General features: G+C 44.3%; 1 protein-coding gene across 3 annotated transcripts; it reads right to left on the reverse strand.

Moving 5' to 3' along the window:
* Positions 1 to 22,974: 22,974 nt before the first annotated feature.
* Positions 22,975 to 105,269, reverse strand: EXD1 (exonuclease 3'-5' domain containing 1). Of its 3 annotated transcripts, none has more exons than XM_044272392.1 (12): positions 105,233 to 105,269; positions 104,995 to 105,149; positions 92,606 to 92,674; positions 91,777 to 91,840; positions 72,015 to 72,103; positions 70,210 to 70,271; positions 61,819 to 61,905; positions 48,985 to 49,089; positions 38,256 to 38,336; positions 37,622 to 37,765; positions 35,666 to 35,857; positions 22,975 to 23,405 (listed from the first exon to the last, which is right to left on the reverse strand). In XM_044272392.1, exons 2-12 carry the CDS (start codon positions 105,125 to 105,127, stop codon positions 23,280 to 23,282), a joined length of 1,152 nt encoding a protein of 383 aa, XP_044128327.1. In that variant the 5' UTR covers positions 105,128 to 105,149; positions 105,233 to 105,269; the 3' UTR covers positions 22,975 to 23,279. The 3 variants fall into 3 exon arrangements, with proteins under 3 accessions (XP_044128327.1, XP_044128326.1, XP_044128328.1); XM_044272391.1 differs by having other exon boundaries at positions 72,015 to 72,106; XM_044272393.1 differs by lacking the exon at positions 61,819 to 61,905 and having other exon boundaries at positions 72,015 to 72,106.
* Positions 105,270 to 144,179: the final 38,910 nt, after the last annotated feature.

Raw genomic sequence — 144,179 nt, forward strand, 5'->3', positions numbered from 1 at the left:
TAAGGGGCAGATTTATAATATTTATTTGTAACTGCTTCATTCAGCAATTGTGTAACCGTCCAGGGTGCACGAGTATCAGCCCAGCGCTAATCTACCGCAATCTGCCCTCCCGGCGCTGCACGGCCTCCACCGCGCAGTGTGAACGGGACGGAAAGGCCATCCATTAAGTCATCCCGCCAATAGACTCCGCTCCTCACCTGTGCTCTCCGTCTCCGGAGCTGGTTCGGGCAACTGGGTAGCAGAATCTGCTGAGAACGGCCCTGAACGCTTTAGCTCCTGCTGGTAGCCACAACTCTCCCAGTCTAAGAGAGAAGGGAGACAAGGAGCCATGGTGGGGGGAGCGGCGCCATTACTCAGGCCAAAACAATCGAGCAAAACCTCTCCTTCTCCGCCAAGAGTACCATTCGAGGGCTTTAAAAGCACCAGGGAATGCCGGCCGGGTGTAACAGCAGCCAGCCCGCGCTCAGCTGTGCGGGTGTCACTGCTAAAGCTATTCATTTAGCTTCGGTTTACTGAAGGTCGACATCGATGTGATAGGCGTCTCGACTGATCAAGTCTGTCCTGTTCAACTGGCGACATGGCTGAGATGACGTCACTTCAGTGAACAAGCAAATTTACAGAAAGCTCGCGAGGCTGCCAACGGAAGTGACGTCTGACTTTCACCTTGGTAACCGATATGGCAGAGAAAAGGGCCTGTAGTAGTAGTAGGCCGTGGTTAGGCCCGGATCAGGGAAATAACGCTGCTTGTCCACAGCTTGTATGTGGGGTTGCGATGTTTGCCTTCATTTTCGTTGCTGTGGAGACTTCCTGGCATTAAATTTGGCGATAAAATATGAAATAGAACATCATTATGTATAATCTGTAATATTCCCATTCTGGGCGGCGGTTAGGGTGTTCCTAAAAAAAAAAAAACTGGCCAAATTAAGCCACACCCTAAAGAGGGTGGGGCTATGGGCGTGGCTAACACGGGGTACTAAGTCATAATGTGGCTCCCAGTATTGAAAATGCCCCCTGTAATATTAGTGCCCCCCATAATTGAAAATGCCCCATTAGTGCCCCCCAGAATTGATAATGCCCCATTAGTGCCCTCCAGAATTTATAATGCCCCCCAGAATTTATAATGCCCCATTAGTGCCCTCCAGAATTGAAAATGCCCTCATTAGTGCCCCCCAGAATTAATAATGCACCCATTAGTGCCCTCCAGAATTGAAAATGCACCCATTAGTGCCCTACCTAATTGATAATGCCCCCATTAGTGCCCTCCAGAATTGATAATGCCCCTATTAGTGCCCTCCAGAATTGATAATGCCCCCATTAGTGCCCTCCAGAATTGAAAATGCCCTCATTAGTGCCCCCCAGAATTAATAATGCACCTATTAGTGCCCTCCAGAATTGAAAATGCACCCATTAGTGCCCTACCTAATTGATAATGCCCCCATTAGTGCCCTCCAGAATTGATAATGCCCCTATTAGTGCCCTCCAGAATTGATAATGCCCCATTAGTGCCCTCCAGAATTGATAATGCCCCCATTAGTGCCCTCCAGAATTGATAATGCCCCCATTAGTGCCCTCCAGAATTGATAATGCCCCCAGTTAGTGCCCGTCCAGAACTTAATAATGCCCCCATTAGTGCCCTCCAGAATGATAATGCCCCGTTAGTGCAGTCCAAACTTATAGCCCCATAGGCCCCACTAGAATGATAGCCCCCATTAGTCCCCAATAATATATTAATGACCCCCAATAATAGTAATTCCCCTAAGTTAGTCCACTTGAAGTCCAGCAATTCTAAATAAGATGATATGTAATGGGTTAAGGGGTAGAGAATACTAAAGTCCAGCTAGGCAATAACCCTTAATAGAAAGATTGCGCTTTTATTAATAATTCCACAACAGAAAAGATCCACTGATGTCCTGATGCGCATGGATCCACCAAGAAAGGACACGCTAATTACCTTGATAGGGGAACTTCCCTGAATGCATGCCCTGAGGCTAGACCCTCTGCCCAGGGGCGACCCCTAATGGTGGGGACCCCCTGCCCTCGATCCTAGGCTAGCAACTCCCATATTGCCCTATTGTAAATGGGCTAATAGTTATAGGACTAATGGTGGACCATTGCACATCCAGACAAAATGGACCAAACACACAACACAATATGCACACTGTATACAGCCCTAGTGGTATAATTCACCAAGAGGTACAGAGTGCATGAGACTGACTAATTAAAAACGACACCCTATTCTGATATTCTCTGGTATCACAGACAAAATTGAATGGCACAACCCCTAATTAGTCCACCCCAGAATTTCCAAGGCCCCTATTAGCACCCCTAATATTAATAGTGCCCCCAGTAATATTAATGCTCCCATTAGTGCCCCCCAGAATTACTAATGCCCCCACTAAAGCTGGGACGCGATAGAGGGCCCTGGGGGGCCGCGCCCGTTGGACAGGACCAGCGCTCCAGCGTGATGATGTGTTGTAGGTCCTGCTGCGATACGTCTTCACACTGGAGCGCAGGTCCTGACCCGGCGACATCAAATGTGGGGGAGGGGATGGGTGTTAAAGGCTGTACTAATGCGTGTATGCTCATTAGTAACAGTCCTTATAAGAATATCGGCAAATATTATAGCCCGTAGAATTATTTTTTTCCAGCAGGTGCAGTAAATTACCGACTCATCATGTTCTCGTTTTTATTGGTATATCATGTATAACTATTCGTCCTTCATGTTTTACCATGGTTACCACTTCTATCATTGATTCCAGGTATTCAGTAGTTTGATTGGCTCTTTAGTACCATTTTCTGGGTCATACTATGTACTGTGCTGTGGGGGGAGGCACTCCTAAATATTGATTGGAGGCCTCTAGTTCTTTCTTAGGTTTTTAATTGTTTTTAAACCCTTCCCGACTGCCCACTGTGTATATACGTCCTATCTGCACATGCTCCGGGCAGCTAGCACGTATATACACATGCACTTAATCCCAGCACTGATCAGCACCGGGATTAAAGCTCCTGCTCCTGCAATCTCGGCTCGGCTGACAGACAAAGCAGGGACCCCGAGGAGAAGACAGGAGCTGTTTATTACCGCTTCTGCCTTCTCCTGTCCCGGGAGGACAGCGCTGCACAAGTGCAGGGGGGAGAGGAGGAAGCAGCCGAGCCGCTGCAGGGTCTAAGGCTACTTTCACACTTGCGGCAGAGTGATCCGGCAAGCAGTTCCATCGCCAGAACTGCCTGTCGGATCCGGCAAAATGTATGCCAACTGATGGCATTAGTAAGACTGATCAGGATCCTGATCCGTCTTACAAATGCATTGAAATGCCGGATCCGTCTTTCTAGTGTCATCCGGCAAAACGGATCCGGCATTTACTTTTTTTCACCTTTTTTTCGGTGTGCGCTTGCGCAGACTGGAAGGACGGATCCGGCATTCCGGTATTTTGAATGTCGGATCCGGCACTAATACATTCCTATGGGAAAAAATGACGGATCCGGCATTCAAGCAAGTGTTCCGTTTTCTTGGCCGGAGATAAAACCGCAGCATGCTACGGTATTATCTCCATTCTGAAAAGTCCAAATGACTGAACTGAAGACATCCTGATGCATCCTGAACGGGTTACTCTCCATTCAGAATGCATGAGGATATGCCTGATCAGTTCTTTTCCGGTATAGAGCCCCTGTGACGGAACTCAGCGCCGGAAAAGAAAACCGCTAGTGTGAAAGTAGCCTGAGGAGACCATGATCTGTTCTGCCTGTGTGTAATGTCCCCACAGGGGGCTGTTTTCCCCTATAACTGGGGCTCCTGTGGATGCCCTGGTTAAAAAAGTCAGTGTCCTCCAGAGGTCTTTTAATGACCTCCTAGGGGACATATTATGTGCAAAAAATAAATTAAAATCTAAGTTATAAAAAGTTTTAAAAAATGCAGTCGCTAACAGAAATCGTCACCATAACCTATACTGTACGTGTTATATATGAAAACAATCTTCACAAAATAGGGAACCCATTGCAATAATTTGTGTCAGTTTTAATATTTAAGAAATAAAAAGCTATAATTAAAAATAATTATGGTACTTTTTTAATAGGAATTAGCTGTTTTCCTCCAAATTAAACCTAAAAAAAAGAAAAAAAAATCTCTAATAACCCTGTTGAGGAACGGTTGAGCCGTATGCATATATATCCATGCATGCCTGCAAACATGTGCGGGCATGTATGGTATATGTGCATGCATTACCCACCGCATCATGGGATGATGTGCGCAGATGTGCCCAACATCTGCGCACGTCTGCTCATGGGGATCCCCAGGGGCTCATGGTGGCCCCTGTGGGATATATGTGCTTGTGTCCCCTTATAATGTAGGGGCTTGTGTCCCCTTATAATGTAAGGGCTTGTGCCCCCTTATATAATTATGTGCCCCCGTTAGATATATGTGATATTTGTGTATACATGTGTATGGATGTGCCCCAAGCATCCATATGCATGTATAGTATATAATACTCCTACACCTGAAACCAGCTGCATCGGTGTGAATGGGCCCCAAGCATTCGCACCGATGCAATCTGGCTAATTGCATCAGAATGACTGGACAAGGGTCCGGTCATCCTGATGGATACAAAGAGCTCAGATTCAACTGAATCTGAGCCCTTTGTTGTAATTACCTCCAGCGCCGCGGGAGATAATTACGCATGATAGAAGAAGGGGAGAAGCCTCCCCTCCTCCTATTATGCGCATTCCGACAGTGCGATTACTATCTCACTGTCCGGAATGCTAAGTGCAACAGGCGGGAGATCAAAGGCGTCTCCCGCCTGTCTGCAGCGCGTCCCCGATGTGCTGGCCGGCGCAGTGACGTCATATCACTGCGCCGGCCCACGTGGTTGATGGGCGCGCAGCGCGGGAGTGCAGGCCGCCAGGGATAAATATCCGGCGGCCCCGGCACTCGAGGCGAGGATCGGGACCCCCCCCCCCACCCTGAGAGGAGCGCATCCTGCGCTCAGGAGAGGCCCCCGACCGGACTCCACCTGGAAGGCGAGCGCATCCTGCGCTGAGAAGGAGCGCGATTCGATGCTCAAGACGGAGCGCCCCCCCCTCTGGAAGAATACCCCTGGAGGGCTGAGTACCGCTACCCCACCAACGATCCCCCTGAACTTAACCCCTGACCCCCTGGTTACTAACCCCCGCAGTGCCTGTGCTCCTGATACCAGGCCATCCTGATATCTGCATCCCCTGGTTACCCCTGACCCCCCTGGTTACTAACCCTTGCTATACCCCTGGTAACCCAAACGCTATCTCCCCTGATCCCTATTGACCCTTGCATGCTCTCCCCTGATTAACCCTTTCCCTGCCAGGCATTCTGCCCTGGTCCCCCCCCCCCCGGACACTTTGTACCCCCTGATGTCCGTGCCCTGTTCCCCTGTCCTGCCTGCCTCTGTAGAGCATGCTTCTGCTCTGCAAACAAATCCTCTGTAGAGCATGCCTCTGCTCTGCAAACAAATCCTTTTAACCCTCTTGTAACCCTGTAGGGACAGTATAGAACTAGGCGGGTGGGTTGTGATACTTGTATGTGTGTATTGTATAGTTAGTTTGTGGGTGGAATTTGGGAACGTGTAGTGTAGTGGAGTACTGTATATTTAGTGTTGTGTAATTACTGTATTGCGTGCTTGGTGTATTAAATACCGTTATATTTGTACCCTTTGTGTAGTGTATACTTGTTAGCGGTAGTAAGTAAGGCGCATGCAGCTAGTATAGTGATTAGTGCAAAGTATAGTGAAGATATTGTGTTATTATATAAAGGCATAAATAGGCAGAGTCATCACTAGACGACTCCTCCTATTTAGGAATATTAATGATCAACATTCGCATAATGTTGGTGATTAATATTCCCCCTTTACAAACCCATTCTAATAAAAAGTCCTAAGTGTCAAGTAAAAAAAAAGTTGAAAAAAAAGTTAGGGTCACTAAACCACCACGTGCACAAAATCACAAAAAGTTGCCTGGATATTCAGGCCTTTTTTAGGCCCGGTCATGAAAGGGTTACGCTTGATCTAATAAACTATATATATATATATATATATATATATATATCTTCCTTTTTTGGGGTGTGTCCATTTTTTACTTGTACTTGCCTTTGTTGTGACCTCCTCCATCAGATCTTCCTCCTTATTGCGGCATGTAACGGGAGCGATATCTGTGTGTTTGGTACGACTAATCTGACGCTGGTAAATATCTCATACGGTATTTTTCACAGAATCTGCAACGGAGGCTCCTGAGGGATCCTCCAATACAGATGTGGGCAAAACCTAAACTGGACTTCTGTGCATGTAATCAACCCCCTCATCAGTCAGAGAGCTGTTTAGTGGCTCCAGATGACAGCCGCACCAAACACACAGACATCAGTAAAGCTTCTACGTTACGCTGTCCATATTGGATCTTTAGCGCATTAGATGCAGACCCATTACAGGGTGGAGTAAAACGCGATAACGATCACTCATAGATCTAATGGATTTTCAGTTCAGGGGAACCACTGAAACAGGAGTAGAATATGTGCATTTAATTACTCCTTTATATACAGTACGTGAGGCATGTGCGTCATTTTATATAAAAAATGACAGGAAAAAAATTGCTTGATTTAAAAAAAAAGCTGCAAAAATACGATCAAATGATTGATGTCAAGTAAAACCTTTTGCTAAAGGGGTTGTCTCACTCCAGCAAATGGCATTTATCATGTAGAGAAAGTTAATACAAGGCACTCACTGATCGCGGCATCTAACTTTAACCACTTCAACCCCGCTAGCTGAAACCCCCTTCATGACCAGGCCACTTTTTACACTTCGGCGCTACACTACTTTCACCGTTTATCGCTCGGTCATACAACTTACCACCCAAATGAATTTTACCTCCTTTTCTTCTCACTAATAGAGCTTTCATTTGGTGGTATTTCATTGCTGCTGACATTTTTACTTTTTTTGTTATTTTTCGCTAAATTTATTGTTCTACATGTCTTTGTTAAACAAAATGTTTGGGCAAAAAAAAAATGGTTTGGGTAAAAGTTATAGCGTTTACAAACTATAGTACAAAAATGTGAATTTCCGCTTTTTGAAGCAGCTCTGACTTTCTGAGCACCTGTCATGTTTCCTGAGGTTCTACAATGCCCAGACAGTAGAAAACCCCCACAAATGACCCCATTTCGGAAAGTAGACACCCTAAGGTATTCGCTGATGGGCATAGTGAGTTCATAGAACTTTTTATTTTTAGTCACAAGTTAGCGGAAAATGATGATTTATTTTTATTTTTATTTTTTTTCTTACAAAGTCTCATATTCCACTAACTTGTGACAAAAAATAAAAACTTCCATGAACTCACAATGCCCATCACAAAATACCTTGGGGTGTCTTCTTTCCAAAATGGGGTCACTTGTGGGGTAGTTATACTGCGTTGCCATTTTAGGGGCCCATATGCGTGCAAAGTAGTTTGCAATCAAAATCTGTAAAAAAATGACCGGTGAAATCCGAAAGGTGCACTTTGGAATGCGGGCCCCTTTGCCCACCTAGGCTGCAAAAAAGTGTCACACATCTGGTATCGCCGTACTCGGGAGAAGTTGGGGAATGTGTTTTGGGGTGTCATTCTACATATACCCATGCTGGGTGAGAGAAATATCTTGGCAAAAGACAACTTTTCCAATTTTTTTTATACAAAATTGGCATTTGACCAAGATATTTATCTCACCCAGCATGGGTATATGTAAAATGACACCCCAAAACACATTCCCCAACTTCTCCTGAGTACGGCGATACCACGTGTGACACTTTTTTGCAGCCTAGATGCGCAAAGGTGCCCAAATTCCTTTTAGGAGGGCATTTTTAGACATTTGGATCCCAGACTTCTTCTCACGCTTTAGGGCCCCTAAAAAGCCAGGGCAGTATAAATACCCCACATGTGACCCCACTTTGGAAAGAAGACACCCCAAGGTATTCAATGAGGGGCCTGGCGAGTTCATAGAATTTTTTTTTTTGGCATAAGTTAGCGGAAATTTTTTATTTTATTTGTTTCTCACAAAGTTTCACTTTCCGCTAACTTGGGACAAAAATTTCAATCTTTCATGGACTCAATATGCCCCTCAGCGAATACCTTGGGGTGTCTTCTTTCCAAAATGAGGGTCAGTTGTGGGGTGTTTGTACTGCCCTGGCATTTGAGGGTCTCCGCAATCATTACATGTATGGCCAGCATTAGGAGTTTCTGCTATTCTCCTTATATTGAGCATACAGGTAATGAGATTTTTTTTTTCCGTTCAGCCTCTGGGCTGAAAGAAAAAAATGAACGGCACAGATTTCTTCATTCGCATCGATCAATGTGGATGAAAAAATCTCTGCAAAAAAAAAAAAGGAGGGGAAAGGCGTCTGCCAGGACATAGGAGCTCCGCCCAACATCCATACCCACTTAGCTCATATGCCCTGGCAAACCAGATTTCTCCATTCACATCAATCAATGTGGATGAATAAATCATTGCCGGGATTTTTTATTTATTTTTTATATACAAAGTGTTTGCCAAAGCATAGGAACACCGCCTCCTCCTCAGCTCATATGCCTCGGCAAACGTATCTTTTACTGCAGAGGAGAAATCTCGTCTTGCAGCGCCGCATACACCGACTTGCGTGTAATCTGACAGCAGCGCAATCAGTGCTGCAGCTAGTCGATCGGTTGGTCCACCTGGAAGGTAAAAAAAAAAAAACAGGCCGCAACGCAATAATTTTATTAACTTTGGAACAGAACATATAAACGTTAACTTTTTGAACTGAACATTAACCTTTTTGCTTACTGGTGTTTTTTTTTTTTTTTTTTACCTTTAAAGAACAAACCTCTCCTTCTCCATGGGACAATATGCAAAGCGCAAATCGCCCAAAGATGTGGCAAAGTGCGTTATGCACTTTGTCCCAGGTGAAAGGAGACGTTTGCAGCAGCTCTGTGTAAATGGGCCCTAATAGCCCTGTGTGCCTGTCCTGGTGAGATGTGATCCCTATGCTAGGTGTACCTGTGTGTGGTACTTCCGGAAACACTCCCCTAAGCATAGGGCAGGGTGGTCAGGGTAGTCAGGACAGAAATAGCGGGTGTCACGCCTTATTCCACTCCTGCTACAGACACGACATCTTTTTCGGGGTGACGGTTGGGTTGAGGTACCGGCAACGACATTGGGGAAATGTCGCTCGTGTAGACGGCTAACTACACTGGTGGATGGGGCCACGGAACCTCCTGGGTACAGGAGGTTCTCGATGATCTCTTCCTGAAATTTGAGGAAGGATTGTGTTCTCCCAGCCTTACTGTAGAGAACAAAACTATTATACAGAGCCAATTGAATCAAATATACAGACACCTTCTTATACCAGCATCTGGTTCTGCGGGAAACTAAATACGGAGACAACATCTGGTCATTGAAGTCCACCCCTCCCATGTGAAGGTTATAGTCGTGTACTGAGAGGGGCTTTTCAATGACACGGGTTGCTCGCTTGTCTCTCCATTTCACCGCGAGCAGTTCTTCGTTACACAAGGCAGCCCTCTCCCCCCTTGCAAGATGGGTGGTAACGAGCCGTTGGGGGAAGCCCGCGCGACTAGTTCGCTGTCACAACCAGACAGCTGAGAAGCTCTGACAGAAGCCTTTCAGAACCTCCTCCTTGAGTTTTCTTTGTTGTGGTGTTCAGTTCCTCATCTCGTTAGCCTCTCTCAGCTGTCATGTAGTTGGACTGATTACTTCCCTTTAAATTCCTCCCCATAATGCATTACTGGGCGGCTTATACTTCTTCCTGGAGTGTGTGTGCATGCTGATCCTATTTCCCAGTCTGCTACTAAGTTAAGTGCTGTACATTTATCTGTTATTTTCTGTTTGCTGGATCCCAGGTGACCCTGACTCCCTCCGTGTCTGGTGTAGGGAGCCGGTGGTCGTGTCCCCTCACTATTGTAGGGTGTTCAGGTGTTATATAGTCGAGGTATGTGGATATGCAACCATCCACCTTTGGGATTTTTGCATAGGCTGAGCAGCCAGGGAAAGTGCCAGGTCTTGTGCAGGGGTCTCCCTTTTGGTTCCTTAGCTTTGGATCCAGTGAGTCATATATGCATGTTGCATTGTCTTGTTTCCTGTACACCGTCCGTGACAGCCGCATACACCGACTTTTGTGTAATCTGACAGCAGCGCAATGCTTCTGTCAGAATGTACATCAGTGCTGCAGCTAGTCGATCAGTTGGTCCACCTGGAAGGTAAAAAAAAACAAAAGAAAAAAACAGGCCGCAACGCAATAAATTTTATTAACTTTATAATAACATTTGAACAGAACATATAAACTTTATTTAACTTTTTGAACTGAACGTTAACTTTTTTGCTTACTGGTGATTTTTTTTTTACCTTTATAGGACAAACCTCTCCTTCCCCATGGGACAATTTGCAAAGCGCAAATCGCCCAAAGATGTGGCAAAGTACATTATGCACTTTGTCCCAGGTGAAAGGAGAGGTTTGCAGCAGCTGTGTGTGAATGGCCCCTCATAGCCCTGTGTACCTGTCCTGTGAGATGTGATCCCTATGCTAAGTGTACCTGTGAGTGGTACTTCCGGAAACACTCCCTTAAGCATAGGGCAGGGTGGTCAGGGCAGTCAGGACAGAAATAGCGGGTGTCACGCCTTATTCCACTCCTGCTATAGACACAACATCTTTTTCGGGGTGACGGTTGGGTTGAGGTACCAGCAACGACATTGGGGAAATGTCGCTCGTGTAGACGGCTCACTACACTGGTGGATGGGGCCACGGAACCTCCTGGATACAGGAGGTTCTCGATGATCTCTTCCTGAAATTTGAGGAAGGATCCTGTTCTCCCAGCCTTACTGTAGAGAACAAAACTATTATATGCAGCCAATTAAATCAAATATACAGACACCTTCTTATACCAGCGTCTGGTGCGTCGGGAAACTAAATACGGAGACAACATCTGGTCATTGAAGTCCACCCCTCCCATGAGCGCATTATAGTCGTAGACACAGAGGGGCTTTTCAATGACACTGGTTGCTCGTTCAATTTGGATTGTCGTGTCTGCGTGAATGGAGGAGAGCATGTAAACGTCACGCTTGTCACCGCGAGCAGTTCTTCATTACACAAGGCAGCCCTCTCCCCCCTTGCAAGACGGGTGGTAACGAGCCGTTGGGGGAAGCCCGCGCAAACTAGTTCGCGCGGTGCCACAGCAGCCAATCTGTTCTAGGAACAAATGCCTGAAGAGGGCCACACTTGTGTAGAAATTGTCCACATAAAGATGGTACCCCTTGCCAAATAAGGGTGACACCAAGTCCCAGACTGTCTTCCCACTGCTCCCCAGGTAGTCAGGGCAACCACCCGGCTCCAGGGTCTGATCTTTACCCTCATAGATCCGAAATTTGTGGGTATAGCCGGTGGCCCTTTCACAGAGCTTATACAATTTGACCCCATACCGGGCGCGCTTGCTTGGGATGTATTGTTTGAAGCCAAGGCGCCCGGTAAAATGTATTAGGGACTCGTCTACGCAGATGTTTTGCTCAGGGGTATACAAATCTGCAAATTTGTTGTTGAAGTGGTCTATGAGGGGCCGAATTTTGTGGAGCCCGTCAAAAGCTGGGTGGCCTCTGGGACGGGAGGTGGTGTTATCACTAAAGTGCAGGAAACGCAGGATGGTCTCAAATCGTGTCCTGGACATAGCAGCAGAGAACATGGGCATGTGATGAATTGGGTTTGTGGACCAATATGACCGCAATTAATGCTTTTTGGTTAGACCCATGTTGAGGAGAAGGCCCAGAATTTTTTTTATTTCGGAAACTTGGACTGGTTTCCACCGGAAAGGCTGCGCATAAAAGCTTCCCGGGTTGGCGGCTATAAATCAAGTGGCATACCGATTTGTTTCTGCCACGACTATGTCCAAGAGCTCCGCAGTCAAGAACAGCTCAAAAAATCCCAGTGCCGAACCGATCTGAGCTGTCTCAACCCGAACTCCAGACTGGGCGGTGAAAGGGGGAACTACAGGTGCGGCTGAAGTTGGGGACTGCCAATCAGGGTTTGCCAGCACCTCAGGGACTCTAGGGGCTCTACGGGCCTGTCTGTGTCGTGGCTGCGACGGGGTAACTATTGCACGTGCCAAAGTACCAGCTTCAACTGCCCTTCTGGTGCTCGCCACTTCACCATGTTGTACGGCAGTGCTGGTACTAGGTCCAGGATGGGCTGGGCTGCTGGTGTATGCCTTACCACATAATCCGACAGCGCCAGCCCCACTCTGCTGCCCTTGAAGCAGATCCTGCGCAACCTGTGGTCTAGCGACATGGGCCGGGTACGCCTGGTGCTATCAGGGACCTCAACCTCCTCGTCCGAACTTTGGGTCAGAGAGCCACTGCTTTCTACAGGTTCATATTCTGACCCGCTAGATTCATCAGATGAGGGTTCCCATTCCTCATCCGACTGGGTCAGAAGCCTGTAGGCCTCTTCAGAAGAATACCCCCTGTTTGACATTTGGACTACTAAATTTAGGGGTATTCCCTGAGACTACCCAAGAAAAAAAGCAAGCCTGTCTTACAAATGGGAGGCTAGCGAAGTACCAGAGGCCGCTGCGATTGATAAAAAAATATCAAAACTGATTTTTTTTTATCGCTGCAGCGCTTGTAAAGTGATTGTGCAATGATAAAAAAATATATATTTTTTGTCACTGCGGCGGGGTGGGCGTAGGTGAACGCACGTGTGGGCGACCGATCAGGCCTGATCGGGCAAACACTGCGTTTTGGGTGGAGGGCGAGCTAAGGTGACACTAATACTATTATAGATCTGACTGTGATCAGTTTTGATCACTTACAGATACTATAAAAGTACAAATGCTGATTAGCGATACGCTAATCATCGAATCAGTGACTGCGGTGCGGTGGGCTGGGCGCTAACCGACGCTAACTACCTAACCAAGGGGCCTAAACTATCCTAAAACTATCAGTCAATACCAGTGAAAAAAAAAAAGTGACAGTTTACACTGATCACTTTTTTACCTTTCACTAGGTGATTGACAGGGGTGATCAAGGGGTTAATTGGGGTGATGGGGGATGATCTAGGGCTAAGAGTGGTACACCTTATATTTATAAATATAAGGTGTTAGATGGCTTCTGATTTGAGTTTTTGAAAATCGCCAGCCTGGTGACGAAATTGTTCTTTAACTTTTGCCGGCCCGCAATGCGCATGCGCGGGCCGGCTCAGACCGAAATCTCGCGTCTCGCAAGATGACGCACGGATGCGTCCAGGAGGAATGAATCGACCGCCGCCAGGACGCATCCGTGCGTTAGGCGGTCTTAAGGTAGTTAATGGGATTCTCTAAGATTGTGATATTGATGGCCGTCTCACTACAGCAAATGGCATTTACAGTCAGGTCCATAAATATTGGGACATCGACACAATTCTAATATTTTTGGCTCTATACACCACCACAATAAATCTGAAATGAAACAAACAATATGTGCTGTAACTGCAGACTGTCAGCTTTAATTTGAGGGTATTTACATCCAAATCAGGTGAACGGTGTAGGAATTAAAACAGTTTGCATATGTGCCTCCCACTTGTTGAGGGACCAGAAGTAATGGGACATAGTAATAATCATAATTCAAACTTTCACTTTTTAATACCCGGTTGCAAATCCTTTGCAGTCAATTACAGCCTGAAGTCTGGAACACATAGACATCACTAGACGCTGGGTTTCATCCCTGGTGATGCTCTGCCAGGCCTCTACTGCAACTGTCTTCAGTTCCTTGTTCTTGGGGCATTTTCCCTTCAGTTTTGTCTTCAGCAAGTGAAAGACACTTGGCCATTGCATAACATTCCACTTCTTTCCCTTAAAAAACTCTTTGGTTGCTTTTGCAGTATGCTTTGGGTCATTGTCCATCTGCTCTGTGAAGCACCGTCCAATGAGTTCTGAAGCATTTGGCTGAATATGAGCCGATAATATTGCCTGAAACACTTCAGAATTCATCCTGCTGCTTTTGTCAGCAGTCACATCATCAATAAATACAAGAGAACCAGTTCCATTGGCAGCCATACATGCCCACGCCATGACACTACCACCATCATGCTTCACTGATGAGGTGGTTGAAGGGTTAAATAGAATTAGCTGTATGATCTGTATGAAGGACAGGAGGTTGGGTGACATCATAATAAAGGGTGATTATATTTACATTGACCTTCTGTCTGTATAAGGAACTGTTCCTAGTCAGCATTATTATAATGAGATCTGCAGCTGTTCTTGTATGTATGGATGGATGTATATATAGACCTGTATTGTAAGGAATAAACAGAACTGTTACTGACATCATACTGCATGTGTCATTGAGAAATAAGTTCTCCAGGCGCCTGTCTTCGGGGACAAAGGAAGGAATCAAGGTGCATTGAGAAGGAAAGAACACTTTCAGTTGGGGGCTCTGTCCGCGGAAAAGAGTACACAGGAATTCGGTAAGTAACGGAACATTCCTGTCTAACGACTGGGGACATTCCGATACTTTCCGTAAAATTTTCGGTTGCTTCTATTTTGAATCCGCTTTAGACACTCTGAAAGAACTGGTAGCTATCTTGAGGCAAGATAGAATGAAAGAAATGATGTCTATCTTTAGGAAAGATAGACTGTAAATAGACTACTGGCCAAGTCTAACAGATATATCCTTTAGGGAAGGATTTGCCAGATATATCCTTTAGGGAAGGATTTACCAGATATATCCTTTAGGGAAGGATTTACCAGAGGAATTCTTTTGGGAAGAATTCAAATAGAGTCTACACCTTGATTTCTCTTGTCACCCCCTGTCTATTGCTTCTTTTCTGTCGCTTTCTTATGCTTTCTGTTATGTTATGATGTTATGCAGCATTAAGTAATTTTTATGCTGAAGGTAAGCAGCAAATGATACTGTGACAAATGTACTAACTTTATTGTGTGTGTCCTGGATGACCCACTAACCCAGACACTGGTGAACGCAAGTAACTGTTTTAAGGGATCATACTAACAGACAGTTGAGGAGGAAGTTGTGCATAGACATAAGTCCTTCACGGTTCAGTTCAGCCAGTCCTGGGGAAAGTTTTGCTCTGCCTCCATCTCAATTACGTTATAAGAAATGGGTGCAAAGCAAGGAAAGGTCTCTCCGCCCCCTCCGAATGTAGGAGAAACATGTAAGGATTATGTAGCCCGGGTCTGTGGGACTTATTATTATTTAGTTCCTCCCTGGGTAGAAAATATGGCAGGATGGACAGAGGGGATGAAGAGTATAAATTCGTTCCCTCGGGAAGGGGCACCTTCCATATGGATATGGTAAAAGAATTATGTTTGGGTGACACTGAAGCTTACCCATATTATGGTCCAGACCCCCAGTGGGACATGCAGTATATGCAGTCGGGAGGGGAAAATTGCCTTACTTATGCACCATTACTGGTATGATACACCAAAAAAAAACGGTTCACAAGCAGAAGGCAGGGAACCAGGAGGGATATAAAAAGAAACATGAGTTAGAAAAAGAGTTGACAAGGAGTTCGCTCCAGAAGCCCCCTCCTCCCTATTTAGGAAATATCCCACAGATATATCCATCCCTTCCAAAAAGATGACTTAGATTAAAAGGCAGTACTTTGAGGCTCAGGTATTATTAAATTGGCTCAAAAGGAGGTAGATATAGGAGAAGAAGAGTTAACACTTTAGCGTCCTTTCACAGTGCACACTTCTTCTTCAAAGCATCTGTTGGGAGATAGAGTTCAGACGCTGCCCACAACGTAGCTCCCTGCCCCCCTTCTTCTCCTCATAACATTGCATAGACATAGCTAGAGTAACAGCAGAAAAGGAAGGGGGGTGGCCCATGAGATAAGAAGAAGTTTGTGGCAGCTTGGGATTGACCAGTTGCTGTCCTGGAGATACATTTCTAACAGTAGAGATGTCATATCTCCCATGCGCCTTAGATCACAAAACATATTTTCCCAAACCTGAACATATACCTCATCATGTGGACTGTGACCTTGAGGAACGGTTACCTTTTATGACTGTAGGGGACACCTTGTTAAAGGAACCTATTGAAGATGATATTAAGATGGTTATACCTATAGCCCCTGTGGTTCCAGACGTACCATCTCTGCTATCAGCTATTCATGCCCATGCAGAGTTTTTCTCTGCTATTGATTTGAAGAATGCATTTTTTTCTGTCCCAGTTGACAAGGAGACACGGCCACTTTTTGCCTTCACATTTAAATTTCGCCAGTATACTTAGTGTAGAATGCCTCAGGGTTATGTAGACTCCCCAGTAATCTACTCCATTGTCCTCCAAGTTACACTGCGCCCTTGGACTGCCCTTCATGGTTCTGTCCTTCTACAATATGTGGACGATCTCCTCATATGTAGTTCTACTCGGGAGGCCTGCCAGGCAGACTGTGTTAGTTTACTACTGTGGTTATGTGACAGTGGTCACAAAGTTTCTAGGAAGAAATTACAATGGTGGTATGGAAAGAGTTGAGTATTTGGACTTTGTTCTCAGTAAAGGTGAGAGGAAAATCAGCCATGACAGAATTACCTCCGTATTGGGTCTGCCCCGCCCACAAACCAAGAAAGACATGTTGACCTTCTCTTGGCATGATTGGTTACTGCCGCCAATGGATTGCTGATTGTTCCTACTATGATAATATTCTGAGACAAGCCACTAATACTGAGATGCCTGACTTCATTAAATGGTCTGATGACATGTTACAAGCTTTTAGTAATTTGAAATGTGCAATGGTTTCAAGTCCTGGTTTGGGCCTACCCGACTATGGCGTGATGTTTCACTTATTTGCCAGGGACAATTGTAAAACTATGGCAGGAGTCCTGGCGCAAGATCATGGAGGTAAAATTCCGCCCTGTTGCTTTTTTCTCAAAAGTGGTTCCCGTACAGGTTCAGGGCATGCCTGCGTGTCTCCGGAGTTTGGCAGCCTGTGCTATGGTTGCTGAGATGGCCACGCCTATCACCCTAGGTCATCCCACCACTCTGCATGCCACACAATGTTCAGGCCCTATTGAAGAACATACATACGCAACATATGTCAGCACAAAGACTGAGTGGATATGAAGTTTTGTTGCTATCTACTCCTCAACTTCATATCAAATACTCAGCAGCCACATTCGGTCCAATGGCTATACTGAATGTCCTACTTAGCTACAAGGGAGAGCAGGATGATTTGCCTCCCTCCCATGTACTGTACTGGAATCGAATCCTATACCTTTTCAGTCAGCCCAAGCAGCTGAACTGATTGCCCTCACTAGAGCTTGTTGTCTTTTTGAGGGGAAAGATGTAAATGTATACACCGATTCCAAGTATGCCTTTGGGGTTGTACATGATCATGGGGTAATCTGGCAGAGGAGAGGCTTCATAGCTGCAGATGGGAGACAATCTCACATTCCACCCTAGTACATGATCTCCTGGCTGCCATCCAATTACCAAGCAAAGTTGCTATTATCCATTGTAAGACACATACTGGTCTACAAACGCACATAGCTAAAGGGAATGCCCTAGCTGATCAGGCAGCAGAAGAGGCTGCTATTAGAACGGCAGCGACAGTTCAAATGCCTTCCCTAGTTCCAGACATTACCCTTACTGACAATCTATTGCTCAGCCTCCAGGATTTGGCTACCAGTAGTGACAAAATAGAATGGCAGTCGGTAAGTGCAGTACAAGACCCTGATACGGGTCTTATCTGCAAAGAGGGGGAGCCATGTATCCCAGTTGCAAGCGCCCTGATTTTAATTGCACAGTATCATGGTCTTGGCCATAGGGGAGCACAGGCAACCACTGACCTCATTTGGAGTGATTTTTTTATACCAGGTCTTAGATCAAAGGTACAATCTTATGTTTCACGGTGTATTATATGTCTCAGAAATTAGGATGCAGCCTAATAAGAATACTGGTTACTCATCATTTAAGGTCCTAATGGGAAGACCCTTCCCCACCCCTTGGGGTCCAAAGGCCCCTGTGATAGAAAAAGGGGATCTAGAAGTAGTACAGGCAGAATATGTGAGGAAACTTATAGAAACTTTAGATCAAATTGAACAAGATATTGCTCGTGCCTCTCCTTTCTCTCCACAGGAACCTACGCATCCTTTCCAACCAGGAGACGTGGTGATAGTCCAGCGCCTAGCAAAAGGACGAAAACAGACTGAGTTCCCGTTTGGACCACCCACCCGAGTGGTAGCAGTCACCAGAACAGCGATTCTCACAGAAGAGGCTCCAATCTGGATTCACGCTAGCAGAGTGAAAAGGGTCCTTGAGGCTTCTTCTCCGGTGACGGACAAAGATAAAGAGGGCGAAGCAGGTGTGAATTCCCTGAACAAAGAGGGGAACTCAGAAGAAGTTTCCCTGAAAAGTGCCTTGCCACAGGCTGAAGATGATGACCCCACAATATTCTGGGAGATTTGTTTGTCTGCTGATAATTATTAATCTTTGTGTTTTCTTGCCAGTCTGGCTTATTACTACATGTATTTATCACCCAGAGGAGATGAGTTTCTTCTGCGGTGCACCAAATAATCAGCCAGTATATGAAGAGCTCAGGAGCATTATCCTTTGCTCCCGTCCCCTTTTATTCTGAACAGAATAGTATAGTCAGGATGGCAAATACCCTAAATGTTAGTTCATTGTGCCTTAAAGACTTACAGAGCCCACGGGATCTTATACAAACATGTGTTATTGCTGTGCCTACACCAGATGAATCCCTCCTTGAAGTCTGGTCGAAGGCTAACAATACACAATCTTTTATTCCTTGTATGACTTCTGTGGGGAGTGTCAGAAATTAGGAAATAGCAGGGATAATATTAGAATAACTACTATTAACGTGACTGCAGCAGAGACTTGTTTTACCTTTTCCCAGGATATGACTTTATATTGTGATAATAGAGACATAAAAAGTGGATTACCTAAGAATAGTGTATATGATTATATTGATGACACTTGTAAAAAGAATAGTAGGCTTGCTAGCTCCCTGAATAATTCCATGAGTTGTAATAAGACCATTGTGACTCCCAGTTTTATCTATAATATAATGCTCCCTAAGGGATGTTTTTTGTCTTGTGGTAACAGCACTTACACTTACGTTCCTGCTAATGTTATTGGAGGTCCCTGTGCGTTATCTAGGCTGACTTTGGCCCTTCCCAGTCAACCCCCTATCAGGAGAGCTTACAGATCGGTTACCAAGACTTTATCAGAAGACTGTGACTCTACTTTACCCCTTCTCAGCCGTACAGAATATACAAGTTTGGGCGCCTCTATATTAGGAGTGCCTGGACTGGCTATATACAATACTCGTACTATAAATTCTATTGCATGTGACTTAGCTAAATCTCTGAATCATACCTCTATCGCCTTATCAGACATGCTTTTAAATATACAAGGCGTATGAGGAGCAGTGCTAAAAACTAGATTTGCTGTAGATTATCTGTTACTTAAACACAATATAGGATGTCAAGATTTTAAAGGAATGTGTTGCTTTAATTTATCTGATCATTCCAGATCAATCCAGTCCCATATACAAGCGTTACATGAAATTGCTAATAATATCAGGAAAGATGTTGATTCATCCTCTTGATGGGACTGGTTATTGAGCTGGCTGCCGGATTTGAGTTGGTTAAGAACATTATTGATCAGTATTACAATTGCTTCCTGATTGTCATATGATGTTGTATCCAATGTATCCCTTCCCTCATACAGATATTTTGTGTAATGTGTCCAAAACCCACAGACCCTGGACAATCATATGCTACTTACCTCTCTATGAGAGAAAGAAGATAAGTCATATTCATGACTTAAGAGGGGATTGAAGGGTTAAATAGAATTAGCTGTATGAAGGACAGGAGGTTGGGTGACATCATATTAAAGGGTGACTATATTTACATTGACCTTCTGTCTGTATAAGGAACTGTTCCTAGGCATTATTATAATGAGAGCTGCAGCTGTTCTTGTATGTATGGATGGATGTATATATAGACCTGTATTGTAAGGAATAAACAGAACTGTTTCTGACATCATACTGCATGTGTCATTGAGAAATAAGTTCTCCAGGCGCCTGTCTTCGAGGACAAAGGAAGGAATCAAGGTGCATTGAGAAGGAATGAACACTTTAAGTGGTATGCTTAGGATCATGAGCAGTTCCTTTCTTTCTCCATACTCTTCTCTTCCCATTACTCTGGTACAAGTCGATCTTGGTCTCATCTGTCCATAGGATCTTGTTCCAGTATTGTGAAGGCTTTTTTAGATGTCCTTTGGCAAACTCTAATCTGGCCTTCCTGTTTTTGAGGCTCACCAATGGTTTACATCTTGTGGTGAACCCTCTGTATTCACTCTGGTGAAGTCTTCTCTTGATTGTTGACTTTGACACACACATACATCTACCTCCTGGACAGTGTTCTGGATCTGGCCAACTGTTGTGAAGGGTGTTTTCTTCACCAGGAAAATAATTCTTCGGTCATCCACCACAGTTGTTTTCCGTGGTCTTCCAGGTCTTTTGGTGTTGCTGAGCTCACCGGTGCGTTCCTTCTTTTTAAGAATGTTCCAAACAGTTGTTTTGGCCACGCCTAATGTTTTTGCTATCTCTCTGATGGGTTTGTTGTGTTTTTCAGCCTAATGATGGCTTCACTGATAGTGACAGCTCTTTGGATCTCATCTTGAGAGTTGACAGCAACAGATTCCAAATGCAAATAGCACAATTGAAATGAACTCTGGACCTTTTATCTGCTCATTGTAATTGGGATAATGAGGGAATAACACACACCTGGCCATGGAACAGCCGAGAAGCCAATTGTCCCATTACTTTTGGTCCCTTAACAAGTGGGAGGCACATATGCAAACTGTTGTAATTTCTACACTGTTCACCTGATTTGGATGTAAATACCCTCAAATTAAAGCTGACAGTCTGCAGGTAAAGCACATCTTGTTTGTTTAATTTCAAATCCATTGTGGTGGTGTACAGAGCCAAAAATGTTAGCATTGAGTCGATGTCCCAATATTTATGGACCTGACTGTATAATGTAGAAAAAGTTAATACAAGCCACTTACTAATTTATTGTGATTGTCCATATTGCCGCCTTGATTCATTATTTCATCACATTATACACTGCTCGTTTCCATGGTTATGACCATCCTGCAATACAGGAGCGGTGGTCGTGCTTGCACACTATAGAAAGAAGCTCCAGCCTATGTGAGCTCTCATGCTCCTGGCCACCAGAGAGGCCGGCCCTCTTTCCTATAGTGTGCAAGTACAGACACCGCTGATGGATTGCAGGATGGTCATAACCATGGAAACGAGCAGTATATAAGGTGATGGAAAAATTAATCCAGCCAGAAAAGGAAGCAAAATGGACAATCACAATACATTAGTAAGTGCCTTGTATTAATGTTCTCTACATGATAAATGCCATTTGCTAAAGTGACACAACCCCTTTAATATGAGATCTTCAGGATCTGAACCCCAGCACCTCACCGATCAGTTGTTTGCCGTGATCTCCTTGCAGATTACAAAGCATAGTGCTGTCCACTGTACAGCGACTGTGACTGTGCTTGGCATAACAGCTCAGCCCCATTGACTTGAACATGACTATGCTGTGCCTGTAACAGAGACTTAAAACAGTACTCTTTGGATTGTAAAACATGCATTGCACACTTGTATTACAATTAATTCCCCACCAACACCACTTGAATTGTGCAGGGAAGGCAGCTTGAGTTCTGTGCACGGTGTAATTTAAGTTTTAATTTCAGTGGTAGGCTACTTTCACACTAATGTTTTTACTGGATCCAGCAGGGTTCAGCAAAAACTGATAATACAACCATCTGCATCCGTTATGAACGGATGCGGTTGTATTACCTTTAAAATAGCCAAGACGGATCCGTCATGAACTGCATTCAAAGTTAATGGTGGACGGATGAGTTTTCTATTGTGTCAGATAGTATCAGAGTTAAAGAGGACCTTTCACTAGTATACAAACTAAAAACTAACTCTATCTGTGGGCAGAGCGGCGCCCAGGGGTCCCCCTGCACTTACTAGTATGCCTGGGCGCCGCTCCGTTCGCCCGGTATAGGCTCTGATGTCTCAGCTCCGTCTGTTGTACTGGACTGATTTTTTGTAGGAGGCGTGTCCCTTGCTGCAGCACTGGCCAATCGCAGCGCACAGCTCATAGCCAGGCTATTAGCTGTGCGCTGCGATTGGCCAGTGCTGCAGCAAGGGACACGCCTCCTACAAAAAATCAGTCCAGTACAACAGACGGAGCTGAGACACCGAAGCCTATACCGGGCGAATGGAGCGGCGCCCAGGCATACTAGTAAGTGCAGGGGGACCCCTGGGCGCCGCTCTGCCCACAGATAGAGTTAGTTTTTAGTTTGTATAATAGTGAAAGGTCCTCTTTAAACAGATCCGTCCCCATTGACTTGCATTGTGGGTCATGACGGATCCGTTCCATGACGGTATGGGAACGCAACCAAACGTAACGGAATGCATTTTGGAGCATTGTGTTCAGTTTCGTTTTGTCCCCATTGACAATGAATGGGGACAAAACGGAAGCGTTTTTGTCTGGTATTGAGACCCTATAACGGATCTCAATACCGGAAAATAGAAATGCTGGTGTGAAAGTAGCCGTAGAAAAATGGCATTATTGCGTGTGCTACAATGCAATATGTTTGAAAACAACACAGATATGATGCCCTAAAGAAAAAAATGAAAAATAATTGTTCAGCTGCAGCAGATAGCGTTATTGCTGTAAAATGCTTCTGCTATAATACAAAAGTATGTACGGGTATGATGCACTAATTCCTCAGCAGTCAGCAATGTAGCATAATGCTAATTGTACTGGGAATAAGCTGCCAATAAGCTAACAGAAACGTTCGGTTTGGAACAAAAAAAAATAAAATAAACTGCTGTGGATGAATTTTTACAAATCGATTCACACATCCTTGATTGAAAACTTTTTATTTACTACAATGGGTTTTCATTATGACTGTTAGGTCATAACTCAAACTAGTTTTACAAAGTACAGTATGCTATTGTTCATTCTGTTCCTGTAACAATACCCGCTTCTTCTCCATTTTAACTACTAGGACATGACGAATGGTTATCTCACCTGTTCCTTTTTTTGTAAATGTAATTAAAGTTTACTGGTAGAATAGTAATGTATAATAACCGCAAATTAACAAGAATAAATAACGAAAAACGACTGAATATTTGTATCTATTTCAGTGAATAAACCGCAAACAACCATTACAAGCAACAAACAGAGTTATATGAATGGAATACAATTTAATCATTAGATTTCAGCCCTTATTAGGAATCCTAGGCCATTAACTTCATGTTCCTTCAATGCCCTTTCTCTTCTCCTTTGCTGCAACACAGAAAGCTGTTGAAGTTCTTTTGGAAGCTCTCTGGAGGTAGGCTGTTCAAGAACATGAAAAGAAAAATCTATGTAACATAATATATATACATACACACATGCGCTCTTTATAAAAAAATGTGCATTACAGATACGCACAATAATACGGTATATATATATATGCTTTCTCGTTAGTACCTGAAAGGGGTTCTCTGGGAATTAACCAAATAAAAATACTTTAATATTACTTTATTATAAATATATTCCCAAATACCATTCATGAGTTATAATGGCTCATTTTGTCTGGGGAGCAATAATTAGGAGAAATAAAATGGTAACACACAAAACTTGCCCTTATCACACAGGACGACAAGTTACTTCACAACACTGAGCTGAAGAGCGGCATCAGCCTCCTCTCTGCTCTGCTTGTTAGGGATTATTATCCCAAGTACAGTTTAAAATGATCTTCAGTTGAATCTCTGTAGGAATGGAGTTCGCGAGGAGACATGAAGTACAGAGAGGAGGGTGGGGTGTGGCTAATGAGCAGCAGCACTTGCATGCAGTCTCCATTAACACAGTCCCACATTACCAATCTGTCCTGTCCATCTTCTCTTAACGTCATGGCTCCTCATGAACCCCATTCCTGTAGAGATTTAGCTGAGAATCTTATCAGCTGTATACAGGATCATAACCCCTGACAAGCAGAGCAGTGAAGAGGATGAAACAACTCTATAGCCTCGTCTAATAGACTGAGAGGTGGCCGCTCCATCCTCAATGCGCCTGCGCCGGGTGTAGATGTGACGTCATCGGCGCAGGCGCATTGAGGATAGAGCGGCCGCCTCTCAGTGCGCCTGCGCCAATTGAAGACAGGTACGGCCGCGGCGCAGGCGCAAGATTTTAAATGCAAGCAGGCAGGGCCAGCAGAGAACGATCCCGTTCCCTGGCCCTGTCAATCACAATGTGGAGGGGGCGTCTTTACGATCGGAGGATGCGGCTGCTACCAGCAAGTAGCCGCCCTACTTGCTGGTAGCAAGGTAATTAGCAGATTTTAAAAGCTTGTTTTAAACTAAATCTACAGGACCAAAATGATTAATTTGATCATGTAGCCATAAATCGCAGTGTAGGGATTATAAGTAAGCAAAAAAAAAATTGGTTTAGTGGGGTGACAGAAGCCCTTTAATTCTGGGGGGCACTAACAGGAGCACTTTTAATTTTGGGGGGCACTAACAAGGGCACTTTTAATTCTGGGGGGTACTAACAAGGGCACTTTTAATTCTGGGGGGCACTAATGGGGACACTTAATTCTGGGGGGCACTAATGAAGTCATTACTATTACCGGGGGCACTATCCATTCTGGGGGGCAGTAATGGAGGCATTAATATTATTGGGGGCACTAAGTGGGACACTTAATACTGGGAGCCACATTATGAAATAGCGACTTAACACCCGTGTTAAGCCACTTCCCCACAACCACATCCCCTTTGGGGTGTGGCTTAACTTGGCTGGTATTTTATGTTGGGAAAGGTGACAACCATAGTTGTCTAAGCTCTTTTTTTTTTTTGCTTTTTGCATGCTTTTAACTGAATGTAATGGGTTTTCAATTCCTAGTTAGCTGAGCGTCACATGACCTGTGATTCTTTCCCTGCTCTGATGACGTTCCGTGCACACTCCTGAGCTGCTGTCACACCCTGACAGACTTGCTACACGTGAGTCTATCTGACAGATTGTTCTGTTTCTCTTTGTTGTGGTTTTGGGCAGGATCCCACCTCCCCACAGGTTCTGCTCATTAGCTATTTAGTGGTGCTATTTATACCCGCCTCTCACTATAGCACTTGCGGTTTATATTTGCTTCTGGAGTTCTCAGCTGGTGTTTGGTGGATCTCCTGATCCCGGTCCGTCTTAAGTTAAGTCCTACTCCTTCCCTTTTGTTGTGTGTTCTGGCTAGGCCTCAGGAAAACGCTGGTTCCTGCACCTTGCACTAGGAACCGGTTGTCTCATCTCCAGCTCCCTAGCTGAGGGTTTGCTTCAGTTTCAGCTAGGCTTATGTTCCAGCGCATGAGCACTTCCACCCTTAGGATTTTCCCATGTTGTAAGCAGTCAGGGAAAGGCTCAGGGATCGTCAGGTGGTGACCTTTCCCTGTTCCCTAGCTTTGGGGCCTAGCCTGGTGTTTTGTTGCTTTTGTTGTATTTGGTTTTCTTCCCTTACCTCACCTACCGTGACAGCTGCAGAAGGAACAGCTCTGTGTCTGTGCACGAAAGGTTGCAACAAGCTACGCCCCCTACACTGCCGATGTGCTGCTGTCTATCCTGTGTCTCCCTCCCACTGGATTCTTCAGCAAAGTGTAACCCCTTCTACTATCAGCAGCACAGATTCAGGACTAGAGGCTCTGCCTCAGATACTGAGCAGCTACAGGGCTTACTCTTCTCCCAAGTGAGCAAGCACTGAGGAGACTAATGCTGTACACAGAATTCTCTCTCCTCACCTTGCCAATACAGAGCTGCAGACTGGAGGAGTTATCTCCTCTGTAGTCTTCTGCTGTCTGCAGAACATTGCACAAAAACAGGTAGAGGGAGGATCATGTGTGTATCAGCAATGTCATTATATTGTACAGCTGGGACTTATAGTCCCACACATACAACATGAGTATTCCAGCAATTAGATTGCAGACAGGGCAAACCTTTTATTCACTCCCTTTGCAGAGCGGAGTGGAAAGACCGTCTTTGTTGACACCCACATATATTTATGAGGAAAACCTTTAGAGATTGTTGATATATGCCCCACAGCTCTGCAACTGCATGTCAACAAAGGGCCAGAACAGAACTAGGGAAATAAGGAATTAGAATTTTTTTTTGCCTAAAACTTTCTTAGGTGATTTATATATTGCTGACCATCAAATTTACAGTGCTTTTTTTTTTTTTTTTTTTTTACATAACTTGGACAGCTCTGTGTCTGTGCACAGGACATGGTGATTTTCCTTTTTTTACTCCCAGCCTTCCAGGAGCCATAATGTTATAGTTATTGCTTTTTGAGGGCTCATTTTTGTGTAGTTCTTATTGATACCATTTTGAGTGTGTATTACTTTTTAATCACTTTTTATTTATTTTGAGGGAGGAGGTGAAACATTGAAAAATCAGCAAATTGGCCATTTAGTTTTTTTTCCATTATAGCATTCACTGTACGGGATGAATAAGCTTATATTTTAGTGGTGGCAGTGTTTTAGGGTGAGGAGGTGCAAATGATCTTTAGATTTTGTATTGATGATTTCTATTTTCATTATAGAGAAAAGGGGGTTATTTGAATATTATTATTTTTTTATATTTTTTTAAAAACCTTTTTCAGATATTTTAAGTCCCCTCAGGGGACTTGAAGATGCAATCGTTTGATCACTTGTCCCACAGACCGCAATGAATTATCACTGCAGCTATGGAAGTTGAGCTATGTTTCTATGGATAGGAACTTCTGCTGTGGTAGCCTTGGATCCTTCAGAAGGCCTGAGGCAACCACAAGGAATGAACAGATCCTCCTAATCATCACGCAGGGGAGTAGTTTGGGCATGTCAGAACAGCTCTACCAGGGAACAAAGGGGTCACCTCCTAGCAATCCCTAAAACACTTTCCCTAAGCTGCCATGCCCATGTGCATATCTAAATGGTAGATATGCACATGCCCACGTACCTAAGACTAAAACACACTGAACCAAACCCTCAGCTGTAGGTAAGAGGGAAAGAGACACCCAGTTCCTTCAACAACTGAAGGAGCTAGTGTCACCCTAGAGGCCTAGTAAAAACAGACACAGAAGGAAAAAGGGAAAAGGACTTATCTAGAGATGTGTTAGAGCAGACGATCCACCAAACTTCCAGAGCTCACACAAGGCAAAACTATAACCTGCAAGGGCTATAGGGAGAGGGAGGAATAAATAGCCTCACCAATTACCTAAAAAACAACACCTGGGAGGAGGTAGGATTCAGTTCAAACCCACAACAAAACAAACTGTCAGATCGCGTCACGTGCAGCAACTCTGACAGATCTCCTCAGAACACCCACAGGGTAGGGCGTGACATTACCTTGTCCTGTCTTTGTCTTCTTATGTTTTTGTTTATGCCTCTGTAGAACATGGGAGTTAATCTTTCGTTGAGAACTGTATCATATACTCAAATCTTTGAGTCCTAGAGAAATGTACATTAACACCTCCTCGGAGGCTTCACCACTATGTTGTTTTACTGTCTTGTATTCACTTGTTTCATTTTCTGCTTTTATAAGATTAAGCTAATTGTTTTATCTCCTACTTGTTATAGGTCTCCTATATAAAACTAATAAAATACTTTTGAACAATAAATTAAAAATGTTCTTAATTTTCTCAAAAGCCTAGCAATTCAGCACAAAACCAAATAGATCCCTACCTATTATACTTCCTATATTATTATTTTATCTATTAGTTAAAATAGCTGTTAGTATCTTCAGATCAATATTCATTAGGGAAATAGGCCTACAAGTTTTAACATTTATATGATCCCTCCCAGGTTTAGGTATTATTGCCTCTAAAAATTCATCATGCTGTCCCAGTTGAATGCAGTGGTGGGTAAGAATCCGCACTGCCACTCCAAAAAGCTTATGGGAGTTCCAGTAAGCTAACCATTCACTTGGATATTAGCCAAAGTATCAACACAGGGAGGGAAAGTTCCAAAACTACAAATGTTCCTGGCCAGCTTTTTTTTGAAACAGAGAAGAAGATTACTACCAATGGATAAGTAGATCTTTGCATTTGAGTTCAAAGAACCAATAAATCTACCTCGAAGAGATGATATGTGATGACTGATGATAACCCCGATATCTGCTGACAATAATTTTAAGAGACCTCTTAACTAGTGGATGTTGTTGCACTGATTTCTTTGGCATCCTCCAAAATGTTTTCAGTTGTGGAATGTTGTGTTTCCCGTGCATTAATCTTAAAGGGAATAGTTAGCTATACAGTTTTGGCTGTTTATTTCTCTTTTATAAGAATATTCTAGGTAAGTCACATTTCCTCCCATTCAGGACAGAAATGAAGGGAACACTTAACTAGTGGTGCAAGTAAGGTTGAAGAGCAGAAACAGTGTCACGTTCAGTGTGGGGGAAAAACACTAAACACAGGAGAGAAGGGGAACAGTAACTGGGCCTGGAAACTAGGGAAGGAACAGGTCACCTAAACAACCCTAATCCAGGCCCTAACTACCTATCAATATGAATAGTCCTTGAAGGTAGGAATATTCATATGCTGTATACCTAGGCCCTTATATCCCTATAAGGCCCTGGAATGAGGTTAGGACCAGAGGCAACCCATTTCTCCTAAGATGGACGAATGGAAGTCTGTGTTTCAGGCCCAGATACAAATAAGAGGGAATATAACACAAAACAATAAGAAAAGACAAGACTTATCTGACAGTAGAAAACTGGCAACTCCAGAAGCACCGGTATCTGCTGAAATATTTTAAAAGTGTCTCACAATGTGTTTGTAATTTATTATTTGCACAAGCACTTTATTTAAAGGGAATCTAATAAAAGCTAAGTTTCAAAGCTACGGTATATGTAAAAAGACGGCTTGTGGTAAAATGACCAAATGTTATAATTTACTGAAAATGTAACGTCATACACATACTAAGAGGTCTTTTCCGATATAGTACCAATGGAAACAGGCACCATAGAGCAGGGGCATTTAGTGGAAGGGCCCTGATGAAGTAGAGTATGAGTTTTTTCTGTACATGATGCCATAAGCACAGAAAACCACATTTTTATAGAGCCTGGAAAATATTTTTAATATGTCATATACAACATTTTATAAATGTTGCAGAATTGTCGTTCCAAATTACCATATGGATATGCTCATATGGGACATATTCAATATGAAAAATTCAACCCAGATTCTGCTGTGGATCTGCAACAAAACCCACAACAAAGGTGTAGCAAGAGCCATAAAAGTTACATGCAGATTTTAAGACTGATTTGACCTTCTACAGGAGCTGAAGGAAAAGTGGGAAGTAGACGTTGGCCCCCTTTCTGACACCCAGTGGGGAAATGTTCTGGCCTACACTCCGTCGCTCTCTTTATAGGACACCTATTTTGCTATGTAAAATGGGCATTCGGACAGATTCTAGTTGGCCTAGATGTACCTATTTGGAGGCGGACACGGCCCATATGTTGCGGTCATATCCAGCAATCACGGGCCTGTGGTCTGCGGTTTACATCCTCTTGGAAGAAGTGTATGATGTTAGGGTACCGAAGGTTCCCAGGGTTGGGCTCCTGGGCTGTGTAATGGACATTCCTACTACAGATATGATACAGTTGGCGCTTGCCAAGATTTTATATCTAACTAGAAAACTCATAGATAAGTATTGTCTACAATCATCTGCTCCTGGGATAACGGAATTAATAAATGTGGTGAATAACATGATTTATATGGAATGGAAAGTATATGTGAAAAGAGGCAATCTTCAGAAGGAAATTCAAGAAACAATGGAATGCTTGGATTGCTCATCCAGGGCTAGCTACTGCGGCTTTGCTGCGCATACAGGTGCTGCCACATAGTGGCTTCTAATCTACCTTAAAATAGCTGGGTTGTTGGGGACTGCTTGGAGGGGGGTGTGGGGAGCAGGGTGGTTATAGGGGGACGTCACTGTTGGGGAGGTGGTTTCTCCACCCTTTTGTACTTTTTGTATTTAGTGTATTTTTGTATGTTAAAAACCCCCCTCAAATAAACAGATCCGATTTAAAAAAGGATTTTAAGACAGATTTGTTGCAGATTTCGCCCTCTGCACTGTAATTGCAGAAATACACAGTATAAATTATGATCCATCAGGGGAGTCCTGAACCAAACGCGTTTCGGGGCTTATAGTCACCCCTTTCTCAGTGGTCACTGAGGAAGGGGTGACTAAGCCCCGAAACGCGTTTGGTTCAGGACTCCCCTGATGGATCATAACAATTTCTGCTGAAAGACCCCAAGTGCCGAACCAACCGCAAAAAGGTAAAGACTCGGCGCGCTATTAACAAAACCATCGCACGGCTACACAAGCTACCTTACACGTGCCAAACAAAGAGCAGCGCGGAAGACTGTGGGAATAAGCTCGCAAGACACCGGCTCCTATTCATAACGGAGCGGTATCTAGAGTCACCAAAGGGATACGGCAGAAGCACCTACGAGGGTCCGGTACAGCAGTCTATGGAACGGGAATACCAGTAGAAGGAAATCGAGTACTGAAGGAACTCAGCGGGACGCCGCTGAACAGCGAGTATAGCGGGACGCCGCTAAAACAAATCACTGAAACTTACTATACAAGTCTTGTTTTACCAGTTTAATTGGAAGGAACGAGATCTTGGAGAGTTTTTTGTCCGCATAGGACACTAACAGTCCCTTAAGATATAGAGCAAAGAGAGTGACTTATTGCTTAATATGGAAGTTTTTCATCTATACCACCCAGATTGTATCATGTGTGTCATTGCATTTTGATACGCATATAGTTATACATGCAGCTAGACTTATTATATATATATATATTTTTTATTGTTTTAGGTGGCATCGGTATGTGCTTTTAGATACGTTTTATGATTATGTTTATATGCATTGTTAGAATATATTGTTCATTTATTAATAACTATATGGTCCCATATAGAACGAGAGTGCCCAGTATTTTCTATTCCAATAGTCCAGAATTGTAGCGTCATGTTCCCTTTAGGGTCCTATTCACATGGCAGTGTCCGTTTTGCAGACTGCGGATCCACAAAACACGAAAATTACTTTAATGGGTCCGCGATTTTGCTAGATGAGGCTAAGACTAGGATATGTCTTATCTTTTGCAGCGTGGCCGAACAGGCCTGGAAGTGTGAGCTTCCGTGTACTTCTGGGTCCATGTGGCCGCACCGCAAAAGACAAGACATGTCCTATTTGTGAACATGCATTTTAAGTGACTCTTGCATTTTCGACATTCAGTACGAGTTCTGGAAAGTTTGTGGGCACATTGGTCTTTCCCACCCACCAAACCTATCTACCAGTTTATTTTCTGCTTTGTCATCTTTTCTCAATCCTAGTTTAAATCCACTGAGGGGCAAATTATCTGTAATATAGTTTGTTCCCCAATGAAAATTTGTCCCAGTGCTCTAGCAACCCAAACCCTTCTGCCCTACAAGAAGACTAAAGCCATACATTCAGGTCCCTAAGCTCCTATTGCATTTTCTGTGTTGTGCATGGCACAGGCAGTATTTCAGAGAATACTACCTTGAAGGTCTTTCCCATAAAGGGGATTTCCGAGATTCTTTTACTGATGACCTATCCTCAGGATCGTGGGGGTCCTGGGTGTCGGACCCCCTTCAATCAGATACTGATTGTCTATCTTTAGGATAGGCCATCGGTATTAGAATGTCGGAAAACCCTTTTAAGCTTGAAACTTAGTTCTTTAAAATTGTTCTTAAATGGGCATTCCCATCTGAGACAATGGAGGCATATCGCTAGGATAGGTGCGGGTCCTATATTGAGTATGGAGCGGGTAAGGCGATGGCTGAAGGACCCTAGGTTTCACTGGGTATGGGCACCACCAAGCGCTCTCCTCATAGAAGTGAAGGCGAGTGCACCGCATTTGTGCATTCATTTCTATGGGGCCTATGGAAATGGCTCAGCTACCTTCGGCGGCCCCATAGAAATGACTGAAGGGCAGCCGCACATGCGCGGTGCACCCTCCTTCACTTTTCCAGCTCTGTTCTCGGTGTAGGTGCGGGTCCCAGTGGTGGGAACTGCACCTATCGGACAGTGGGGGCATATCCTAGTGATATGCCCCCATTGACTAAGATGGGAATACCCTTTTAAGGATCTTCTGCCTATCGTTTATTCTGTCATTGGTTCCAACATGGATCATAACAGTTGGGTCATCACCAGCTCCTACAGTAATTAATTCACCTGTTCCAACACATGCCAAGCACTTGTGCCAGGGTGATGGCAAACTTAGCTGGGGTGGTCTTGGGGACAGATTATTCAATGATTTCCTGAATACAGAACACCCTATAACTAATGCTCTAGTCCTACATGAATTACCATGCCCCCGACTATGAGCTGGGCTGTTCTTCCAGATATTAGAGAGGGCAGTATCCACTAGGAGTTTCAGAAACGGACAACTTAACTTGGCAATGTTACTTGAGACCATAAAAACTGAAGTGGCGTTCTTTTTTGGATCCCTTTCTACTTACCCTGTCTACAATAACCCAGTTACTTGCCTGCTCCTCCTGGCCCATACCTCCATTTCTACCCAACTGCTTGGGTAGAATAAAATAAAAGTAAAGTAATGTATGTACAGGGAATTTATCTCCTGCTTGTAACAAACCCAGTGAGGACAAGCTGACAGGGAGTCTGAAGGGTGTATTAGACTGGCAGATTGTCTGCTCGAGCACTGCTAATGACTGTTCGTAGTAGCGCTTTACTGGCAGTGTAATGCTGCTGTCGATTACCCGATGAACGAGCAAACGTTTGTTAATCGGGTAATTGGAATCTTTCAACAGGTTTAAAAATTATTGTTTGCCGGCGGTGTGTTATCCCCATCTGCTGCAGGCAAACAATGATTCAGCATGGGGACACGCGATGGCATTAGCGATCGCTGCTCCCCATACAGTGGAGGAGATCAATGCCTTCCCAACAATCGCCTGCATAATCTGTCTGTCTTTACAGTTTAAATTAAAGCACCAGGGACAATAAACTCCCCTTTAATTAGGCGCAGAGCAAAGAAAAAAAACTTTTCCATTGTGTCACTTGTTTTGCAAATTTTTTTAATAACCTTATTATATTCTATATATCCTCAAAATATATAAAAATAAAATCTAGCACCAATCACTGAAATTTCACTGTGCCCCCTGTAGCACAGTGATTGGATTTTATCTCAAATTGCAGACATTGGCCAGTCACAATTGCCCCTGGGCAATGAGTAAAGATGTTTTTATTTAGCTCATTCCCCGCCCCCCCCCCCCCCCCCCCCAGAAAAAAAGCACAAATATACATGTCCCCCAATGCTATATGTAGAAACTACAACTTGTCCTGCAAAAAAAAAAAAAACACACCACATTATGCCATGTATATGCAAAAATAAAAAAAAAGTTATTCCAAAATGGTGAGATGAAAAATCCAAAAATGTAAATTGGTCCTGAAAGTCAAGAATGGACTGGTCCTGTAGGGTAAGTTTATGTGCATTTATTCCACCACGTTTCATGCAGATTTCCAATGGACTGCACTACATATTTAATGCCGATTGTACACTATATGTTTGATGGTTAAGATCAGCTAGTCCTCAAGTTAGAGGTTTTCCAATTTTATTATACTGATGACCTATCCAAAGGATAGGTTATCAGTATCTGAGCGGCAGAGGTCCGACACCCAAGGGCCCTGACGAAGAGCTGTTTGAGGAGACCATGGTTCTCTGGCGAGCGCCGCTGCCTTCTTACAGCTTACCAAGCATAGTGCCATACATAGTAGCTGTTCCTAGTATTGCAGCTCAGCCTTCTTCACTTGAATGGGACTGACCTGCACTTACGTAACGTAACCAATGTACATAACGTCACTGGCCTGGGGTAAGCTACGAGAAGGCCATGGTGCTCACAGAAGCGGTGTGTGAACTTCTCAAACAGCTGATCAGCTAAGGTCTGGGTGTTGGACGGGTCACCAATATAAAAAAGTTGGAAAACCCTTTTAATGAGCATGTTGCATTTTTTTTTTTTACATTTTTATTTATATACTTTATCATTTTACAACCATAAACATTACATCCAGATAAGAAAAGGATAGAAAAAATAAAATAAAAAAATGTAACGCCCTCCTAAAGGGGTTATCCAAGACTTATAATGCCTCCACATATGCCAAGGCCCCTCACACAGATTATACTTACCGCTCTCCCCGGCACCCGCGTTGCTTCTGATGCCGGCATGGCCGCTGCAGCATCTCCCCGTTGTGAGGATGAAAACATCTGGCGACCGGAAGAGGGGCTGTGTAGCCAATAGTAGGCCGTGACGGGAACGAGCCATCCTAGCATTGCAGGTGATGCTAGGGAGGCCGATTTCCCTCGCGGCCTGCTATTGGCAATAATGTTAAGAGACCTCTTAACTAGTGGATGTTGTTGCACTGAATTCTTTGGCATCCTTCCAGATGTTTTCAGTTGTGGAATGTTGTGTTTGCCGTGCATTAATCATAGAGGAAATAGCTAGCTACACAGTTTTGGCTATTTATTTCTCTATTATAAGAATATTTTAGGTAAGTCACATTTCCAGTGGAAGGGCCCTGATGAAGTAGAGTATGAGTTTTTTTCTGTACATGATGCACAGAAAGCCACATTTTTATAGAGCCAGAAAAATGTTTTTAATATGCCATATACAACATTTTATAAATGTTGCAGAATTGTATTGTCGTTCCAAATTACCATATGGATATGCCCATATAGGACATATTTAATGTGAAAAATTCTGCCCAGATTCTGCAGCAAAATTCACAGCAAAGGCGCAGCAAGATCCATAAAAGTTACATGCAGGTTTTAAGACTGATTTGTTGCAGATTTCGCGCTCTGCACTGTAAATGCAAAAATACACAGTATACATTAACATGGTGTGTAGTTAAAGAGAATCTGTCACCATAAGTAGTACTGCAGATTGCCATTTATTTTCTTACTGCCCCCTGTCCCCCCACTTTAGCGCTCCCAACTCTGCAGAAATACATTTTCGGGAGTCCAGACCATGTATTTCAGTTCAGCTCTGAGCCCTGATGGGTAATCCAGGGCATTAGCAAAATAAACATTAGGGATCTGGACTTACTGTATATGCAGTGCTACTCATGTATTTCTGCAGATAATGATCCGGAATAGTGGTGTCAGGTTCCCTTTAGGGTCCCATTCACACGACAGTGTCCATTTTGCTGACTGCGGATTCACAAAACACACGCAAGATGAGGCAAAGGCTACGATATGTCTTATCTTTTGCAGTGTGGCCACACAGACCTGGAAGTGTGAGGTTCTGTGGACTTCTAGGTCCATGCAGCCACACCACAGAATACAAGACATGTCCTATTCTTTGACATATCTTGTAGATGGCGGGCACACTGCAGTCAATGGATACGCACCACAATGCGGGGCGCACACAGTCAATATCTGTGTTTTGCGGAACTTCAGTTTGCAGTCCAAAAAAGGGAAATAGTCGTGTGAATAGACCCTTCAATTCACCACCAAAGGATGGACTGTGGATTCCACTGCACTGCAGTGTGGATGGGATTTTTTGAACGTGTGCTGAACACTATAAGAAAGAACAATAGCCTTCATAAATCAATTGTTAGATACCTCACTGCTGGGCAACATATCAGGTGATCCTTGGCTACAGGTATTTAGATAACCATCAACCAACAAAGTGTAGTCAGCCAACATGGCATCGAGCATGGCCGAGCGCAGAGGCAAAAGGTGCACTACTTCCAGAGACAGTAGCTTCAGTGCAGCAGTTGGCAGTGGACGGTCACACCAGATACTCGGGTTGTTCTGCATAGAGATATGATACATATTTAAAAAAAAATGTAAATGCATTACATATTCAGCACAATCATTTGATGGGCTTCAAACTATGTTTCTTTAATTAGACAATTTCAGAAGTCAAGGTCTAGCAGTTTCGAGAATGATACATGTGATGTGCATACAGAAACCTTCAAAGGAGTGTACACATCCTAATCAGTTCATCTGAGTGGGAAGCTGGACCCTGCTGTTCTCAAAACCAGTGGCCTACAAGACTGAAAGCAATTGGAGACATTTTGGAGAATTTGTGAAACCTGCAAATAGACATATCCATAGGTCACCGACTCACTGGTACAAGAAGTACTTATTTCATGATAATGCCAAGTGGTGTGCGTTTAAAATCATATTTAGTGGACAAAAGATATGTGCCAAAATGCATTGGTGAAAGCTATGGGATTTAAACACAAAATTACATAATGAAAGGGTTACCCAAACCTCTTGGATAATAATTAATCCAGCACCTCATCTGCAGACAGGTGTTTTAGGGTGATTGCCCCTCATTGGTGCAGAGGAGAGATGCGCATGGGGCGCTCTGACGTCACTCTGGAGCGCCCCGGGAGCTGCGCGGACTGTAAGTATACCGATCCCCCGCTCCCCGCTCCTACTATGGCAACCAGGACGTTAATAGCGTCTTGGCTGCCATAGTAACACTGAACGCATTTTGAAGACAGATCCGTCTTCAAATGCTTTCAGTTCACTTGCGTTTTTCCGGATCCGGCGTGTAATTCCGGCAAGTGGAGTACACGCCGGATCCGGACAACGCAAGTGTGAAAGAGCCCTAAACCCTGTAAGTTGACCTCCCAGTCATAGCCATCATCCAGCCATGGCTCAGTTATTCCCACTATGTCATAGTCCTACTCAGACATTACTAATTCTAGTTCACCATCAGAACTCTGACATGGATAACACAGAATCCACCATTCACAATTGGTGAGATTACTGTTTATGATCTCCTTCCAGACCTCTGCACAGGTCAGAGCATGCCTAAAAACTCTCCCGTATTAGTCAGTAGCTGCTCTCTGAAGACTAGTGACCAGGGTGAAAATTGCAGGATTATATGCATTTTTTAATATAGTAAAATAAAAATAAATAAAAAGTTCAACATGAAAATGCAATTTAACCCCTTCCAGCAAAAGCCAGTTTGGACTAAACTCTGAAGCCCCATTTTTCAAATCTGACGTGTCAAAAGTAATAACTCTGGAACGCTTTAACTGATCCAAGTGATTTTAAGACTGTTTTCTCATGACAAAATCGTGCTTCATATTAGTGGTGAGTTTGAGTGGATATGTGGTACCTTTACATCTAAAAAAAATAAAAAATCCAACATTTGCAGAAAATTTGGAAAGGTTAGCAATTTTCTAAATTTGAATGTCTATGATTTTAAGACAAATAGTAATTTCTCGCATAATTGTTATTAATGAACATTCCCAATACTGTATGTCTACTCTATGTTGGCATCAGTTTGTAAATGTAATTTTTTTTTTTTAAGGATGTTAGAATTCTGGAAGCAATTTTTAAGAACATTTTTTCAGGTGTAATGTCACATTTGAAGAAATTCCCAACAGCGTATCTTGGTATAATATTTGTTCGTTTCCTGTTATCTTCACATTTTTTACTCCACATAATGTTGTTATTAGTTGATCTAAGGAAACGGGAGAAAGACAACAATATTCTGGCCAACAGGTAAAAAACACATTGTTTTTTAAAAAAAATAAAAAAACCACACACACTAACCTTCACTAGTGTTTCCTTGTATATTAAGAAAGAAACTTGTGAGGGTGACAGCTTAAGATATCGAGTCAAACATTCCTTAACAGTACTTGTGCAACTGGGAAGAAAGCCAGCTGTTTCCATTGAGAATAGGTAGACGTCAGCTACCTACAAAGCATAACACACAAATCAATAAAATTAATAATAGTGAACATTATGTTATTTAGTGCCTTCATTAAGTAAGGGACAAGGCTGTTAAAATAGAATTTTTCCAATGTATGGATAAGTCAATGAAGTACGGTATATATTACATAAAGGTCACTAAATATAATAGACCTTATGCATCACAAACGCCTGCCTTCTTGCTCCTTGACTTGAACATATTTCCATACAGAAGGAAGAAGATTAAAAGTACATTTTCAGAGCATTTACTAGTTAGAATACTGCAATAAGAACTGTTTCCAAGTTCCAATGCCCCATAAACTTATCAATGGCACTGTGGACAGATAAAATTGCATATCCGAAATGTCAGGTTTCCTTTAAACTCTATTGCAATTCAAACATCAATGATAATTCTTTTTAAATTAATGTGCAGTTATAGTCAACTTATTAATTATATTTAGGATACTCAATTGTGTATTTGTATTTCAAAACATACCTGTGTATCAAAGACATTTTTAAGTTCCACACTGTATTGGTGGGCCAAAAAACTCCCAAGCCAGCGGCCGTCATGAACAACCTAAAACAGGGAATATTTATTTTACATTTTTCATATTTGCCCTTACTGAATATTTTACAAGCAATCAATACCATTAAAAGACATATTTTAACTGGCATTCACAAAAGATCTTACTAATATTAACGCTCTATACATTTTATCTCTTGTAAGACCACACCATGAATATGGGATTCTGTTTTGGGCTCCATGCGGTAAACAGGATATAGGACAGCTGAGGAGGGCTCATATGCGGGAGAGTAGAATGTTAAAGGGACACTGACAGGCCCAATAACCATAATTAGCTGTACATATGTATGTACAGGTCTTCTAATGTGCATTAAAAACATATAAGTATACCCCCTGTCCACATTATGAATACAGTTAACTCACGTTTTATAACCTGAAGTAATCGCTGTTCTTTCTGCCCAAGGGGCGGGTTTCAGCTTCTCTTGCGCACAGCCAGCATCAGCCCAACCGCGCGCCGCCCAGCTCATCAATATTCACTTAGCTGGGCGGATTCTGCAGTCCCCGACCGTCCGAGATCCGGCGCATGCCCAATAGAAAGCTATGGGCATCGGACTCGCTTTCGGCTTCTGCGCATGCGCCCGGCACCCATAGCTTTCTATTGGGCATGCGCCGGATCTCGGGCAGTCGGGGACTGCAGAAGCTGCCCAGCTAAGTGAATATTGATGAGCTGGGCGGCGCGCGGTTGGGCTGATGCTGGCTGGGCGCAAGAGAAGCTGAAACCCCACCCCTTGGGCAGAAAGAACAGCGATTACTTCAGGTTATAGAACGTGAGTTAACAGTATACATAATGTGGACAGGGGGGATACTTATATGTTTTTAATGCACATTAGAAGACCTGTACATGCATATGTACAGCTAATTATGGTTATTGGGCCTGCCAGTGTCCCTTTAAATTGGATGGTCGGTCTCTTACATTGGCCTCTTTCACATGAGTCTATTTGCAATGTGTATATGGTGTGTACTTTGTGTACTGGACTATGCAGATATTGCTAATGAATAGGGCTATTCAGATGGGCGTATGATTTCTTTCAGTATTTAAAATACGCGGCGTGTCCGAGTTTTGTGCATATTTGCTTCTAAATACGCCCATTATAGTCTAGGGTAGTCCACCAAAATGCTGGAAGGAAAAATATGCATGTAAATCAGATGAATTACTAAAGCAATACTGAAAACAATCTGGATGGTATAGAATTCGGAATCCATGTTGTAACGTAACGAGAATTCAAAAGATTTCAGAATGAATAGGCTTATGTAGGCTAAGTGAATAAATATATTTACTAAGTGTGATTAAACATAAGATAAAGACAAATCACATACTGAATAATAAAAAGTAAATACATCACTAGCCTAAATGGGTCTATCATGCTATAACACATGGCTGTCTACCACGTTATAACACATGACTGACACCCTAGGGTGGACATGATAAACTTACATCCTACCTAGGATGAAGTTTCAGGTGGAGACCCCCGAATGTATGTGTGCCACAGAGTTTAAACCTTTTAGCCCCTTCTCCAGTGTGCAGCACACGTGTCTGAGATAACTAAGAAATGTGGTCTTATCGACACAATATGGGAACAGTACTAGATTACAAGGCACATCATTACATAGATTTGGTAATAATAAAATGGAACAGAATTAAAGGGACAAAACCAATCAGTACTTAAAAATACCCTTACAATACACATGTGTATTTTAGAGCTGGATTATGGACAGATTTCTATATACTAGTGGGAAAAGAGGCCATTAAAAGACTAGAAATTTGTCTTGTTCAGTTTGGAAAAGATGTGTCACGGAAGGTGTACAGAAAACTAGAAGACACAAAATGAAGATCCGACTGACTGGATCCAAAACTAAGGAACCAAAGGGAGAGCCCTGCAACAGACCTGGCTCTCTCCCTAACTGCTCAGCCTATGCAAAAATCTCAATGGTAGATGATCGCATATCCTCGTTCCTCGACTGTATAACACCTGAACACCCTATAATAGTGAGGGGACACGACCACCGGCTCCCTACACTTGATACGGAGGGAGTCAGGGTCACCTGGGATCCAGCAAACAGGAAAACACAAATGAATGAACAAAACTTATCTGTAGAAGACTCAGTAGTAGCATCCAGCATGCACACACTCCAGGAAGTTGTATAAACCGCAAAGTGATGCAGTATGGGGAGGGATTTAAAGGGATGCAATCAGTGCAACTACCTGACAGCTGAGAGAGGCTAACGAGATGAGAAAACGAAAGCAAAACAAAAGGAACCTCAAGGAGGAGGTTCTGAAGAACGTCTGTCAGAGTTTCTCAAATGTCTGGTGGTGACAGTATGTCTCAGAGCTGATCTAATTTAAATGAATATGTGTGTTGTCACAACAAAGAAATGACACAAGAATAATTTTATAAAGGACAAGAGACATGCATTAAAAAAAGTGAAAAGGTTAAATATACATCAATATGGGAAAAGGTTCTTATTGTTAATGTAGTCAGGCTATGGAATACCGTACCCCAAAAGGCAGTAAAGCAAATAAAAAAAGCTAGATGCTTATCTGACTAACAAGCGGACTTAAGTTTTAGATTTGATAGTGTCCCACCATAAAACTGGTAAGTATCTGATAAATTTTCTAAAGGTCTACCGGAGATAGCCGAGTAAAGCGATTGGCTGTCCCATAGAGAATGAATAGAGCAGCAGCACACATGTTCATTCACTCCAGCAACTCAGGGATCACATTCTTATGATTGGCTGGGATTAGGGATAAGCGAATCGACTTTGGATGCTTCATCCGAAGTCGATTCGCATAAATATTTGTTGTAATATATGTACAGAGCAGGAGCTCATTGGAGCCAATACTTTGTAATACTGTACGGCGCTCCTACTCAGTACGGCATTACGACAAGGTTTTATGAGAATCGACTTCCGATGAAGGATCCGAAGTCGATACCCACATCCCTAGTGGGGATCCTAGCGGTTCTACCCCCCTTCCTTCCCAATCAGATACTTACCATCTATACCGTGGATAGGTTATAAAGTTCGTATGGTGGGGTAATCCCTTTCAAGCTATCAGTGAAAAATTTGTAATTGACCAAGAAAAGTTGAATCTGATGGACCTTGTCTATTTTCGACCTATGCACACTAACTAAAAGTTCACTGATATGCAAGAAGGAACCAGGGCACCACCACTTTTCAATGATTTTTTTGAGCACAAAAGCCCATAACGGCAAAGCTTTGGCACCCAGGCCTTTCCCCAGATATGTGTTATTTGGCTGATGACTGTGAAGAGGAGGAGAACCCAGTGAAAATGGGCTGCATGTGAGAGCAACTTTCTTTATCATACTCTATTACAGAAGGAGAATACAATAAGAAGCCATGTACGAGTGTAGTCCGCTTTTGCTGAGGGCAGATCATGTAAAACGAATGATACTTTCACACTTACATTTCACTTTTGAAATTGAGATCCGGAAAAACCCATTAATTGGGGACAAAACTAAACTGAACAGAACGGAATGCTCCAAAATGCATACCGGAGAGCAAACCACAGCAAGCTTCAGTTTTCTTTCCGTCATGGGATGCGGAGCAAAACGGATCCAGCATGACCTCCAATTCAAGTCAATGGTTTTACTCAGACACAATAGAAAACGGATCAGTCCCCCATTGAATTTCAATGGTGTTCATGCCGGATCAGTCATTGCTATTTTAAAGATAATACAACCGGATCCGGACGCAGACAGTTGTATTATCAGTAACAGAAGAGTTATCGCGCAGGGCAAGGTAATTTGCTTGAGATCCAGTGACGTTACGGGTTCTCCTTAACGGGCTCTCCATGTGCAGACCAGAAGGTCGGATCTGGTATTCTAGCTGGATCCACGGGCTCTCCATGTGCAGACCAGAAGGTCGGATCTGGTATTCTAGCTGGATCCGGCACTAATACATTGCGATGGAACAAAAAATGCCGGATCCGACATTCAGGCAAGTCTTCAGTTTTTTGGGCCGGAGATAAAACCGTAGCATGCTGCGGTTTTATCTCTGTCCTGATCAGTCAAAAAGACTGAACTAAAGACATCCTGATGCATCCTGAACGGATTGCTCTCCATTCAGAATGCATGGGGATAAAACTGATCAGTTCTTTTCCGCTATAGAGCCCCTAGGACGGAACTCTTTGCCGGAAAAGAAAAACGCTAGTGTGAAAGTACCCTAACAAAGTTTGTCAAATAGGTTTTGAATAATTTGAGGGGTGTAGATTTTAAAATGGGGTAATTTATGGGTAGTTTCTATTATATAAGCTCAGCAAAGTGACTTTATAACTGTACTGGTCCTTAAATGCTATGTACACCTTCGGAGGCAATTTTTTTATGATTGCATGTTACTCATTTTTGGCAAAAAAAATTTTTTTTCAATATTGAGCCATTCTGTCACACAGGGTTAACGGTTTTTCTAGCTCTGTGACTGGTACTATCACTTGAAGGTCATCTAATAAACCTTATCTCTAAACTACTAATTGGTCACAAACACTTATTTAAGCTATATTCCTATCAGTAAGATAAGAACCGAGCTATAATGAGTGTTTAGGAGGTCATAGAGCAAAGATAAGGAGTCCATCTGCTCCTGGTCTGACGGAAAAGACAGAAAATCCAAAAGGGTGCTTCTAGAGCATGTCAGCTCTGTACAGAAAAAATGAAGCCATATTTTTTTATGAAGACCAATTTAAAAAATGATTTTTAGCTCATAATGAGTACAATGCAATAATAATAATAGAAAAACAAAAAAGCCTTTAAAAGATGGGGTGATTTATGATGAATTTTTCTTCAAATTGCCCCATGAATATATTAGCGAAGGCCGGCGCTACCCAAGTCCCCATAGCGGTCCATACCAGCTTTCACCATAGAAAGTGTCTAAAAAACTATACCTTACAGTCAATGTAGGAGAATAAGAAGCAATTGCACCAAGGATGAAGACTACAAACTAAAAACGAATATCCTGGAAAATAGGTTCAAGGAGAAAGGCTACTCATTAAAAATGCCATTAAAAGAAGCAGCCTACTGCCACAAGAGGAATGCTTGGTCACTATTACAAACATCCAGAAAACAACAGAAGAGGTACGGTTCATCACTCAGTATAACACATCCAACCCATATATTCAGAAAAGCCTTGAAAAACATTGGCATATTCTCCGACAGGACCCATACCAGACCAAATACCTTCCAAGCATCCCCAAAATTAGTTATAGGAGAGCACCAACCATTAAAAACATACTGGCTCCAAGTAGACCAAAACAACACATGGAACCTAAAATAAAAACACACCTAACAACGACACCAAGAAGGGGAGCTACAGATGTGGGCAAAGAACTGTCTGTGTTGCAGTATCATCACACACAACAAAACAACTTTTACTTCCAACCACAACAGTCCTACATTCCCAATAAAATACCATCTTACATGTCATTCATCCTACGTCATATCTGATCGAATGTGAATGTGGCCTAAAATATGTAGGCTGCACCACACAAGCTCTCCATTGCCGGGTACATCAAGGCACGGTGTCTTCCAGGCAAACACCCCCGAAAAAGAGAAACACAAGCTCATAATCACTCCGATCAACTTCATACCTGAAAAAATCCATGTAATAGGTTTGAGAACCTACAGAAAAGAGAAGTCTATTGGATATAACAGCTAGACACGCTCACTCCACATGGTCTTAAATAAATAACAGAGACCATCGGTCACAACAAAATCGGTTATCTACCATTACACTGTTCCCAGATACTCTCTCATAACAAATAATTCATTACGATGCTTCGACCCAAACCCAATGCCCTTCTCTAGCAACACCGCATAGGGTGTAACAACCAATAAGCCTTCAAGCCAGCGATTGGTAGCAGCACCCCCATACTGTGCACTATACAGTTGCAAGAAAAAGTATGTGAACCCTTTGGAATGATATGAATTTCTGCACTAATTGGTCATAAAATGTGATCTGATCTTCATCTAAGTCACAACAATAGACAATCACAGTCTGCTTAACTAATAACACACAAAGAATTAAATGTTACCATGTTTTTATTGAACACACCATGTAAACATTCACAGTGCAGGTAGAAAAAGTATGTGAACCCTTGGATTTAATAACTGGTTGAACCTCCTTTGGCAGCAATAACTTCAACCAAACGTTTCCTGTAGTTGCAGATCAGACGTGCACAACGGTCAGGAGTAATTCTTGACCATTCCTCTTTACAGAACTGTTTCAGTTCAGCAATATTCTTGGGATGTCTGGTGTGAATCGCTTTCTTGAGGTCATACCACAGCGTCTCAATCGGGTTGGGGTCAGGACTCTGACTGGGCCACTCCAGAAGGCGTATTTTCTTCTGTTTAAGCCATTCTGTTGTTGATTTACTTCTATGCTTATATAGCTTAGCCTGCTCTCCCTCATTCACTGGAAGCCATTTGGCACCAGGAAAGGTATAGTGTGGACTCTCATTGCATTCTCTGGTGGCCATTTGGCACCAGGAGTGGTGTGGAGTGGGCTAGGCATGCATGTTGGTACCTGCATTCCTTGGATATAATGGAGGCTATTTTGGCACCAAAGATGACAGAAATTAAAGCAGGCCCAGCATGCATGTGGAACCTGCACTTCCCGAATTGTATAGTAGCCGTCATGGCACATAACAAGTAGAATTTAGTGTTAGGAACCCATCTTACAGAGATCACCTTGATGTGCGGCAGACAGGCTCAAATAATTTTGTACAAAATGATTTGCCAAGCATCTCTAATTTATAAGTATAGCACTAGCAATCATTATGCATTTTTGTACTTTATTTGGTTTGCAGAGAGCTGTAGCATTCAATGTTTTGTTTTACTTCTATGCTTTGGGTCGTTGTCCTGTTGCAACACCCATCTTCTGTTTAGCTTCAGCTGGTGGACAGATGGCCTTAAGTTCTCCAGCAAAATGTCTTGATAAACTTGGGAATTAATTTTTCCTTCGATGATAGCAATCAGTCCAGGCCCTGACGCAGCAAAGCAGCCCCAAACCACCATACTTCACAGTTGGGATGAGGTTTTGATGTTAGTGTGCTGTGCCTCTTTCTCCACACACAGTGTTGAGTGTTTCTTTTAAACAACTCAACTTTGGTTTCATCTGTCCACAGAATATTTTGCCAGTACTGCTGTAGAACTTCCAGGTGCTCTTGTGCAAACTGTAAATGTGCAGCAATATTTTTTTGGACAGCAGTGGCTTCCTCTGTGGGATCCTCCCACAAAATCCATTCTTATTTAGTGTTTTACGTATCGTAGATTCGCTATCAGGGTTGTTAGCATATGCCAGAGACTTTTGTAAGTCTTTAGCTGACACTCTAGGATTCTTCTTCACCTCATTCAGCAGTCTGCGCTGTGCTCTTGCAGTCATCTTTACAGGACGGACACTCCCAGGGAAAGTAGCAGCAGTGCTGAACTTTCTCCATTTATAGACAATTTGTCTTACCGAAGACTGATGAACAGAAAGGCTTTTGGAGATACTTTTATAACTCTTTCCAGCTTTATGCAAGTCAACAGTTCTTAAATCGTAGGTCTTCTGGGAGCGCTTTTGTGTGAGGCATCATTCATATCATGCTTCTTGTGAAAAGCAAACCCAGAACTGGTGTGTGTTTTTTATAGGGCAGGGCAGCTGTAACCAACACCTTCAATCTCATCTCATTGATTTGACTCCAGTTGGCTGACACCTCACTCCAATTAGCCTTGGAGATGTCATTAGTCTAGGGGTTCACATACTTTTTCCACCTGCACTTTAAATGTTTACATTGTGTGTTCAATAAAAACATGGTAACATTTAATTCTTTGTGTGTTATTAGTTTAAGCAGACTGTGATTGTCTATTGTTGTGACTTAGATGAAGAGGAGATCACATTTTATGACCAATTTGTGCAGAAATCCATATCATTCCAAAGGGTTCAACTTCACATACTTTTTCTTGCAACTGTAAGTGCTGCTAGTTTAGTGTACACGGTATACATACTTGTTCTATTTTTAACACATAGGCATCCACTAATGTAATTCTACTATTTTATCTGTCTGATTAACATACAAAAAATACGCTTTCCAAAACCCCCCGCACTTCCACCCCCTATGTCTGTAAGGTTTCTGCCTGCCTAACTAAGCAGGTGTGAACCTCTATATGGATTTTATTCTTGTTTTCATTTTATCTTTTTTATACATTTTTTACTCCTATTTGTCCTCAATTTTACTGCTATTTCTAAACCTATGGTATGTATGCATATATTTATTTACTTGTGTATCTATATATTTTATGTACAAGTCTAAAACTTAGGATTGTCTTTCTACTTACTGGAGCGAGTGCCCATTGTAGATAAAGCTCTTTAAAAAATGTTTTTTAACCACGCCCCCTTTTTCTCCTGTAGGGCGCCAAAACTGTTTTAAATACAATGCATGTTCTTATCAACACTCTGTAAAGCATACTGTCCTGAGGAAGAGGGCTGTACGCCCTTAAAAAGGCGTAGACAGCTTTATCATCATTCCAAGCCATCGTGCGGATCGATTTATACACCTACAGCACCGGAAAGTGGTCCTATTTTTCTTCAACCTTCATATTAGGGCATGCTGAGAGTTGTAGTTTTGCAACATCTGGAGGGCCGCAGGTTGAGCATCCCTGACTAACAGGATCACAGCCTGTTTAGAAAGTATAGTAAAAACCGGAGAGGAGGATTGCCTTTATGTAAAGTCCTGTCTAAAGCCCACACTTCGGGAAGATATAAGTGAGGGACATGAACATGTGGAGTCACTGTGGGTAGAAATACAGTACAGAGCAAAAGTTTGGACACACCTTCTCATTCAAAGAGTTTTCTTTATTCATGACTATGAAAATTGTAGATTCACACTGAAGGCATCAAAACTATGAATTAACACATGTGGAATTATATACATAACAAAAAAGTGTGAAACAACTGAAAATATGTCATATGCACCCCATCACTCTCCTTCATGGTCAAATAGCCCTTACACAGCCTGGAGGTGTGTTTGGGGTCATTGTCTTGTTGAAAAATAAATGATGGTCCAACTAAACGCAAACCGGATGGAATAGCATGCCGCTGCAAGATGCTGTGGTAGCCGATGCTGGTTCAGTATGCCTTCAATTTTGAATAAATCCCCAACAGTGTCACCAGCAAAAAACAAAACAAAAAAAAAAAAAACACACCATCACACCTCCTCCTCCATGCTTCACGGTGGGAACCAGGCATGTAGAGTCCATCCGTTCACCTTTTCTGCGTCGCACAAAGACACGGTGGTTGGAACCAAAGATCTCAAATTTGGACTCATCAGACCAAAGCACAGATTTCCACTGGTCTAATGTCCATTCCTTGTGTTCTTTAGCCCAAACAAGTCTCTTCTGCTTGTTGCCTGTCCTTAGCAGTGGTTTCCTAGCAGATATTCTACCATGAAGACCTGATTCACACAGTCTCCTCTTAACAGTTGTTCTAGAGATGTGTCTGCTGCTAGAACTCTGTGTGGCATTGACCTGGTCTCTAATCTGAGCTGCTGTTAACCTGCGATTTCTGAGGCTGGTGACTCGGATGAACTTATCCTCCGCAGCAGAGGCGACTCTTGGTCTTCCTTTCCTGGGGCGGTCCGCATGTGAGCCAGTTTCTTTGTAGCTTGATGGTTTTTGTGACTGCACTTGGGGACACTTTCAAAGTTTTCCCAATTTTTTCGGATTGACTGACCTTCATTTCCTAAAGTAATGATGGCCACTCGTTTTTCTTTACTTAGCTGCTTTTTTCTTGCCATAATACAAATTCGAACAGTCTATTCAGTAGGACTATCAGCTGTGTATCCACCTGACTTCTCCACAACGCAACTGATGGTCCCAACCCCATTTATAAGGGTACTTTCACACTTGCGGCAGGACGGATCCGACAGGCTGTTCACCATGTCGGATCCGTCCTGCGGCTATTTCGCCGTGCCCGCGGACCGCCGCTCCGTCCCCATTGACTATAATGGGGACGGGGGCGGAGCTCCGGCGCAGCACGGCGGTGCACGGAGAAAGGCCGCCGGACTAAAATTACTGCATGTCAGGCTTTTTAGTCCTGCGGCTTTCTCCGTGCACCGCCGTGCTGCGCCGGAGCTCCGCCCCCGTCCCCATTATAGTCAATGGGGACGGAGCGGCGGTCCGCGGGCACGGCGAAATAGCCGCAGGACGGATCCGACATGGTGAACAGCATGTCGGATCCGTCCTGCCGCAAGTGTGAAACTAGCCTTAGGCAAGAAATCCCACTTATTAAACCTGACAGGGCACACCTGTGAAGTGAAAACCATTTCAGGTGACTACCTCTTGAAGCTCATCAAGAGAATGCCAAGAGTGTGCAAAGCAGTAATCAAAGCAAAAGGTGGCTACTTTTAAGAACCTAGAATGTGACATATTTTCAGTTGTTTCACACTTTTTTGTTATGTATATAATTCCACATGTGTTAATTCATAGTTTTGATGCCTTCAGTGTGAATCTACAATTTTCATAGTCATGAAAATAAAGAAAACTCTTTGAATGAGAAGGTGTGTCCAAACTTTTGGTCTGTACTAATAGATAGATAGAGATAGATATATATATATATATATCTATCTCTATCTATCTATCCATATCCCAGTTATCACCTTAAGGATTCCTTTATCTTCAAGCACCATCTGGAGTCCATTCTTGAAAACTCTAGGTCCCAGGAGAAGAATGTCGAAAAGGTAAATATAGCTTTTGCTTGCTATCTGTCACAAAAAAAAAGCAAAGTTTAAAAAGGCATTAACGATGTCTTAATAAGTATAGTGTTCGCCTGAAAAAAAATAACACAGCAATCCCATAAAAGTCAAATTAAACAAACTTAAAAAGGACCTTTCACCACTCCTAACAGGCCTGTTTTAATAACTTCATGCATTCCCTATGTGATAATGATTTTGGAACATCTATTCCTATGGCTCTATGTTGTGCCATTCCTGTGTTTTATATCTTCTAGAAGTTATGAATGAACTACTAGCAGTCTGCAATAAGGGTACAGAGGGGTGGTAAACAGTTGGGGGTGTCCCTGCACATACTCACTCTATCCAATCAGTGCTGCCATTGTCAGACTGTGCAGGTACACCTCCCAACTTATCACCTCCCCTCTGTACCCTTACTGCAGACTGCTAGTAACTCATTCATAACTTCTACCAGAAATAACTCATGAATGGTACAACATAGAGCCATAAGAATAGATGCTCCAGAATTGCTATTACATGGGGAATGCATGAAGCTATTAAAACAGGCAGGACTGGTGAAAGGTCCTCTTTAAAGTCAATCCTGACAATAGCTTTATAAATGGACCCTGTAACCATTCTTGACATCTCTGTCTTAGCAACTACTCGCATTCTCCTTCTAATTACAATTTTGTAGTCCCCATTCCTATGATTGCTGTGCTATTCCTTTACTATTCTTTCCACAAGTTATGAATGATTTTCCAGCAGTTTGCAATAAAGGTTCACAAGGGTCACCAGTTGGCAGTCAGTCCGTGCTGCCAGTGTCAGACTGTGCAGGGACTTACTCCCAACTGGTAACACCCATATGGACTTTCCCTGCAAAGAGCTAGCAATTCATTCATAACTTTTAGCAGGAATAATAAAGCAATGGCCCAAGACCGTTATAAGGACTGATGCTCCAGAATTGTTATTACATGGGGAATGCAAATAGTTACTAAAACAGACATGTCAGGGGAGGGGGCATGTCCTCTTTAAAGGGAACCTATCATCACATTGCCCATATGCAACTAATGATGATGCCATTTGTCCCGCTGCAGCAAAGTTTATTGCATTGCTTTTTAAAACACTCAACCTCAGCATTTTGATGCAAGTCCACTCAAAAACATACGTTTCTATATTTAAATGTGGCTCATGCGGGGTGTCTGCTATATATATTTTTTTTTTTTTAATTTATTTATTGTTTTCAATAATAAAATAAAATATTACATGCAAGAATATGCATTGTGTTGCTTTCTTTGTTTCCAATCTAATCTTGCATGATCCTTAAAGTCACATTAAAAGGGGGACACAAGGAAAAGGGAAAGAACGTTACAATATAATGAACTTGACCAAATTAAATAATAACAAAGGGGAAAAAAAAAGCGATAAATAAAAAGGTGACAAGTAGTATGCTCGACATTACATCACAAAGGTAATGAGACTTTGTTGAATTGAGAGAGAAGCTAGTTATGCCACTTAGCCTTAAACTTGACTAACTTATTGGAGACTGAGGCGTTAATCATCTCATAGAGACAATTGTCGTTAACAGAGTTCACAATTTCCATTAAAGGATGTGGGGGGGTTCCAGTAGTGGACAATTTTCGTTCTGGTTGCTATGATGATATGAATTATGACTGTTCGGAAAGAATCTGGAAAGGAATCCAAAATAATAGAAAGTAGGCGTTGCGCCATTGATAGGGAAATGGGAGATTTGCATATTTGGGTTAGAATTATGTTAACTGAGTTCCAAACGGGTTTGATTTCCCTGCAGTCCCACCATATGTGCTCCATATCCGCTTCTGCTGATGAACATCTCCAACAGAGATGGGACGATGAAGGGTACATTTTAGATAATCTATGAGGAGTATAATGCCATCTGTAGAGAATTTTCCAGATGGTTAACGCATTTGAAGGAGGCACACATGATGGAGAACGCAGATTCCCATTGCTAAGAGGATACACTAAAGTTTGATGCTGTTTCCCATTTTTCAAGTAATAGAGACACTAGAGAGTCCAATCTCTGTCATGAAATAATTGAGAGACAAGGCTTTAAGATTAACTAACGGGTTTCGTAACAACTTCATAGTTCGGGAGATAACAACAGTCGCAGGAAAACTCAACCCAGACAATATCTATTTTGTAAATATTAAAAAAATTCCCTTTCAGGAATGTTGAATCTCAGGCATAAACCCGTAAATGAGTTCAAAGTATCGATTCCCTGGTCAATCCAATTACGAATATGCAAGTCTGAGATGCATTTTCCCATGACCGCTAAAGGCATCTCAGAAAGGGAGACGTTGATAAAGCTCAATTTAGTTGACAGTAAGGTCTATATTTCAAGTGCAGCTTGGATTGTAGGGGGAACCTCAAGGGCATAGGCGTTCTTCTGTAAGGACCTAAGTAGAAAAATACCTGGGGGTCTGTCACACCCATTAGGTAGTACTCAATAGAGAGCCAGTGATTGTTGGGATTGTTTAACCAAAGAAATCTCCATTGTTCAAAAATACAAGGTCTATAGTATCTAATAATGGATGGGCAACCCAAGCCCCCCTTTGAAATACGCAAATAGAGTATTTCTGCTTGGACTCTTGGTCTTTTATCCTGCCATTTGTAATTAAGGAGTAATCTTTGGATTGACTTTAAATCTGTTATAGGGATAGGGATTGGCAAGTTGCGGAATAAATAAAGGATTTGTGGGATAATAACCATTTTTCAGGGCAGAGATCCTCCACATCCACGAGATTTCATGCCTTTTCATTTTGATCAGGTCATGTTTAATGGACGATTGTTGGGGTTAGTTGGATTCCTAAATATGTAATATATTTGAAATTCCATTTAAAAGGGGAAATTGGCTTTCAACGAAGTAAGGTCTGAATCTTTCAGGCCAAGATTAAGGACTTGGCATTTGGCTCTGTTAGACTGTAATAGGAAACTGAGATGAATGACTTTGAATTGCATCACAATGGGTAGGGACACTGTCGGATTGGCAAGTGCCAATAAAATATTATCGGCAAATAGTCCAATCTTGTGATTTGTATCGCAAAATTCTTATACCTGTAACCTGTGAATGAGCCCTTATACATTCCGCTAAAGGTTCAATTATTAGCACAAAAATAATAGGGGCACCCCTGACTTGTTCCGTTATTAATTGGGAACTGGTTAGATAGCATTCCATTAATAAAGGCTTTAGCTGAGGGTTTTGAGTAGAGTGCACATGTAGCTTTGGCAAATTATTCCAGTATTCCAAACTTCGATAATACTGCCTCCAAGTACCCCCAATGCACTAGATCGAATGCCTTCTCCGCATCCAGAGATAGGAGGAGAGTAGGGATCCCACTTGCCCCTGCCACATAAATAAGATCTATCATGCATCAAGTACCATCTAGCGTTTGTCTGGATTTAACAAAGTCCAGTTGATCATGGTGGACTAGGCAAGGAATCAGGGGAGACAGTCTGTTGGCCAATAGTTTAGAGTACATTTTTAGATCAGTGTTCAGAAGAGAGATGGGTCGGAAATTCCCTGGTTGGTTAAGAGATTTGTGATGGTTTAGGAAGAGCTACTATAGTGGCTTGGAGCATTTGAAGTGGCATATTCCCGGTGGACATTATGTGGGGGAAGGTGGATAAAAGATAGGGAGAGAATATTTTTTCAAAGGTTTTGAAGTATTCATTGGTTATTCCATCTGGACCTGGAGATGTGTTGTTTTTGGTTGACTGATAATTTGTGCTATTTCTGCAATTTCAATTGGTTTATTAATTTGCACAAGTTGATCAGTAGACAGTTTAGGCAGTGAGATATCAGATAGGAATTTATTAATGAGGTCTGGGGTCAGTTGGGGCACTGAGTTGTTATCTTTGAGATTATATGAATCAGAGTAAAAATCGACTAACGTGTTGGATATACCTTGGGGATTAATAATCTTTTCTTTGCGAGAATTGTAAATAAACTGTAGTTTTTTTCTGTTGTGGGGGGGCTTTAATTTTATTGGCCTATATTGTACTCGCTCTATTTCCTTGTGAGTAATATTTAGCTTTAGATTTCCTCAAGTTGTGTTCGAAGTTACTTTGAAAAAGCTGGTATAGCTCGAAGCATAAATCTTTAAGTTGGTTTAGTATAATTTGGGAAGGGTTTATTTTGTGCGTAGCTTCTAGGTTAGCTATGGATGTACAGTACAGTACAGTTTCATTCGAAGAGTTTTCTTTATTTTCATGACTATGAAAATTGTAGATTCACACTGAAGGCATCAAAACTATGAATTAACACATGTGGAATTATATACATAACAAAAAAGTGTGAAACAACTGAAAATATGTCATATTCTAGGTTTTCAAAGTAGCCACCTTTTGCTTTGATTACTGCTTTGCACACTCTTGGCATTCTCTTGATGAGCTTCAAGAGGTAGTCACCTGAAATGGTCTTCCAACAGTCTTGAAGGAGTTCCCAGAGATGCTTAGCACTTGTTGGCCCTTTTGCCTTCACTCTGCGGTCGAACTCACCCCAAACCATCTCGATTGGGTTCAGGTCCGGTGACTGTGGAGACCAGATAATCTGGCGCAGCACCCCATCACTCTCCTTCATGGTCAAATAGTCCTTACACAGCCTGGAGGTGTGTTTGGGGTCATTGCCCTGTTGAAAAATAAATGATGGTCCAACTAAACGCAAACCGGATGGAATAGCATGCCGCTGCAAGATGCTGTGGTAGCCATGCTGGTTCAGTATGCCTTCAATTTTGAATAAATCCCCAACAGTGTCACCAGCAAAGCACCCCCAGACCATCACACCTCCTCCTCCATGCTTCACGGTGGGAACCAGGCATGTAGAGTCCATCCGTTCACCTTTTCTGCATCGCACAAAGACACACTGGTTGGAACCAAAGATCTCAAATTTGGACTCATCAGACCAAAGCACAGATTTCCACTGGTCTAATGTCCATTCCTTGTGTTCTTTAGCCCAAACAAGTCTCTTCTGCTTGTTGCCTGTCCTTAGCAGTGGTTTCCTAGCAGATATTCTACCATGAAGGCCTGATTCACACAGTTGTTCTAGAGATGTGTCTGCTGCTAGAACTCTGTGTGGCATTGACCTGGTGTCTAATCTGAGCTGCTGTTAACCTGAGATTTCTGAGGCTGGTGACTCGGATTAACTTATCCTCCGCAGCAGAGGTGACTCTTGGTCTTCCTTTCCTGGGGCGGTCCACATGTGAGCCAGCTTCTTTGTAGCTCTAGATGGTTTTTGTGACTGCACTTGGGGACACTTTCAAAGTTTTCCCAATTTTTCGGACTGACTGACGTTCATTTCTTAAAGTAATGATGGTCACTCGTTTTTTTTTTTACTTAGCTGCTTTTTTCTTGCCATAATACAAATTCTAACAAACAGTCTATTCAGTAGGACTATCAGCTGTGTATCCACCTGACTTCTCCACAACGCAACTGATGTTCCCAACCCCATTTATAAGGCAAGAAATCCCACTTATTAAACCTGACAGGGCACACCTGTGAAGTGAAAACCATTTCAGGTGACTACCTCTTGAAGGTCATCAAGAGAATGCCAAGAGTGTGCAAAGCAGTAATCAAAGCAAAAGGTGGCTACTTTGAAGAACCTAGAATATGACATATTTTCTGTTGTTTCACACTTTTTTGTTATATGTATATAATTCAACATATGTTAATTCATAGTTTTGATGCCTTCAGTGTGAATCTACAATTTTCATAGTCATGAAAATAAAGAAAACTCTTTGAATGAGAAGGTGTGTCCAAACTTTTGGTCTGTATTGTACATAGTTGTTCCGTACGAATGCGTCTCTTTTTAAGAAGACTGAAATGCAAATAAGATGGCCTCTTACATAAGCCTTATGTGCGCACCAAGTCGTAGTGGGTTGTACATCAGGGGTGCAGTTGTACGTTAAGTATTCTTTAAAGGCTATAAAAATCAATAACCCCATATCTTACCGTAATGCAGCACATAGTGACGTTCAGCATTTATGTCCAGAACTGCGATGGAGGACCCAACACAGATGTGATCAAAGCCTTGTGTGTCCCGTAGCATCAGATTATCATGTTTTGCAGCTGCTGAGGTGTGTATTAGGAGGTACTGAAGCTGCTGAGGTGTGTATTAGGAGGTACTGAAGCTGCTGAGGTGTGTATTAGGAGGTACTGAAGCTGCTGAGGTGTGTATTAGGAGGTACTGAAGCTGCTGAGGTGTGTATTAGGAAATACTGAAGCTGCTGAGGTGTGTATTAGGAAATACTGAAGCTGCTGAGGTGTGTATTAGGAAATACTGAAGCTGCTGAGGTGTGTATTAGGAAATACTGAAGCTGCTGAGGTGTGTATTAGGAAATACTGAAGCTGCTGAGGTGTGTAGTAGGAGATACTGAAGCTGCTGAGGTGTGTAGTAGGAGATACTGAAGCTGCTGAGGTGTGTAGTAGGAGATACAGAAGCTGCTGAGGTGTGTAGTAGGAGATACTGAAGCTGCTGAGGTGTGTATTAGGAGGTACTGAAGCGGCTAAGGTGTGTATTAGGAAGTACTGAAGCTGCTGAGGTGTGTATTAGGAGGTACTGAAGCAGCTGAGGTGTGTATTAGGAGGTACTAAAGCTGCTGAGGTGTGTATTAGGAAGTACTGAAGCAGCTGAGGTGTGTATTAGGAGGTACTGAAGCTGCTGAGGTGTGTATTAGGAGGTACTGAAGCTGCTGAGGTGTGTATTAGGAGGTACTGAAGCTGCTGAGGTGTGCATTAGGAGGTACTGAAGCTGCTGAGGTGTGCATTAGGAGGTACTGAAGCTGCTGAGGTGTGTATTAGGAAGTACTGAAGCTGCTGAGGTGTGTATTAGGAGGTACTGAAGCTGCTGAGGTGTGTATTAGGAGGTACTGAAGCTGCTGAGGTGTGTATTAGGAAGTACTGAAGCAGCTGAGGTGTGTATTAGGAGGTACTGAAGCTGCTGAGGTGTGCATTAGGAGGTACTGAAGCTGCTGAGGTGTGCATTAGGAGGTACTGAAGCTGCTGAGGTGTGCATTAGGAGGTACTGAAGCTGCTGAGGTGTGTATTAGGAGATACTGAAGCTGCTGAGGTGTGTATGAGGAGGTACTGAAGCTGCTAAGGTGTGTATTAGGAGGTACTGAAGCTGCTGAGGTGTGTATTAGGAGGTACTGAAGCTGCTGAGGTGTGTATTAGGAAGTACTGAAGCAGCTGAGGTGTGCATTAGGAGGTACTGAAGCTGCTGAGGTGTGTATTAGGAGGTACTGAAGCTGCTGAGGTGTGCATTAGGAGGTACTGAAGCTGCTGAGGTGTGTATTAGGAGGTACTGAAGCTGCTGAGGTGTGTATTAGGAGGTACTGAAGCTGCTGAGGTGTGTATTAGGAAGTACTGAAGCAGCTGAGGTGTGTATTAGGAGGTACTGAAGCTGCTGAGGTGTGTATTAGGAGGTACTGAAGCTGCTGAGGTGTGTATTAGGAGGTACTGAAGCTGCTGAGGTGTGTATTAGGAGGTACTGAAGCTGCTGAGGTGTGTATTAGGAGGTACTGAAGCTGCTGAGGTGTGTATTAGGAGGTACTGAAGCTGCTGAGGTGTGCATTAGGAGGTACTGAAGCTGCTGAGGTGTGTATTAGGAGGTACTGAAGCTGCTGAGGTGTGTATTAGGAGGTACTGAAGCTGCTGAGGTGTGTATTAGGAAGTACTGAAGCAGCTGAGGTGTGTATTAGGAGGTACTGAAGCTGCTGAGGTGTGTATTAGGAGGTACTGAAGCTGCTGAGGTGTGCATTAGGAGGTACTGAAGCTGCTGAGGTGTGTATTAGGAAGTACTGAAGCTGCTGAGGTGTGTATTAGGAGGTACTGAAGCTGCTGAGGTGTGTATTAGGAAGTACTGAAGCAGCTGAGGTGTGTATTAGGAGGTACTGAAGCTGCTGAGGTGTGTATTAGGAGGTACTGAAGCTGCTGAGGTGTGTATTAGGAGGTACTGAAGCTGCTGAGGTGTGTATTAGGAGGTACTGAAGCTGCTGAGGTGTGTATTCGGAGGCTCTGCAGCAGTCGGATAAACATCAGCTGTGACCATATTAAATAAATTACTCTGTGTCTGCACTTTGTAAAATGTTTTTCATTTATTAGCAAGTAAGGTAGTTTTTAATTATTTTTATAAAGGGGGCACCATTTGCCTAGTCTGCCTGGGTACCAAAATACCTGCTTTGTTCTGTGACCTGACTGACCAGCAACGTCACAAGTCCAGACTCCAGTCCAGCACTGTAAATATCTATTTCAGGCCCTGACTAACCCATAGTCCATCATGAAACCCCTTTTTTCCCCAATATGCCTACGGAAAGAAAACTGAGGCCAAACCACCTGTAACTCCAGTATGGACAATTGCCTGTTTTGCGCAGCCATATTACGAGAGACTCGCAGACCCGCCATGACCAGACAGTGTTCAGGTGTTATACAAAATAATTGGTAAAATGAACATAATTGGTATCACCATGTCTGAACTATTAAAATGAAAAAAAAAAAACTATTTTTTCTGCACAGTGAATGCCGTAAAAGAAAAACACTTTGCAATATGCCAAGCTTTGGTCACCTTGACCCCCATAAAAAAAACAAAATAAGTGATTAAAAATGGATCAATGAGTATTAAGGTGGCTCTACCTCCAAGTGGATGGTACAGATGCTCGTATCGTGACTTACAGCCCTCACAGTCACCAAAATTAAATAGCAGAAAAGTTAAGATTGGATAGGCACTCGGACATCTGGAGTGATGCAGCAAAAGATAGGGGTTTATTCACAAGAATAATTAAAATAAATCAAAGCAATAAAAACTAAAAAACTATTAAAATACAAAAAAAATATAAAAAATAAAAATAGATAAATATTGCAATAATTACACTCAATGGCATATGTTGAGATGGAATTCAATACAGTTGTGCAGATAATCCATGCAATAGGTAAACTCTGATTGAAGGTATCTTAATCCATCATTGCACTTTGATCCAATGGATGTTCAATATAATTGGGTAAAGCAAACAGTTCATATAGCACTTTAGTCCACCAAGTACTCCATAAACTACCGGGATTAATAATTCATATGAACAATTCTCCTTGTTGTGTTTTTTTCCCCAAATCGATAAAACACTAGCTTTCTTTCTCGAATTCTCAATATGTAGACTTTAGATAGTCCAGTCAGTGTAGCAGTATGCGTATATTCGATTTGTGTATATTCCTTATCACACGATTTAATTTCAGAGGTACTCGCTGTTCAGTTGGTTCTCTGCGAGGTATTTAGGTATAAAGCGTGACCACACTAAACATCAGTGTGGGTCTTTTCGCTTATCCCTGTTTCCGGCCTTTCTTATTGAGTATCGCCTCTAGTTCAGTGTGAACAATTTTTCGATCCACGTTCGGCATCCCTCGTGTTGTCGACTCCTCCTTCGATTAATCACGTGGTGAGAGTCGACCAACTGAGAGTCCTTTTTTTTCCCCTGCTTGCCGGCTAAGCGGGGATTTCAAATTTTAGATGTCGAATCAGCTGATTAAATGTTGTTTTCGTAGATTTTTCTCTAGCGCATACCAAGTATAGATATCCCGAAGCCAAAGTTCCTCCCAGATGCGTTTCGAAGTCCTTCTTCCTCAGTAAGATACCTTCAATCAGAGTTTACCTATTGCATGGATTATCTGCACAATTGCATTGAATTCCATCTCAACATATACCATTGAGTGTAATTATTGCAATATGTATCAATTTTTATTTTTTATATTTTAATTGTTTTTATTTCTGCGATTTATTTTAATTATTCTTGTGAATAAAACCCTATATTTTGCTTCATCACTCCAGATGTCCGAGTGCCTATCCAATCTTAACTTTTCTGCTAAGTGATTAAAAAGTTGTACCCAAAAAAACTGCAGCTTGGCCTGTAAAAAAAAAACAAGCCCTAACATAGCTCTGGAGATGGATTTATAAAAATGTTATGGCAGGCAGAAAATGGCAAGATTATTTTTTATTCTATTAATATTTATTAAAATCGCAAAACCTAAAAAGCACATGAATGTTGTATCACCGCAATTGTAATTACCAGCAGAATAACATTTTTAGCGTATAGTGTTAGTTGTAAAAAAAAAAATAATAATAATTTGCATAATGTGGTTTTTATTTTATTTATTTATTTTTTTCAATATCACTGCTCATTTTTTCTCCCATAGTCTAGTACAATATAAGGTAAATTAAATGATTAGAACAAAAATACAACTTGTCCTCAAAAAAAATAAAAAATAAAAATAAGCCCTCGTATGGGTACGTGAATGGAAAACAAAAACTGGCCTATTCCTTAAGGGTCAAGCCCACCGATTTTTCGCTTATGGAGAGATATAAGGAAAAGGGTCATTTGAATGCACTGCATTTTTGGGTAAATTAAATTTGGAGGAAGTGGGGAAAGTTCCAGACACAGACCACTGGATGAGAATGGGGTTAATAAGGGTTGAGCACTTTTTCAGAGATGGTAATTTTAGTATGGTAAGTTTTGAGAATTTTACAATGGAAGGTGGGGGTTAATATATGTCCACTGTGGTATCTGGGGATAATGAGTCCCATCAGCGTGACCACTAGGGCTGCAGCAAATGATTATTTTAGCAATCGAGTATTCTACCGATTATTTTTACGATTTAGTACTCTAATGAGAAAAAATGAATTAATAGACAGTTTTCCTTTAAAAAACTCAACAGACCCCCTACCATCAGTCCCCAACACCCTTCATTCCCCCCTGTAGAATCAGCCTAAGTGCATCAGTTCCCCCCAGTGTCATCAGCTGCGTTCCCCCGGTACCATCAGCTCCACTACCCACCAGTGCCATCAGCTTTCCCCCCGTGCCACCAGCTCTGTTCCCCCAGTGCCTTCAGCTGTCCCCCACCTCAGTGCCTTCAGCTCCGTTCCCCCAGTGCCTTCAGCTGTCCCCCACCTCAGTGCCTTCAGCTCCACGCCATCCATTGCCATGTTCCCCACTCCCCCAGTGACTCCATGCCATGTGATGTCCCCAACTGCCATCAGCTCAGCCTCTCCATGCCACGTCCCCCACTGCCATCAGATCAGCCCCTCCATGCCATGTCCCCCACTATCTGCCCCTCCATGCCATCCATTGCCATGTCCCCCACTCCCCCAATATCTCCATGCCATGTGATGTCCCTCACTGCCATCAGATCAGCCCCTACATGCCATGTCTCCCACTAACCTAGTGCCATCAGATCAGCCCCTCGATGCCATGTCCCCCACTCCCCCAGTGCTATCTGCCCCTCCATGCCATCCATTTCCATGTCCCCCTCCCCCAGTGCCTCCATGCCATCCATTGCCATGTTCCCCTCCTCCAGTGCCGCCATGCCATCCATTGCCATGTCCCCCTCCACCAGTGCCTCCATGCTATCCATTGCCATCTGTCCCCCTCCCCCAGTGCCTCCATGCCATCCACCATGTCCCCCACTCCCCCAGATTAGCCCCTCCATGCCATCCATTGCCATGTCCTCTTCCCCCAGTAGCTCCATTACCATCTGTCCCCCTCCCCCAGTGTCTCCATGACACCCACCATGTCCCCCATTCCCCCAGTGCCATCAGATCAGCCCCTCCATGCCATGTCCCCCAGCGCCATCAGCCCTTCTATGCCATCCATGTCCCGTCTCCCACTCCCCCAGCGCCTCCATGCCATTTTCATCCATGTCCACCAGCGTCATCAGGCCCCTGCTAACTTACACTTACCTTTCCTGGCAGTGCGCTGACATGGAGTACGCAGGAGACGGACCACATCTTCTTCCGGCTGACGATGTGTGCACGTAAGGCCCTGACCCTGCCAGCACGGTGCGGACAGGAGGCCACAGAGCGGTGAGTGAGAGGCTTCTCTTCACTCGCGCTCCGTGGTCACATGATTTAAACGAATCCTCGATGCAGGGAAACTGTATCGAGGAGTTTTTTTTGCATCTTTTACATCAATGAATCGTTTAGGCCGTAGTGACCACAGAAAGGGTTTGGGTACATTCACACAATGGATTTTCAAAAACTGCCTCAAAGAATTAGCATGGAATCTACACATATTTTTAAGCTTTTTTTGGTGTTTTGCGCTATTTGTGGTGTATAGTTTATTTCACAACTGCACTTTCTGTTCGCAGTTTCGGGTGCAAATTGTGTTTTGTGTTTTTTTTACCACTAATACTAATAATTAATACAATAATAATGAATACAGTTTATTTTAATGGGAGATTTAGCATAAATTCTGCACCAAGGTAGTACATGCTGCTTTTTTTATGGGGCAGAAAACAAGAGCAAGTGCTGCTTCTCATTGAAATACGTAGGAAGCTGCCGATTCGGACACGGAAGGTGCAACAAAATCAGCATAACAAACCTCAGTGTGAACAGGCCCCTAGAGTTCAAGATTCACAATTTATTTTGCATGGGGTAAATCTGACATTAAAATTTAGACTTCACAAAGATGATGGGAGATCAGTCGACTGCGCTCAGTGAGATTAGTACAGACAGATTACTAATAGTCAGAAAATGGACACCTAAGGGAATGACGTTAAACATTGGCTTCTTACTTGTAGGGCAGTTTTGTCTGCCTTTAACAGTGCAGGAACATTGGTCGCACTAGATGGGATTGTCCTCATTTCTATAGGCTCCTGTCCACATTCCCAGTTCCTCACTCCCTCTGATCCGTGCATACCAGTACGCTAAATAATCTGGAACCACAATATAGAAGGAAAACGATCTCTTCTTACCTGTAGCCAGCAAAGCTTTCCATGTCGAGACACATTCAGAGCAACAGTCGCTAAACCCAGTACTTTTTGATTCTGGAGATGCCTAATCTGACAAAAAAGTAAACTTTAAATCAATACAATTCATTTGATTTTCATCAACAGCCACAGTTCTGTATAGTTTAAGAAAGTAGAAACCACTTTGCTTTTCTACTGGTACCAGTTGTACGTTATTGTATGTGGAATGGGAGGCGTTGCTTTTATGTAGATGTCAAACCAGGGGAAGGTATATGTAAGGGGAATGACCATGTGGCTTTCTCTATTGTATGTGCTTTGCTTTGGTATAACTTTGTCCCTCAGGCTGTTCTATGCAGTCATCTCCTCTTGAGCTTTAGCATAAAAACACGTTTTTTCACCTGCCGCTTTGCGCATATTTACAAGCCTGACAATCAACCTCATGGATTCTTTAAATATGCCCTCTCAGCTTAGGGTACTTTCACACTAGCGTTTTTCCTTTCCGGCACTGAGTTCCGTCAAAAGGGCTCAATGCCGGAAAATAATTGATCACTTTTATCCCCATGCAGTGATGGTCAGTTTGCAGTGTTCGCCAGCGAACACATGCGGGCTGCCATCTTTAGTAAGGTAGACTCACCCGTCCGGCGATGCACAGGTAAGCCCTTACCTGTGCCGGGAGCCGGTCTGAGATCAAATGCAGTCACTGGGAGCAGGCAGTTCCTAGAACAGCCCGATGAAGGCCCCCGGCGGCTGTTCTCAGAACTGCCTGCTCCCGGTGACTGCATTTGATTTCAGACCGGCTCCCAGCACAGGCACAGGTAAGGGCTTACCTGTGCATCGCCGGACGGGTGAGTCTACCTTACTAAAGATGGCAGCCCGCATGTGTTCGCTGGTGAACATTGCGAACTGACCATCACTGTCCCCATGCATTCTGAATGGAGAGCAATCCGTTCAGGAGGCATCAGTCGTTTTGACTGATCAGGCAAAAGATAAAACTACAGCATGCTACGGTTTTATCTCTGGCACAAAAAACTGAAGACTTGCCGGAATGCCGGATCCGGCATTTTCTTTTTCCATAGGAATGTATTAGTGAAATAAATAAATGCCGGGTCCGTTTTGCCGGATGACACCGGAAAGACAGATTCGGCATTTCAATGCATTTTTCTGACTGATCAGGCATTTTTAAGACTGATCCTGATCAGTCTTACAAATGCCATCAGTTGGCATACGTTTTGCCGGATCTGCTTGCCGGATCACTCTGCTGCAAGTGTGAAAGTAGCCTAAGTCCTCTTTCACACTTGCGTTGTCCGGATCCGGCGTGTACTCCACTTGCCGGAATTACACGCCGGATCCGGAAAAACGCAAGTGTACTGAAAGCATTTGAAGACGGATCCGTCTTCAAAATGCATTCAGTGTTACTATGGCAGCCAGGACGCTATTAAAGTCCTGGTTGCCATAGTAGTAGTGGGGAGCGGTATACTTACAGTCCGCGCGGCTCCCGGGGCGCTCCAGAATGACGTCATCCATGCGCCTGGGGCGCCCTGACGTCACTCTGAAGCGCCCCGGGAGCCGCAGGAACGGTAAGTATGTTGCTCCCTCGCTCCCCACTACACTTTACCATGGCTGCCAGAAACTTTAGCGTCCCGGCAGCCATGGTAACCATTCAGAAAAAGCTAAACGTCGGATCCGGCAATGCGCCGAAACGACGTTTAGCTTAAGGCCGGATCCGGATCAATGCCTTTCAATGGGCATTAATTCCGGATCCGGCCTTGCGGCAAGTCTTCAGGATTTTTGGCCGGAGCAAAAAGCGCAGCATGCTGCGGTATGTTCTCCGGCCAAAAAACGTTCCGGTCCGGAACTGAAGACATCCTGATGCATCCTGAACGGATTTCTCGCCATTCAGAATGCATTAGGATAAAACTGATCAGGATTCTTCCGGCATAGAGCCCCGACGACAGAACTCTATGCCGGAAGAAAAGAACGCAAGTGTGAAAGTAGCCTTAGCTGAACATTAGGCTGACAGACTGCAAAAAGTACTGGTGAATACAGACAACCACAGCCATACTGTATCAGGAGCTTTACACTTGCTGTCTAGCTATTGAGTCAAGAAATAAAAATATAATTAAAAAGAGAGAGTGCCCGATATATCTGTAACGTCAGCAGAGATAGAGCTATGGAGATCAGCAGTATGGATCCACAGTGCGTGTTCATTAGCAGCGGCAGCTCAGCCAATCAGACCATAGGATCCCCTAGTAAATCTCAGCCTCACTTCGGTATTCTGGTCCATCCCGTCTGTGTGATGTCACTAGTCCTGAGCCAATCTAAGCCAAACTGACTTTGATCCGAATTTCAGGAAAAATTTGATTTGCTGCGAGGCCGAATTCCCTTGCGCTTCATTGTAACAAATCTATTTTTCCTGAAGAAAAAAAAACCAAAAAAACACTCACCTCATCCATTTGCGCGTAAAGAGTCTGTTGCGGCCATCTTGATTGCAGAAACTGCGCAAACTCTTGTGCGGGCTGACCTATGACGTAATCGTGCTGGCCAGGTGCGGTGACGTCATCAGTGAGGAGAGCATTTTAATTTTTTTTTTTTTTGCCTGATTAACTCCGAAAGGCGTAAATTGTAGCCTCAGATGCCGCAATCAGCAATGAACGCGGCATCTGAGGGATTCAATGACGTGTTGCCGGAACCTCTGTATTTTGGATATGTTTACCTGTGGCCGGAGTTTTACACCTCATCTATGGACTGAGACATTTATAGTTAGAGATAGGAGAGGGTATGGATCTCAATCTGCAGTCTGGTCAGAAAGCTCAACGCAATTAATCTTACTTTAAAGGTAAGAATGAATTTGGAAGCAAGAAAGATGAACTCATATGTTGACTTAGCTACTCATGATATGCTACCACTAGAGGGAACACTTTGAGAAAACTTACAGCGCATGAACTTTATTTAACGCTAAGACAGGAATATGTTACTATTTCAAGAAACTTCATACTCAACATTCTCTAGAAGAATCACAAAGCTTCCAACATCTTCATTCTAAATGATACAGCTTTGTATGGAAAACTTGTCCAAAACAGCATCAAGAATCACACAATTATAGAAAATAATAGTAATATATATATATATATATATATATATATATATATATATATATATATATATACATACACACACACACACACACATACACTGTAGGACTACCCCTAGTAATAGATATATACTGCAGGGCTGCCTCCAGTAATAGCTATGCACTACAGGATACCCTAGTAATATATATACTGCAGGACTAGCCCTAGTAATAGATGTACAGTATACTGCCCGACTACCCGTCCTCATGCACAATACGGTGTCCGTTCTGCGGTCCGCAAACTGCGGCTCCTCAAAATATAGATGCCGTCAAAACAAGAATAGGATATGTTCTATAATTTGTGAACGGACATACGGATGCATACAGCACATGTTTGTCTGTTCCGCAAATTATATAACGTCCTATTCTGGTCTTCAAAATGCAGATCACTGACCCACTGAAGCACACAGACGGTATCTGTATTCTGCAGATTTGCTGTTTGTGGACCACAAAATGGATGCAGTCATTTGTATAATGCCTAATGCATATATCCTGCAGGACTACTTCTAGTAATAGATAAACATACTGCAGGACTACCCCTAGTAACAGATAAACATACTGCAGGACTACTCCTAGTAATGGATAAACATACTGCAGGACTACTCCTAGTAATGGATAAACATACTGCAGGACTACACCTGGTAATAGATATATACTACAGGACTACCCCTGGTAATAGATAAATATACTGCAGGACTACCCCTGGTAATAGATAAATATACTGCAGGACTACCCTTAGTAATAGATACATATACTGCGGGACTACCCCTGGTAATGGATAAATATACGGCAGGACTACCCCTAGTAATAGATAAACATACTGCAGGACTACTCCTAGTAATGGATAAACATACTGCAGGACTACACCTGGTAATAGATACATACTGCAGGACTACACCTAGTAATAGATAAACATACTGCAGGACTACCCCTAGTAATGGATAAACATACTGCAGGACTACCCCTAGTAACAGATATATACTGCAGGACTACCCCTAGTAACAAATATATACTGCAGGACTACCCCTAGTAACAGATATATACTGCAGGACTAGCCCTATTAATAGATAAATATAATGCAGGACTACCCCTGGTAATAGATAAATACACTGCAGGACTAGCCCTAGTAACAGATATATACTGCAGGACTACCTCTAGTTACAGCCGCCCGGCCTGCCTGCTAGCTGCTAGTGCTTACTACAGGAGCGTGACATGTACCCCCTCACTAGGAATCTGTGGATGGGATAATGATGTGGGGGGGGGGGGGGGTGTCTGTGGATGGCATTATGATCGGGGGGATCTGTGGATGACACATATAGCAGTGTCATCCACAGATCCCCCCCCCATCATAATGCCATCCAAAGATCCCCCCCACCATCATAATGCCATCCACAGATCCCCCCACCATCATAATGCCATCCACAGACCCCCCCCATCATAATGCCATCCACAGCCCCCCCCATAACAGTGCCATCCACAAATCCCCCACCCCATTACAGTGCATCATCCACAGATCCCTCATAATAGTGTCCTGCACAGACCGCCATTAGTTCAAACCCACCAAAAGCACCCCTTTTGGTTAAAAATATATTTTTTCTTATTTTACCCCTGAAATACCTAGATGCATCTTATGGGCCAGTGCGTCTTATAGGGCGAAAAATACAGTAAACGTTTGGTCAAATTAAATCCAAGAAAAACAACAGTAGAACTCAGGGCTATGTTTAATAGTGAAAGTAAGAGCATTTCCACACGCACAATGCGAAGAGAACTCAAGGGATTGGGACTGAACAGCTGTGTAGCCGTAAGAAAACCACTAATCAGTCAAAGCAGAAAAAAAGGCTTCAATTTGCTAGGGAGCATAAAGATTGGACTCTGGAGCAATGGAAGAAGGTCATGTGGTCTGATGAGCCCAGATTTACCCTGTTCCAGAGTTATGGGTGCATCAGGGTAAGAAGAGAGGCAGATGAAGTGATGCCCCCATCATGCCTAGTGCCTACTGTACAAGCCTGTGGGGGCAGTGCTATGATCTGAGGTTGCTGTAGTTGGTCAGGTCTAGGTTCAGCAACAGTAAATGCTCCAAGAATGAGGCCAGCATATTCCAAGATGAATGACCAGGTTATTCCATCAATGGATTTGTTCTTCCCTGATGGCACGGGCATATTCAAAGATGACAATGCCAGGATTAATCGGGCTCAAATTGTGAAAGAGTGGTTCAGGGAGCATGAGACATCATTTTCACACATTGATTGGCCACCACAGAGTCCAGACCTTAACCCCATTGAGAATCTTTGGGATGTGCTGGAGAAGACTTTGCGCAGCAGTCAGACTCTACCATCCTCAATGCAATCTCTTGGTGAAAAATGAATGCAACACTGGATGGAAATAAATCTTGTGACGTTGCAGAAGCTTATCGAAATAATGCCACAGCGAACGCGTGCCGTAATCAAAGCTAAAGGCAGTCCAATGAAATATTAGAGTGTGTGACCTTTTTTTTGGGTGGTGATTTTTTTTTTTTTTTTGGACAGGCAGTGTATATATACACATCTATCCTCTGCCCTCCTGTCTCCCTGATATTTTTTTTAACATTTTTTCTGTATGTCAAATGAATGTCGTGTAATACAGAAAAATAAGCATGAAGAATATGACGAATGGTATACAAGAACATAAGAACGGAAGTTCTTCTTATTGTCAAGATTCTTCGTCCACCACCAAATGCGGAATCAGTAGTGCTGTCAGTTGGATAAGTAAAAAAATAAATAAAATTGAGATGATATGAGAAGAAAAGATAAGGGAGGAGAGTAGGTAAAAGGCAGGAGGGATAGGGATATAGCATATCATAAGATCTTGTATGGTGATGTACAAACATAACACTGCATAAGAGTCCAATCAGGAATCATGTCTGATCTTGTGGTGGGGCAAACGAAAGAACCCGGTCAGCTGCCTAATGGTACGTTCAGCTATCAGGCTGTCTCTCCTAATGTGTCAGCAATTAACTGTCACATCGGCCATCTTTTTAGGAATTTCTCATGTGTCCTCTCTGGTTCGCCACCCATTCCTGAAATGAAAGAGGTTGAGTATATAGCCAGTGCAGGGGAATCAATGGCTTTGCAGTCGCAATAAAATGCGCAATAAGATTATTTTTGGAGGGGGAGTAACATTTGCTAGGTCTAGCTAGAGAGTCACCAGAACCGATCCTTCTAATGACATCTTACATTTTTTCCCAAAATGTGGAGATCAAAGGATAAGTCCACCACACGTGCAAGAGGGAGCCCACATCATCCACACACTACCAGCATCTCTTCACGTTTGATAGCCCCCTGACATACAAAAGTGCGGGGGTCATGTACCACCTGGTGAGGAGTTTGTAGTGCTTTTCTTGGAGGCGCACATACAGTGAAAAGCCATGTGCTGTCTGAAGGCTCTGCCGAGGTTACGATGAGATTGAGCCCCCTCTCCCTGCTATGACCAAGGCTGACCGTGAATAATCCTTTTATCCCCGATGCCCTTAATCACTAACTGGCTGCCGGGAAATACATGAGAGTGGGCAGTAAGCACTCACTATTGAGAAGAAGGAGAGACAGGGAAAAGCGGATTTATAACATATAATGTACCCATAATACCTGTCTCTCCTCCTCAATAGCAAGAACTTACTGCTGACTCATGTATTTCCCCGGCGGCTGGTTTCCTGCGTGCCAGGGATACTAAAAGATTATTCACTCTCAGCGCTGGCCACGCTGATCAGTGTCGAAATAGTAAAGACAGGAAGACCGAGTATATAAATAGAGTATATAGCACAGATGTTTATGTGTGTGTAGGAGGGAGCAGGGAGGGAAAAAGAATTGACCCCAGCCGTCGTCACAGTAAAGATGGATATGCCTTTGCAATGCTCATTTAGAGGGGAAAAACTTTTGAGCAATTTTTCACATACAAAAATAAAAAAACAATAAAGAACATTAGGAAAACATTTCCTATCCCTGACTATACACATTTAGAACAAAAAAATAAATGGTAGTTACACTTCAACACACAGTGATGCTTAAAAAAGGGGGTTATTTAACATGAAGGTAACATTTGAAGTCAGTTTTCCTTGAGTCTGTGTTTGCACTAAGTTTATCAAATCATGCAATGCTCTTTTGTGTAGAAATGGTACTCCAGTTTTCTACGCCACCGCCCGACAGCGATAAATCTGGAGTAAAACTAATTAAAACAGTCAACCACGCCCACTTTTCCACCCATTTTTCAAATATGAAGTGATGTAAAAATTAAAACATTGCAAAATATTTGCACAAGTGACCTAAAAAAAAAATCTAAATGCCCTATTTTGTGACATTTTGAAGACAGATTCTCAAGTGAAGGGCTTGCTAAATTCGCCCAAAGTTTCTATAGCACTACATACGGATTACTGCCTGTACGAATATCTGTGCACAAAAAAATAATATATATATATATATATATATATATATATATATATATATATATATATAAATAAAATCACCAGGATCAGCCATAAATATCCAATAGGTGCGGGTTGGGTTCCAACTCTATGATCAGCATCTATCTTGAGAATGGGCATCCTGTCTCCTGCTGTGGGCACGCATTCTTATTCAGTTATTTTGTGCCGCCATCTACCTCTATTGACAGCAGAAGGACGGGAAGGCACAGGAAGTCTGTTCCTGAGACACATACATGTCATAAAGACATGCCATAATTGGAATATCACCATATCTACTAACAGATATGAATTTAGGTAAATAGGCTATGAACAATTGTATCTAAAAATAAAATAAAACCAGACAAAAAAAAAAAAAGGGAAATTTTGCAAAAAATTCTATCAATGTCGGCATGTAATTTAAACGGTTTGGTTCACTCTCAGGGGTCTTTTGGGCAGAGCTTCCAATCCCCCCCCCCCCCCCCCACCCGCCCCAGAGTGGCTCGACCTGAGAGAGAATCATACTTACTTGATCCCCGCAGCTGGATTCTGGTTTCTTCTCCCTCCCCCACCACTGTTTTTCTCTGGTCTTCTCAAGTCAACATCAGCCAATGACTGGCTGCAGTGGTGACATGTCCCTTATGCGTCACGTCTCCCATGCATCATGTCACTGGGTCACATGTCACCACTGCTGCCAGTTATTGGCTTCAGAGGCCATAAGGCATGTAAAACCGGATCTTGACATGGAGAGACCGGATGTCTGTAGTGGCAGCAGAGGAGCTGGAACCCAGCAGCAAGGAACAGGTCATTTAAAAAATAACAGTATGCATTTACTTACTGCTGGTCCAAACGATGGTTGGAACTGGTCTATCACAATATAATTTATGTCTTGATCGGCACCTGCAATAATAAAATACTCAATTTTTATAAAATATCAAAAACATGGTGCAATTTTTACATGCCTCAGCACTCGAGGTCTACCACTTTGGGGCACATTCATTAAGACCAGCGTTTTAGACACCTGTCTTAATTAGGCTCTGAGCCGGCGGTGGATCCGCCAAAGTTATGTAGAGGCGCTGGCCCATCCACAGCAACCCCACAGCAGCACCATCGATCAGATCAGAAATCTAAAGAAATCAATAAGACCAGGCACTCAAATATGGGGGGTAAAATGAGAGAACTATTTAACAGGAGATTAACTCCCTCAATGGCAGTAAATATAAAATCAATACGATAAAATCATATATACACAACAACGCATTGGTAACAGCAGCAATCGGTACAGTGTATCAGACCGAGTTAATGTTCATCAGCAATGCGAGTGTGTAAAACGCAGATATAAAGTGCGAATGTGAAGAAACCGCAATTCCTACTTGCAATAGATGTTGCGCTTTCAAATAATCGTAGGATCGCATATGACTCCAATGGGATAATAAGTCTTATGTATCGCTCTTATCAACGGAGCATGGGCAAGTATTGCCAGTCCTTTATGGAAAGTCACAAAGACACAGTGCAATAGGCGTCCCACCTATTCATACCACTGCGTTGATTTTACCTGGCTGGTGTCCTCTCGTCCTTATCCGAACTTAAAATATTCGCCGTGAACCAGACGCCACCTGGATATCTGTTCACCTGGCTCCTTTATACTTCGTATTATTGGAGCGGCTTACGTGGGGATTCCCCCAGTGTTCGTCGGTCTTAGGGTCCATTCACACGTCCGTTGTTTCTTTCCTGATCTGTTCCGTTTTTTGCGGAACAGATCTGTACCCATTCATTTTCAATGGGTCCTGAAAAAAAAAAATCAGACATTGTGCTGTCCGATTTTTTTCAGGACCCATTGAAAATGAATAGGTACAGATCTGTTCCGCAAAAAACGGAACAGATCAGGAAAGAAACAACGGACGTGTGAATGGACCCTTAGACACAGCCGTTTGGTTCCAAAGTCCAGGGGAACTACTGTCCCAGCATGCCAGTACAAGGTATAGACCATACGCGTTTCGGGGTTACTTGGATGACCCCTTCCTCAGTGGTAACCATGAAGTGTTTCCCCATATCCTTTTATATGAAATCATGGTGAAAGTCAAAGTCCGGACAGGAATCTCATCATCCCAGGGAGACATGGAAAACCCGGATTTCCCAATAGTATAATTTTTATGCGGTTTTCTCTTATGCTTTTCTTTTTTAGAAATTGAGTTTTTTGCACCATTGCTGCTTAAATGCAATATAAATAACATTCAATATAAAATTGGTTAAAATAGATTAAAAATAAACCAATATTTCATAATAAAACCCAGCAACCTCCATAATGTTGAATATCATTGTCAATCCAACATGGGCATCAATTCACTAATAATATTCATATCCTGCAACCTATATGGTATGCAGAATTACATGCCCATGCAGATCAGAAAACTGGTGATGCTGGCAAAAGTAGGCTCTTCTGAAGAGGAGCATTTTGTGACTGAGTTCCCAATCCACGCGACTAATAATAACACTTTATAAATGTGGTATTGCTGTAATCGTACTGACCTGCAGACAGAAGCTACCATGTCATTTTTACTGCACCGTAAACACTTTAATAACGCAACCAATAAGACAATGGAACAATTGTATTTAAATCTAGAAATTTCTAAGTTGCCGTACCTGAAGAGTCAATGCTTTGTTTCAGCCTTTGAAGAGTTGTTGCATCAATCTCTTCATGTTTAACACCAGGCTGTGACAGCGTGTTACCACTGCTAACAAATCATAAGAAAATATTCAAAAATGAGACTCCTTGGTCCCTGGTACATTTTAAAGGGGTTTTGCCGGGATTTTAATATTGACGACCTATCCTCAGGTTTAGATCGGCAGAAATCCGGCAATCGGCTGGTCGAACAGAAGGCCACGTGCCGCCATCCTTTCATTACCTGAGGATAGGTCATCAATATTAAAATCCCGGAAAACCACTCTAATGGTGACAAAATAACAAGCTTCAAAGACTACTCAGGTCTCCTGAACAGGCATAGTATAACAGTATCTGAAGGCACATATTTAAACTGAAAAGTACACAGGAATAGTAGGATGAGTCTCTGTTCTTATCTGGTGAACACAGTGGTTAGAGGAGTAGACTACCAGAATAGTTGTATCTGGCATAGCCGGACATTGCCAGATCCCCATTCATTATAATGGAAACCATGGTTTCCCAGTGTAAAAGCCAGCTTTCTGCCACAGTAATAATTTTTTGGGGGCAGGGATAGTGAAGAGAGATCCCGGCCATGTCCAGCTATGCCGGACACAATAATTCTGGTAATCTGCTCCCCTGCTGGAACAGACTACTGAAACACAGTGCAACAGATGTGAACCTACCGTAAATTAGACATAAGATGTGAAGCACAGCAATAAGAGTAGAGGAGGAAACAAACTGTTGCAGCAGTATATTACTGTAGCAGTTATAGATGAGAAGCGTGAAAGTATTTTGACCACTTAATGTGATGAACCCAAGAAGTTTGAAGGACACATTACTTAAGTCTTCGTCAGCACAAGCTCCAGTAGAGAAACAGTCTCCAAGAGTTTACTGAATCCGGCATGGCCGGATACCGCCAGCTTTTCGGCACAAATTCCAGCTGTTGGACAGAGAATTACTGCTAGATACAGCTGGCATCTGTTCTGGAATGCCTCCCGATCCCATTATAGAATCCAGCAGTGGGGCGGTATTGGAGGGATGAAAGGGACTGGAACGTTTTCAGTTGTTGTTCAGAATCGGTATAAATGATTATAATCATCAATAAAACAATAGTAAGCTAAAGGCTTGATGGGGCAGGAGGACAGAAAGTCACTTTCGAGGTGACCATGAATAGAATAACATATTGTGGTGCAACTGTACCTCCCATTGCTGTACCAGTCTTCTGTAGGTACACGCAGTCCCCAAATGAAAAGTTGCTATTAAAGTGAGGATGAATTTCGTAAGCTCCACCACAGATTCAGAGCTAGTTTCTTTATTCTTCATTAACCCTCCCTGGTGTGGAATACAAAGATTAAACATCCATGGTGGCCAGGATAGTTCCCTCAGTTTTGTAGGACAGTTTTCTCCTGAAGGAAGCACCATCTCAATGAGGGTGTACACAGTTAGGAATGTCCGTGTCCCTAAATCTTGGGAAGGAAGTAAAATGTCAGTATTCTTGGAGTTTCTTTTATCAAGTCATATGGTTTTGTAGGTTGGACAGAAACAAAGTTCTTTAGAATACGTGTGTCGGGTCTGACTATTATTTGTATAGTAGCATGTGTCTGTCAGTTGCCTCTATTGATAATGGTGGATTTTGCCATGTGTCTGAAGGACTCTATGGGGGTCATTTATTAAACAGAAATACGCCTAAATTAGGACCCATCAAAGTTATGTAGATGCTTGCGATCTTAATAACTCCGGTGGTATAGGGCTTATTAAGACCGGTGTCTAAAATGCTGGTCTTAATAAAGGTGCCCCTATATATTTATCCAGATGTGTCCTGTGAGAGGAGTACGATCAGATCTCTTTAACTATAAAATTTCAGCTCCGTTCTGCCAGGATGAGCTCTGTCTCTTCTGCATCATGAAAATATTTCCTCAGGCGTAGTCTCCGAAATAATTTTCCTTATCACTCCAGAGTTCAAGGGGCTTTAGATGACAGAATGAAAGCCCTCTAGAGAACACACTAGGTTCTGCTTTATTGAAATCGCAGGTCTCCGATCGGTTGCCATGACAGTCTGGACGCTGCTAAAGCGATCCAGGTCTGCCAAGGCAATCTCCATATTGAGCTATGCACGGCTATAAATCTAGCAACTTGGCCAGATGCAAACCTTGCTGTGTGTGGGTGAGCATGATTCTGCTGAAAAATCTGGGTACGTTATATATTTTTTTCAATTAGCGTATTTATAAATGGTGGTGTAGAGGGATTGCACAGTTAGATAACCATGTTTGCAGAGAACACTAAACTCTGTAAAGTAATTAACAAAAGAAGAGGACCTGTTCCTTCAGGTCACCTGTTGTCCTGACTCTGTTTCCTGGGCCCTGTAGGGTGAGACAGGGCGTTAGGTTACTGCGTATGAACATTCCTACCACCAAGGTCTGTTCATACTGATAGCAGTCAGGGCTCGGCATAGGGACTCCCTAGGTGTGACCATTTTCCTTTCCCTAGGTTCCAGGCCTAATACCTTTTCCCTTCCCTTCTGTGTTCAGTGTATTTACTGAAAACAGTCTCTCCGGTCGGTAGATTAATTTTTCAGAGCTCTAGGTCTTATCTACGATGACCCAGATCAGATATCCCTGGCCGAGACCAAGTAACAAAGTTTACGGCAGGGAGAGCGCTCTGAGGAGACAAATTGCTCTGAATTTAAAAGATAGGCCACGGATACGGAGTAGAATGATCCAGCTCTCCATAGTCAATTATGTCAGGGAATGTCTGAGAGGCTAAAGGATGCCTTGGCCTTTCACGAAAATCCCGAGTTACTGGAAGCGGCTATGTCCCTTGCCGTACGTATGGATATGAGGGAGAGGGAGAGATCAAAGGTCCCTCACTCTCAGGATGAACTATCATATAACGTGGCTTCCTCTGACACCTTGGGAGGAGAGACTCCAGAGTTTATGCCTGGTGACGAACCCAATCAGTTAGGGGGAGCTACCCCTGGGCCTGCTTGCAAGAGTTCTAGTCATAAGAAGGGAGTATGTTTTTTCTGTGGAAAAAGGGGACATCTTGTTAATGTATGTCCTTACGTTCTGCATCAAGATGAAAACAAGAAGAAAATGTTTTCCCATCTTACTCTTGGTGGTGTAGGTGGGGAATCAGAGAACTTACTTTTGCCATTTGTAGTACCTGATTTCTCCTGTCTGACAAGGTGGCGCTAGAGTCCAAAACTGTTGGAATTGAGGTGTTTATTGACAGTGAAACAGGGGGGGGGGGGGTTAACCTAGTTGATGGTCAGTTAGTCCGTATGCATGGGTTGACAAATGCATTAGAGAAAACGAGATTTTTGTGAATTCACCTGTAAAATCTCTTTCTTGCGTGGTTCATTGGGGGACACAGGACCGTGGGTATAGCTTGCTGCTGCCACTAGGAGGCGACACTAGGCTGAATAAAGACTTAACTCCTCCCCTGCAGGCTATACCCCCTCAAGCCTGGAGAGAGCATGTCAGTTTGTGCTCAAGCAGTAGGAGCAGTAGAAACATGTGCAAAGTAAAAAATAAAAAACGCCGGCGGAAGCGAATCCGCTAAACACCCGACCGGCAACCAAACATCACCACCAACAATAATAAATACTGGGTGGGTGCTGTGTCCCCCAACGAACCACGCGAGAAAGAGATTTTACAGGTGAGTTCACAAAATACTGGTTTAGTTTACCGGTAAATCCTTTTCCAGGAGTCAGACATGACAGCACCCATGGAGGTTGTCCTATTGGTCTCTGTAGGGACAGGAAGCGAGAGAGATTAAAAGGCCCCCTCCCCTCCCACTCTCCAGTGTTCTTTCAAATTACTACACCGGATAGGATCCAACACCTTTATTAATACAATGTTATATTCACACTGCTTACAAGGCTGGAACCAGCATAACAGGGAGGGTAGTACAGGGTGCTGTCATGTCGGACTCCTGGAAAAGGATTTACCGGTAAACTAAACCAGTATTTCCAGGACGTCCCTCCATGACAGCACCCATGGAGAACTAACAACTGAATCTCCTAGGGGGGGACTACTGCCTGAAGGACTTTTCGCCCAAAGGCCAAGTCCTGTCCGGCCAATACATCAAGCCTATAATGCTTGGCGAAAGTCAGGAAGTTAGACCAGGTTGCAGCCTTGCAAATCTGGTCAACCGTAGCGTCGGCCCTTTCAGCCCAGGAAGTTGCCATCGCTCTCGTGGAATGTGCCTTCAGATTTAAGGGGCAGGCCATTTCCTGCAGTCTGTATGTTTCTCTGATGGTGTCCTTAATCCACCGTTCCAGCGTCTGTTTTGATGCTTTCAAGCCTCTATTTTTCCCACCGAACTGGATGAACAGATTACTTGATCTCCTCCAGGAACTGGTTCTGTCCAGATAGGCTAGGATTGTTCTTCTAACGTCCAGCCTCTGGAATCTTTCCTCCTGTATATTTTTGGGAAAGGAACAAAATGAAGGGAGTGTTAGCTCCTGTTCTCTATGGAAAGTAGAGACCACCTTGGGAAGAAAAGCTGGATCCGGCCTCAAGATTATGCGGTCATCCAGAATCCTTAGATAAGGTTGTTTAATTGATAAGGCCTGGATTTCCCCTATCCTGCGGGCTGTGGTTATAGCCAGAAGGAACACCGCTTTTAGAGACAGAAATTTTTCGGATGTCTGCCCAATCGGCTCAAAAGGAGGATCACATAACCCTTCTAAAACTATGTTTAGACTCCAGGGGGGGACCGACTGTCTCAAGGTGGGTCTCAATCTAGAAGCTGCTTTTAGAAAGCTTTTAATCCACCTATGGTCTGCAAGGGGACTATCGAGACAACAGCTGAGAGCCGAAACCTGTACCTTGAGAGTGCTGGGTTTCAGACCTGCATCAAACCCCTCCTGAAGGAACTCTAAAATACCACCCACTGTGGGGGATGCGGAATCTGTATGGTTCTGTGACAACCAGGATGAGAACTTCTTCCAGACCTTGTTGTATATTGCTCTTGTGACAGGTTTGCGGCAGCTCTGTAAAGTTGAAATTACCTTGTCCGAGAGTCCTTTATTCCTTAAGGTCTGCCTCTCAGGATCCAGGCTGTAAGGTTCAGTTTGTCCAGGTTGGGGTGCAACAGAGGACCTTGTGATAGAAGATCCTGTCTTTTTGGAAGGGATATTGGATCCCCGATGGACATAGTCTTTAGAACCGAAAACCAGGCTCTCTTGGGCCAAGCTGGGGCTATCAAAATCAGCGTGGATGAGCACCCTCTCAATTTCTTCAGGATCTGCGGTATGAGGAGAAGTGGGGGAAAAGCGTAGGCTAGACTCATGTCCCACGGTTGGGAAAGAGCATCCACCGCCAGTGGTCCTCCTCTTGGGTCTAGCGAGAAGAAACAGTCCAGCTGAGTATTTTTGCTGGACGCGAATAAATCCACCTGAGGTCTCCCCCACTGCTGGCAAATCAACTGGAATACCTCCTGGTTCAATTTCCATTCCCCTGGCCTGACTAACTGTCGGCTGAGAAAGTCCGCTGTGCGATTGAGAGACCCTTTCAGGTGTGTGGCTGAAATGGATAAGATCTTTTCCTCTGACCAGCTGAAGATGAGATCCGCTAGCCGCTGGAGATGAGGATTCTTCGTCCCCCCTTGTCTCTTTATGTAGCAGACAGTTGTTATGTTGTCTGATAGAACACGGACATGATGACCTATGAGGAGATGTTCTGCCGCCCTCAGGGACTCCCAGACCGCTTTTAGCTCCCGGTAGTTTGAGGATCGTAGGGCGTCTGTATTTGACCAGCTGCCCTGAAAGAACTGATCCTCTATGTGAGCCCCCCAACCCTGGCTGCTTGCGTCCGTTGTTAACGTTCTGAGTGGTAACGTGTTCCAGGAAATCCCCCGGGACAGGTTTCTTGCTAACAACCACCAGGAGAGGGAGCTTACTGCTCTGTCCGAAAGAGATATCCTGGCGTTCAGAGATCTGTGGTCCTTGTCCCAAGAAGAGAGGACTTCCGCCTGGAGAGTTCTTGAATGGAATTGGGCCCAAGGAACTGTTGTGATGCATGAGGTCATCAGACCCAGGACTTGCATGGCTTCCCGTAGAGTCCGTTTTTTCTTTAGTTTGAAGGCTCTTATTCTTTCCCTTGTACTGACCTGCTTGTCCTGGGGAAGAAGAGAATATTGGGTCACGGAGTTTAGGAGGGTTCCTAGGAACTTCTTTTGTGTTGCTGGATGTAGGTCTGATTTCTCCAGGTTTATTTTCCATCCTAGACGTGTGAGCAAAGATAGAGTCCATTCTTTGTGAAGCTCTAACTCCTCCTGTGAGTCTGCCACAAGCAGAAAATCGTCTAGGTAGGGAATTATAGTTACCTGTCTCTGTCTTAGATAGGCAACTATCTCCGCCACTACCTTTGTAAAGATCCGTGGGGCTGATGAGATCCCAAACGGGAGACATTGGAACTGGAAATGCATAATCCTGCCATCCATCTTGATTGCGAACCGCAAGTATTGTTGGTACTGAGGGTGAATGGGGACGTGGTAATAAGCGTCCTTTAGATCCAGGGTGCATAGGAACGCCCCTGGGCTTATCAACGGAATTGCGGATTTTATTGATTCCATCTTGAAGTGGTGATGTGTTATCCATTTGTTTAGGAATTTCAGGTTGATTATGGTTCTCTTGGAGCCATCCGGTTTGGTTATGAGGAAGAGCTTTGAATAGTGACCCTTGAATTCTTCTGAAGGAGGGACTTGTACTATTGCGCCCAAACTCAGAAGTTTTTGGATGTCCGTCAGAAGTTGATTCTGCAGGGAGGTCGACTGAAATATTGTGGCCTGAAAAAGATGAGGAGGGGGAAGGCGAAATTCTATCTTGAACCCTTTCTGGATGGATTCCAGGATGTATTGATTCTTGGTTATCAGAGTCCATTCTTCCCAAAAGAACTGAAGTCTGCCCCCTACTGGTCTGGCGTCATTGTTTCTCAGGCTTGGAGTTGGGATTAAAAAGGAAACCCCGACCTTTTCCTCCTTTGGGGTAGCTCCACCTTCCTGTCTTCCCTTTACCTCTGGGAGTGCCCTGGAAGCTGCTGGTCGTCTTACGAAAGGGCAAGGGTTTCTTGCCTTTTTCCTCCGGAAACCCCTTCTTTCTGTCCGCTGTTTTCTCCAGGATCTCGTCCAGTACTGGACCAAAGAGGTGAGAACCTTTAAGAGGTAAGGCGCATAATTTATTCTTGGAGGCTATATCCCCAGACCAGGATTTTAGCCACAGGGCTCTCCTTGCCGTATTTGTTAGGGAGTCTGTTTTTGCTGCGAACCTTATGGACTCTGCCGAGGCGTCTGCTACAAAGGATGCGGCCATCTTAAAGAGAGGCAGGGATGCCAGAATTTCTTCCTTAGGGGTGTCCCGCTTGAGGTGTTCCTCCAGCTGGTTCACCCATAAACACAGAGATCTGGCCACGGAGGTAGCAGCAATGTTGGTATTTATGCTGTTGGCCGACACTTCCCATGCTCTTTTGAGCAAACCGTCGATCTTCCGATCCATTGGTTCCTTTAGCTGGGCTGAGTCTTCAAAGGGGAGAGTGGTTCTCTTTACCACCTTTGCCACTTGAATGTCAACTTTAGGAACTATATCCCACAGTTTTGTGTCCTCTGAGTTGAACAATAGTCTGTTCTTAAACTCCCGTGGGATGTACAATTTTCTATCGGCATCTGCCCACTCGTCTATGACTAGGTCCTTTAAGGTCTCGTTTACTGGGAACAACTTTTTCTTCTTAGCTTTTAAGCCACCGAACATCTCGTCCTGTATCGAGCGAGTCTGTTCTTCCTCCTCTATATCCATTGTCTGCCTTACAGCCGACAGGAGGGGATCTAGATCTTCTTACGAGAAGAGATATCTTCTCTGGTCGTCGGCCATATAAGACGAGCCCTGATCGTCATCCCCCTTTGAGGTTTCCCCTTCTGACAGATATAAACCTTCTTCCTCAGAATCTGACTCCCTAAGAACACGGGGTCTCTTGGGGGGAGGGGAGACGGCACAGGGTCTCTGTGCTATACTAGAGCTGGCCGCTTGGATCTCCTCCTTCACAATCACCCTCAGATCAGCCCAAAAGGGAGGATTGTTCGTCTCTGAGGATCTTTGCCAGGCAGTCGCTACACAGGGCTTTTACATGTGCGTCCCCCAGTCTCTTTGAGCACAGAGCACATCTTCTGGGTTTCTTTTTGGGTTCTCCCAGCGTTTTAACCGTGGTGTCTTTCTCTCCATGACTCGGGTTAGGGATGTCTGCGCTAGAATCCATAGCTGACATCTGGACCTCCATACCACGTTTGGACAATCAAACTGACACACAATTTATGTCCTACCTGGTCCACCCGATGCCGCGCGGCTCCGCCTCCTTAAATCCAGGTGGGGGGGGACTCATTCAAACGAAGAGTCGACCCCCCTTGCGTGCATTCCGCCGGGCTCGGCGTTCCCTGGGCGCCGCCATCTTGCTTCCGCCCATGTGACCCTCACTTCCGGTCACATGGGCCTGCACGTCAACGGGAGGAGCGCCGAGCGCAGGAGCCGCAGCCGATCCCAGAGCTCCCGAACCCGGAAGAAGCGGTTTCGGCTCCCTGATACCGCGGCTACCCACACTTGATGCGGAAAGAAAAAACCAGGTATCGGGGGAAGCTAGGGGACCCCTACCCAGAGAGGTGCTAGCCCCAGGGCCCTCCAGAGCCTGAAGAGGAGAGGGAGACCCCCCCGACCAGGCTCGGCCCTGAAATAGATTCCCAGAGTCGGGAAAGATTCTCTCTGCTCAGATCCCTGTAGGGACAGGAAGAACACAGGAGAGTGGGAGGGGAGGGGGCCTTTTAATCTCTCTCGCTTCCTGTCCCTACAGAGACCAATAGGACAACCTCCATGGGTGCTGTCATGGAGGGACGTCCTGGAAAATCTCGTTTTCTCGCTGGTATCATTGGGGGACACAGGACCGTGGGATGTCCTAAAGCAGTCCACGGGGAAGGGGAAAAAATCCACGCCCATGGAAATAGCACCCTCGAGAATGCTTAATACACTGCGGCCCGGAGCAGCACTGGCGATGCCTAGGAAGCACCTGGTAAAACTTGGTCAACGTGCGCCAGGAAGACCAAGACGCTACCTTATACAACTGTGAAGCTGATGCATGGTGAAAATGAACCCAAGAAGAGCTGACCGCTGGTCAGGTGTACCTTAACTCCGCTGGGCGGTGCCTTGCCCCGGGAGTGGAATGCCTAAGCAACTGCCAACGGATCCACCTGGAAAAGCCCCTTGGAGGCCATCGAGCCCTTCCAAGGACCTCCAGGAATGACTAGGTAAGAATCCGCACGGCGGAAAGAGCTAGTCATGGACAAGCAAACCCCCGAGCCCGAATCCATTCTGATGGAGAGCTCACTCTCTAGAGTGCGAGGGAGAAGGAAAAAGAAGAGAAAACAATGTCAGTGTAGACGTGGAAGGTGGCGACTACCTTCAGCAAAAAAGAAGGTATTGGGCGGAGCACTGGCTTATGTGGGTACCTGACAAGAAAAACGTACGTACAAGAAAAGCGCTCCCAACTCCCAAATTCGCTGGGTGGAAAAGCCCACCACCAGGAATGCCACCTTCCCAGAAAGAAAAGGAGGGAAGAAGAGGGGTCATATTCCTCACTGAAACGCCACCAAACGACCCACCGGTCGTATGGACGAAACCAGGTACCTGGCCCTAAATGCCTTTTTCACACGGGCGAGATTTCCACGCGGGTGCAATGCGTGAGGTGAACGCATTGCACCCACACTGAATCCGGACCCATTCATTTCTATGGGGCTGTGCACATGAGCGGTGATTTTCACGCATCACTTGTGTGTTGCGTGAAAATCGCAGCATGCTCTATATTATGCGTTTTTCACGCAACGCAGGCCCCATTGAAGTAAATGGGGCTGCGTGAAAATCGCAAGCAAGTGCGGATGCGGTGCGATTTTCACGCACGGTTGCTAGGAGACGATCGGGATGGGCACCCGATCATTATTATTTTCTCTTATAACATGGTTTGATAATACAGAATGCTTAGTACAATAGGGCTGGAGGGGTTAAAAAAATAAATACAAAATTTACCTTAGACTTCGTACACATCACCGTTCTGGCTTTCCGTTCTCCTGCTCCGTTTAGGAGCAGGAGAACGGAAAGGACGGAAAAGGCACATAACTGACGCCAAACTGAGTCAAACGGAGCCCTTAGGACCCCATAGATTATAATGGGTCCGTTATGTTTCCGCTCAGAAGATGATTTTTAAGCGGAGACAAAAGTCCTGCATGCCACCAAATGCGGTGCTAGAAGAATCTGCCACCGATGAAGGAGCGGAGGAGGAGGAACCATAGTATGTCGTGACAACGCAAAGACCCCTCGTACCGCAGTAGCCACAGCATGCCCCGTCAGCGCAAAACTGAGGGGGAGGCCTGAGGACTTGCAGTAGAAGTCATAGAACTATAATGCCCCAGTTAAGTAGAGCTAACACTCCACCAGACAAGGGCACCGAACAAGAGCAACCGCCAAAGCTAGCGTCAGGGAAGAACCCCTACCTGAGGGGGGACGCCCCACTGCAACAACTACGACCCCTATCACCAGCGTAAAAGCTGCACCTGCGGAGGAGAACACACTGTAGTAGCTAAACCAGAGGGCCAGCATAACCACTTTCCCAGATAAGGGAGAGTGGAGCTAGAGAATACAGAGTCCGTGCAACCCTCGACTCGCTGAAGCGTAATCACGATATTATGTGCAATGGCGTACGCACTCCATATTGTTGAGGACAAATACCATGACCGACTGGAACGGTGTAGGCCCATGGACATGTGGGTCTCTAGGACACTTAAGTGTTGTCGGGTAATCCTCTGAGAGGACAGAGGGTGACATATTCATGCCCCAAACCAGCACAGACAAGAAAAAAAGGATACAACGGGGAAATAGCCACGTTATCCACTGGCGATATACCACTAGGTGAAGATTACAGGGCACTAAAGAAGCTAAAGCATCTAGACCCATGGCGTAGTTGAATTGCAGCATCCCAAGAAGCTTAGTTATCCCACCGATCACTAACGAAAGGGTAATGTAACAGTAAGCATGGAGATGTCAATGTGACTGAAGAAATAACCTCCAGTGGTAGTGCAATACTCCGCTTAAGGAAGGGGGTAGCGCGACAGTCAGAACCGTATCCAACGGTACTGGAAGTACCCCATCAATGGAGTTTGGTAATGCCTACGTCGAGCACTGCCTCCACTGTAGTGCACAGACTGTGTTTATCAACCAAGCGACCCCTGAGGGTGGATTGGGAAGGTCCGGAGATGCTCCAGTGGAGTGAGCAGGCAGTGTCAATCAACCAAACGACCGCGGAGGGCGATTGGGAACTATGAGAGGTCCTCCTTTATGAGGGATAGGATAGTTTTTTTTTGTTTTGTTTTTAAGAAACTGGGATTCCTAGCCTTAAAGGGGTTGTCTGGGTTCAGAGCTGAACCCGGACATACCCTTATTTTCACCCCGGCAGCATCCCTGAGCCTAGCATCGGAGCATCTCATGCTCCGATGCGCTCCCGTGCCTTGCGCTAAATCGCACAGGCTCTTTTGTTTTCAATAACACACTGCCGGGCGGTAACTTCCGCCCGGCAGTGTGTTCGGTGACGTCACCGGCTCTGAGGGGCGGGCTTTAGCTCTGCCCTAGCCGTTTTACTGGCTAGGGCAGAGATAAATCCCACCCATCAGTGCCGGTGACGTCACTGGGGTTCCTGTCAGCCCCATGGAAAGCCCCGTTACGTCACTGGAACTCCTAAAAATGCCTTTGCCCTGTGCAATTTAGCGCAGGGCAAAGGAGAGCATCAGAGCATGAACTGCTCCGATGCTCATGTCAGGGGGGCTGCCGGGGTGAAAATGGAGGGATGTCCGGGTTCAGCTCTGAACCCGGACAACCCCTTTAAGTGGACAGGAGGCAGGAAGGTGTTAAATTCTTCAGAGCACCTTCACTGCATACATAAATGACAGATCATTCTGTATCAGCCCCAAGAGGTGACTGGCCAGGAAGTAGTTAAAGCTGACTAAGGACCAGTGCCGGGACTCAGCGGGCTCCTGGAGAAGGGGGAAGGCTAGGCGAGAAGAATTTGCGCCAGTACCGCTCGCCGGGGCCTAAGGTTTTGGTGTACGGCCGACCGGGATGTACTACTTGGCAGGAACAGAGGGATCAGAGCGGTGGGCCGGAACGAAGCCGGAGTAACAGGTAGGCCCAACAGAAGACGGGGCCTAAATTATCATGCACCTGGCTGCATAAACGTTCCGGAGCGGCGCGCATGGCTCTCGAAAAGGGCGAATCATGGGGCTGGAAACGGAGTGGGAAGCCTCCTGAGCTCCCCTCCCTGCCTGTCCAATAAGAGCAGACGCTAGGTCCACAGCGGAGCGCTCGGCTGCCCGCTGTGATAAACAGCACCTGCCAGGGGATATGGAGCATTAACCCCCTTTGCGCCCAAGTAACCAGGGGGAAGAGAGGGAAGGTCTATAGAAGTCCTGGGCTACAATAAACGGAGCCCGGTGCCTGTGGACCCTATAAAAACCAAGAACTATTGCCGCCAGGGAGGGAGGGGTACACATACTTACCTAGTCCTGTGTACTCACCTATCTTTTTCCTCTTCTCTTCACCCTCCCTAAGCGGACCCGCAAGGTCACCTTTTCCAGCAGGGTCATCTCCTCACCAGCTGGCACCAGAGTGGCGGGAGTCTGGCATGGCAGGAGGGTCTTCTTCTTTGGCGGACCTAGGTGACCCTGGTCCTCCTTTTGCTTCTGTGGGGAGGTCAGCAGTAGATTCCCTCACCGGTCTTGCTCCCCGGGACAACAGAGAGGCCAAACTTAAAGGAAAAAATAAAAAAGAAAGAATAAATTAAGGAAGCCGCCCTGCATAAGGCAGGGAGGTCTGCCTCCTACGACACTAAGCTAAAAACTGACATGCTCTCTTTGGAGGGGGTATAGCCTGCAGGGGAGGAGCTAAGTCATTTTTCAGCCTAGTGTCACCTCCTAGTGGCAGCAGCAAGCTATAACCACGGTCCTGTGTCCCCCAATGATACCTGCGAGAAAAATATTTTGGTGTCCACAATAGACTCTGCACCACTTGTTTGTCACAGAAATGTTTGTCACAGATTGTGCAGGTCATTAGTTTAAGAGAGGGTGATTTTCATCAGGAATCTATTTTGTGTTTTTTGCTGGAGGGTCTGCCTGCTCCATTGGTTCTGGGTTTACCATGGTTGAGCAAACATAATCCTACCAAGCGCTATGCGTTTCCTGTCCCGGCCTGGTGGTCATGTGATCGCCGGGAGCAAGACAGATTCTCGATTGGAGTGATTATTACATGGACAACTGTCTTAAAGGGGTTCTGCAGTTTTTTTAAACTGATGATCTATCCTCTGGATAGATCGTCCATATCTGATTAGCAGGGGTCCGACACCCGGGACTCCTGCCGATCAGCTGTTTGAGAAGGCAGCGGCGCTGGCAGTAGCGTCGCGGCCTTCTCGCTGTTTACCGCAGGTCCAGTGACGTCACAACTAGTATCAATGGCCGGGCTCTGTTCATTTGAATGGAGCTTAACCCCACTCAGGCCATTAATACTAGTCGTGATGTCACTGGGTTTGCGGTAAACAGCGAGAAGGCCGCGGCACTACTGCCAGTGCCGCTGCCTTCTCAAACAGCTGATCGGCAGGGGTCCCAGGTGTCGGTGCTGATGATCTATCCAGATGATAGATCATCAGTTTATAAAAAAACTGCAGAACCCCTTTAACCACTTCACATACGGTCCATTTCCCTTTTCCTGACAGGGCCATTTTTTGCAAATCTGACATGTCACTTTATGTGGTAATAACTTTAAAACACTTTTACTTATCCAGGCCATTCTGAGAAAGTATTCTCGTCACATATTGTACTTCATGACACTGGTAAAATTGAGTCAAAAAATGTCATTTATAATTATAAAAAAAAAAAAATACCAAATTTACCGAAAATGTGGAAAAATTAGCAAATTTCCAATTTCTCTACTTTTAGAATAGATACTAATACCTCCAAAAATAGTTATGACTTTACATTCCCTATATGTCTACTTCATGTTTGGATCATTTTGTGAATGTCATTTTATTTTTTGGGGACGTTAGAAGGCTTAGAAGCAAATCTTGAAATTTTTCAGAAAATTTCCAAAACCCACTTTTTAAAGGACCAGTTCAGGTCTGAAGTCACTTTGTGAGGCTTACATAATAGAAATCACCCAAAAAATTACACCCCTCAAGGTATTCAAAACTGAATTTACAAACCGATTTTGCTGCACTAGTTTTTTGACACCATGTAACACTTGAAGACCCCCCTGAAGCACCCCTAGAGTAGAAACTCCAAAAAAGTGACCCAATTTTGGAAACTGCAGGATAAGGAGGCAGTTTTGTTGGTACTAATTTAGGGTACATATGATTTTTGGTTGCTCTATATTACACTTTTTGTAAGGCAAGGTAACAAAAAAAATAGCTGTTTTGGCACCGTTTTTATTTTTTGTTATTTACAATGTTGATCTGACAGGTTAGATTATGTGCTATTTTTATAGAGCAGGTTGTTACGGACGCGACAATACTAAATAGGACTACTTTTTTGGGTTGTTTGTTTTGAAAAAAATAATTTTTATAGTGTCTCCACATTCCGAAAGCCATAGTTTTTTATATTTTTTTGGGGGCGACTGTCTTATGTAGGGGCTAATTTTTTTTTCGGTATGAGATGACGGTTTGATTGGTACTATTTTAGGGTGCATATGACTTTTTGATCACTTGCTATTAGACTTTTTGTGATGTAAGGTGACAAAAAATGGCTTTTTTGTGGCACGGTTTCTATTTCTTTTTTTTTTTTAGGGCGTTCACCTGAGGGGTTGGGTCATGTGATATTTTTATAGAGCTGGTTGTAACAAGTAGACATATTAGGTATCACGGACACGGCGACATGTCTACTTTAACACAATAGCATTTTTTAAACAAAAAATTATGTTTCAATCATTTTTAAAAATGATGATTTATTTTTATTTTTTTGAGCGATTTTCTTATGTAGGGGCTCATTTTTTGCAGGATGAGGTGACTGTTTTATTGGTACCATTTTGTGGGACATACGCCTTTTTAATCACTTGGTGTTGCACTTTTTGTGATGTAAGGTGACAAAAATGGCTTTTTTTGACACAGTTTTTATTTTTTATGGTGTTTATCCGACAGGATGGATCATGTGATATATTTATTGAGCCGGCCGTCATGGATGCGGCAATACCAAATATGTCAATTTATTTTTTCCTATTTTTTTATATATTTTTTTTTTATTACTTAATTGGGGAATGTTTTTTTTTTTACATGTGAAACCTCTTTTTATTATTTTACACTTTGTGTCCCCCATAAGGTCATACAAGACCTCTGGGGGACATTATTTTTTTTTACACTATTTATTTCTACTGTAACTGGGGGTGACATGGTAGCCCCAGTTAAAGGGGAAATACACCCCCCAGAGAGTCTGTACAGCAGAAAACAGCGCTGTACAGCCTCAGTGCAGGGTTGATCAAGGTTTGTGAAAGACCCAACAGCTCCTGCACTCTCCCGGCAATCACATGACCACCAGGCTGGGACAGGAAACGCATAGCGCTTCCTGATCTGTATACACACAGCTCGGTGAGCGATCTAGAAGGCAGGGACACCTGGGAACTGTCCCTGGGTAGCCCTGCTGTCACTGACAGAAGGCAACCAGCTCTGCAGCTGCACGATTAACATGCAGCTGGGATCTTTGAATGGACATTCCAGAACGTCCATTCAGAGTTAAACATCCACCCATAGGACGTTTATATCCTATGGGCAGATGTGAAGTGGTTAATACATCTCTTTCTGTCTTGACCACTAATGCAGTTCCCACTTTCATTTCTGATTTTTCTGATGTATTTTCTGAAAGTGGTTGCCAAGGGTTACCCCCACATCGGGAATAAGAGCAGCCATGCCGAGAGTTTGGCTAAGGGACATATTAGACCTTTCAAGTCCCCAGTGGCAGCAGGGTTTTTCTTTGTAAAGAAGAAATACAGAACCCTTAGGCCATGCCTGGACTTCCGTGAGCTCAATCGTTTTACGGTCCGTGATCCGTACCCTCTTCCTTTGATTCCTGACTTGTTTAATCAGATTGTTGGTGCCAAAGTGTTCTCCAAGTTGGACCTTAGGGGGGCATATAATCTGGTTAGGATCAAGGGAGGAGATGAATGGAAGACGGCGTTTAATACCCCAGAGGGTCATTTTGAGGGTCTGGTCATGCCGTTTGGATTAACTAATGCTCCCGTGGTTTTTCAGCATTCCGTCATTGATATCTTTCATCATCTGGTGGGGAGGTTTGTGGTTGTGTATCTGGATGACATACTCATTTATTCTCCAGATATGGAGACTCATCAGGATCACGCGAGACAGGTGTTGCAGATCCTAAGAGAGAATAAATTGTATGTGAAGATGGAGAAGTGTGTATTTGCAGTCCAGGAAGTGCAATTCCTGGGTTACTTACTCTCATCTTCAGGTTTACGTATGGATCCAGAGCAGGTCCTTGCTGTGATGGACTGGGATTGACCCAAAAATCTGAAAGCGCTTATGCGTAAATTTATTTTGAACTACTCGACTGTGGTCAAACCTTTGACGGACATTACTAAGAAAGGTTCAGATGTCTCAGTCTGGTCTGATACAGCATTACAAGCCTTTTCTGAAGTGAATGAGTGTTTTGCTTCTGCTCCTATACTGGTGCAACCTGATGTGTCACAACCATTCATTGTGGAAGTTGGACATCCGAGGTAGGGGTAGGAGCAGTTTTGTTGCAGGGTCCTTCACCTAGTAAATGGCGCCCATGTGATTTCTTCTCTAAGAAACTCTCGGCTGCAGAAAAGAATTATGACGTGGCAGTTGCTGGCCATTAAGTTAGCTTTTGAAGAGTGGCATCATTGGTTGAAAGGAGCTATTCATCCTATTACTGTGCTTACTAACCACAAAAATCTGGCTTATCTGGAGTCGGCTAAACGACTAAACCCAAGGCAGGCCAGATGGTCGTTGTTTTTCACCAGATTTAATTTCATCATCACCTATTGTCCTGGGGTTAGGAACGTCAAGGCTGGTGATGCTTTGTCTCGGAGAACCAGTAGGAGTGGTCTTCATTTTTGTCTTTAGCCGAATTTGCCAAAAATAACTGTAGACAGGAGTCCATTGATAAATCGCTGTTTTTTGGGGCATATGGGTTCCACCCGCAATTTGGCACATTTTCTGGTCTAGAAACCTTAGGTATACCGGAAGAGGAACTATTTTCCTCTTTGTCATCTATTTGGTGGAAGATTCTAAATAATCTAAAAAAAAAAAAAGGGCAATAAGAATAAAACGTATGGCTGACAAGAGACATATGAATGGTCCGGACCCAAGAGTGGGTGATTCTGTGTGGCTGTCCACAAGAAACATTAAGCTGAAAGTAGCCTCTTGGAAGTTGGTCCAAGGTTTATTGGTCCATATAACTGCCATTGTTACCCGGTTGCCTTTCGTCTTGAACTCCCTTAGGCTTTGAAAATTCATAATGTGTTCCATAAGTCATTGTTGAAGAGATATGTCGAACCTGTTGAACCGTTTTTCCTTGCCTTCCGCGCCTTTCATTGTGGATTGTAATCTAGAATTTCAAATAACCAGGATAGTAGACTCCCGAATTCTCTGTAGATCCCTCCAGTATCTCGTTCACTGGAAGGGTTATGGACCAGAGAAGAGGATATGGGTTCAAGCAGCCGACGTTAATGCTAATCGTCTTGTGAAGGCTTTTCACGGGGCTCATCCGGATAAAGACGGTCTCCTGGGTGTCTGGAGGCCACCCGTAGAAGGGGGGATACTGTCAGGGTCCTGCTTGTGACAGGGACCAGAAGATCGAGGAGACTGGCTGCAAGTGATTGACAGCCTCTTTGGTTTCACCTTGCTGTGTTGTTGCTGGGGATGACCACACCTCTTGCCTCAGGTGTAGCTTAGTAGTCATTCCTTCTCCTCTATTTAGTCTGGCCTCACCCATCAAGCTATGCGGTTGATAGCTCGCTTTGGAAGCGCTGGTGTTTGTTCTCCTCCGAGTTCCTGCTCATCCGCATACTAGTTAGGTGTCATTTTTTTCCTATTGTTTGTTGGTGTTTTTTCCCCTTCCCTTTTGGTATTTTGCCCAAGGGGGTCCCCTGTTCCTTCAGTTGGGAAGGAACAGGTCACCTGTTGTCCTGACTCTGTTTCCAGGGACCTGTAGCGTGAGACAGGGCCTTAGGTTCCTGTGTATGAACATTCCTACCATCAAGGTCTGTTCATAGTAATAGCAGGTAGGGTTCGGCTTAGGGACTCACTAGGAGTGACCATTTCGCTTTCCCTAGGTCCCAGGCCGAACACCTTTTCCCTTCCCTTCTGTGTTCAGTGTGGATTTACCACACTGCGTCTTGACATCTGGATAGATTGGAGGCTTGTGCAGATGAAGATGAACCCTAATAAATCTAAGGTTATGCACATGGTATGGGAAAACGTGTGTCACTAGTACATACTAAACGGGAAAACACTGGGTAACACTGACATGTGCTGCATCAAAAGTGGCATACTGTAGGTGCATGTAACAAGAACACACTTCTACCACTTTAGAAATCACTAATCAGATCACACATGGAGTAAAGTGTACAATTTTGGGCACCAGTGAACAAGACAGAAATTGCAGTTAAAAAGGTGGGCAACCAAATTGGCAAATGGAAAGGGTGTACTACAGTACCCTGAAAGATTATCAAAATGAGGGTTATTTAGATTAGAAATAACCAAGGGGAGATCTAAAAACTATGTTATAAATATATCAGGGGTCAGTACAGAGATCTCTCCCATCATCTATTTATCCCCAGGACTGTGACTGTGACGAGGGGACATTCTCTGCATCTGGAGAAAAGAAGGTTTCTACACAAACATAGAAGAGGATTCTTTACGGTAAGAGTAGGGAGACTATGGAACTCTCTGTCTGAGGAGGTGGTGATGGCGAGTTCACTAAAAGAGTTCAAGAGGGGCCTGGATGTATTTCTGGAGTATGGAGATTTGGAAGGAATGTATCCCTAAAATAAAGAGAACTGGCTTCGAACCCATGAGGGTTTTTTTTTTTTTAACTTCATTTGAATCAGTTTTACAGGTAATAGGCTGTAATGGATGGACATATGTCTTTTTAAGCTTTCCAAACTATGTTAATATTTACTGCTGGAGAAGTAAAAAAACACCAGCTGGAACCAGAGGTGTATCACCACTGGAGCAGAAGGAGATTTCTTATTGTATAAAAACAAATATTTCTAATGATCTGTTTACACCTAGGCCATCCTCTGTGTCTAGCGGTAAGAAGGTTTCCCATTATCTTAGATTGGGATTCTTAATGTAAGAGCAGTGAGATTACAGAACTCTCTGCAACTCAAAGTTGTGATGGTTGGGTACTCAAACAAGAAGGTCCTGCATGCTTTTCGAGAAAAATATACTAGGGATGGGATGTTGATACAAAGATTTATTCCGATTGGCAATTTGGGGGTTTTGTGGGAAATTATTCTAATAATGAGATGCAACTGGTGTCCAGCTCTTAGGGGATTTTACTTTCCATTGGATCAACATGTTAGATACTAACATAGGTACTGAAGGATGTGTGTCTTTTTCAAGCTTAACTATGTTAGTACAGTCTACAATTTAGACCCTACATATAATACTTCGTACAATAGTTACAGTTTTCTACCTTTCATCAACTGGCTCATCTCGTTCCAGACCAACATGGTCAGAAGGTTCTTCTACCATCTCCACTAAAAAGAAAACACCACAAGTTGAATCCTTGTGTCTTACTGCAGTTCTGAATACTTAGATTTTAAAACCGTGCACTAAGGGATGGGTATTAGCAGATTTATAACCACAGTTTTCACACAGCCTTCAGTGTTTGCTTCCAATGACTATACATCAAATGACCAAAACAGATTTTAGTCACTAGAAACAAATAGTGGTTTCCTATAAACTGCAAGCAGACATCATGTAATGCAAGAAGAATGTGTACAGAAAATACACTATATAGTCATATATGTGGACACCAGACCATCACACCTATAGGAGCTTGCTGGACATCCCAATCCAAAACCATGGACGTTAATAGGTAGTCGGACCCCTTTTCGAACTCTTCTTTGAAAGCTTTACAAAAGCCAAAAGAGCATTTATGAGGTCACACGTGGATGTTATAATTAATGAGCAGCAATTTAAATGAATAAAATACAAGTTATACTAAATCTTTTCCCACAAAACTATGGGGGTCATTTATCAAACTTGTGTAAAGTAGAACTGGCTTAGTTGCCCAAAGCAACCAATCAGATTCCTCCTCTCATTTTGGACAGTGCCTCTGGAAAATGAAAAACAGTTTGATAAATGACCACCTATATCTCAATATATATACACGGTACATGCTGCCAGTGACTTAATTTGCATTTACATGGTGACAGGTTCCCTTTAAAGTATCAACCCTAAATCCCATTCCATAACGCACATACAATGAATACAGCAAACAATGACACGTCATATATTACCGTTCAGAATAGCTTGTCCAAAAAATAGTTTCGCTCCCGGCAAAGGCTTATCAGCACTTAAATCCTTCACTGAAACATAAGAATCACAACACCTGTGTTTAATATAAAAATTATCACAAACGTCAAGTGTAAATTACAGAAACGGCGGGCTAGAACAATCATGTTCCTTTAGTAAATACCTCACATATTGGACTATAAAAGGACTATAAAAGCTGGATAAGCTCACTACCCTTAATTTACCTTTACTATTTTAACCCCATAGTGACCAGCCTTCCTGGCCAAGTTATTTATTTTTCATTTTTTATTGTTGCCTTCCAAGAGCTATAACTTGTTTATTTTTTTGTCTAGTAGCCGTATGGGTGCTTGTTTTTTAAGAGACAAGTAGTTTTTACAAAAAGATAGTCAAGAAAGATATGGCACTCATATATCCGGAAGACTGCTCAAACATTTGATTTTATTATATTCAAATACTGCAGGTCAAAAATGACTAAAAATCATACATCTAAAATCAACATACAAGATACGTAAATTGTAGTAGAAATACACAATAAAACCATTAAAACGTCACTAAAATGACGATTATTAGGTCAAAGGCTGAGGAATAGGGTTTTCGTTGAACCTATGTGCCTAGCAGCAAATGTAGTCAGGTCATCGAATAAAGGTGATCGTTCAGGCTGGGTATCGATCAGACCATCACCATCTATTCGATAGCCAAAAATCGCAATTCACAATATACTCTGGTTAACAGATATAATAGTCATTCAAACCAGAATCTCGATTGGATGGTCACCAAATATTCGCCATTAAACATGTTGGAATGCATTTATATAATTTTCACAGATAACAGGACGTGGTTTCAGTTCGATTATTGGCTGTAAGTTACAAGTGTTGTATCGATCCAACACTATATATTTGGTTGGCTCACAAAGTCAATATTTGGTCATAGAAACACTGTATCAATTTCACAGATTTAGGGCTCATTCAGACGGCCGTATGCTATCCGCAAAAATGCGGATCCGTTTTTTTGCGGATTAGATGCTGACCTATTCACTTCTATGGGGCCCTTTTCTATTCCAAGGTTCCGCAAAATAAATGAAACATGTCCTATACTTGTCCGTGAAAATCAGGACATGGCCCTATTGAAGTCTATGGGTCAGCAAAAATACTGAATGCTATCCGTTTTTTTGCGGATCCGCAAAAAAACGGATAGCATTCAGTATTTTTGCGGACAGGATACGGCCGTCTGAATGAGCCCTTTCCTCCAAAGCGCAATCCAAATGTCTAAAAATGCCCTCCTAAAAGGAATTTGGGCCGCTTTGCGCATCTAGGCTGCAAGAAAGTGTCACACATCTGGTATCGCCGTACTCAGGAGAAGTTGGGGAATGTGTTTTGGGGTGTCATTTTACATATACCCATGCTAGGCGAGATAAATATCTTGGTCAAATGCCAAAAATGGGAAAAGTTGTCTTTTGCCAAGATATTTCTCTCACCCAGCATGGGTATATGTAAAATGACACCCCAAAACACATTGCCCAACTTCCCCTGAGTACGGCGATACCACATGTGTGACACTTTTTTGCCGCCTAGGTGGGCAAAGGGGCCCACATTCCAAAGAGCACATTTCGGATTTCACAGGGCATTTTTTACACATTTTGATTTCAAACTACTTACCACACATTAGGGCCCCTAGAATGCCAGGGCAGTATAACTACCCCACAAGTGACCCCATTTTGGAAAGAAGACACCCCAAGGTATTTCATGATGGGCATAGTGAGTTCATGGAAGTTTTAATTTTTTTGTCACAAGTTAGTGGAATATGAGACTTTGTAAGGAAAAAAAAAATCATAATTTTCCGCTAACTTAAAGGGTTTCTACCACTTAGGTGTCACATATTTGGCTGTCAGACACTAGCGATCCGCTAGTGTCTGCTCTGGCCAACCATCCTAATATAATTGCTTTTGGGACGGTGGTTTGGCTAAAAAAACTACTTTTATTAATATGCTAATGAGCCTCTAGGTGCTATGGGGGCGTCATTAGCACCTAGAGGCTCCGTCTACCTTCAGAAACTGCCGCCGCCGAGCGCGTCCCTCCAGCCCGCCCATCTCCTCCTGAATGCGATCCTCGTATGTATTCTGCGCATGCGCAGTAACTGTCTGACAGCTTCCCTGCTCAGACATCTCCACTGCGCCTGTTCCTCGGAGCACTATGGCGTCATCGCGCAGGCGCAGTGGAGATGTCTGAGCAAGGAAGCGGTCAGACATTCACTGCGCATGCGCAGAATACATACGAGGATCGCATTCAGGAGGAGATGGGCGGGCTGGAGGGACGCGCTCGGCGGCGGCAGTTTCTGAAGGTAGACGGAGCCTCTAGGTGCTAATGACGCCCCCATAGCACCTAGAGGCTCATTAGCATATTAATAAAAGTAGTTTTTTTAGCCAAACCACCGTCCCAAAAGCAATTATATTAGGATGGTTGGCCAGAGCAGACACTAGCGGATCGCTAGTGTCTGACAGCCAAATATGTGACACCTAAGTGGTAGAAACCCTTTAAAAAATAAAGAGTTCTATGAACTCACTATGCCCATCAGTGAATACCTTAAGGTGTCTACTTTCCGAAATGGGGTCATTTGTGGGGTTTTTCTACTGTCTGGGCATTGTAGAACCTCAGGAAACATGACAGGTGCTCAGAAAGTCAGAGCTGCTTCAAAAAGTGGAAATTCACATTTTTTACCCAAACCATATTTTTTTTTTATCAAAGACATGTAGAACAATAAATTTAGCGAAAAATGTATATATGGATGTCGTCTTTTTTGCAAAATTTTACAACTGAAAGTGAAAAATGTCATTTTTGGGCAAAAAAACGTAAAATTTCGATTAATAAAACAAAAAAATGTAAAAATGTCGGCAGCAATGAAATACCACCAAATGAAAGCTCTATTAGTGAGAAGAAAAGGAAGTAAAATTCATTTGGGTGGTAAGTTGCATGACCGAGCGATAAACGGTGAAAGGAGTGTAGTGCCGAAGTGTAAAAAGTGGTCTGGTCATTAAGGGGGTTTCAGCTAGGGGGGTTAAAGTGGTTAAAGGGTTTCTACCACTTCGTTTTCACATAATTAGGTGTCAGACACTAGCGATCCGCTAGTGTCTGCTCTGCCAAACAATCCTAATATAATAGCTTTTGGGGCAGCCGTTTCGCTAAAAAAAGAACTTATATTGATATGCTAATGAGCCTCTAGGTGCTATGGGGGCGTCATTAGCACCTAGAGGATCGGTCTACCTTCACAAAATGCCGCCGCCCAGCGTGTCCCTCCAGCCCGCCCATCTCCTCCGGAATGCGATCAAGCGGACGACTTCTCGCGCATGTGCCGTGCGCGTCTGTATTCGGCGCATGCGCAGTGAATGTCCGACCGCTTCCCTGCTCAGATATCTCTACTGCGCCTGCGCCGCTGACGTCATAGTGCTCCATCGGCGCAGTGGAGATGTCTGAGCAGGGAAGCGGTCGGACATTCACTGCGCATGTGCCGATTACAGACACGCACGGCGCATGCGCGAGAAGTCGTCCACTTGATCGCATTCCAGAGGAGATGGGCGGGCTGGAGGGACGCGCTGGGCGGCGGCATTTTGTGAAGGTAGACCGATCCTCTAGGTGCTAATGACGCCCCCATAGCACCTAGAGGCTCATTAGCATATCAATATAAGTTCTTTTTTTAGCGAAACGGCTGCCCCAAAAGCTATTATATTAGGATTGTTTGGCAGAGCAGACACTAGCGGATCGCTAGTGTCTGAAAGCTAATTATGTGAAAACGAAGTGGTAGAAACCCTTTAAGGTGGAGTGGAACAGAGTGGCTCCAGGGAATTCTTTAGCAGGCACGGGGCAATCTGTTCTTAGCCAGCAGATAAAAGAGGTGCAGATCCTGATGGTCTGTAGCGTACGCAGAAATGGTGGTATTAGAGGGTCCAAATTTCTACCAGACGCGTTTCGAAGTCTTATGGGTTCTGACTTCTTCCTCAGTGGTAATCTTGGGCTCCAGATTACCACTGAGGAAAAAGTCAGAACCCATAAGACTTCGAAACGCGTCTGGGAGTAATTTGGCCGAGTATGAGTCATCAGGCTGACTGGCTCCCGGCAGTGTCTGTGAAGCTCATCTCTCCTGGTGTGGATTGCTATCACTCAGCAAGCAACAGCACAGGGGGAGTCGTGCAGGGACTGTACTGGGCGGAGTTTTTATATTAGGGTTGTCCCTTGCTGCAGCGCTGGCCAATAGTAGCGCACAGCTCATAGCCTGGGACTCCCAGGAGCTCTGAGTGTACAGGTCAGAACTTCCCATCTCTACTTCCGCTGACTGGCCGCCCGATACTGCTGAAGACGTGCGCGTTCACGTTTTACAGCATAGGCCGGGGGAGTGAAAGGAGCATTTTTATGCCGAATGGTATGTTTGTATAATAAGAAATGTTCAGTGGGGGGCAATGATTTAATGTAACCCTAATTAATGAAGTGGGAATACCCCTTTAAGGGCCCTTTCACACTTGCGTTGTCCGGATCCGGCGTGTACTCCACTTGCCGGAGGTACACGCCAGATCCGGAAAAACGCAAGTGTACGGAAAGCATTTGAAGACTGATACGTCTTCAAAATGCTTTCAGTGTTACTATGGCAGCCAGGACGCTATTAAAGTCCTGGTTGCCATAGTAGTAGTGGGGAGCGGGGGAGCAGTATACTTACAGTCCGTGCGGCTCCCGGGGCGCTCCAGAGTGACGTCAGGGCGCCCCTTGCGCATGGATGACGTGCCATGCGATCACGTCATCCATGCGCCTGGGGCGCCCTGACGTCACTCTGGAGCGCCCCGGGAGCCGCACGGACGGTAAGTATACTGCTCCCCCGCTCCCCGCTACACTTTACCATGGCTGCCAGGACTTTAGCCTCCCGGCAGCCATGGTAACCATTGAGAAAAAGCTAAACGTCGGATCCGGCAATGCGCCGAAACGACGTTTAGCTTAAGGCCGGATCCGGATCAATGCCTTTCAATGGGCATTCATTCCGGATCCGGCCTTGCGGCAAGTCTTCAGGATTTTTGGCCGGAGCAAAAAGCGCAGCATGCTTCGGTATTTTCTCCGGCCAAAAAACGTTCCGTTCCGGAACTGAAGACATCCTGATGCATCCTGAACGGATTTCACTCCATTCAGAATGCATTAGGATAAAACTGATCAGGATTCTTCCGGCATAGAGCCCCGACAACGGAACTCTATGCCGGATCCGGACAACGCAAGTGTGAAAGGGGCCTAAGGGCGAGGGCCTGCCTGCTGATCTGACCATGTAAAACATTAGGGGTAAGGGGCCTGCTGCCGAGCTGATCATCTAAAAAATTTTGTGGCTAAGGGCCTGCTGCCGAGCTGACCATCTAAAAAATTTAGTGGTGAGGGTCTGCTGCTGAGTCATTATCAGACACAACCATGCCTGGTTGTAGGTTGAGTGGCGAGAGGCACAGCTCAGTCTGGTCCCTTATCCCCTGCCACAGCTCTGCGGCGGTGTGCTGTTTGTCACCTAAGCAGATCAGTTTAAGCTTGGCCTGTTGCCGCTTCCCCACTGCAGTGCTACACTGCTTCCAGCTACTGACTGATGGCTGACTGGTGCTGCAAGATGAGAATTCAGAGGTGGAGGAGGAGGCAAAGGAGGAGAAGGGGAGGTTGCAGCCACTAATGTAGGTAGCGGTGGAAACCCTATCTGTAAAGAATAAATCACGGCAACTGGACGTACTGTAGATTTCTTTAAAACGTTTCACTCGTTCTTCCAACGAGCTTTCTCAATTCTGAGTGACTGTACAAGAATTCTCTGGAATTAAATATGTAACTGAATCAACATCTGGTAATTATACCCAGCATGGAGTCAGAGGTCATTATACCCAGCATGGGGTCAAAGGTGTTGATTCCATTATCCTAATTGGAGTCAGTAGGTGATAATGACCTCCCAGAAAAAGGTGTCAAGACAGCAAGACAGCATTGTATGTGGCAGAGAATAGATGTCTAACCCCCCGCCTCTATTCAAGCCTGGCTTCTCAATTTTTACGTAGATGGCCTCCTTCACACCTCGTTTGTACCAATCGGCCTCCTTATCCAAAACATGTACTTGACTGTCTTCAAAAGGTGTGACCTGTTTCTTTTAGATGCAAGTACACGACAGTCAAGTACATGTTTTGGATAAGGAGGCCGATTGGTACAAACGAGGTGTGAAGGAGGCCATCTACGTAAAAATGGAGAAGCCAGGCTTGAATAGAGGCGGGGGGTTAGACATCTATTGTCTGCCACATACAATGCTGTCTTGACACCTTTTTCTGGGAGGCCATTATCACCTACTGACTCCAATTAGGATAATGGAATCAACACTTTTGACCCCATGCTGGGTATAATGACCTCTGACCCCATGCTGGGTATAATGACCTCAGTCTGACCCCATGCTGGGTATAATTACCAGATGTTGATTCACTTACATATTTAATCCCAGAGAATTTTTGTACAGTCACTCAGAATTGAGAAAGCTCGCTGGAAGAACGAGTGAAACGCTTTCAAGAAATCTAGAGTACGTCCAGTTGCCTTGATTTATTCTTTACAGATATACCATGACCTGGATAAATGAGAACCTTCACAGACCTAATGGAAGTAGGGCCCGCAATCCTTGGCGTCAGTAGCATCTGTGCCATCCCAGGGTACGACTCGCTCCCGACCCAGTGTGCCGTCAGGGAAAAGTAGCGTCCCTGGCCAAAAGCACTTGTCCATGTGTCCGTCGTTAAGTGGACCTTCCTAATAACTGCTCTGGTCAGGGCACGGGTAATGGTACGGGACACATGCTGCTGTAAGACTGGGACTGCACACCGAGAATAATATTGGCGGCTGGTGACAGTACCGCGGGACAGCCGCCGCCATCTCAGCGTCCACAAGCCTAAATGGCAACATATCCAGGGCCAGCAATTTGGAAAGGTGCGCATTTAGTGCTATGGTCTGTGGGTGGGTGGCTGGGTATTTGCGCTTTCATTCAAAGGCCTGGGGTATAGACATCTGTACGCTGCACTGGAACACAGAAGTGGATGTGCTTGCGAAGGTTCAGGTGCATGGCTTCATCCAAGTAACTGTTTAACCCCTTAAATACCTGCCCTTTTTTGGTTTTGCATTTTCGTTTTTTCCTCCCCACATTCCAATAGACATAACTTTCAAAAATTTTCATTTATATAGCCATATGAGGGCTTATATTTTACAGGATAAGTTGTATTTTTTTGGGGGGAACAATTTAATCTATCAAGTCTGTTATTAAAATTATTTGTTGGGTAAAATTGAAAAAATAAATAACGAAATTATTAATATATATATATATACACACACACACACACACAATTCCGGCAGGTTTATAAGGTTTTGACAACACGGCGTTCACTGTGCACTAAAAATGACATGGCGTCCTTATTCTGTAGCTCAATACGGCTACAGTGATACCACTACTTAAAAAAAATAAAAAAAACTTTGGGGTGGGAATATCGAAATTTTCTTTGCATCGCCATTTTCTGACTTCCGTCCACAGTAGGGTTGTTTCATGTATCGAACTTTCGATACCCAATCGATACTTTTAGCCTGGTATCAATACGATACTGGGATTTGTCTTTTATCGATACTAGACTATGCTACTGCACAGCCCAGTATCAAAGAACATGAGCGCGCTGCTATCAGCGCGGCCATGTTCCCTCAGAAGCACGGGGAGAAGGAAGCGGTCTCTCCCTCCCCCTGTGCTGCTGCTGCTTCTGCCAATGAGAGCGCAGAGGGGTGGAGGAGGGGAGGGGCTGTGGCCACTGCGCCACCAATGATAACTAACGTTTAATACATTACAAATACAAGCAGCAGAAACACATTGCCGGCACCCTGCCTCTGACAGGGAGCTGCGATCAGCGGCACTTGAGGGGTTAACAGCGCCCTGTCAGAGGTTGGGTGCTGGCAATGTGTTTCTGCCGCCGGCTGTACTTGTATATTAAACGCTAATTATCATTGGTGGCGCAGTGCGCCCTCCCCAGTATTAAAAAATGAGATTTTTGTAAAACTTACCAGTAAAATCTCTTTCTCGCTCTTCACTGGGGGACACAGAGACCGTGGGTATAGCTATGTCCTCTAGGAGGCGTCGACACTAGTAAAAGCTGTTAGCTCCTCCCCTGGCAGCTATACCCCCACCAGCCTGGCGAGAGAGAGCTTTAGTTTGTGCACAAGCAGAAGGAGAAGCAAGCCAACCACGAAAAAACATGGAACACCGACCATGCCAAAAGACCCAGCGGGCTTCTAACCAGCAACAGCCACAACCGTGGTCGAACAACAATACTGGGTGGGTGCTATGTCCCCCAATGAAGAGCGTGAAAGAGATTTTACTGGTAAGTTATACAAAAATCTCCTTTTCTCGCCCAAATTCATTGGGGGACACAGTAACCGTGGGATGTCCAAAAGCAGTCTACAGGGAGGGAAAACCACAGACCCATGGAAGCAATAGTCCCTGCAGGCATCTACGAACTGCCGCCTGCAAGACCATGCTGCCTAAGGCAGCGTCTGCTGATGCAAGTATGCACCTGGTTAATCTTGTGAATGTGTGTAAGGAGGGCCAAGTGCAACAACTGTGCAGCCGAATCGCGATTCCTCAGAGCCCAAGATGCGCCCGCCGTTCTGGTGGAGTGAGCGGCGGAATCCAAGAACGCAAGAGTGAAAGTGCCCTAAAGCTAGCTCCCTAAGTGGGGATATGCCCTAGACTACATGGGCAAGAAGAAAGTGACTAAGACAAAGGGCACCATGCCTTTGGGACACTTTCTTCTCTGAGGGCATGCGCCTCCCTTCTGCCACATTTTCCTGCATAACAGACAGTTGTATTAGTGGAATATACCAATACAGACACTAGGTGGCAGCACTGTATTGTATTGAAAATTATGTGTTCAAAGAAAGCTATATAGCCATCACCAAACACAATGTGCAATCTAATGATTGCCCGTTATTGTCACCGAGGGGGGCTTAAAAAACTAAGAAAAAGTTTTTAAAGATATGAAAATAAATAAAAAATAAAAGATCAAATCACCCCCTTTCCCCAAAAGCAAAATCAAAATACTTAGGGAAAAAAAATATATCATGGGCACGTGAAAACGCCCATACTATTAAAATATAACAATACGAATCCCATACGGCAAATGGCGTAACGTCCAATTCGCTATTCTTTGTCACTTCAACTTCCCCCCCCAAAATTTGTATAAAATGTGATCAAAAAGTCAGACACACAAAATGGTATCACTGACAAGTACAGATCGCCCTGCAAAAAAAGAGCCCTCACACAGCTCCGTACGCATAACTACAAAAAGGTTATAGGGGTCGGGATATGGGGATAAAAAAAAAATATTTTTTTTTTTCTTCAAGGTTTTTCATCTTTTTTCAGTATTAAAATGCATCGTTGTAATCGTACTGACCTGGAGAAGGTAACAGGTCAATTTTACCGAATAGTGAACGCTGAAAACGTTAAAACGGAAAATCGCCCTGTTCTCTAACCCTGGGTTCACACCTGAGCGTTCCGAAAGGAGCGCTCTGTATGCGCGATTGTACCAGCATTTACAATCACGCATACAGAGACAGGCGTACACACATTGTCGCGCGTTCCCGAAAGTCTATGTAAGGGAACGCGCGACAAAACGCCCCAAAGAAGCTCAAGAACTTTTTTGAGCGTCGGGCGTTTTACAGCGCGATCGTACGCTCTGTAAAACGCCCAGGTGAGAACCATTCCCATAGGGAAGCATTGGTTTCTCCTTGTTGTGCGTTTTACAGCGCGTAGGAACGCGCTGTAAAACGCTCAGGTGTGAACTTAGGGTAAGGGTTAGTATCATAGTTTGGCAGGGTAGCGGCCCATAAGCTATCATACCTATTTAGGACCCTTCCAGGACCCCTTTTCTCTAAGGCTCCTAAACAGATGATGGACTTCATTCGGAACAATAAGCACCCGGCACTGCTCAATATAATTTGCCTGGACATAGATAATCAGGTCGGATTGGTTTTCCCCAACCTGAAGATCTACCATCACGTTTTGGCTTTCCGTTTGTGAGATCCGTTCAGGGCTCTTACAAGCGGTCCAAAGGGATTAGTTTGCGTTCTAAAATGGAAAAGAATCCGCTCAGAACGCATCAGTTTGCCTCCGATCCGCTTTGGAGACGGACACCAAAACTCCATCTGATGAAACTGGGCCAAACAGATCCGTCCTCTGGATAGATCATCAGCTTCCGATCGGCGGGGGTCCGACACCCGGGACCCCCGCCGATCAGCTGTTTGAGAAGGCAGCGGCGCTCCAGCAGCGCCGCGGCCTTCTCACTGTTTACCGTCGGCCCACTGACGTCACGACTAGTATCACCTAGCGTGGGCGGGGCTAAGCTCCATTTAAGTGAACAGAGCTTAGCCCCGCCCATGCTAGTTGATACTAGTCGTGACGTCAGTGGGCCGGCGGTAAACAGTGATCAGGACAGAGATAAAACCGCACCATGCTACGGTTTTATCTCTGGCCAAAAAAACTGAAGACTTGCCTGAATGCCGGATCCGGCATTTTTTCCATAGGAATGTATTAGTGCCGGATCCGTCGGATATTAGTGCCGGAACTGCTTGCCGGATCACTCTGTCGCAAGTGTGAAAGTAGCCTTATTTCGCCCAACCCTTCTCTCACCAGTCTCATCTGTCTCGAACTGCCCACACACATAAAGCCTGGGCTACCCTGCAACTTTTTGTAGCGCGACTAATTGTTGACTGCTGAAGTCCACAAGATGGCATCAACTGAACGCATTCATGTGGACGCAGCTGCAGTTCAATAGTTAAATTCAATTAGTCGCGCTACAAAAAGTCGCAGTGTAGCCCAAGCCTTAGGCTACTTTCACACTGGCGTTTTGGCTTTCCGTTTCTGAGATCCGTTCAGGGCTCTCACACGCGGTCCAAAACGGATCCGTTTTTCCCTAATTCATTCTGAATGGATAAGGATCCGCTCAGAATGCATCAGTTTGCCTCCGTTCTGTCTCCATTCCACTTTGGAGGCGGGCACCAGCTTGCAACGTTTTGGTGTCCGTCTGACAAAACTGAGCCAAATGGATCTGTCTTGACACACAATGTAAGTCAATGGGGACGGATCCGTTTTCTATGACGCAATTTGGCACAATAGAAAATGGATCTGTTCTCCATTGACTTTCAGTGGTGTTCAAGACGGATCCGTTCTCTATTGTGCCAGATTGTGTCAGTGAAAACTGATCAGTCCCCATTGACTTACATTGTGCGTCAGGACTGATCCGTCTTGGCTATGTTAAAGATAATACTAACGGATCCGTTCTGAACGGATGCAGACGTATGTATTATCTGAACAGATCCGTCTGTGCAGATCCATGACGGATCCGCACCAAACGCGAGTGTGAAAGTAGCCTTATGTGTGTGGGCAGCTCACACTGCAGCCCCAGCTAAGGGCTCATTCACACGAATGTATTTTTTGTTGTTCCCATTCCTTTAATTTTTACAGGTCCGTATGCTGAGCCATTTACCTCAATGGGTCTGCCAAAAAACGGAAAGGACCTCTTGCCCATTCTGTTTGCGTATCTTCACATGTCTGTTCCACAAAAAAAATATATCCTATTCTTGTCCGTTTTTTTAGACACAGACAGGCATTATTTCAATGGATCCGCAAAAATGGATGCCATCTAACTTTTTTTTTTTGCATATCAGCGTTTTGAGGACCGCAAAATACATACTTAGGTCTCATACACACAAACGTATTCCTAAGGCTGGGGCTACCCAGCGACAATAAGTCGTGCGACACATAGAGCACACCTACACTGCGACATTGATGTCGCACAACAATTTTTTATAATGGTATTCCATAGTGTTGCACTGTGACATGCTGCGACGCTGCGGTCGCAGAAAAATCCATCTTGGATTGATTTTTTGCTACTGTCGTGTTGCAGTCGCAGCGCGACACCATAAACTATCATTATAAAAATGATCGCCGTGTAGCCCTAGCCTTAGGGCTCATGCACACAAACGGATTTTCTTTCCGTGTCCGTTACTTTTCTTTGGACCATATGCGGAACCATTCACTTCTATGGGTCAGCAAAAAAACGGAAATGACTCCTTGTCCATGTAGAATATTTATTCTGGAGGACTGAAGCTCTCACCACGAGGCCTCCGTACGCGGACCGGACCGCCGTCAGAACCTGGATTGGTTGCACATGTAATTATTTCCACACCTGCCTGAGATGGACCAGCCCGCCGCGTTGTCAGCATCAATGAACACGTTTTCTTGGTTTGCCATCTCTGGTTCACCTGTTCTTATAAGATAATACATCAGAGAAGGCACAAGTGCAGGAATACTCCCTCACCTCTGATTAACAGGATGGCACGGTCCGCATGGATGTGACTCAGCTCCCCCTGGAAGCAGCCATGGACAGTGGTAACCTTTACAGTTGTCCCAATCAACCTCCTCAGAAAGTCCGTCTCTGTGACCCGGTCCATATTAATGCTGGAGCTGAACTTCCTGCAGAGCAAAGACTTTACATTAGTTCAGACAGCACTGAAGGAGAGGAGGCAGCTCTGCAAACTGACACCAGCAGCACCCACCCTTCTACTTCAGCTGCGATGATGTCACCTGCAGAGATTGAGAAGAAGTGAGGAAGGACCTGCGATGACATCACCATCATGTGACCAGAACAGGAGGCGGAGCTCAGCAGAGAAGAGGTAATGGACCTGTGATGACCTCACCATCATGTGACCAGAACAGGAGGCGGAGCTCAGCAGAGAAAAGGTAGTGGACCTGTGATGACCTCACCATCATGTGATCAGAACAGGAGGCGGAGCTCAGCAGAGAAAAGGTAGTGGACCTGTGATGACCTCACCATCATGTGATCAGAACAGGAGGCGGAGCTCAGCAGAGAAAAGGTAGTGGACCTGTGATGACCTCACCATCATGTGATCAGAACAGGAGGCGGAGCTCAGCAGAGAAAAGGTAATGGACCTGTGATGACCTCACCATCATGTGACCAGAACAGGAGGCGGAGCTCAGCAATGCAGAGAAGAGGTGAGGATGGGCCTGTGATGACCTCACCATCATGTGACCAGAACAGGAGGCGGAGCTCAAATGACTACAACTCACAGCAGGTCCAGGCCATTATTATGTAATATCAGACTACATTACAACAGCCTGGACATGTTGGGCGTTGTAGTCCTCAAACTCTTATACCTCCTCTTGTAATGTACTCTTAGGCCTCTTTCACACGGGCGTCGCGTGTGAGGGCCGGACAAGATGTGAGTGCATTGCGGGAAAAGGCGTGTTTTTTCCGCGCAAGTGATGGACCATGTGATGAGCGCAGTGACATCAAAGGTCCTTTAGCTAGGTCCTGAAGAAAGTGGAAAGAAGAGGAGATCCGCTACGCGACCAAGTGGATGGGGTGAGTTAAATTTGTTTATTTTTAACCCCTCCAGCGCTATTGTACTATGCATTCTGTATTCAGAATGCTATTATTTTCCCTTATAACCATGTTATAAGGGAAAATAATAATGATCGGGTCCCCATCCCGATCGTCTCCTAGCAACCGTGCGTGAAAATCGCACTGCATCCGCACTTGCTTGGACATAACAGCCTGGACATGCTGGGAGTTGTAGTCCTCTCCTCCTATACCTTCTCTTGTAATGTACTCTGATATTACTAAATAGATATACAGAAGAAAAACCCCCTTACCAGCCCCAACCCAGGATTAAATCATATGTCAGTGGATGTGGCGTGTCACGGTGAGTGAAGACTCCCAATATGGAAAACAAGGATCCAGCACCGCCTTTCTCCGAACTGTAGACTTTATTAAGGCGTACACATGCAATAAAAAAAAGATTGAGTTTTCTTAAGAAAAGCCAGTAAAGTCTACAGTTCAGGGAAAGGCAGTGCTGGATCCTTGTTTTCCACACTGATATTACATAATAACGGCTTGGACATGCTGGGAGTTGTAGTCCTCTCCTCTTAAACCTCTTGTCATGTACTATTATATTACATAACAGCTTGGCCATGTTGGGAGTTGTAGTTATCTCCTCTTATACCTCCTCTTGTAATGTGCTCTGACTTAGGGCCGGGACGATGGATAGGTGGGGGGTAGTCGTCTGCCTAGGGGGCGCCACCTCGCTACCCATAAAGGGAGGAGCACTCACGGCCATATGTGCGGCCATTCAACCTCACAAGCCTCAGGCTGCTAGGCATCAGAACAGCGCAAAAGGCCGCAATGACATCAACGCAACCTCCTGTGCTGGGTCTCGAGTGATCACGCAATCACGCGAGACCCAGAACAGGAGTGGTGATGTCATTGGGACCGCATGCATCGGGACGCAGATCATACTGGAGTAAGGTGTTTTTTTTTTTTTGTTTTTTTTTTTTGTTTTTTTTTTATACGAAACGTCCACACTGCTGGGGGGGGGGGCTCATTATATATACCTAGCAGTACTGGAAGGGAATGGAGGAGCATCATATACTGGCACGATGGGGCAGCATTATATATTGGAACTACAAGGGAGCTATAACTAGAGGGGGACATTAGAGCTACTGGGAGCATTATGGTCATATTATTACTACTAGGGGTACTGTAGGGGCACTATCATTTGACACAATATGGAGGGCATTGCTACTAATGTGTGCACTCTTGGGGGCACTATTACTAATGATGGCAGTCTGGGTGTATAGTATAATGTTTGTGGGCATGGGGGGAGCACAGCGGGCACAGTATTAGGAGTAGATTCAGGATGACAGTGGGTGCTGATCTGCGGCCTGTATAAATTGGGGTCTGTTCCCCATCTACCATGTGTCATATAGTAATGCTGGTGTCTTCTTATGTGACAGAGGGGGCTACACACCCCTGACCAAAGACGTCTGCCCGTGATGGTCTGGACCAAATGGAGAAGAAAAGGAAAGTGAAGAACTGAAGTCCGTGGAGACGTCACCTGTAAGTCGCTGGAAACGTTTTTTCATCTTTTTAGTAGGGTACGGTCACACAGTCCGTTTCCAGATGCCGTTCTGGTAGCAAAAACCAGGAGTAAATTAGAAAGAGAGGAGGAGTCGTATTAACCCTTTATACTTTCTCCCCTTTTATGATCCACTCCTTCCGGAACTGCATCCAGAAACCTGATTGTGTGGCCAGACCCCTAGAAAGTAGGGTCACTTTAAATTCATTTGGATGCAATATGTCCTGCTCCACCTAGGGCACCGACATACCTTGTCCTGGCCTTGATATTACATAATAACAGCCTGGACTTGATGGGAGTTGTAGTACTCTCCTCTTATACCTTCTCCTCCTGTAATATCCTCTAATATCACATAACAACAACCTGGACATGCTGGGAGTTGTAATTGCCTCCTTTTATTTCTCCTCCTCCTGTATTGTCCTCTAATATCACATATTAACAGCTGGGAGTTGTAGTTCCATGTTTGGGGAGGGATGATCCATGTCAGTACAGTACAATCATTTCTCTTCCCTATATCTGTACCCGGTAATTAACAATATGGCTGCCATTATAGCTATTTTCAGGTACATTTTTATCTAACCTGCCAACGGGACCCCAGCAGTGAATGAAGGGGCCCCAACACTCTGTCCATGTGAACCATGTGCTCGTGTGATCCTACCACCTTGTTCTATGGCAGTGCTGGGATTCTATAAAGGGGTATTCCGATTACATTATGTTTAGGGATGAGTGAATCGACTTTGGATACAACATCCAAAGTCGATTTGCATAAAACTTTATTTCTTTACTGTCCGTACAGCATTGAATGTATTGGCTCAGATGAGCCGAAGTTATTACTTCGCGAAGTCTCGCGAGACTTTGGGTGATAACTTCAAAAATTTGTTTTTACTGTAAAAAAACATTTCCCGAACTCAGGTTCGGTAATAACTTCGGCTCATCGGAGCCAATACATTCTAATACTGTACGGAGTGCTCGCTCCGTACAGTATTGAAACAAAGTTTTATGCGAATCGACTTCGGATGTTTCATCTGAAGTCGATTCGCTCATCCCTAATTATGTTATCCCCTATCCACATCTCACAGCCACTCCATTCATATCTATGGGAATTCTGGAGAGAGCGTTGTACTCTTCTATCTCCGGGACTCCCATAGAAAGGAATGGCGCGGCCACGAGCATACCCTTCTGACCACTCCGATCATTTCAGGGGGCTGCAGGTGGCTGCATTCTTGTCATTGGTGGGGTCCAAGCGGTAGAACCCCCACTGATCTAATAGTTATTCCCCATACTGTGAATTAGGCCTGGGCGATATGGCCTAAAATCTATATCGCGATATAATTCGAAGCATGTGCGATAACGATATATATCGCAATAAATTATTCCGTGATCATCTACCGCAGTAGCGCGATATAGACAAAATCTATCTCGTTGCCCAAATTCATATCGTTTATATCGCATATAGTTTATATTGCCCACTCCTACCCCCATGCCATTGCCATTTGCCAGCATCCATGTCCCCAAGCCAGCGCTATCAGCCCCTTTAAATTACAGGATCCCCCTACAAAACACCCACATTTTTTTGGGGGGGGGACAAGGTGACCAAAAAATGGTAAATTGCATGTTTTTTTATCTTTTTTTTCTGTTACGGCGTTCATCGCATAGGAGATATTTTTTATATTTTAATCATTCTGACTTTTTCGGACGTGGCGATATGTAAGGCCTCTTTCACACTTGCGTTGTCCGGCTCCGGCGTGTACTCCACTTGCCGGAATTACACGCCGGATCTGGAAAAACGCAAGTGAACTGAAAGCATTTGAAGACGGATCCGTTTTTAAAATGCGTTCAGTGTTACTATGGCAGCCAGGACGCTATTAAAGTCCTGGTTGCCATAGTAGTAGTGGGGAGCGGGGGAGCAGTATACTTACAGTCCGTGCGGCTCCCGGGGCGCTCCAGAGTGACGTCAGAGCGCCCCATGTCCATGCCTTCACGTCATCCATGCGCGTGGGGCGCCCTGACGTCACTCTGGAGCGCCCGGGGAGCTGCACGGACGGTAAGTATACTGCTCCCCCGCTCCCCGCTACACTTTACCATGGCTGCCAGGACTTTAGCGTCCCGGCAGCCATGGTAACCATTCAGAAAAAGCTAAACGTCGGATCCGGCAATGCGCCGAAACGACGTTTAGCTTAAGGCCGGATCCGGATCAATGCCTTTCAATGGGCATTAATTCCGGATCCGGCCTTGCAGCAAAAAGCGCAGCATGCTGCGGTATTTTCTCCGGCCAAAAAACGTTCCGGTCCTGAACTGAAGACATCCTGATGCATCCTGAGCGGATTTCACTCCATTCAGAATGCATTAGGATAAAACTGATCAGGATTCTTCCGGCATAGAGCCCCGACGGCGGAACTCTATGCCGGAAGAAAAGAACGCAGGTGTGAAAGAGCCCTAATACATTTATTTTTTTATTGTGTTTATATTTTTATATGTAAAATTAGGAAAAGGGTGATTTGAAATTGTAATTTTTTGGGGGGGGTTTAAACTTTATTTTTTATTTTAACTTTTTATTTACTAACTATTAGCCCCCTTCTTGTCTATTCACCCTACTAGAGCTCTATGAGTGTGAATAGGACTTCACACTCTCCCGATAACTGTCATATTATTATTATTATTTTTTGCTAAAGTGTAGGGCAAGGGATAGGTAATAATTTTTGCAATTGACTTTATTTAGCCCAAATGTTTATTTTTGGTAAAAAACTGGGGCTGAAATGGCCCTTAGCAGCGCTCTTCAAAAGAGCGTTGCTAAGGGCAGCCCGTCTCCGATTAGAAAAGACGGGCGGTGCAGCCAGACGCTGTGCTCCTCTGCGAGACAGAAGGCTGGGCACAGGAGTCTTAGGAGTTAAAATTACATTTCTATTCCCCCTTTCTATGCAATCTAATTCTCCGTCACATTCACTGACCTGCGATCCCTGTGATAATAATTCATGAATCAGCCGCCGGAAGTAGAAACATTGTGCGCAGTGAGTCGGCGGCTGATTCATGAATTATTATCACAGCGATCGCAGGTCAGTGAATGTGACGGAGCATTAGATTGCATAGAAAGGGGGAATAGAAATGTAATTTTAACTCCTTAGGCCTCTTTCACACTACAGTATGTCCATTTCAGTGTTTTGCGGTCCGTTTTTCACGGATCCGTTGTTCCGTTTTTTTGCTTCCATTGTTGTTCCGTTTCCGTTCCGTTGTTCCGTTCCGTTTTTCCATATGGGCTGGGCATAACATTGTTAATAGATGGTTCCGCAAAAAACGGAACGGATACGGAAGACATACGGATGCATTTCCGTATGTGTTCCGTTTTTTTTGCGGACCCATTGACTTGAATGGAGCCACGGACCGTGATTTGCGGCAAAATATAGGACATGTTCTATCTTTCAACGGAACAGAAATACGGAAACGGAATGCATACGGAACACATTCCGTTTTTTTTGCGGAACCATTGAAATGAATGGTTCCGTATACGGAACGCAAAAAACGGACCGCAAAACGGAAAAAAAAAAACGGTAGTGTGAAAGAGGCCTAAGACTCCTGTGCCCAGCCTTCTGTCTCCCAGAGAAGCACAGCGTCTGGCTGCACCGCTCGTCTTTTCTAATCGGAGACGGACTGCCCTTAGCAACGCTCTTTTGAAGAGTGCTGCTAAGGGCCATTTCAGCCCCATTTTTTTCCCAAAAATAAACGTTTTGGCTAAATAAAGTCTATTGCAAAATTGTTACCTATCACTTGCCCTACACTTAAGCAAAAAAATAAAAATATGACAGGGAGTCTTTCACCTATACTGACCGTTTTAGAACACTAACACCATTATCAGCATTATAATCCCCATAGGTGAATGCTACCTACTGTTTAGCTGGCCGTCGCTTATTTTCTTCAAAAAACACTTGTATTCAATATGCAAATTAGGTCTGAAGGTGCCCAGGGGCGGCTAGATCGGGATGTTGGGGCCGGCGCATGCGCAATGAACTCTCGGATGCCGATGTCCATAATGGGTAATGCTGTGTGCAGGCGCGGTGATTCGGATGCACGGCGCAGGCGCGGCATTTCACACTGAAGGGAGGAGGTTATCAGAAGAACCTAGGACGGGCCAGAGTGGTGAAAGGAGAGGGGTTTCAGATGAATAGCGACGAGGGACCTGGGCACCGGCTGCTTGAACGCTGCCCCTGGGCACCTTCAGACCTAATTTGCATATTGAATAAAAGTGTTTTTTGAAGAAAATAAGCCAGCTAAACAGTAAGTAGCATTCACCTATGGGGACTATGATGCTGATAGTGGTGTTAGTGTTCTATAACGGTCAGTATAGGTGAAAGACTCCCTTTAACATGGCAACCAGAGCTTCATGGCTGCCATGGTAACCCATCGGAGGCCCAGGATTACACTGCTGGGGCTCCGATCAGAAGCTGCCACTGCCCCACCAATGGGTGAGGAGGGGGGACCCTGGGGCCACTGCCACTAATGACTATAATACTGTCGGGGGGGGCGGAGAGGGGACCGCAATTAATATAATACTGAGAAGAGGGGGAGTAGAAGGGAGGGACTGTGGCCACTGCACCACCTATGAATATAGTTAATGCCAGAATACAAACATAGCCTGCGTGTGCCGGTGTTCCGTGATATTTCCCTACCCGTGAGATTTCCCTACCCTCGTCACTTCCTGTTGTGACGCTGCCGCACCGGACATGACGTTTCAGCTTTAGAAGGAGGTGTGCCGTGCCGCGCAGGCGCACAACGACGGGGTAGGGAAATTTCACACCAGAGTTGTTGAGAAGCAATGTGCTTGCGTCGCACCCCTCAGCTGGAGACCGGCCGACCAGCCTCACCAGCGATAAGGGTAGGAAAAAAACTACGGGCCAGTACACAAGCGTGGCCAACTACAGAACATTCATCCGATCACCACGCCTGTGCAGTGTGGGGGTAGGGAGATCTGATGACCATTTGTTCTCTCTACCACTCACTGCGCACACGCGGAGCATCTGGAGCATCTTGACTGTTCTATCAGGTCAGTCTCTCCCTGCACCCAACACTCTCAGACATGTGGAGTCTGCGCAGTATATGGGGGTCTGTCTGCGCGCAGTATATGTGGTGCTGTCTGTGCAGTATATTGGGGGGTCTGCGCAGTATATGGGGTTGTCTGCAAAGTATATTTTTGGGTGGTCTACGCAGTATATTGGGGTGCTGTCTGTGCAGTATATGGGGTGCTGTCTGTGCAGTATATAGGGTGCTATCTGCGCAGTATATTGGGGGTGTCTGTGCAGTATATGGGGTGCTGTCTGCGCAGTATATGGGTGGTGTCTGCGCAGTATATTTCGGGGTGTCTGCGCAGTATATTGGGGGGTCTGCAGTATATGGGAGTAGTCTGCGCAGTATATGGGGGTGTCTGTACAGTATATTTCTGCACGCAGTATATTGGGGGGTCTGCGCAGTATATGGGGTGCTGTCTGCGTAGTATATAGGGAGCTGTCTGCGCAGTATATTGGGGGTCTGCGCAGTATATGAGGGGTGTCTGCACAGTATATTTTGTGGCGGTCTACGCAGTATATTGTGGGTATCTGCGCAGTATATTGCGGGGTATCTGCGCAGTATATGGGGTGCTGTCTGTGCAGTATATGTGGGGCAGTCTGCGCAGTATATTGGGGGTGTCTGTGCAGTATATAGAGTGCTGTCTGCGCAGTATATGGGGTGCTGTCTGCGCAGTATATGGGGTGCTGTCTGTGCAGTATATGGGGTGCTGTCTGTGCAGTATATGAAGGGCTGTCTGCGCAGTTTATTGGGGGTGTCTGTGCAGTATGTTGGGGGTGTCTGTGCAGTATATGGGTTGCTGTCTGCACAGTATATTGGGGGTGTCTGCGCAGTATATTTGGGGGGTCTACGCAGTATATTGGGGGTGTCTGCGCAGTATATGGGGGGCTGTCTACGCAGTATATTGGGGGTGTGTGCTATATATTGGGGTGGTCTGTGCAATATATTGGGGGTGGGGGTCTATGAAGTATATTGGGGTGGCCTGTGCGTTAGATGGGGGTGGCTGTGCATTAGATGTTGGTTGTGTGTAGGAGATACGGTCACAGTGTAAGCAGTGTTTAGGAGATACGGTCACAGTGTAAGCGGTGTTTAGGAGATACGGTCACAGTGTAAGCAGTGTTTAGGAGATACGGTCACAGTGTAAGCGGTGTTTAGGAGATACGGTCACAGTGTAAGCAGTGTGTAGGAGATACGGTCACAGTATAAGCAGTGTTTAGGAGATACGGTCACAGTGTAAGCAGTGTGTAGGAGATACGGTCACAGTGTAAGCAGTGTGTAGGAGATACGGTCACAGTGTAAGCAGTGTGTAGGAGATACGGTCACAGTGTAAGCAGTGTTTAGGAGATACGGTCACAGTGTAAGCAGTGTTTAGGAGATACGGTCACAGTGTAAGCAGTGTTTAGGAGATACGGTCACAGTGTAAGCAGTGTTTAGGAGATACGGTCACAGTGTAAGCAGTGTTTAGGAGATACGGTCACAGTGTAAGCAGTGTTTAGGAGATACGGTCACAGTATAAGCAGTGTGTAGTAGATACGGTCACGGTGTAAGCAGTGTGTAGGAGATACGGTCACAGTGTAAGCAGTGTGTAGGAGATACGGTCACAGTGTAAGCAGTGTTTAGGAGAGACGGTCACAGTGTAAGCAGTGTGTAGGTGATACGGTCACAGTGTAAGCAGTGTTTAGGAGATACGGTCACAGTGTAAGCAGTGTGTAGGAGATACGGTCACAGTGTAAGCAGTGTTTAGGAGAGACGGTCACAGTGTAAGCAGTGTGTAGGTGATACGGTCACAGTGTAAGCAGTGTTTAGGAGATACGGTCACAGTATAAGCGGTGTTTAGGAGATACGGTCACAGTGAAAAAACCTATGTGCGTCTTATGTGCAGGTGTGTCTTATAGGGCGAAAAATACGGTATATGAATTTTTTTTGCTAATGTTTTAATAAACTGAATATTTGATATGAATATATAGAGTGCTGTTCCAGTATGCAAGTTTGCCTACCAAATAACAGTATATTTTATATATATGTTGTGATGTATTAAAAACAGTAGATGTGGCGCACAGGAGTAACTGCTGACCCAAGAGGTGCACTCAGTCAAGTGGACTCACCCAGTCCACTCCAAAAATGCAAACAAGTAAACAAAGATAACTGGGCACTCTCAGGATATCTGAACCATTTGAAATTTATTAGCATATACTGTAGTATCAATAAGCGGCAGTATATGAACGGCGGTAATAATATCTAATAAAACTAAAACATACCCAAAGTCACAACATACAGTAATAAAATGTCATAAAACAAATGGGATACAATAATCTAAAATAAGCTAAAATTCAAGGAATAAAATTGAATAATCGATTCACACTTCTAATGCCAATTGAAGTAAATAATATAAATGTTCGTATAAATATTCGTATGGGAAAAGTCTCTAATCTAATGGTAGCGATAAAACAATGTCCTCTAGCAGCGTCCAATTCGATATTGTAACAGAGGTATCCGAAAGTTTCTAATGTCCCAATGCGCAATCAGTGAACAAAATGAAGCGGCGTCCCGCTAATTGCATACACCAGCAGCGTCCCACTGGAATATTAGCCACGAAAGTTTTAAATAGCTGGATAAAATCGAACGGTTGTCATGTCTGTAAACCTGTTTATGTCTGGGAAATCGGCTGTGTCATTGCCTTTGAATATCAATGAAGCTCTAATGTAAGTCTATGAGAGACAGGAGTTGTAACATTGTATTTGTTTGTGCTGAGATTCTCCACTCCACCCCTCCCACTAGATGGTTCCAGTCTAGCTAGAAATGGTATATAAGGAGAGCAGCCAGAGCCCCTAGTGTTCTGCAGTTAGGGACCAGTGCTTGGAGGGGAGACTCTGCCAGACTACTCGAGTGACCAGAAGACACTGAAACAGCAAGATGGACAAAGGAGAAGGTGAGTTGATAGGTTCAACTGACCAAGGGGTGGGGGAAGGGGAGAAAAGTGGGAAAGCGCCAATCCAAGCTGAAAGCAGGTAGAGAAATTACTGTCCCGGTGGTTAAGTAGTACGCAGCACAGAGAAGAGTATGACAGCAATAGACGACACAGTCCCAAAATCCACACAGTGTGTGGCGGGAAGTTTCAATAAGTACATATGTCAAAAAAGTATAAATATACAGTACAGACCAAAAGTTTGGACACACCTTCTCATTCAAAGAGTTTTCTTTATTTTCATGACTATGAAAATTGTCGATTCACACTGAAGGCATCAAAACAATGAATTAACACATGTGGAATTATATACATAACAAAAAAGTGTGAAACAACTGAAAATATGTCATATTCTAGGTTCTTCAAAGTAGCCACCTTTTGCTTTGATTACTGCTTTGCACACTCTTGGCATTCTCTTGATGAGCTTCAAGAGGTAGCCACCTGAAATGGTTTTCACTTCACAGGTGTGCCCTGTCAGGTTTAATAAGTGGGATTTCTTGCCTTATAAATGGGGTTGGGACCATCAGTTGCGTTGTGGAGAAGTCAGGTGGATACACAGCTGATAGTCCTACTGAATAGATTGTTAGAATTTGTATTATGGCAAGAAAAAAGCAGCTAAGTAAAGAAAAACGAGTGGTCATCATTACTTTAAGTAATGAAGTTTAGTCAGTCCGAAAAATTTGAAAAACTTTGAAAGTGTCCCCAAGTGCAGTCACAAAAACCATCAAGCGCTACAAAGAAACTGGCTCACATGCGGACCGCCCCAGGAAAGGAAGACCAAGAGTCACCTCTGCTGCGGAGGAGAAGTTCATCCGAGTCACCAGCCTCAGAAATAGCAGGTTAACAGCAGCTCAGATTAGAGACCAGGTCAATGCCACACAGAGTTCTAGCAGCAGACACATCTCTAGAACAACTGTTAAGCGGAGACTGTGTGAATAAGGCCTTCATGGTAGAATATCTGCTAGGAAACCACTGCTAAGGACAGGCAACAAGCAGAAGAGACTTGTTTGGGATAAAGAACACAAGGAATGGACATTAGACCAGTGGAAATCTGTGCTTTGGTCTGATGAGTCCAAATTTGAGATCTTTGGTTCCAACCACTGTGTCTTTGTGCGACGCAGAAAAGGTGACCGGATGGACTCTACATGCCTGGTTCCCACCGTGAATCATGGAGGAGGAGGTGTGGGGGTGCTTTGCTGGTGCACTGTTGGGGATTTATTCAAAATTGAAGGTATACTGAACCAGCATGGCTACCACAGCATCTTGCAGCGGCATGCTATTCCATCCTGTTTGCGTTTAGTTGGACCATCATTTATTTTTCAACAGGACAATGACCCCAAACACACCTCCAGGCTGTGTAAAGGCTATTTGACCATGATGGAGAGTGATGGGGTGCTGCGCCAGATGACCTTGCCTCCACAGTCACCGGACCTGAACCCAATGGAGATGGTTTGGGGTGAGCTGGACCGCAGAGTGAAGGCAAAAGGTCCAACAAGTGCTAAGCATCTCTGGGAACTCCTTCAAGACTGTTGGAAGACTATTTCAGATGACTACCTCTTGAAGCTCATCAAGAGAATGCCAAGAGTGTGCAAAGCAGTAATCAAAGCAAAAGGTGGCTACTTTGAAGAACCTAGAATATGACATATTTTCAGTTGTTTCACACTTTTTTGTTATGTATATAATGCCACATGTGTTAATTCATAGTTTTGATGCCTTCAGTGTGAATCTACAATTTTCATAGTCATGAAAATAAAGAAAACTCTTTGAATGAGAAGGTGTGTCCAAACTTTTGGTCTGTATTGTATATGATGATCCGGATCGTATTGCTCTGGCTGAATTTATACTGCGTCTTTTATGCCAGGGTAAACAGTCCGCAGAGATATACTGATCAGAATTTCGGAGAATGGCAGCTGATACTGGTTGGAATGATGCTGCACTCCGAAGTCAATTTTGCCATAATCTTTCAGAGGGATTGAAAGATGCATTTGCCTTTCATGAGAGACCTACCTCCTTGGAGTCTGCCATGTCTCGAGCTGTTAGTATTGACAGGCGTCTTAGAGAGAGAGGAGAGATCACTCCTCCCTGTCATACTCAGTCCAAGGACAATGGGGTGGTCGCATTCAGTGCGGAGGAGCCTCAGTCTCTCTCAATTCTCTCTGAGCAGGAGCCCATGCAGCTGGGTTTGCTTGCCTCTAACAATAGAGGATTCAGTTCTCAGAGGAGGGAGTGTTTCTGTTGTGAAGGTATAAATCATTTGGCAAATGTTTGTCCCTCTAGGAGATTCAGGGAGTTTTTTGAGGGTAATAAAGAAACAAAAAGAAAAAAGTCCTCTAAAAACGTTCCATTCGTTCCGTTTGCTTGTAGTTCTCGTTTTGTCCTACCTGCCAGGGTGGCGCTAGAGAGCAAGAATATTGTTTGTGAGATTTTTGTAGATAGTGGAGCAGCTGTCAATCTCATTGATAATCAATTTGCTATAACACATGGTTTCCAGGAATGCACTTTGGGAAAGGACATACCTGTTTTTGCTATTGATTCCTCTCCACTTTCTCAAAAATCGTTAAAGGGTATAGTTCACAATATCCGTTTGACTGTGGGTGATGATGTGTCATGTTTCGTCCTAAGCGGATTACCTACTCCTCTAGTGTTGGGGTTACCCTGGCTCACTAAACATAACCCCACCATTGATTGGCAAGCGAGGCAAATAAATGGTTGGAGTGACTTTTGCAGAGAGAATTGCCTCTCGACGTCTCTTTCAGAGGTTTCTACTAAGACTGTACCTTCTTTTTTCTCTGAATTTTCAGATGTGTTTTCTGAGAGTGGTGTTAAGGAGCTGCCCCCTCACCGGGAGTACGACTGCCCTATTAATCTCATCCCAGGCGCCAAGCTGCCTAAATCTCGTTTATACAATCTCTCCCAACCTAAAAGAGTCACTATGCGTACTTATATCTCTGAGAAAGGGACACATCTGACCCTCAAAGTCACCTGTTGCCGCAGGTTTTTTTTTTTGTCAAGAAAAAAGATGGTTCTTTAAGACCATTTCTGGATTTCAGGGAGCTGAACAGTATCACAATTTGTGACCCTTATCCGCTTCCTCTGATTCCGGACCTCTTTAACCAGATTGTTGGGGCTAAAGTTTTTTCCAAGTTGGATTTGAGAGGGGCATACAACCTGGTCAGGGTCAGAGAAGGGGACGAATGGAAGACGGCCTTCAATACCTCTGAGGGCCATTTTGAGAATTTGGTTATGCCTTTTGGTTTGATGAATGCTCCAGCCGTCTTCCAACATTTTGTGAACAGTATTTTTTATCATTTAATGGGGAAATTTGTAGTAGTGTATTTTTTTTCTCCTGATTTCAAGACTCATAGGGACCACCTACGTCAGGTCTTGCTCATTCTGCGGGAGAATAAATTGTACGCTAAACTGGAAAAATGTGTGTTTGCGGTTCCCGAAATTCAATTTCTGGGTTTTCTTCTCTCCGCTTCTGGTTTTCGCATGGACCCCGAGAAGGTCCGCGCTGTGCTTGATTGGGAGCTTCCTGAGAATCAGAAGGCGCTGATGCGTTTTTTTGGGTTTTGCCAATTATTACAGGAAGTTCATTTTGATTAATTCCTCTGTTGTTAAGCCACTCACTGATATGACTAAAAAGGGGGTAGATTTTTCCTCCTGGTCGGTAGATACGCGTAAGGCCTTTTCTAGTATCAAAGAGAGTTTTGCTTCCGCTCCCATCTTGGTACAACCTGATGTCTCTCTGCCTTTCATTGTTGAGGTGGAAGCCTCTGAGGTGGGTGTGGGTGCGGTCTTTTGTCTCAGGGTCCCTCTCCTGCCAAATGGCGACCGTGTGCCTTTTTCTCGAAGAAACTCTCCTCCGCAGAGAGAAATTATGATGTGGGAGATAGGGAGTTGTTGGCCATCAAGTAAGCTTTTGAGGAATGGCGCCATTGGAGCCAGACACCCTATTACCATGTTTACCGACCATAAGAATCTGGCCTACTTGGAGTCAGCCAAGCGTCTGAACCCGAGACAGGCCAGATGGTCTTTGTTCTTTTCAAGGTTTAATTTTGTTGTCACGTTCCGCCCTGGGGTTAAGAATGTGAAGGCGGATGCCCTGTCACGTTGTTTTCCCATATCATCACCATGACGGCCACAAGGAGATTGACCCATGACCTCTGTGGGGGCAGGAAATAGAGAAGAGGTTAAATTGCCCCCTCCCACCACCACACCTCAGTGTTCCTGTCCCTACTGTGGCCAGGGTCAGAGAAGAGTCTCCCTGCGGACTGGCAGGGAGATGAAGATGGGAAATTGAATTGTTTCCTACACCCTTTTTTATTTTTATTCTTCTCCAGGAGGGTCCGAGGACGGTCTCCTGGTTTACCTGAAGCTCAATCGGAGCTCCCCCAGTCCGCCGGCGGCCGCGTGCTTGTGCTGGGCTGGGGGGTATCGGGAGGGCTCGCTCTGGCTGGTCTGGAGCCTGCTCCCGGGCCACAACTTCCTCCTCCTCCTCCCCGGTGGGTTGAGCTGTGCCGCGGCCGGTGTGTGCGCTCGCCGACGTCTGTGACGTCACTTCCGGGTTTGGTCATGTGACGCAACCCGGAAGCAAAGTGCAGAAGGCAGAGCTGTTTGAGTAAAAGGTGGGACGACCATGGAACGCTGATCTGAGGTCTGTAAGTGCCGTGTATACTGTTCCTACTACCATAGTATGTCAGATCCCGATCTGCAAACTGCTATGGAACCTGATGCTCCCTCTCTGCCTCCTGTAAGTATCCCTCTGGGGGTCCGCTTATTGATTCTATTGAAGTTTCTGCCTGGGCTTATTTACTGATGCCTCTATTACATATTTATTTAATTTTAGGCTAAAGAGGCTCAAAAAAAAGGTTAAAAAACCCCCTCGCTGCATTTCTTGCGCTAAAAGATTGCCTGATGAATATGGAAAGAAGCTATGTAAAGAATGCATTTCTGATGTGATCCAGCAGGAGCAACCCTCCCTTATGGATAGTATTAGATCAGTGGTTCAGGAAGTACTTAGGGCCGCTAGAGCAGCTCCATCTGATTTCCAAGGCCAGCCCTCTCGCAAACGTCCGCGTTCTAAGATCATTTCCTCCTCAGGATCTGATGACGCTGATGATAAAGCTTCTACTTCCATGCAATGGGAAGATGATTTCTCTCTCTCTGAGGGAGAGATCTACGAAAGCAACAGAAAATTTTATTTTTCCTCGGAGGAAATGAGTGACTTATTAAAGGCGCTCAGAGCGACAATGTGGATTGAAGAAGCCCCTAGGTCTCTTATCTATTCAGGACGAAGTGTTTTGGGGCCTTAGAGTGAAGAAATCCAAGGTCTTCCCCATGAATGAAAATATAAAAGAGATGATTCTGGAAGATTGAATTGGATTGGGCGTCACTCAATATCAAGCAACCATAGACAAGTTGGATTATATCAGATACATTTTATATTTTATATATCGCTCTCAAAATTATTTACAACATGTTGCATAAAACATATACATTAAAAACAATTATTTAAAATCTAAACTAAAACTCTATGGTACTGAAAATCCTTGAGAGGGGCTAGTAGCCGCAATTTGTCAGTGAGTGGCCCCAAGCATTATAGTCCAAAAGCACTTGTAACTGTAAATTACGCCGTTTATGGAAAAGTCATTAATACATCCACAAATTATAGCAAGTAGTTAAATACTGTACTTTGTACAGGGTACTTTACCGCTCCTATATTTGGTCCGTTTGTACACCAGGTTGTAAAGTGCAGTGCTCTATTGTGAGCGTCAAGGACCTGTAGATGGAATCTATGTGTCAAGTTCCCCGCGCTCCTGGGTAGCTGTGCCATTTGCTTTCACCGCTCTGACCTTCCAGGACCTGTGTGGCGTCCCACATGGTTTGCTGAGCGGTCAGGTGACTTGTAATTCCAGGCAGGGTTTTCAAATGTCTTGAATAGGATTAATCCGTAGCTGCTTGAAATCCAATTGTGGGTATGCGATTATAAATGCTTCTTCTTAATGATCCCTCACTGTCTTTACCATACGCGTTTCGGGGTAAAGGCACCCCTTCCTCAGTGGTGTAGACAGTGACGGCTAAATGTTCTTTTTATATTGTCCATAATTAGCGCATTGCACGTTGGGACAGTGAGGGAATCAGAAGACATGGATATGGATTTCAGTTTAGTATTTCATGGACAATACGACTTCAATGCCTCATATAAATTGTAGAGACTTGTGGAAAAGATACATATGCGATTTGTTCATACTTTAATATGTTTCCTATAGTGCCATATATAAATTATAAAAGCCTATAGAGGAAAAACTAAAAAGCAATTATGCGATTTCTTCAGTATATTACTCTTAATGTACATTGATAACTAGAATTATATACATAACAAAAAAGTGTGAAACAACTGAAAATTTGTCATATTCTAGGTTCTTCAAAGTAGCCACCTTTTGCTTTGATTACTGCTTTGCACATTCTCTTGATGAGCTTCAAGAGGTAGTCAACTGAAATGGTCTTCCAACAGTCTTGAAGGAGTTCCCAGAGATGCTTAGCACTTGTTGGCCCTTTTTCCTTCACTCTGCGGTCCAGCTCACCCCAAACCATCTCGATTGGGTTCAGGTCCGGTGACTGTGGAGGCCAGGTCATCTGGCGCAGCACCCCATCACTCTCCTTCATGGTCAAATAGCCCTTACACAGCCTGGAGGTGTGTTTGGGGTCACTGTCCTGTTGAAAAATAAATGATGGTCCAACTAAACGCAAACCGGATGGAATAGCATGCCGCTGCAAGATGCTGTGGTAGCCATGCTGGTTCAGTATGCCTTCAATTTTGAATAAATCCCCAACAGTGTCACCAGCAAAGCACCCCAACACCATCACACCTCCTCCTCCATGCTTCACGGTGAGAACCAGGCATGTAGAGTCCATCCGTTCACCTTTTCTGTGTCGCACAAAGACACGGTGGTTGGAACTAAAGATCTCAAATTTGGACTCATCAGACCAAAGCACAGATTTCCACTGGTCTAATGTCCATTCCTTGTGTTCTTGAGCCCAAACAAGTCTCTTCTGCTTGTTGCCTGTCCTTAGCAGTGGTTTCCTAGCAGATATTCCACCATGAAGGCCTGATTCACACAGTCTCCTCTTAACAGTAGTTCTAGAGATGTGTCTGCTGCTAGAACTCTGTGTGGCATTGACCTGGTCTCTAATCTGAGCTGCTGTTAACCTGCGATTTCTGAGGCTGGTGACTTGGATGAACTCATCCTCCGCAGCAGAGGTGACTCTTGGTCTTCCTTTCCTGGGGCGGTCCACATGTGAGCCAGTTTCTTTGTAGCGCTTGATGTTTTTTGTGACTGCACTTGGGGACACTTTCAAAGTTTTCCCAATTTTTCGGACTGACTGACCTTCATTTCTTAAAGTAATGATGGCCACTCGTTTTTCTTTACTTTACTGCTTTTTTTCTTGCCATAATACAAATTCTAATAGTCTATTCAGTAGGACTATCAGCTGTGTATCCACCTGACCTCCACAACGCAACTGATGGTCCCAACCCCATTTATAAGGCAAGAAATCCCACTTATTAAACCTGATAGGGCACACCTGTGAAGTGAAAACCATTTCAGGTAACTACCTCTTGAAGCTCATCAAGAGAATGCCAAGAGTGTGCAAAGCAGTAATCAAAGCAAAAGGTTGCTACTTTTAAGAACCTAGAATATGATATATTTTCAGTTGTTTCACACTTTTTTGTTATGTATATAATTCCACATGTGTTAATTCATAGTTTTGATGCCTTCAGTGTGAATCTACAATTTTCATAGTCATGAAAATAAAGAAAACTCTTTGAATGAGAAGGTGTGTCCAAACTTTTGGTCTGTACTGTATATATTCGAATCCTAATGTAAAAGGCTTAAAATTGAAAAATACATCATAAAATAAAAAACACACATGCGATTCCTTTGCGTTTTCAATGCGTTTTCTTCGAAGTGTTAAAATAATAAAATTGGAGACTGCTAGTATCATGCTGGAGTATATCTTGTGTATTCATTCTCATGTAATATGATATGTGTGATAGAAGTGGCCATGCCCACTTCTATCACAGGCCGGGTGACATTTGAAAACCCCGCCTGGAATTACAAGTCACCTGACCGCCCAGCAAATCACGTGGGATGCCACACAGTGTAATGACCGGCGTCACGCACAGGGAGGGAAAAGGGAAAGCCCTGCCCAAGGGAGAGGGAAAGGTGGTGACCCCTGACTCACCTTGCGGCTGGCACCTGACTGCCCTGACGTCCCTAGACGGGTTCCTCACCCGTGTGGCGATCACGTGCCTAAACCCTGGCTTTCCCTAAAATGAGCCCTAGATAGTGAACGGGCCGGTGGGATCGCTAGTCCGCACCACTGACACTAAGAGGAAAACACCAGGGAGAGGACAGACAATACAGACAAACACATAAACCCAGGTGGGCGACCACAGCAGACCACAAAGGTCCAACAGGGATCCGGAGGAAAACGTTCTGGACCAACAACCAGAGAACGCAGCAACACAGCTCTAGTGGGTCAGTATAGAAGTCCAGGCAGGAAGCTCTATATCTGGCAACCAGAGAAGTGTGAGAGGGGAATATAAGGAGGTTGGGAGTGCTGGACAAGGAACAGCTGAGGAGAAGGAGCTACGGATCCCTGAGTGAGCCAAAAAGGGTTGCAAAGCAAACCCAGAAAGCTACCATAAGGAAACAGCCCTATCTTACATAGAGCGCGCAGCCAACCGCTGCGACTTCCTGACCCCGGGTATAACGGAGTCAGGCGTGGTTCTTGACACCCTCGTGACAGTACCCCCCTCTCTACGAGGGGCCTCCGGACACTCAGGACCAGGTCTCTCAGGATGAGAGGCATGAAAAGTCTGAACTAGCCTGTCGGCGTTTACCTCAGACGCAGGAACCCACATTCTTTCCTCGGGACCGTAACCTCTCCAATGCACCAGATATTGAAGAGAGCGGCGGACCCGACGAGAATTAACAATTTTGGATATCTGAAACTCTAGATTACCATCCACAACAACAGGAGGGGGTGGCAGCGGTGACGGTTCTAGAGATGGAACATATTTTTTGAGTAACGACTTATGAAAGACATTATGGATTTTAAAAGTCTGAGGTAGCTCCAGGCGAAAAGCCACGGGGTTGATGATGGCTACAATTTTGTAAGGGCCAATGAACCTAGGACCCAGTTTCCAAGAGGGAACCTTTAATTTAATATTCCTAGTAGACAACCACACATAGTCATTTACTCCTAGGTCCGGACCTGGCGACCGTCTCTTATCAGCCATGCATTTGTATTTACCTCCCATATTTTTCAAGTTAGCTTGCACCTTCTGCCATACCGATGAAAGAGATGACGAAAACCGTTCCTCTTCGGGAACCCCAGAAGACCCCCCCCTCTTTGAAAGTACAGAATTGGGGATGAAAACCATATGCACCAAGAAATGGTGACTTGCCAGTGGATTCCTGACGACGATTATTTATGGCAAACTCAGCTAACGGTAAATATGATGACCACAACTCTTGGTTTTCAGACACAAAACATCTTAGATATGTCTCAAGGTTTTGGTTGGTACGCTCAGTCTGTCCATTCGACTGAGGATGGAAAGCTGAGGAAAGCGACAAGTGTACCCCCAAATGGGAACAAAAAGCTTTCCAAAATGTAGAAATAAACTGGGTACCCCGATCCGAAACAACATCGGAAGGGACCCAGTGAAGCTTCACGATTTCACTGATGAATACCTGAGCAAGAGTCTTAGCATTAGGTAGTGCGGGTAACGCAATGAAGTGTACCATTTTGCTAAACCTGTCCACTACCACCAAAATAACTGTTTTACCCGCAGACAAAGGTAAGTCAGTGATAAAATCCATTGACAGATGTGTCCATGGTCTATTGGGAATGACGAGTGGTAATAGAGACCCTGCAGGACGTGTATGCGAAACTTTTGCGCGCGCACAGGTAGAGCAAGAAGACACAAAAGCCAATACATCCTGACGCAACCTTGGCCACCAAAAACAATGAGACAATAGCTCCAAGGTTGCTTTACTACCCGGGTGCCCAGCAAGTGCCGAATTATGATGTTCCTTTAATAATTCGAAACGCAGGTTCAACGGTACAAACAATTTCTCTGAGGGGCAAGAGACCGGGGCGTCCCCCTGGGCCTCTAACACATTCCCCTCCATTAGCAGAATGTACCGCAGAAACAACCACTCCTCTTTGAAGAATGGGTACCGGATCACTCACATTACCCCCTCCAGGGAAACAACGAGATAGTGCATCAGCCTTGGTATTTTTTGCCCCAGGACGATAGGTAATAACAAAGTTAAAACTGGTAAAAAATAGCGACCACCTAGCTTGTCTAGGAGTGAGACGCTTAGCTGATTCGAGGTACAGAAGATTTTTGTGGTCCGTAATCACAGTGACGGGGTGGACTGCCCCCTCTAAAAAGTGACGCCATTCTTCAAACGCTAGTTTAATAGCTAATAGTTCCCTATTGCCAATATCGTAGTTCTTTTCTGCTGCAGATAGTTTTTTAGAAAAGAAAGAACAAGGACGCCATTTGCCAGGAGACGGACCCTGAGACAGCACCGCCCCCACTCCCACCTCTGACGCATCGACTTCAACAATAAAAGGCTGAGAGACATCAGGTTGGACTAGTAGAGGTGCCGAGGTAAACCTCTCTTTTAGAGAGGAAAAAGCAACTTTAGCGGTGTCAGACCACTTAGAAAAATCGGTCCCCTTCCTAGTCATGTCAGTAAGGGGTTTTACAATAACTGAATAATTTTTAATGAATTTCCTATAGAAATTCGCGAAGCCCAAGAACCGTTGCAGTGCTTTGAGGTTCTCAGGAAGATCCCAATCTAAAATTGCCTGGACCTTCCTAGGATCCATACGGAAACCTGAAGCAGATAAAAAATAACCTAGGAATTGTATCTCCTGAACGGCGAAGACACATTTTTCAATTTTAGCATATAATTTATTCGTCCGTAGGACCTGCAGTACTTGTCTGACATGCACCTCATGTGTTCTCAGATCAGACGAATAAATTAAAATATCATCTAGGTATATTACCACAAACCTGCCGATTAGATGACTAAAAATGTCATTAACGAAATGTTGAAAGACGGCAGGAGCATTGGTCAGACCGAAAGGCATAACTAGATTTTCATAATGCCCCTCAGGGGTGTTAAAAGCTGTCTTCCACTCATCCCCCTCCTTGATACGAATCAGATTGTAGGCCCCCCTAAGATCAAGTTTGGAGAACCACCTAGCACCCGCAATTTTCTCTGCAACGCTCACTCCACTCCGATATCTCCCTGGCCTGCCAATCCACCACTGGATTGTGCGCTACCAACCAGGGAAGGCCCAGCACTACCGGAGTGGGAAGCCCCTCCAGAACATAACATGAAAGCATCTCGTTATGGTGGTCCCCTACCCGAAGGTGTAAATTATGAACAATGTGGGTGAGGTTTCTCTGAGACAGAGGAGCAGAATCAATAGCGAATATGGGAATAGGTCTCTGTAGCGTACAGAGAGACAAACCCATAGTGCGGGCAAAATGGGCATCTATCAAATTTACCCCTGCTCCACTGTCTAGAAAGAAAGAAATAGTCTCCGTCTTAACACCAAAAACAATAACCGCTGGCAACACAAATTGCGATGTACAGTATGGAGGAAACATATACCCCCCCCGGCTGACATTCTCCACACAGCCTGGGGTTAGTAGTTTTCCGACGGTCTTTTGTTTCTGAGGAAAGAAGGACAGACATTAATGAAATGACCCCTCTCCCCACAAAAAAAACAAACCCCACGCCTACGGCGAACCTCAGGAGGACGGACCTGACGAGTGGTTCCTCCTAGCTGCATAGGCTCGTCTAAGTCCGTACAGACTAACTGCTGCTTGGGAGGGGTTACCAATTGCTCCGATTTTTTCAACCTGTCCCTAAGGCGTCTATCTATTCGGATAGAAAGGGACATAACCGCATCAAGGGTCTCATATAATGCAAGCGCATCCTTAACCCTTTCGGATAACCCAGAGCAGAACTGACTCCTGAGAGCCGGGTCGTTCCATTGGGTATCCGTAGCCCACCTACGGAAGTCAGAGCAATACTCCTCTACCGGCCGCTCTCCTTGTAGGAGTCTCCGTAATCTTGATTCAGCCAGTGCGACTCGGTCAGGGTCGTCATATATGAGACCCAAGGCCCCGAAAAACTCATCCACTGACCGAAGAGCCTGGGAATCAGTGGGTAAAGAGAACGCCCAGGACTGCGGGTCCCCCTGCAGCAGGGAAATAACAACCCCCACCCGCTGTTCTTCATTACCAGAGGAGTAAGGGCGCAGTTTAAAATATAATTTACAGGCCTCACGGAATGTCAAAAACTTGTCCCTTCCCCCAGAAAATCTGTCAGGGAGAGGGACCTTGGGTTCCGCAACAACCTGGTTACCAGTAGCAACCGCTGGGCTTGCGGTCAGTTGTAATTGCTGCTGTTGCTGGAGGACCGACGCCTTCAATCCTGCCACCTCCAAAGACAGGCCATGAAATTGCTTGGACAGAGCAGCAATTGGATCCATACTGGATTCTAAGTAGGTAAAAAAATATTTTTTTTTTATTATTTTTTTACCTACACAAAATAAGGGCCAGATATAATGTAATGACCGGCGTCACGCACAGGGAGGGAAAAGGGAAAGCCCTGCCCAAGGGAGAGGGAAAGGTGGTGACCCCTGACTCACCTTGCGGCTGGCACCTGACTGCCCTGACGTCCCTAGACGGGTTCCTCACCCGTGCGGCGATCACGTGCCTAAACCCTGGCTTTCCCTAAAATGAGCCCTAGATAGTGAACGGGCCGGTGGGATCGCTAGTCCGCACCACTGACACTAAGAGGAAAACACCAGGGAGAGGACAGACAATACAGACAAACACATAAACCCAGGTGGGCGACCACAGCAGACCACAAAGGTCCAACAGGGATCCGGAGGGAAACGTTCTGGACCAACAACCAGAGAACGCAGCAACACAGCTCCAGTGGGTCAGTATAGAAGTCCAGGCAGGAAGCTCTATATCTGGCAACCAGAGAAGTGTGAGAGGGGAATATAAGGAGGTTGGGAGTGCTGGACAAGGAACAGCTGAGGAGAGGGAGCTACGGATCCCTGAGTGAGCCAAAAAGGGTTGCAAAGCAAACCCAGAAAGCTACCATAAGGAAACAGCCCTATCTTACATAGAGCGCGCAGCCAACCGCTGCGACTTCCTGACCCCGGGTATAACGGAGTCAGGCGTGGTTCTTGACACCCTCGTGACACACAGGTCCTGGAAGGTCAGAGCGGTGAAAGCAAACGGCACAGCTACCCAGGAGCGTGGGGAACTTCACACATAGATTCCATCTACAGGTCCTTGAAGCTAGAGCACTGCACTTGACAACCTGGTGTACAAGCGGACCAAATATAGGAGCAGTAAAGTACCCTGTACAAAGTACAGCATTTAACTACTGCTCTAATTTGTGGATGTATTAATGACTTTTCCATAAACTGCATAATTTACAGTTACAAGTGCTTTTGGACTATAATGCTTGGGGCCACTCACTGACAAATTGCGGCTACTAGCCCCTCTCAAGGATTTTCAGTACCATAGAGTTTTAGTCTAGATTTTAAATAATTGTTTTTAATGTATATGTTTTATGCAACATGTTTAGAGATGAGCGAACTTCTGTTTTAAGTTCGGCGTCTAAAGTTCGGGGGCGGGTTAGCGGAGAATCCCGATCTGGAACCGGATATGGATTCCGACTTCCGTTGTGGTCCGTGGTAGCGGAATCAATAATCGGCCATTATTGATTCCGCTACCACGGACCACAACGGAAGTCGGAATCCATATCCGGTTCCAGATCGGGATTCTCCGCTAACCCGCCCCCGAACTTTAGACGCCGAACTTAAAACAGAAGTTCGCTCATCTCTAAACATGTTGTAAATAATTTTGAGAGCGATATATAAAATATAAAATTTATCTGATATAATCCAACTTGTCTATGGTTGCTTGATATTGAGTGATGCCCAATCCAATTCAATTTTCCTTTTACTCTATCGGCAACAGGGAGTGCTGTGGGGCAGTGCCCCTTTTCATTAGTGGAACAGGGAGTGAGCCACCAATTTCTACAACTACATGATTCTGGAAGAGTGGTCAGAACCAGAGAAAAGACTTGGAATATCCAAGGAATTCAAAAATCGGTTATTGTTTGACCCTTCTCAGTCCAAACTATTCGACGAGACCCCTAAGTTCGACGTGCAGGTGGCGAAAGTAAACAAAAAAACTGCCCTGCCTTTTGAGGATGCTGCTCAATTAAGGGATGCTATGGAACGGAAGGCAGATGCCCTTTTGAGAAAGTCTTGGGAGGCCTCGATGTATAACATTAAGACCAACATTGCAGCAACGTCCGTTGCTAGGTCTATGTATTTATGGCTAGGAGAGCTTGAAAATCACCTGAGTAACAAGACTTCTAGGGAAGAAATCCTGCAGTCTATCCCGCTACTTAAGTCAGCTACAGGATTCCTTGCGGATGCCTTGGCTGAATCTATTAGATTCTGTGCTAAAGAGGCTGGACTTTCCAATGCGGCTCGTCGGGCTTTATGGATGAAGTCCTGGTCGGGTGATAGGATTTCCAAACAGAAGTTAGTATCTATTCCCTTTTCAGGAGAATAGGTATTGGGGCCGGTTCTAGACAAGATACTTGAGAAAGCGGCTGATAGAAAAAAAGGATTCCCTGAAGAAAGATCTTATAGAAGGAACCAGTCCTTTCGGTCATACGGTGGACAAAATAAGGCTGGTAGGGTGAAAGGCAAGTCAGGCCGCTGGGCTTATCCCAAGGGGGGTAAAGGAAGAGGTTTCCTTCTTAAGCCCCAATCTAAATTTGAAGACAAACAATGACGCCATTGTAGGGGGGAGACTGAAGGATTTCCTAGGTCCATGGGCGCTAATATAAAAAAATCCTTGGGCCTTGGATATCATTCGGCGAGGATACAAGATCGAGTACACCTCCCTCCCCCCTCCAAGATTTGTCGTAACAAGGATGCCTGCCAGATCCTCCAACCTGAATATTTTCCAGGGAGTCCAGGACCTGGTGAAAAAGGGAGCAGTAATCCCAGTTCCCGCATCTCAAAGAGGTCGGGGGTACTATTCAACCCTATTTTTAGTAAAAAAGAAGCAAGGAGACTTTCGACCTATTATAAACCTGAAACAACTGAACAAGTTTATTCTTTACAGGAAGTTCAAAATGGAGTCTCTGAAATCCATAGTACCTCTGATAAAGCTAGGAACATTTATGTGCTCGGTCGACCTGAAAGACGCTTACTTGCATGTTCCCTTTCACCCAGATCACCAGAGATACCTAAGGTTTGCGATCCCAGACCCTTTCAATCAGATTCTCCATTTTCAATTCATAACGCTACCCTTCGGGATTTCAGCCGCACCAAGGCTGTTCACCAAACTGGTGATAGAAATGATAGCTCCACTCAGACAAGAAGGGTTAAATATAGTGCCGTACCTGGACGATTTCTTAATTATAGCAGACTCAAAGGAGCTCCTACTGTCAGACTTGGAAATATTTTTATCCCGTCTGTCACAGCTAGGATGGATCGTGAACAAACCCAAGTCTATGTTAGTACCATCCACGAGGGTGAAGTTCCTAGGGGTTACACTAGACTCCCTAACACAGTCGATCTTCCTGCCACAGATCAAGATCCAGTCCCTGGTAAGCAAGGTGAGGCACTTTCAACACCGGAAAAAATGCTCAGTGAGAGAAGCGATGAGCCTTCTCGGCCTTCTAACCTCCTGTATACCTTCAGTCGAGTGGGCGCAGGCTCACTGTCGGGTGATGCAGAACTGGCTATTGTCCCAATGGAACAAGAAGAAGGGCTCTCTTGATTCCAAGCTTTGGATTCCAGGGTCAGTAAAGGTCTCTCTCTCATGGTGGACGAAGGAGAAGAATCTTTCCCAGGGGGTTCCATGGATCAAATCGCCTTCAATAACGATCTTCACGGATGCCAGCAAATCTGGAAGGGGAGCGAAAGTCGACAAAGCTTACTTCCAGGGAACTTGGAAGCATCTTATAGCTGTCCAATTCTCAAATTTCAGGGAACTGTACGCGGTAAGGGAAGCTCTACTTTCCGCCAGGCAGCTGATAAGAAGGCAGCATGTGAGGGTCCTATCGGACAACACGACCGTGGTCTCCTACCTGAAACACCAGGGAGGTACTCGATCAAGGAGACTCCAGAATACCACAGAGGAAATTTTCTCCTTTGCAGAGAAAGAGCTAAGATCCATCTCAGCGATGCACCTAAAGGGATCCCAAAATCTAGAAGCAGACTTTTTAAGCAGGCAAAAGATAGATCACACAGAATGGGCTCTGAATCAAGAGGTCTTCAACATGCTAACCCAGAATTGGGGACTTACTACAATAGACCTTTTTGCAACAAAAAAGAATACAAAATTACAAACATTCTGCTCCCTAAATGCGGGAGACCATCCTTGGAGAATAGATGCCTTCTTTCTGAAATGGTGTTGGGATCTAGTGTACGCATTTCCTCCAATGCCTCTCATCCCGCGGGTCATTCAGAAGATTCTGGAAGGGAGAACCACAGTGATATTGATCACCCCGTTCTGGCCCAAGAGGAGTTGGTTTGCTCAGCTCCTGAGACTGGCAATAGACGACCCGGTGAGACTCCCACTCAGAGGGGACATCCTATACCAGGGTCCTTTACTACATCCTCATCCGGAATTCCTGAAACTCATGGCTAAAATTAGACCCAGGTTTCCTGCCAAAGGTAGCCTCAGACCGCAACAGAGGCCAAGAGATCTTTCTTCCATCTTTCTTCAACAATCCTAAGGATCAGGAGGAAACGAAATTTCATTCCCTTGATGTTAGACGTACAGTCCTTAAATATTTAGAGGCCACTAAAGATTTCAGGAAGTCTGACAGCCTGCTTGTCCAGTTTGCTGGAAAAAATAAGGGATCCAGGGTCTCAAAATCCTCCATTGCAAGATGGATAAAGGACACCATTACCCTATGCTATAGGAATCAAAATCTGGATCCTCCTTCCAATATTCGGGCACATTCTACCAGAGCTGTATCCACCACGTTTGCTGAAAAAGCAGGGGCTTCCCTGGACGATATATGCAGGGCTGCCTCCTGGTCTAGCATTCACACATTTGTGAAACATTACCTAAATCTAGAACCTCTGGCCTCTCTTTTGGTCGGAAGGTTCTTCAGGCGGTTGCCCCCCCCCCCCCCATAAGAAGTAATTTTATAACTCTCCTTGTGGCCGTCATGGTGATGATATAGGAAAACCGGAATTAGACTTACCGGTAATTCAGTTTCCATGAAATCACCATGACGGCCCATATATTCCCTCCCCTTTTATGAAGTTTTCACCTTTATTTTCCTGGTATGAAGTAATACTGGGAAATACTAATACACTTCTGATATCTTTGGAACACTGAGGTGTGGTGGTGGGAGGGGGCAATTTAAACTCTTCTCTGTTTCCTGCCCCCACAGAGGTCATGGGTCAATCTCCTTGTGGGCGTCGTGGTGATTTCATGGAAACTGAATTGCCGGTAAGTCTAATTCCGGTTTTCCGGGAGGGGGAACTTTAAAGACCCGGGTCCCATTTTGGCTGAAGGGGTGGTTGTCTCTGCTCTTTATCCTGAATTGGAGGCAGGGGTTCAGGCAGCCCAGGCAGAGGCTCGTGATCTTTGTCCTCCTGGGAGGTTGTTTGTGCCTCTCGCTTTACGACATAAGGTTTTTAAGGAGCACCACGATACTGTCCTTGCTGGGCACCCGGGGGGTAGAGCCACAGTGGATCTCATTGCTCAGAGATTCTGGTGGCCGGCTCTTCGTAAGTCGGTTGAGGGTTTTGTGGCAGCCTGCGAGACCTGCGCTCATGCCAAAGTCCCTCATTCACGGCCATCAGGTCCTCTCCTCCCGTTACCCATTCCTTCCCATCCTTGGACACATCTCTCCATGGACTTCATTACGGACCTGCCTCGTTCCTCGGGGAAAACTGTGATTCTGGTGGCGGTAGACCGTTTTAGCAAAATGGCACATTTTATTCCCTTTTCTGGGTTGCCCAATGCTAAAACGCTGGCACAAGCATTTGTTGATCACATTGTCAAATTGCATGGCATTCCTTCAGACATAGTCTCTGATAGGGGCACGCAGTTTGTTTCCAGATTCTGGAAGGCTTTCTGTTCTCGCTTGGGGGTTCGGTTGTCATTCTCTTCTGCTTTCCATCCGCAGTCGAATGGCCAGACAGAGCGCGTCAATCAGAATCTGGAGACATATCTGCGCTATTTTGTGGCGGAAATTCAGGAGGATTGGTGTTCTTTTTTGTCCCTTGCTGAGTTTGCTTTAAATAACTGTCGTCAGGAGTCCTCTGATAAGTCGGCATTTTTTGGTGCATATGGGTTTCATCCGCAGTTTGGGACATTTTCTGGAGAGGTGTCTTCTGGTTTACCTGATGAGGAGAGATTCTCCTCGTCTTTGTCATCTATTTGGCAAAAGATTCAGGATAATCTAAAGAGCATGAGTGAGAGATATAAGCGTGTGGCGGATAAGAGACGTGTGCCTGGTTCGGACCTGAATGTTGGTGATCTGGTGTGGTTGTCTACTAAGAATATCAAGTTGAAGGTTCCGTCCTGGAAGTTGGGTCCTAAGTTTATTGAGCCTTACAAAATCTTGTCCGTCATCAATCCCGTTGCCTTCCGTCTTGATCTTCCTCAGACTTGGAAGATCCATAATGTTTTTTACAAGTCCCTATTAAAACCTTATGTCCTTATGTCCAACCCACTGTACCCTCCTCTTCGCCTCCTCCTCCGATTGTGGTTGATGGTAATCTTGAATTTCAGGTCTCTAGGACTGTGGATTCTCATATTATCCACGGTTCTCTCCAGTACATTGTTCATTGGGAGGGTTATGGTCCTGAGGAGAGGATGTGGGTCCCAGTGGCGGACATTAAGGCTACTCATCTTATCAGGGCGTTCCATAGGTCCCATCCTGAGAAGGTGGGCTCTGAGTGTCTGGAGTCCACTCATAGAGGGAGGGGTATTGTCACCGCCAGATCTCTGAGAAGTTCTGACAGACGTTCTTCAGTACCTCCTGCATGATGTTCTTTTGTTTTGGTTTTGTTTTGACATCTCTTCTCCCTCTTCCAGCTGTCATCTATTAGCAGTGATTGCCTCCCTTTATATCCCCTCCCATACTGCCTCACCTTGCGGTTTATACTACTTCCTGGATTGTGTTCACTGCTAGATGCTACTACTGCTGTTTCCTCAGTAAGTCTATTTCTGTATTTGTGTTTTCCTGTTGGCTTGATTCTAGGTGACCCTGACTCCCTCCCTATTGTAGGGTTTGCAGGTGTCACTCAGTCTAGGTACGTGGACATGCAACTTTCTATCATAAAGATCTTTGCATGGGCTGAGCAGTCAGGGAGAGCTCTAGGGCTTGTATAGGGCTTACCCATTTGTTCCTTAGTTTGGGATCAAGTCAGTCGGATCTTTATTTGTTACTTCTTGTTTCCTGCAACACCATCCGTGACAGATAGTCCATCTCAAATACTAAAGGGTGGTATCATCTCAGACATTTGGTGCAGATTGCTAGGATATGCAATCAACGTCTCATAGGTGAAAGGGTGAAGGTCCCACCTCGGGACCCGCACTTATCTTTAGAACGGAGCCTGCAAAGTGAAGGAGGGCATACCCTGCATGCACGGCCATTCTTTATTCATTCCCATGGGAGCACCAAAAATAGCCAGCTATTTTTGGCAGTCCCATTGTAATGAAGGGCATGCGCAGTCACCGCTCCATTCACTTCTAAGGGGCTAATGGAAATAGTCGGGCTAGCACTGGGCTATTTTCAGCATTCCCACAGAAGAGAATGGAGGGCAGCTGTGCATGCGCGGTACACCCTCTTTCACTTTTTGGGCTCTGTTCTAAAGATAGGGACCAACTCTGGGATCTGCACCTATCAGACATTGAGATAATATCCTAGCGATCTGCCCCCAATGTATGAGATGACTGATCCTCTACATTGTCCAGCTTCATCACTTACCTGATCCTCTACATTGCCATCACTTACCTGAGCCTCTACATTGTCATCACTTACCTGAGCGTCTTCACGTACCTGAGCCTCTACAGAATCATCACTTACCTGAGCATCTACAGTGGCATCACATACCTGAGCCTCTACAGCATCATCACTTATCTGAGCATCTACAGCGTCATCACATTCCTGAGCCTCTACAGCATCTTCACTTAATAACCTATAAAGAAACACTGAGAACTATTAAGCTAAAAACTGTATATTTTATTAGGTATATAGTTAAAAACATATATAAAGAGATGACGAACAAATGCAAAAAGTGCGGTACAATCCTGGGAGAATTTATGCAATATAACAGAGTGATAAGGCGAGTGACCAAAGATGTAAACGCCTATACATAGAAAAATGCCTGTTCCAATATATACACTAAAGAGAATATCCACTATTAGTAGGAGTGTAGATAATTACATCAGATATAAAGTGCAAGTGCATATTATCTTTTACAAAGAAACAAAGGTCAACACTAAAATGTGGATCTTTTTAGATGTATAGTTGTATCTATCCAACCGGATATAACAAGTGGTAAAGTGCATGTGCAAGCTGCAGGGAATGACAAATAAATAGCATGACCGAAATTGGTTCAAAGAGCAAAGGACCACAACAAGACACGTTGAAGCATGCGGTCCAAATAGACCAAGGTCACATACCGTATGTAAAAAGTAACAGGTAACAAGTCCACAGGATGACTGCACACCCCTTCTTCACTTACCTGAGCCTCTACAGCGTCTTCACTTACCTGATCCTCTACAGCATCATAACTTACCTGAGCATCTACAGTGGCATCACTTACCTGAGCCGCTACAGCATCTTCACATACCTGAGCCTCTACAGCATCTTCACATACCTGAGCCTCTACAGCATCTTCACATACCTGAGCCTCTACAGCATCTTTACTTACCTGAGCCTCTACAGCGTCTTCACTTACCTGATCCTCTACAGCATCTTCACTTACCTGATCCTCTACAGCGTCTTCACATACATGATCCTCTACAGCATCATCACTTACCTGAGCATCTACAGTGGCATCACATACCTGAGCCTCTACTGCATCTTCACATACCTGAGCCTCTACAGCATCTTCACTTACCTGATCCTCTACAGCATCATCACTTAATATTACTGAGGGCACTATTAATACTGGGGGGTGCTAATGGGAGCATTATTAATACTGGGAGCCACATTATGACATAGAGACTTAAGACCGTGTGTTAAAGGGGTTCTCTGGGCTTTTTCTTTTTTTTTTTCATTTTCAAATGAATTTTATTGAAAATAAAAATCATTACATATGTTAAGGTATGAAGAATTACATACTGGTATCAATTGAAAACATATGGGTAACATAATATAACAGGTGGTTTGACAGGTTTTGTTTTACATCAATTCCATAGGATGGGTAGTACAGTAAATAATACAATTGTCATCAGCATCTAATATGCCTGTAAGGGTTATGTTAGAGTTCAAATACGGTAAGTAGTCTTTAATCAAGTAAGACATAAGATGGACTGCTGTGTGAAGTGCTTATATTTCTGTAGGTGAACCATTCTTTCTATTGGGTCCTATATAGGTGTATTCTCCGGCTTCCCCAGGCTGCGATCTCCTCAAATCTACATAACTGATCCATCTTCCCTACCCACTGGGAGATGGAGGGTACCTCTTCAGAGAGCCAAAATTTAGGTAACAATAGGCGTGCTGCGCTTAATATAGTATGGAATAATTTAGTTTGTGATATTCTAGGCGTAGATGGAGGTGAACCTAACAACGCTAGTTGAGGGGAGAGTGGAATATTTACCCCACAGATCATGTTAGCTTTGGCAAAAATTTATTTCCACCATTCCTGCAGTGGTGGGCATGTCCACCATACATGGAAGAATGATCCTCTTTTTTTTTTTTTTTTTTTTTTTTACATCTCCAGCACGTATCAGTATTATTTGGGTTATAGCGGCAGGTGATATCTGGAGTCTTATACCATCTTGTTAATATTTTATACCCATTTTCTTGGGTACGGATACACCTAGAGGATTTATGAGGTATTAGTAGAAGCTTCGAAATCTCTGCCTGAGAGAAGTTAATATCCAGATCACGTTCCCATAGCCCTATAAATGCTGGTTTAGTCATTGACACTGGAGTACTTAGTTTCTTATAAATTTGGGAGATTAGTTTAATGTGTTTAGATTGGTCATTTAGTATACTTTCAAACCAGGTCAACGGACGTAATAAGTCATTCATAGAAACATTCTTAGATATAAAAGAGCTTATGAAAGACAATAAATAAGGGAAGTGCTTGCTTTCTGGGAAGACTCCTAAAATATTTTCACTTTTCATCACTGTGCCGTTTGCGTCAAAAAGCGAGTAAAGAGACAGTGTGGAGTTTCGGACTGAGAGTGGTAGGCATTCTCTCAGGGTGGACGGAGCATAAGCTATTATGTCCTTTACTTGTATCAATGGTGAGGGCAATGGTATGGCATGTTGTGATTGTTGGAACCAATTCCAGGTCTCAATCGTCGATTTAACAATTGGGTTAAGGGGCCTATCTTGGGATGAGAAATATTTTGCACCCACCAGGAGACCTGAAGGAAACGAACCAAGGTCGCCCTGTTCCATTGAGACCCAAGACTTCGGGTTTAGATATGTCATCCAGTCCACTAATCTAGATAGTATAACAGCTCTCCCATATAACTCTGGGTCAGGTAATCCTATTCCCCCATTAGTCTTTGGCCTGCAAAGAACAGAGCGAGCTAGTCGAGCCCTTTTCCCGGCCCAAATAAATGAGCTGATATGTCGCTTAAGTTTAGTGTGGTACGTTTTTGGGACTGGGATCGGTAGAACTTGTTGTAGATAAGTCAATCTTGGTAAGACCAATGAGGTTACAATATTTTTTCTTCCGAACCATGATAACATTGGGTATTTAAACCCAACTAGTTGATCAGAGATAGACTGAAGGAGAGGAGAGTAATTTAGTCGAAAAAGAGTGGACGGGTCAGGACCAATCTTAACTCCCAGATATGTAATATATGTAGTGTCCCAATTAAAAGGGGAATTTGCTTTCAATATGTTTTTAGTTGGGGTGGCAAGCATCTTGGCTAATAACTTCAGATCCAGATTTAACAGGGAAATTGGGCGGTAATTAGAGCAATGGGAGCTGTCTTTCCCTTCTTTCGGGATCAGTGTGATATGTGCTCTAGTCATATCTGTGGATAATGGAACACCAGACAGGGAGCTATTAAATATGGAGAGAAGATATGGTCCTACTATGTTATGGAAAGTGCGGTAATATAAGGCCTGATAACCATCAGGTCCAGGGCTTTTCCCGTTAGGAAGTTGTTTAATTGCCGTCAAAAGTTCCTCCATCTTAAAGGGGGCCTGTAGAGTTTGGGCTTGAGAATCTGACAGGGCCGGTAAGTCAAGGGAGTTAAGGAAGGAGGTTACTGATGGGGGGTGGAGAGGGGGGGTATCGGCTTTCTTGTCCTCTTCTTTTATGTTGTATAGGGAATAATAAAACCTTTGGAATTGTTTGGCTATCTCTGGTGTGGTAGACACTTCATCCCTACTGGAAACTGTAATCTTGTGTATATCATTATGAGATTTATTTTGCTTAATACGCTGCATCATGAACTTAGAAGCTTTATCTCCATGCACATAGTATTTGTATTGCGCATGGAGATAATACTTAGCTGAAGCTGCATTAAGCAAGTTCTTTAAAGAGTTTTTCAATTCTGTAAGTTCCTTCAAATGGGAGTCTAATAAAGAACTTTCATGTATAGCTTCTAGTCTATGGATCTGGGTTAGGAGATCCTCTACTTTCTTCTTCCTTTCTTTTTTAATTCTTGAACCCATACTAATGAACTGACCTCTCATGTAGGCCTTGTGGGTATCCCATAATATGTGAGGGGATGTTTCAGGAAGGGAGTTAAAGCAGAAGAATTCTTCCAGAATCTTTTGGGTGTTTTTTCTATTCTCATCTGTGGAAATCAGCTGTTCATTAAGTCGCCACCTAAAGGCTTTAGGTTCTAGTGAGGGGGCTTGGATTGTAATAAAAACTGGTGCATGGTCAGATAAAAGTATATTACCTATGTAGGCGTGGGTGCACAAATGTAGGTGTTCTTTTGACACAAATATATAATTGAGCCTTTGATACGAGTTGTGAGAGTGGGAGTAAAGGGTGTAGTCCTGCCTGGAGGGGTTACAGAGACGCCATATATCACGGAGAGCTCCCTGATGTAGTTTATTCCTCAGATGTCTAAGTGCCCTGATGGATAGTGCTGATTTTTTGGATGATAAGCCCAAAGAAGGGTTTAATGCTATATTCAAATCTCCTCCAAGCACCACTACCCCTTCCTTATATGATTCCAAAAGGGCAAGCGTCTCGCTCAACCATGTGATCTGATTGACATTTGGAGCGTATATGTTCGCAAAGGTATAGATTTGGTTTGCCACTTTTCCCTTCAACAGTATATACCTGCCATCTACATCTTGGACATGTGATATGTATGTGAAAGGCAGACCCCTCTGGAACCCTATGCTCACGCCCCTGGATGCTGCTGAATTTGAACCGCAATGGTACCAGTTTGGGAACATGGATCGGGATAGATCGGGGCATTTATTAAATTTAAAGTGTGTCTCCTGAAGCATCAAGACTGAGCATCCTTCTTTTTTAGCAAAAGAGAATATTTGACTACGTTTTGATGGGGCGTTAAAACCCTTAACGTTGAAAGAAGCAATGCACAGGTCAGCCATCTAGTAATAGAATAACTGAGTGTGCACCGCTGAAAGTTTTTAGCAGGAGATGTGTGGGTGCTTTTTGTTTGTACTTAGCCATCCAGGGCAGAGCTACGGGGCTGCAGAAGCGTCTGTCTTCTTTCTGAGGATACAAGGTTGACTTCCTATGATACCTGTCATATAACCAACAATAAAATAAAAACAACAATGAGAACAGTTTGAGATATTGATCAAGTATGTAGATCATTAACATTAGAGTACTACTACTCCAATAGTGGAATAGGGGGGAAATTGTGCACATTGTAATGTGACATATTGCAGTACCCTCCTAATAATTTGCTAATAGGCACTTAGTAAAAGACAGAAAACCCTAACCTGTGTATCATAACTCAAAAATTAGAAAGGGTTATAAAGGGTTATGCCCCAAATTAGGGAAAAAACTTTTCTTAAGCATTATTTAGGTAATAAGACTACTCAAGGGAATCTTGATAAACATGAAACAAATCCCAGGATTAAACCTTGAGTCCTTCATGATTCATGAAGTGGAAGGCGTCTTGGAGTTGAGTGTCGACCTCTTCTGATTCTTTGGGGTTTGCCGGGACGAGGTGTCTCCCAGAGATCAGCTGATGGAAGCTCCGGAAGTGGATTATTGCTTTGGATGTAGTCCCAGTTCTCAATGGGTAGTTGGTTAATTTGTAAAATATCATATGCTTTGGGCAGGTCGGTGAAAAAAGAGATGGATATGCGCTGACCTTCATACAGAAACGACAGCACAAAGGGGAATAGCCATTTGTATACATTTTTTTTTGTTGCGGAGCCAATCAGTAAGCGGTTTCAATGCCCTCCTTTTTTTCAGTGTGGATTGGGCTAGGTCTTGAAATATGGTGATAGGACTGTCCTCCAGAGTTAGTTGTTGAAAATTTCTTGCTTTGCTAAGAATCGCATCTTTAACCGGATAATGCAGAAATTTGCAAATGACGTCCCTTGGAGGTTCCGCAAGCTGAGGTTTGGGATGTAAGGCTCTATGTGCCCTCTCAATGATGATTTCATGAGGGGAGTCAGGGCCGAGTAGTTGCAGGCAGATATTCATAACAGCCTCCGGTATCTCAGCAGGACCCACAGACTCACGTATGCCCCTGAACCGCAAATTATTGCGTCTGCTCCTATTTTCATGATCTTCAAGGAGCGTATATAGGGAGTTCATGTGCGCCTGATGCAGGGACAGTGTGGAGAAAACAGCGATCTGGTGTGTTACAATGGCAGACTGGTTGTCCGCTAGCGTTTCAACCCTCCTCCCAATGTGGCGCATGTCCTCTTTTATAGAGGTGAGATCTGACCTGAGGGGTTCCAGGGCTTCTAGCAAGGCATCTTTCAGGAATGCTCTGGAGATGGGTAGGGTATCGGCCCCAGGGGAGACCTCCCTTACCTTCTCAGCTACCGCTGTATGTTTCGGTGTGCTCCCTGCAGCTTTCGGCGTTCCTGGCGCCATCTTGATTTCTTTAGCCACATGCATCTGAGCGGCTTTTTTAATGAATTTCTCCATGGATTCACCACTTGTCGGAGCTTTAGCGAGTCCCTGAGCTTCGGTGGGTCTGGGGCCGCCGATCTTGACCATTCTGGAGTTCAAGTCCCGCTGAATTAAAGCTGAGAGGGATACGTTTGCAGCAGAGCCTCACTTCATGCTGCCATACAGCTCCGGTGCAGGCTCTGCCCCCTCTGGGCTTTTTCTATTGATCACCTATCCTCGTGATAGGTCATCAATATCAGATTGGCAGGGGTCCGACACCCAGTACCACTGCTGATCGGCTGTATGAGGAGAAGGAAAGCACACTGCGCATACAGCTGAGCTCCAGCTCTGAGAACCCAGCATTAAGTGATACGCAGCAGAATGGGTTAATGAGGTTCTCCAGTCCCAGAACAATTTTTTTAAATTTGCTCCTTCCACTGCAGATTTCTTCCCCCGATACCTGTTTTTCATGTCTGTGCTTTTCTTCCTCTTGTCTGGACAGGATGTTTACATCCAGCACTTCCTGTCCCAGCATGCTTTGCAGTGTGATGTGGCCCCGCCCTCCACACCGTTCAGTATGCAGTAGCCACGCTTTTTCCTTGTGAGACACTGGATGACATTAGTGACAGTACACAAGAGCTTCCCTCACCACCTCGAAAGGGCAGGAGACAGCCTGCATCACCCAGCACATCTAACCCTATCATGTGTGATATTTAGGTTTTTCAGGAGACTAGACTTTTGGCAGAAGTCGTAAAAAAGCCAGGAAAGAATGGCGACAAGGGCCCTCCTACTGGTCTCTTGTGGCCGAGCCGTATAGCGGAGTGGCAGTTCTTTTTACCGCACCGTTCAAATGCCGAAGTATAATCGAGTTAGAAATGGAGAGGTGTTTAATCTTAGGGACAAGAAGGGACAAGAGTTGAGACTCATTAACATCTATGGACCCCAGACACATTAGGACCGTAAAAGTCTCTTCATGAGAATTAAGCCTTTCCTTCTTACAGGTTGATAAGTTATCTTTGGAGGGGACTTTAACCCCATAGGGACACAGCCTTATTTCACCTTAAGGAACAGGCCATTTTTTGCAAATCTGACCACTGTCACTTTAAGTGCTGATAACTTTAAAACGCTTTGACTTATCCAGGCCGTTCTGAGATTGTTTTTTCGTCACATATTGTACTTCATGACACTGGTAAAATGAAGTAAAAAAAAATTTTGGGGCAAAATAATACCTAATTTACCAGAAATTTTGAAAAATTTGCCAATTTTAAAGTTTCAGTTTCTCTACTTCTGTAATACATAGTAATACCCCCAAAAATTGTGATGACTTTACATTCCCCATATGTCTACTTCATGTTTGAATTATTTTGGGAATGATATTTAATTTTTTGGGGCTGTTACAAGGTTTAGAAGTTTAGAAGCAAATCTTGAAATTTTTCAGAAATTTACAAAAACCCAATTTTTAGGGACCAGTTCAGGTCTGAAGTCACTTTGCAAGGCTTACATAATAGAAACCACCCAAAAATGACCCCATCTAAGAAAGTACACCCCTCAAGGTATTCAAAACAGATTTTACATATGTTGTTAACCCTTTAGGTGTTGCACAAGAGTTATTGGCAAATGGGGATGAAATTTGAGAATTTAATTTTTTTGTCAAATTTTCCATTTTAACCCATTTTTTCCACTAACAAAGCAAGGGTTAACAGCCAAACAAGACTGTATCTTTATTGCCCTGACTCTGCCGTTTACAGAAACGCCCACTATGTGGCTGTAAACTACTGTACGGCCACACAGCGGGGCGTAGAGTGAAAGGTGCGCAGTTTGGTTTTTGGAGGGCTGATTTTTATGGACCGGTTTATTTACACCGTGTCCTGTTTCAACCCCCCTAATGCACCCCTGGAGTAGAAACTCCCTAAAAGTGTCCCCATTTTGGAAACTACGGGATAAGGTGGCATATTTGGGGGGACTATTTTTAGGGTACATATGATTTTTGGTTGCTCTATATTACATTTTTGTGAGGCAAGGTTACCAAAATTTGAAATTCTGAAATTTCATCTCCATTTGCCATTAACTGTTGAGGAACACCTAAAGGGTTAATAAAGTTTGTATAATCAGTTTTGAATACCTTGAGGGGTGTAGTTTCTTAGATGGAGTCACTTTTAGGGAGTT

This window comes from Bufo gargarizans, chromosome 11, assembly GCF_014858855.1.
Source record: "Bufo gargarizans isolate SCDJY-AF-19 chromosome 11, ASM1485885v1, whole genome shotgun sequence".
NCBI lineage: Eukaryota > Metazoa > Chordata > Amphibia > Anura > Bufonidae > Bufo > Bufo gargarizans.

Coding starts and splice junctions, on each gene's coding strand:
- EXD1 (XM_044272391.1), bottom strand. CDS start 105,127: ATGGACCGGGTCACAGAGACGGACTTTCTGAGGAGGTTGATTGGGACA. Junction 72,107..91,776: donor GATGAGCCAGTTGATGAAAG/GTAGAAAACTGT, acceptor ATGATTTGTTAG/CAGTGGTAACACGCTGTCAC. Junction 61,906..70,209: donor AACCATCGTTTGGACCAGCA/GTAAGTAAATGC, acceptor CTTTTTTGTCAG/ATTAGGCATCTCCAGAATCA.